Source organism: Vipera ursinii, assembly GCF_947247035.1.
Source record: "Vipera ursinii genome assembly, chromosome: 4".
Lineage (NCBI taxonomy): Eukaryota > Metazoa > Chordata > Lepidosauria > Squamata > Viperidae > Vipera > Vipera ursinii.
This window is the reverse complement of record NC_139514.1, coordinates 69690601-69834779: the sequence shown is the minus strand read 5'-3', so window position 1 is coordinate 69834779 and position 144179 is coordinate 69690601. Positions and strand designations below refer to the sequence as shown.

General features: G+C 41.2%; 2 protein-coding genes across 9 annotated transcripts; both read left to right on the top strand.

The window, feature by feature from the left end:
• Positions 1–45637: 45637 nt before the first annotated feature.
• Positions 45638–86822, top strand: PRPS2 (phosphoribosyl pyrophosphate synthetase 2). 5 transcript variants are annotated; one of them, XM_083362703.1, is made up of 8 exons: positions 45638–45967; positions 67446–67629; positions 71220–71234; positions 73615–73713; positions 77280–77404; positions 82460–82633; positions 83807–83966; positions 86183–86822. In XM_083362703.1, the coding sequence occupies exons 1-8, from the start codon at positions 45846–45848 to the stop codon at positions 86273–86275; spliced, it is 972 nt and encodes a 323-aa protein (XP_083218829.1). In that variant the 5' UTR covers positions 45638–45845; the 3' UTR covers positions 86276–86822. The 5 variants fall into 5 exon arrangements, with proteins under 5 accessions (XP_083218829.1, XP_083218830.1, XP_083218831.1 ...); XM_083362704.1 differs by lacking the exon at positions 71220–71234 and having other exon boundaries at positions 45644–45967; XM_083362705.1 differs by lacking the exons at positions 45638–45967; positions 71220–71234 and having other exon boundaries at positions 67489–67629; positions 77280–77391.
• Positions 86823–107127: 20305 nt separating this feature from the next.
• On the top strand, positions 107128–120610 carry LOC310639587 (toll-like receptor 7). 4 transcript variants are annotated; one of them, XR_014492350.1, is made up of 5 exons: positions 107128–107420; positions 107720–107807; positions 111861–111946; positions 113065–113183; positions 114290–114364. XR_014492350.1 is itself a non-coding variant. In XM_083361345.1 (5 exons), exons 4-5 carry the CDS (start codon positions 113133–113135, stop codon positions 118596–118598), a joined length of 3204 nt encoding a protein of 1067 aa, XP_083217471.1. In that variant the 5' UTR covers positions 107128–107420; positions 107720–107807; positions 111861–111946; positions 113065–113132; the 3' UTR covers positions 118599–120610. The 4 variants fall into 4 exon arrangements, 3 of the variants coding, with proteins under 3 accessions (XP_083217471.1, XP_083217473.1, XP_083217472.1); XM_083361345.1 differs by lacking the exon at positions 114290–114364 and adding an exon at positions 115446–120610; XM_083361347.1 differs by lacking the exons at positions 107720–107807; positions 114290–114364 and adding an exon at positions 115446–120610.
• The last annotated feature ends 23569 nt before the right edge of the window (positions 120611–144179 follow it).

Here is a 144179-nt window from a genome sequence, read left to right as displayed (position 1 = left end):
TTAAAATTAAATTAAAATTAAATATTCAGGGCTTAGGTTTGGAGATCTCTTACGTGCTACTCCCTTAGTCAGGGCATATGAATTGCAAATTGCCTGAGGGGGCCTGGTTCCCTTCCCCTTGGAATTTGCAGGAAGTTGTGCATGCAAAGTTTTAATGACACAGGGCAAGAATCAGGCTGGAGCTTTACTGAAGGTAGGTGAAAGAGATAGACTCAGAGTGATTATCATTGGTGTGTATGTATGTGTGTGTGTGTGTGCAGCTACTTCCACAAAACAGGCAATACAAACATCCTGGATAAATTTTCCTCCCACCAGACAGAAATCCAAGGTCTTCAGTACTTGCTATGGCAACTATTCCCAAATGCCATCACTCCATAAATATATTCAACTGGCTTATTACAATACAAATGGGGCGAGAAAGAAAACTTTACAATGAGTTTCCACCCTCCCACCATAGTCTTCCTAGTTTTCTTCTGAGGCTTCATGTGGGGACCAATGGCTCCAGGATTCCTTCCTTCCTCTGCAGCTTTCACAGGCATCTGGGGGAATGGTAGGACTTGGGAAGATCTGTTCCACTCAGGTTGCGTGGTGGCTTTTTAGTGGATGGCTGGATTTAAAACCCAATTCCATAGCTCAAATGGATGGAGGCAGCATCTGGGTCAGCGTGGTCTGCTTCCAAAAGGTTGGGAGGGGTCATCTGTGTAGGACTGAAAGACATGAGAGCAAGATCTCCTCCCCCCTTTCTGGGTGGACTTTCCCAGGGGAGGCAGACAAAGGCATGGAGAACAGAGGATAAGAAAAGGAGAAGTAGAATGGGTGGGGTAGCTTGTAGGCAGAGTTTGAAAAGTCATTAATACTATAGTTGTTAAAGAAACGGGCAGACAAAATGAGGAAATCACAGATGAGGACAAGAGAGATGCTGGATTCTGGTAAGAACATAAATGAAAGGTCTCATTTCTGAACTGAACATTTGTAACATATTAAAGACTTAAGGAGTTGCAACTTGAAAAATGCTGGTCATGTTTCTGGAAAAGGATAGACAGATAAAACTCATTTGCAACACATACAGTAAATGCAAAAGTGAAACTTTTCCAGGAGATGAACTTAAAACATTCCCTCCTGGTAACTTTGGGCTGTTCTTAAGAGTACAGAGAGAAAGGAAGAAGAAAGAAAAAAAACACATTTTTTTCACTCTGTTTGTTAGCAAGACAAACAGAGTAAGAGTATTTTCCTTTTGGTGGCTTATTTAAGCAGAATTTTAAAATTCTTTTCTCTTTGGATTAGAGACAGTTAACAGTCACATTTACCTCATAAAAAAGACTTTGACACACATATACACAAAAAGACAAGGAAAAGAGAACAGAAAAGGGAAACAGAAGTTGTAGTTTTACACATCCTGGTCATTCCCAACATCTCAGTTAACTCAAATTAGGGAAGGCACAAATCTTAAAAATACCACGTGGTGTGAGAGAGAGACAGAGAGAGAGACAGAGACAGAGACAGAAAGAGAGACAGAGAGAGACAGAGAGAATCACAATTTCTTATTTTCCCTTTAAATACCTTTATTTAACCAAATTGGTTTCCCAGCAAATGTCTGAGAGGACCTCTGCTTGCTTTCCAGAGGTAAGGGATGCTTCTAGCCCGGGACTTAATTTCCTAACTTTGCTTTGCTTTTGCTTACAGGGCCTAACCAGCTGGTTGCCCAAATCCAATTCTCTAATTCACTCATTCCATTCCATTTTCACACAACCTCTCCCTTTTCCCTAACAAAAGGTCCTGCACTCTGGCCAAACCCCCATGCTTTCCAGGGTCTGCCACTTGAACAGATCCTTTCTGCGGTTAGGAAAAGCCAGAGGGAGCAAAATCCAGCTGTGATTGGGAAAAAGGGTCTTCTCACTCACTCACACACACAGACATACACATATTTCTCTTACTCCCCTGGGTTTTAAAGTTAAAATTTAGAGGTACTCACCTTCATCTTCTTTCCAAAGCAGCCCTTGATTTCAAACCCCAAACTCTCTTTACTACCCTGGCTCCATATGGGCAGGGTCTGGGAAACCCATACACAGACACAAGGGGTCTGCTGCCGGCAAGACCAGTTTCAGTCTTCAGAGGTTAGTTTGGAGTCCCATCCCATCCTGGGGTGGCAAATTGTTGAAGGAAAAGTCTTCATCATGGTTCGGTCCAAGCTGGGAATAAACAACATGGCAACTGCTTTAGAAAGAAGGTTCCAGTTTATTGAAGAGGAGAGCCAGACAGGAATATGGCTCTGGAAGAAAAGAGAGAGAGCACATGTAGGGAGTGGGTTTTTATACCCTCTGGGGCTCTTGAGGTTGTTTCCTGTTCCTGTTTGAGGCTTTGTATTTCCTGTGTCATGTATTTTGACCTGAGTCTGAGTGTGCCCTTTGGCTTCTGTGAGTTAATCCTATTATGTCCTGTCTTAGACTATGTAGATTTTAGGTATCTTTGTGTTCCTAATCTTCTAGCTGGGGGCCTCCAACCTTCCTGGATTTACATCTGCATTTCTACAGAGCTGGTTTCTGCTTGGGGGAGGGAGACTTGGGGCTATTAAGAAAACTGGGCATGCTTTTCTGCCTCTTTAAGATCCTTTGAGGAAATATATTTTTCTGCCCTTTTAATATTTCCTTCCCTGGGGGGGACTGACTTCCCACACATGCAATATTATTATTATTATTATTATTATTAATAATAATAATAATAATAATAATAATAATAATAATAATAATAATACAACATTAAGAGTCTGGATGAGGAAGACTACTACAAATACTTGGGTATCCTTCAAGCAGACAATATCAAGCACACTGAAGTCAAGAAAAAGATCTTAAAGTCCAAACTCAATGGAGGAAATACCATGAAGGCAATCAACACCTGGGCAATTCCAGTCATTAGATACACAGCTGGAATAGTGGACTGGACTCAAGCAGAACTAAAAGCAATGGATAGGAAGACCAGAAAAATAATGACAATGAATCATGCCCTTCATCCACGCAGTGACATTAACAGACTCTATCTACCAACGCAAATAGGTGGACATGGAATGCTGCAAGTACATCAGATGGTTGAAGAAGAAAAATTGGTTTGGAAGAATATCTGAAGGACAATGATGAAGATGCACTGAAATTAGTATATCAGGAAGGCTAACTGACTACTGTTGAGGTAATCTGATATACATCCAGCACCATTCTGTTGAATAGATACTATGGAAGACATTGCAGAAGACTGGTTCAATTGCTTTTTGAACTTTGCTAATGTTTATGGTGTAGTTGCACCATTTCAGCTGTAGTATTCTCCACAGGTTCTGTGGCATAGATAAACTCTGGAGACTGTGGCTAGGAGCACGCTATAGCTTGTTCTTTTATTGTTATGTAGGCATTACCTCTGTGATCTGAAGGGAAGAGGGGCAGCCCAGTTGTATCTTCTTTGACTAATCCCTGCTCTGTCATTTCTAAAAAGAATTTGTCCTCAGTAGACATTGCCACCTGATCATCATCTTTTGTCTTTTGGAAGACTGTGCACCTAAAGTGATCTTTGTCAGTCACAGGTGAGGCTGTCACTAAAGGAGCCTATGAAGGGACAAGGCAAATGGGTAGTGCATTGTGGTATGACTGAAAAATAGAAGGACATCCGTTCTCTAACGTGCTTGTAAGCATACTATTAACAGAGGTTGATTTGTGCACACTTCCTAAACAGACATCTCCTATAATGACCATTCTAAGTCTAATTTCTGAGTGTATGGAGTATTGTGGGGACCATTGATCTGAGTTCTTGTTTTGTGGACTCTTAAGATTTCTCTCCCTAGGAGCAAGCCTATCTGAGCCTGAGGATCGAGCTCTGGTATCAGATGTGCTATGCAGTTCAAATGTGGGTGATGAATTGCTGCATCTGGTGTAGGGATTTCAGATCTATGGTCAGGGATCTGCTTGTATTCAATAAGAGCTGGTAGAGTCATGTTTTCCCATGTACCAAATCGACTTGGTAACCAGATACTCTTCTCCCCACCATCTCCATGATTCCTGCACACGTTTTTAAGGAATAGGGAGAGCTGGGGCCTTTAATGCCAAAGATATCAAAGAAGGTTGAACTGGCTAAACACCTGTTACTCTGGTCATCTAGAATGGCATAAAGCTCAATAGCTTTGTCCCTTTGGCCTGCTAGGTAGACTCTGACTAAACATTTTGGAGCAGGAGCTACCACCTGCAGTCCCTTTGCAGCCTTCTGTGCATTTTGCATTGATTTCTGTTGTGGTTGTAGCAATGTGTTCTTCCTCCCTGCCTGCTGTGCTCACTGGCACTGTATGTTGTAAAGTCCATGGAGCTGGCCCTGGGTGGTAAAGTTGTGTTGCGGCGTGTGCTGCTACATTTTGTGCATTTTACACTGACCTTGCAGTCCTTGGCAAAGTGAGGGGCTGATGAGCAGCAATTGTAGCAAATGTTGTTTACTTTCAGGAAAGGTTTGTGGTGTTCATGGACTTCTCCCTGAAGGCTCTGCATTTTGGGAGAGGATGTGGCTTCTGGTGTAGAGGACACTGCTTACTAGGATCCCTGACCTCAGTTTCTGTATGAGAGGAGCTGGCAGAACTGTGAAAGGAATCTGGAGGAATCACATTAGTTTTGTGGACTGCTACTGAAGGCTTGCGAGGATTATGTTCTGAAGGAGCAGCATATGACAGTGTGAAGTCAAAGCTAGATCATTTCTTGTTTTAGCTTGCTGGCACACAAAGTCCACAAAAATAGAGATGGGGGAAATAGAACATTGTACTTTCTTTTGTATTTGGAGCCATATGTGATCCACTGCTCTTGTAGGTTACAGGGTAGCTTTTGTACAATGGGATTGACACCTCTGGCTGCGTCAAGGAATGCAAGTCCTTGCAAGTCCCCTTCTGACTTAGCTACTTGAAGTTCCATCAGTAAGACACTAAATTCCCTAAATTTCTGATGTTAGGTATTTTGAGAAAGCTATCAAGTCTTCTCAACAGTACATTTTCTACTGCTTCTGCTAAGCCATAAGGCTCATCAAGTCTGTCCCAGATAATTTTAAGGCCTTTTTCATAGTAGTTTATGTTTATATTCCTGATTCGTTTTGCATGCTCAGTTGATTCAGTTACGAGCCATTTAACTATTAAGTCTATCTCTTCATTACCCGACAAATCTAAGCATCTGATGGCATCCTGGAAAGAAGATTGCCAGGCTCTATAGATTTCAGGACAATCATTAAACTTTTCAAGTCCTTGTGTGACTAACTCACATTGTGCAAGGAACCTGGCAAAGTCTATGGTGGCTTGATTAGCTGACTGTGCATTTCTGTGGTGAAAAGGTATTGTGTAGTCATACCTTTTAAGAGTCTCTGGTTTCAACTGGTCCTTTCTATGCTGCTCTGGCATGAAGGCTGATCTTGTAGGATAATTTGCAGGCTCAAAGGGGCAGCTTTGCTTGGAGCTCTCTTGTTTGTAGGCTTGAGGTTTGTTGCTGGCTTGTCGAGCTGCTGTGTAGCATCTCTGGCTTGCTTCTTGAAGGTTGCTTTTCTATCTAGGTGACATTGGAGTGTTGAGAATAGAATAGAATAGAATAGAATAGAATAGAATAGAATAGAATAGAATAGAATAGAATAGAATAGAATAGAATAGAACAGAACAGAACAGAATAGAATAGAGCTGGAAGGGATATTGGAGGTCTTCTAGTCCAGCCCCCCTCTGCTCAAGTAGGAGAATCTGTACCATCTCAGACAAGTGACTGTCTAGCCTCTTTTTAAAAATCTCCAGTGATAAAGCGCCCACAATTTCTGGGGGCAAGCTATTCCACTGGTTAATTGTCCTCACTGTCAGGAAGTTTCTCCTTAATTCCAGGTTGCTTCTCTCTTTGATCAGTTTCCAATCATTGTTTCTTGTCCTGCCCTCTGGTACTTTGGTGAATAACATGACCCCCTCTTCTTTGTGGCAGCCCCTCAAATACTGGAATACTGTTATCATGTCTCCCCTAATTCTTCTTTTCTTTAGACTAGCCAAACCCAAGTCCTGCAGCCATTCTTCGTATGTTTTAGTCTCCAGGCCTTTGATCATCTTAGTTGCTCTTCTCTGATTTTTTCCCAAACTCTCAACATCTTTTTTGTGACATGGTGACCAAAATTGGTTGCAGTATTCCAGGTGTGGTCTTAGTAGGGTTTTATAAAGTGGTACTAATATTTCACGTGATCTTGATTCTATGCCTCTGTTTATACAACCCAGGATTATGTTAACTTTTTTGGCTGCTGCTGCATACTGCCGGCTCATGGTTAAATAATCGCACTTAGACGTACTTGGAAATGTGTTGCAGAGAATCTTGGAGTTCAGCTTCTGGCCCAAGCACATTCCTCCATTTACTGCATTCATTGTCAGAATATAGAGCTCTTTCAAGGGCTTTAACTTCAGCTGTGGCAGCTGCTGCTTCCTTCTCTATGGCAAGCCACTCGAGGTTCACTTCTAACAGGGCTTGCTGCATTCTTTCAGCTTCTAATTGTGCTCTCTCCTTTTTCATTTCCATTTCTTGTTCAGCAAACACTGCTTCATGCTTTTGCTGCTTCTGCCTTTGTGCTGGCAATGGCAAGTGCATTACTTGCTAATGACTGTTTGGATGAATTAGAGACTTGAGACCTTGTCTTATATGAAGATGCCTGGCTGTGACATGGTGTCTTTTGGAGGAGCTTGTCTTGTGTAGAGACTGTTGTATGGCCATATGCAGATAACTGCACTGGCAGAGTAGCAAGCCTCCGTATATTCATTATCCTGGGTCCCAGTTGCTGGGTAGCTGCTGTTTCACTGTTCTGTCCTCACTACATGTTACTCTGTGTGCAGCTTGACATGCAGTTAAAAGCACCTATCCTCCAATAAAACAGAGTGTGTGCATAGATTTAGATGCTTTATTAAAAGAACAGGATGGTGAAACGGGAAAATAGAAATACATACAATAAAAACCCAAATACAAAATAAGCAGTGAGTTGCTGGTGAGCATAACAATTTAAAAAATCAGATAAATCTAAATCTCACCAGTGATGCTGTGTGTATGGGATATGGATTTTGTTCTCCAATGAACAAACGTGCCACAGATTAGGCTGGATTCTTCCTGGTGCTTCTCTTTCCTTCCAAATGTTAAAGGAAATGGACTCTGGCTTCCCAGGATGCACTTGTTCTGGGAGTGAGGGTTCATGGGTAGATGACTCTTAAAAGCTGGGTCAGCTTCCAAACAATACAGATTGGCATTTGGCCCCTGGCCACCAGATGGGGCTAGAGAGCAACAACAGTATATACACAAATTATATGCTGGAGCAGGAAATTGCTGTTATGGGGGGAAAGAGCAGGAAAGAGCAATACATATGTCACCTTGAGTTCCTATGCAACAGACGGGATATAGGTATGTAATAGATAAGCATGAATAAACTTGATTTTCATATTTATATTTATATTCATATTCCAATTAGACCAGTATTTTTCAATTGTGGCACCTTTAAAATGTGCGGATTTCAATTCCCATACTGGCTAGGGAATTCTGGGAGTTGAAGTCCACATATCCTAAAGTTGTCTAGTTTGGAAAACTGTGAATTAGACCAGCAAGAGATGTAATTTTTTTCTGGATTTCCTTTCTTGGGAGTAAGTTTCTGAGTTATTAAGGAATTACTGCCTGACATTCAGTTAATATTTTCTTTAGTAATATTCATAAAAATGCTTAACAAATCCACATCACTACATTTTATGAAGGCTACCTTTATGAAGGCTGACATAAGTGAATGAACTAAACTTTTCCAACAAGCACTTGTCAGCAGTTATTTGCTTGTAAATAAATATATCACACATGAATAAACATAAATTATGTATTTATGATTTCGGCTTGTAAGGTTACTGGCCCTGCATCAAACCTGAGACACCAGCAAAGCCAATCAGGAGACTCAGGCAGAGGCTTCTTAAAAGAACAGTACTTTATTTGATTGAGTGAAGTAGCTGTGTGAAACACAATCTGAAACACTGGCAGTAGTTGCATTCAGTAGTTGCATTAGAACATTAATGGCATTGCTTTATAAAATTTGTTAGCCAATCAACATTCGACAATAGAGTTATTATTATATAAGGAAGACAATAGATCATTCCTGTACACTCCTTTGTTCCCACCTCAATACATCCATGTACGTGTTTCCCTCGCTTACATGAAATTCATCCTTGACACAAGTGCTGATTACAGAAGCAAGATAGCAGTAGGTAGGCTAAACAGTTTTTCCCCATGTTTCTCTAGTTCCAGTTACAAAATCCTGTATTTCCTCCCTTTTAATTTTGCAACAGAATGCTTTCTGTTACTTAGTAACCAATGACATATATTCCTTTGCTATTGCAGTGAGAGTCAGGACTTTGGCTGGCTTATGGGGTTTGCTAAAACCAACATCCAGTCATGTACAGCAGTGTATCAAAACTGCCTGGCTTTGGATTATTTACTAGCAAAAGAAGGAGGCATTTGTGGAAAGTTCTATTTGACAAACTGTTGCCTCCAGATTGATGACCAGGGAAAAGTGGTCGAGGAGATCACTGACCGCATAAGGAAAATAACCCATGTCCTGGTTCAAACCTGGACAGGTTTCATGGACACAAGCTGGTTTGGAGAGATATTTGATGATTGGCAAAGGGTAGTTTTTCTGATTGCATTAGCTTTTAGGGGTCTTCTGGTTTTGCCATGTTTGATTCCTTTTAAAAGCAAATAAATAAATTAGAGGAAAAGACTTCCTAGATTTCCTGTCTTTTTCTGTTTTCTCTTAAAATTTCTACATTTAATTTGTTCTGCTTACTACTTATTTTTTCTGCAACAATTTGAAAAATATTGCTTATCTAAAAGGGGGGGAATTTTGGGTTTTGTTGATTAGATTCATTTGTTGTTATAGAAATGGCTAGTTTATAATATTATGGAAAAGTAAAAAGTTGAGGTTCAATGTTAATGCTTTCTTCTACTGCAACAAAGGAAGTCTGTTCTTTTTCCCTTCTCCCCCTCACTTTCCCCCCTTTTCCTCCCCACTGTGTTGTACTATTTGCTTTTGTATTTTTGTATTTTATCCTACTGTATAATCTAATAAAATATTAGAAATGGTAGAAAAAAAGGAAAAAAGTACCAGTTTTAATTTCTTCGATGGCTGTTCCGTTGCTGAATCACTTTCCCTTTGCACTGACAAATGTATGATGAATCTATCCATGTTTATTAATATGTACCATTACCAGCTACCTCAGGGGTCTTTAAACTTGCCACTTTTAAGACTTGTGGACTTCAACTCCCAGAATTCCTCAGCCATGATGGCTGGTTGAGGAATTCTGGGAGTTGAAGTCCACAGGTCTTAAAGTTGCTAAGTTTGTAAACCCCTGAGCTAGCTGGTCAGCCCTTCTTCCTCTCTCCCTTCTGAGCTATTTCCACAATGTAGTAAGAATGCACGCACACACCCAATCAAGTGCAAAGCAAGAAAGGCTCACAAAATAAAGGAACACATAAACTTGGCTTTTTTTTTTAAGCTGCCTCAGGTGTATCTTGTGTCACCATGTTGCAATCCAGGACTGAAAGGCTCCAGCAATTGCAAAAAGCTTTAGCCTTAAATTAAGCCTGTTTATCTTCAAAGAAAACTTTCTAAAAGCCATAGATAGACTCAAGATAAGGGGGTAAAACTAATTACATTTGTCTAAAGGGATTAAACGTATGGAAGTCAAGACTTTGGATTCATTGCTAGCCTAAAATACAGACTAAAATATTCCAATAACCAAAGCACACAAACCAAGTCTCTGAATTACAATATGCTGTAAAAACTGTACAAAAATCCCTATGGTAACCCAATCAGCTGATCCATAACTAAATAAACACACCTCCTTTCCAACATGCTTGTCTGCTGACTTTTCATTTCATCAGCACTGATTGCATTCTCCTGACTGGAGAAAATGAACCAGGGGACCTTTTCTTCCAGCAACAGCTGCTGCTTTTTCTTTGTCCCTGTTTCCTTCCTGCCTGCTGAGCTCTCCTTCTTTCCCCATTGCCTTTTTTTCCTTTTCCCGCCCAAACCACCTCCTTTTATAGCTTTCCTCTCCTCCCCACCCCCTTTTCTTCAGTTCACTCCAGCTCTGCGCTGTTTCCAGAAGTGCCAATCAGCTGGAGCCAATCAGGTGGAGCCCTGCCAGCTCCTGGGGCTTCTGCCGATCCTAGACAGTCCTGCAGCTGCAGCTGCCTCTCCCTCAAGCAACTGCTTGGGTTGCTTCGGCTCATTCCCCTCCCCCGCTACACTTCTCTAGGATGGTCGTGTACCACCTGCCACATGGCAAAGTACCACACTGTCAACACTGCTAACATCGGATGTTCTTTCTTTGACAATATATGAAAATGCAGCCATTTCCCATTTAACTTGTGCGTTACTTTTAGAGTTAGAATTAGATGATGATTGTGGGGGGGAAAGGAAGAATGTGTATGGGAATTAGTTAGACATAACAACCTCATAGTAGAGTGTTTTTTTCAAGGCTGTTTGAAATAAGAGATGATAAGGAATGGCGGGTCGGAGAACTGGAAGGAAGGTCAGCATTTCAAACTAATTGGAGAATGTGATTTATGACTGTTAATTAGAGGAGGGAATTGTGCTTTGATATTATGTCTTTAGGGGAGGAGAATTCAGATTTTGGATTCGACCACATACGTGCCAATGCCATGTTATTTGAATAAAGATTCTTTAAGGTAAACAATGCCTCAAAGTTCTTTGAAGCCTAACAATTGTCAGAACCATGACATTAAGCCAAAATCTACAAACTTTCCAAACTTTGTAGGAGTCCTGAGCCCCAGTCGCTGTCCCTAAACTTGAGGGAAGCTGACAAAGATTCAGGAGAAGATTTCATCATGGAGAAAGAGAAATTGCTTCAAGCCAGCAAGCTGGGGGAGGAAGAGCTTTTGCAGGACTCCCAGCTGGAGGCAAAACCCACGCAGCTAGGAGAGCTGATCTGTTCGTCAGATTGGGCCCAGCCCAGCGGAGACTCCAAACGCCTCAAGACTGCCTTGCCACCCTCAAAGGCTTCAAAAGCAGACTGGTGGAGAGCTACCAGGTTGTTTGCCACTGAGGACTCGGGTGAGTGGAAATACTTGTCTACAGCTCATAGTCAGTCAGTGGAAAGATTTGAAGAGCTAGAGATGAGAAGCAGAAATCAACTACTGCTGAGAGAAGCCTTCCAGCCCCTGAAGTCCTCTACCAAGGCTTCCAGTCCCACAGAGAGAGACAGCTCCAGTCTCCAAGACACACAATCCCCAGACTGGTGTCCAGTCTGGGCCCCCTGCAGCAATGGGGAATATGGCAGTCCCCGCAGGTGGAAAGTCAGCAATCCCTGAGCTTGCAGCAGCTAATAGAGGCCTTACAACAGCTTGGGGTGGTGCAGAAGCCAGGAAATCAGCAACTGGTGGGAGGACGACTGCAGCAAGGAGGTTGGTCATCACACCCAAATGTACAGCAACTGCTAAGGGTCCTGCAAATGAGGGAGATCCAGCAGCAACCACCCCATCCAACAACCATTGAGGGGCCTACAGCAGCAGAGGGTGCCACAACTCCATGCTGACCAACAGCCAGGGTGGGGCCAGCAGCAACTTGGGGTGCAACAGCCACAGTGGGGGGCCCAGCAGCCAGTGATTGCTCCACCTTTTAAAGCAACCTTCGATGGGGACCCAGAAAAGCTGTTTTTTTTCTCAACCAAGTACACTCTCATTTGAACTGCTGGGCCTATCTCTACCCGAGCCCAGCCGCTATGATCAATGTGATTGCATCCAACTTAGAGGGAGAGGCATCCAAATGGCTGAATAATTTATACAATGAGCAAGCCCCTGAATTGGAGGACCCCCACCTCTTCCTCCTAGGACTGAGAGAAAGATTTGAGGACCCTTCCATTGCCCTCAAAGCAGAAGAATAAATCCATAAGATCAAACAAGCTGGCAGGCCTGCTCTGGAGTACATAAGAGTTTCGCAAGGTAGCTGGTTGCATAGAGAGGTGGCCTGAGCAGTCCCTATTCCATCACTTCAAAGAAGGGCTAGACAACTACCTCTCTCAAGCCTGCATCTATCAAGCAGTATCTGATCAGCTGCAAGAGTGGTACCAAACAGCGGTAAGGCTAGACATTCAGCTCACCCGCTATAAAAAACCTCCCCCCCCCTGAAGCCCTCTGTCTTAATGCTCTCAAACACAGCCATGACGTAAAACAGGCGGGATACTTTGGATATTTAAAAACTCTACACCTCATCCACCGGCAATTTTGGTGGCCAGGGCTAAAACAAGATGTGGAAAACTGTGTCAGGAGTTGTACTGTATGTGGCACCATGAAAAGAATTCCAGAGAAACCCCCTGGGTTACTGCAGCCAGTGGCATACCCTTCTCAACCATGGGAAGAAATAGCTGTGGACTTCATAGTAGACCTACGTGAAAGTAGAAGAAATACTGTCACCTAGACTGTGATAGACCTGTTTTTGAAGCAGGCTCATTTCATCATTTGCAAAGGACTCCCATCTGCCCAATGACTGACTAAATTGTTCCTGAAACAGATCTACTGGCTGCATAGCGCCCCTAAGCAAATAATTTCAGACAGAGGGATGCAGTTCACAGCGAAATTTAATTAATTAATTACATTAAAAAGGTAAAGGTAAAGGTTCCCCCACACATGCGTGCTAGTCGTTTCCGACGCTAGGGGCCAGTGCTCATCTCCGTTTCAAAGCTGAAGAGCCAGCGCTTGTCCGAGGACGTCTCCGTGGTCATGTGGCCGGCATGACTAGACGCCAAAGGCACACGGAACGCTGTTACCTTCCCACTGTAGTGGTCCCTATTTTTCTACTTGCATTTTTACGTGCTTTCGAACTGCTAGGTTGGCAGAAGCTGGGACGAGTAACAGGTGCTCACTCTGTTACGCGGCACTCAGGATTCGACCCACCAAACTGCCGACCTTCTGATCGACAAGCTCAGCGTCCTAACCCACTGAGCCACCGCGTCCCTTTTATTACATTAGCATGCATTATTGTCATTATAACAATTGGATGCTAATGTAATTAAAATTGTTGTCATATGTATTAAAATTGTTATTATATGCAAAATTATATTTAACCCTCGAGTGACATGGAGAGGTATATTGTTATCACTTTTCTGGGTATAACTTTGATAACCTGACAGAATAGAATAAGAATAACAGAGTTAAAAGGAACCTTGTACATCATCTAGTCCAACCCCCTACTCAAGCAGGAGACCCTATATTATTTCTGACAAGTAGCTGTCTCTTCTTGAAAGCTTCCAATGATGAAGCACCCACAATTTCTGAAGGCAAGCTGTTCCATTGATTGTTCTCAGTCATAAAATTTCTCCTTATTTCTAGGTTAAATCTCTCCTTGATCAGTTCGCATCCATTGTTCCTTGTCTGGCCTTCAGGTGCTTTAGAAAATAGGTTGTCCTGGCAAGGAAAGAAAGCTAGAATAAAGATGAAAACCTTGCAAGATACAGGTGAAACTCAAAAAAATTAGAATATCGTGCAAAAGTTCATTTATTTCAGTAATGCAACTTAACAGGGGAAACTAATATATGAGATAGACTCATTACACGCAAAGCAAGATAGTTCAAGCCGTGATTTGTCATAATTGTGATGATTATGGCTTACAGCTCATGAAAACCCCAAATCCACAATGTCAGAAAATTAGAATATTGTGAAAAGGTGCAATATTCTAGGCTCAAAGTGTCTCACTCTAATCAGCTAATTAAGCCATAACACCTGCAAAGGGTTCCTGAGCCTTTAAATGGTCTCTCAGTCTGGTTCAGTAGGAATCACATTCATGGGGAAGACTGCTGACCTGACAGTTGTGCAGAAAACCATCATTGGCACCCTCCATAAGGAGGGAAAGCCTCAAAAGGTAATTGCAAAAGAAGTTGGATGTTCCCAAAGTGCTGTATCAAAGCACATTAGTAGAAAGCTATGTGGAAGGGAAAAGTGCGGAAGAAAAAGGTGCACAAGCAGCAGGGATGACCGCAGCCTGGAGAGGATTGCAGCAGCTAATAGAGCAGCTAATAGAGGCCTTACAACAGCTTGGGGTGGTGCAGAAGCCAGGAAATCAGCAACTGGTGGGAGGACGACTGCAGCAAGGAGGTTGGTCATCACACCCAAATGTACAGCAACTTCTAAGGGTCCTGCAAATGAGGGAGATCCAGCAGCAACCACCCCATCCAACAACCATTGAGGGGCCTACAGCAGCAGAGGGTGCCACAACTCCAGGCTGACCAACAGCCAGGGTGGGGCCAGCAGCAACTTGGGGTGCAACAGCCACAGTGGGGGCCCCAGCAGCCAGTGATTGCTCCACCTTTTAAAGCAACCTTCGATGGGGACCCAGAAAAGCTGTTTTTTTTCTCAACCAAGTACACTCTCATTTGAACCGCTGGGCCTATCTCTACCCGAGCCCAGCCGCTATGATCAATGTGATTGCATCCAACTTAGAGGGAGAGGCATCCAAATGGCTGAATAATTTATACAATGAGCAAGCCCCTGAATTGGAGGACCCCCACCTCTTCCTCCTAGGACTGAGAGAAAGATTTGAGGACCCTTCCATTGCCCTCAAAGCAGAAGAATAAATCCATAAGATCAAACAAGCTGGCAGGCCTGCTCTGGAGTACATAAGAGTTTCGCAAGGTAGCTGGTTGCATAGAGAGGTGGCCTGAGCAGTCCCTATTCCATCACTTCAAAGAAGGGCTAGACAACTACCTCTCTCAAGCCTGCATCTATCAAGCAGTATCTGATCAGCTGCAAGAGTGGTACCAAACAGCGGTAAGGCTAGACATTCAGCTCACCCGCTATAAAAAACCTCCCCCCCCTGAAGCCCTCTGTCTTAATGCTCTCAAACACAGCCATGACGTAAAACAGGCGGGATACTTTGGATATTTAAAAACTCTACACCTCATCCACCGGCAATTTTGGTGGCCAGGGCTAAAACGAGATGTGGAAAACTGTGTCAGGAGTTGTACTGTATGTGGCACCATGAAAAGAATTCCAGAGAAACCCCCTGGGTTACTGCAGCCAGTGGCATACCCTTCTCAACCATGGGAAGAAATAGCTGTGGACTTCATAGTAGACCTACGTGAAAGTAGAAGAAATACTGTCACCTAGACTGTGATAGACCTGTTTTTGAAGCAGGCTCATTTCATCATTTGCAAAGGACTCCCATCTGCCCAATGACTGACTAAATTGTTCCTGAAACAGATCTACTGGCTGCATAGCGCCCCTAAGCAAATAATTTCAGACAGAGGGATGCAGTTCACAGCGAAGTTTTGGAGGAGATTTCTTAAATTAATTGGATCATCTCAAGGCTTAACATCTGCTTTTCATCCGGCTACCAATGGGGCCGCAGAATCCGCTAACAAAATGGTGGAGCAATATCTTAGATACTATGTTTCCTACCAACAAACCAACTGGACTGACCTCCTCCCTTTTGCAGAGGTGGCCTACAATAATTCTGTTCACAGCAGCACCAGCTATAAGCCTTTCAGTGTAGCCACAGGAAAAGAGTTCAGCTCAATACCCTCAGGTGCCCTCCACTTCCCAGACACTTGATCAACGGGTAAGGGGGTAAGAAGAAGTTTGGAGAAACACAAAAACTGCTTTAAAAGACTTCTGAAACCTATAAAAAGCAGACTGATAAAAAGAGGGCTCCCCAAAGAACATTCCAAGTTGGAGAAAAGGTTTATATGTCAACTAAATACGCCTCAAATTACCCAGTAAGAAATTAGGACTGAAATTTTTGGGGCCTTTCCCCATCGTAAGGATCATCAGCCCGGTCACAGTAGAATTGAAACTGCCTAGGCTTTTAGGGAGAATTCACCCTGTCTTCCATTGCAGCTTGTTGAAACATTTTTGGGGCTCCACTTTAAGACCTCCCCCTAAGAAGGCACCCGGGCCCCTCGTAGTGGCGGGACAGACTCACTATGAAGTGAAATGTATTCTTGACTCTAGAATTTTTAAAGGGAAATTGCAGTACCTAGTACAATGGAAGGGATACTCATTGTCCGAAACCACTTGGGTGAAATCTAGCGATGTGAAAACTGACAGACTCATCAAAAGGTTTTATGAGAAACACCCCAACAAACCAAGAGATAGTTCCTAACATATGCTTTTGTTTATGTTACAGGATCTATCCTTTTTGTAAGGGGGACTGGATGTCAATGCTGCTAACATTGGATGTTCTTGCTTTGACAATATATGAAAATGCAGCCATTTCCCCCTTAACGTGTGCTACTTTTAGAGCTAGAATTAGATTATGCTGGGGTGGGGGGGAGAAGGAAGAATGTGTATGGGAATTAGTTAGACATAACAACCTCATAGTAGAGTGTTTTTGTCAAGGCTGTTTGAAATAAGAGATGATAAGGAATGGCAGGTCGGAGAACTGGAAGGAAGGTCAGCATTTCAAACTAATTGGAGAATGTGATTTATGACTGTTAATTAGAGGAGGGAATTGTGCTTTGATATTATGTGTTTAGGGAAGGATAATTCAGATTTTGGCTTTGACCATGTAAGTGCCGATGCCATGTTATTTAAATAAAGATTCTTTAAGATAAACGCCTCGAAGTTCTTTGAAGAGTAACATCTGTCGGAACCATGATACGCAGGTGGTACGCATACCACTGGTTGAAAAGCCCTGCCCTATACCATTTCAGACAAATGGCTATCCAGTCTCTTCTTAAAAACTTCCAGTGTTGGAGCATTCACAACTTCTAGAGGCAAGTTGTTCCACTGATTAATTGTTGTAACTATCAGGAAATTTCTCCTTAGTTCTAGGTTGCTTCTCTCCTTGATTTGTTTCCATCCATTGCTTCTTGTCCTACCTTCACGTGCTTTGGAGAATAGGTTTACCCCCTCTTTTTGTGGCAACCCCTGAGATATTGGAACACTGCTATCATGTCACCCCTAGTCCTCCTGTTCATTAAACTTGATATACCCAGTTTCATCAACCGTTCCTTGTATGTTTTAGCCTTCAGTCCCCTAATAATCTTTGTTGCTCTTCTCTGTACTCTTTCTAGAGTCTCAACATCTTTTTTACATCGTGGTGACCAAAACTGGATGCAGTATTCCAAGTGTTCCAGTATTACCAAGGCATTGTATAGACCACTATAATACCAATTAACACTTCATGTGATATTGATTCTATCCCTCTGTTAATGCAGCCTAGCACTGAGTTGGCTTTTTTGGCAGCTGCAGCACACTGCTGCTTCATATTTAGGTGATTGTCCACTAGGACTCTGAGATCCCTCTCACAGTTACTACTGTTGAGCAAGGTACCACCTGTACTATACCTGTGCATTTGGTTTTTCTTGCCTAAATGTAGAACATTATTTTTTTCACCACTGAATTTCATTTTGTTAGATAGCACCCAATGTTCAAGTCTGTCAAGATCCTTCTGTATCTTAAGCCTATCTTCTGGAGTGTTGGCTATTCCTGCCAGCTTGGTGTCATCTGCAAATTTGATGAGTTCCCCATCTATCCCCTCATCCAGATCATTGATGAAGATGTTGAAGAGCACTGGGCCCAGAACAGAGCCCTGGAGCACCCCACTACATACTTCCCTCCATGTAGATGCAGTTCCATTGAGGACCACATGCTGAGTATGGCTGGTCAGCCAGCTATGAATCCATCTGGTGATGATGCTGCCTAATCCACATTTTTCTATCTTATCAAGTAGTAGCTTGTGGTCTACTTTATCAAATGCCTTACTGAAGTCCAAGTAATTATATCCACAGCATTCCTCTGGTCCACTATAATTTTGTCATCTGGTCAAAGAATGCAATAAGATTTGTCTGGCATGATCTGTTTTTGACAAACCCATGTTGGCTTTTAGTAATAACTTTGTTTGCCTCTAGGTGTTCGCTGATTCATTGCTTGATTATCTTTTCCAGAATCTTCCCAGGTATTGAGGTCAGGCTGATAGGTCTGTAATTTCCTGGATCCATTTTTTTTTTTGAAGATGGGAACTACATCAGCTTTTTTCCAGTCCTCTGGTAGTTCCCCAATGCTCCAAGATCTTTGAAATATATAGTTCAGTGGTTCTGAGATCACATCTGCCAGTTCCTTTAGAAACTGGAATGTAATCCATCGGGTCCTAATGATTTGAACTCATCTAGGGTGGACAAGTGATCACTTACCATTTTCTTGCCTATCTTGTGTGTTTCTAATCTGTTTTTTATGGTACTGTTTTTGATAGGTTGGACTGTTTTTCCCTTTATGTGAAGAGGATGAAAAAACGAGTTAAGTAATTCTGCTTTCTCCCTGTTTGTCACCTTCTTGTCAGTTTCTCCCACTAATGGACCAATCATTTCCTCAACTTTTTTCTTGTTTTTTTTTTACATGTTGAAAGAAACTTTTTTGTTATTTTTGACTTTTGTCGCAAGCCTTAGTTCATTTTGAGCCTTAGCTTTCCTCACTTCATCTTTGCAGACTCGGGCTATTTGCTGATATTCTGCCTTAGTTATGTGCCCCTCTTTCCACTTTTTATACTTATCCTTTTTGTCTTTCAATTGTACTCTTACTTCTTGCCCTGTCCTCCGATGAATAGTAGAGCTAATCACAGTAATTATCACATAAGGGGATGCATGACCATTCTTAAAGTCTCTCATTCCAGAAAAGGCCACAATTGGTGTAAAAGCTGTTACAGCCATATCTCCTATCTGCTCTTCTAACAAGACATAGCCTGCTCTAGACATTTTGGCACCTTAGTCATATTCTACTACCTCCTATGGCAGTGATGGAGAACCTTTTAGAGACTGAGTGCCCAAATGACAACCTAAAACCTATTTATTTATCGCTGGGTGCCAGGTGATCACGGCCGATTGGGTGGGCATGGCCACCTTGATGATGCTTGTGGGGAGGGACACCTGTGGGGGCCTGGCAGGGTTGGAGGAGATCCAGGGGGACTCAGGCAGATGGGGCAGTGGACCAGAGGGTCATCCTGTGGGGTGAGGCGAGGCAGGGCAGGTGTGCCAATTGCCATGGGGCAAGAAAAAGATGAGGCAGGGGCCGGAGCAGCTGCTGCCTGACACCATCCACCCACCCACCCCACACACAGAGGTCAGTGAGTACATGGGGGCTGATGGTGTCCATCAGCAGCCACAGCCTGCTGGCTATCCTGCATCATGGCAGCCGCATCGGCGTGAGCGGAGATGGTCCTGGGATGGCTGGAAAGGAGCCCTCACCTGGTGCAGGCCTATCTACACGGTGGCTCTGATGGGGGCGGTGTCTGCCAGTCCTCCTGCTGTTCTGAGCCCCTTGACCGGCCAGCCACACAGGGAAGTAGGAGGCGGGAGCGGTGATCCCTGCATTGCCAAGCCCGGCTGGCAGCAGACCTGGAAGTGAAGCTGTGCCGCCCATACTCACACTGGTGGAGGCAGCAGCAGGGGAAGGTGAGCTGTGGCGCACGCCCACCCTTCCCTGCTGCCACCCATTGTCCCACATGCACGGCCCAGAGGCACATGCGGGACAATGTGGGGCAGCAGTAGCAAAGGGTGGGCACATCCCAGATACCACCTTCCCCCGCTGCTGCTGCCCCCATCAGTGCGAGGATGGGTGGCACAGTTTCACTTCTGGATCTGCTGCCTGACACCATTGGCCCCTGCACACAGAGGCCAGCAAGCGCATGTTGGCCAACAGTGTCTGTAAGCAGCCACAGCATGCTGGCTGTCCTGCATAATGGTGAACTGGCCACAGAGCCCCATCGGTGCAGGCAGAGATGGCCCCAGAACAGCCAGAAGGAAACCCTTTCCCGGCGTGGACCCATCCACTCGACAGCTATGACGGGGGTGGCTTCTGCTGCTGCTCTGACCGGTCAACCATGCAGGGAAGCAGGAGGAGTTGGAGGGGCAGCCAGGGGAGGGGTGGGCGTGTGCCACAGCTCACTTTCCCCCACCCCATCGCTGCCTCCACCAGTGTGAGTATGGGCGGCACAGCTTCGCTTCCAGATCTGCTGCCAGCCGGGTTTGGCGATGCAGGGATCACCACCGCTGCCTCCTAGTTCCCTGTGTGGTTGGCTGGTCAAGGAGCTCAGAGCAGCAGGAAGAACAGCAGCCACTGCCCACATCAGAGTCACCATGGAGACAGGGCCTGCACCAGGTGAGGGCTCCTTTCCAGCTATCCTGGGGCTGTCTCCACCCATGCCAATGGGGCTGCACTGTGGAATGGAGATGGCAGCTCTGATTCCCCCCTGCTGGCCACCCCCACAGCCCCCTGCCTGGTGCCTTCTATGCAATCCTACGTGATCACAGTGTGGATGAGAGGTTTGGCCAGCCGGGGGGCAGCTTTCCTCCGCAGAGGTGTCCAGGCCCTTCCGTCCCCCTTAACCAGACCCCGCCTTCCCCCAGCTGGGACCTGATGACCCCCATCCTCCTGTACCCACCCCAGCTGACCCCCCGAGCAGCCCAGCCCAACCAAGATGGAAGGAAGGCAAGGCAGAGAACCAGTTGTTAAATGGTTTGAAACCCACCACTGGTCGCTTCCAAAGGCTGCTCACTCATTCTCCTGCCAAAACTGCTCCTTTTATAGGTTCCCTAACCTGCCCAGCTCTCGCAGCTGTTCCCGGATTCAGAATTCATGGAGAGAGGGAGAGGAGGAGCCCGGCCCTATGTCCCTCTGTCTGTGGCAATGGTGCACATACCCACAGGGACGGCTGTGTGTGCCGCCGGTGGCACGCATGCCATAGGTTCACCACCATGGTCCTATGGTTGGCTCATCTTCTAATTTGTTAGGAATTTCAAAAAGGTGCTCTCATTTCTTTTTTCCTTTGTTTCTGAGCTTTACACATGCTTTTTACCAGCCATTTTTTCTTTTTCTCAGACATTTTACCCTATTTACTATAAAACACAGTAAACAATTTTAATTACATTAAAAAGGTAAAGGTAAAGGTTCCCCCACACATGCGTGCTAGTCGTTTCCGACGCTAGGGGCTGGTGCTCATCTCTGTTTCAAAGCCGAAGAGCCAGCGCTTGTCCGAGGACATCTCCGTGGTCATGTGGCCGGCATGACTAGACGCCAAAGGCACACGGAACGCTGTTACCTTCCCACTGTAGTGGTCCCTATTTTTCTACTTGCATTTTTACGTGCTTTCGAACTGCTAGGTTGGCAGAAGCTGGGACGAGTAACAGGTGCTCACTCTGTTACGCGGCACTCAGGATTCGACCCACCAAACTGCCGACCTTCTGATCGACAAGCTCAGCGTCCTAACCCACTGAGCCACCGCGTCCCTTTTATTACATTAGCATGCATTATTGTCATTATAACAATTGGATGCTAATGTAATTAAAATTGTTGTCATATGTATTAAAATTGTTATTATATGCAAAATTATATTTAACCCTCGAGTGACATGGAGAGGTATATTGTTATCACTTTTCTGGGTATAACTTTGATAACCTGACAGAATAGAATAAGAATAACAGAGTTAAAAGGAACCTTGTACATCATCTAGTCCAACCCCCTACTCAAGCAGGAGACCCTATATTATTTCTGACAAGTAGCTGTCTCTTCTTGAAAGCTTCCAATGATGAAGCACCCACAATTTCTGAAGGCAAGCTGTTCCATTGATTGTTCTCAGTCATAAAATTTCTCCTTATTTCTAGGTTAAATCTCTCCTTGATCAGTTCGCATCCATTGTTCCTTGTCTGGCCTTCAGGTGCTTTAGAAAATAGGTTGTCCTGGCAAGGAAAGAAAGCTAGAATAAAGATGAAAACCTTGCAAGATACAGGTGAAACTCAAAAAATTAGAATATCGTGCAAAAGTTCATTTATTTCAGTAATGCAACTTAACAGGGGAAACTAATATATGAGATAGACTCATTACATGCAAAGCAAGATAGTTCAAGCCGTGATTTGTCATAATTGTGATGATTATGGCTTACAGCTCATGAAAACCCCAAATCCACAATCTCAGAAAATTAGAATATTGTGAAAAGGTGCAATATTCTAGGCTCAAAGTGTCTCACTCTAATCAGCTAATTAAGCCATAACACCTGCAAAGGGTTCCTGAGCCTTTAAATGGTCTCTCAGTCTGGTTCAGTAGGAATCACATTCATGGGGAAGACTGCTGACCTGACAGTTGTGCAGAAAACCATCATTGGCACCCTCCATAAGGAGGGAAAGCCTCAAAAGGTAATTGCAAAAGAAGTTGGATGTTCCCAAAGTGCTGTATCAAAGCACATTAGTAGAAAGCTATGTGGAAGGGAAAAGTGCGGAAGAAAAAGGTGCACAAGCAGCAGGGATGACCGCAGCCTGGAGAGGATTGTCAGGAAAAGGCCATTCAAAAGTGTTGGGGACTTTCACAAGGAGTGGACTGAGGCTGGAGTCAGTGCATCAAGAGCCACCACACACAGACGGATCCTGGACATGGGCTTCAAATGTTGCATTCCTCTTGTCAAGCCGCTCCTGAACAACAAACAACGTCAGAAGCGTCTTACCTTGGCTAAAGAAAAACAGACCTGGTCTGTTGCTCAGTGGTCCAAAGTCCTCTTTTCTGATGAGAGCAACTTTTGCATCTCATTTGGAAACCAAGGACCCAGAGTCTGGAGGAAGAATGGAGAGTCACACACTGCAAGATGCTTGAAGTCCAGTGTGAAGTTTCCACAGACTGTGTTGATTTGGGGAGCCATGTCATCTGCTGGTGTTGGTCCACTGTGCTTCATTAAGTCCAGGGTCAACGCAGCCGTCTACCAGGAGATTTTGGAGCACTTCATGCTTCCTTCCGCAGACGAGCTTTATGAGGATGCTGACTTCATTTTCCAGCAGGACTTGGCACCTGCCCACACTGCCAAAAGCACCAAAACCTGGTTCAGTGACCATGGGATTACTGTGCTTGATTGGCCAGCAAACTCGCCTGACCTGAACCCCATAGAGAATCTATGGGGCATTGCCAAGAGAAAGATGAGAGACATGAGACCGAACAATGCAGAAGAGCTGAAGGCCGCTATTGAAGCATCCTGGTCTTCCATAACACCTCAGCAGTGCCACAGGCTGATAGCTTCCATGTCATGCTGCATTGAGGCAGTAATTGCTGCAAAAGGGGCCCAAACCAAGCACTGAGTACATATGCATGCTTATACTTTTCAGAGGTCTGATATTGTTCTGTGTACACTCCTTCTTTTATTGATTGCATGTAATATTCTAATTTTCTGAGATTGTGGATTTGGGGTTTTCATGAGTTGTACACCATAATCATCACAATTATGACAAATCACAGCTTGAACTATCTTGCTTTGCATATAATGAGTCTATCTCATACTGTATATTAGTTTCCCCTTTTAAGTTGCATTACTGAAATAAATGAAGTTTTGCACGATATTCTAATTTTTTGAGTTTCACCTGTACTAAAGAAAATGGAGGCTTTGGCCTACCTGAGTGGGCTTTGTATTATCAAGCATGTGTATTAACATGGGTGAAAGAATGGATAATGCTTAGGAACAAAAGGTTGTTATACTTGGAGGGACATGATTTACAATTGGGGTGGCATGCTTTTTTGTGGTATGGGAAAGACAAAATTCATAAGTATTTTCAAAATCTTAGAAATGCTTTGATAACAGTATGGGACAAAATTAAAATGAAAATATATGTAAAAATTCCAGGGTGGTTATCAACAATTGAAGCTTTTTCACACACAATCTGTTAGATTTTGAAAAAACTTGGACTTATAGAGATATTTTAAATACTGACGGGACATTAAAATCGAAACAAGAGCTGGAAAATTGGGGTATCAACATGTCATGGTGGACACGCTTACAAATACAAAGTAGATATGAAAAAGATATGAAACTGTATGGATTCTATAAAGATCAAACTGTATTTGATAAGATATTATTAACTTCTGATGAGAAATTAATTAAGAAAATGAATAATTTTTTGTTAATTTTAGAGATGGAAAGTGAACAAACTAAAGAGACAATGATAAGGTGGGCAAAAAACTTTGGTTATAATATAGAATTAGAAAAATGGCAAGAATTATGGGAGAGAAATTATAAATTGACAATGTCAACTGTGTATAAAGAAAATCTCTATAAAATATTTTATAGATGGCACTTGCCTCCAGCAAGATTAGCAAAAATGTTTAAAAATGTATCAGGTAAATGTTGGAAATGTAAACATAATTTAGGTACGTATTATCATATTTGGTGGACATGTGACAAAGTAAAGGCATATTGGAAAAAAAATACATGTTTGGCTAGAAAAAATATTAGGAGAACATGTAGTATTCAATCCTGAATTTTTTTATTAGGTATAATACCAGAAAAGATTAATAAACAAAATCTAAATTTGGTTTTACATATTATAACCGCAGCAAGAATAAGTTATGCGCAATGCTGGAAGAACGAATGAATACCTTCAGAAGAAGAAGTAATAAAAAAGATACTGGAATGCGTGGAGATGGACAGATTAACTATGAGGTTGAAAGATAAGGAAAAAACAGAATACTACCAAAGCTGGAATTTATTCTACAAGTGGCTAGAAGAGAGAACCAAAGAGTAGGACTTGACTATATATTAGCGTTATATGAACCCAGATCACACACTGTTTGAAAAACTAACATATGTATGTAGAGGGGGAAAAAAACAATAAAAAGCTTATATATAAAAAAAAAGAAAATAGGTTGTCCCCCTCTTCTCTGTGACAGCCCCAATAGTTACACAATTTGTTCACTCAGTACCTTCTTATGAAACTTTTGTTTTGCTTGGTAATATTAAAAGCTGTCCGAGATCCACAGCTGTAATAATTTCTTTTTCATGACTTGCATCATCTGGCTAGTGTGCTGCTCACTACTACTCAACTAAATTTTTCAGAAAGTGTTTTTGAGGAATGAAAAAAGAGAAATTATAAATCTAGGAGGAAAATTTAACAGATTTTATATTTTCGATTTGTTTCTATTTGGGTACCTAGATGACTCTCTGGGTTGCCTAAACCCAGGGCTTTTTTTCTCATAGAATGCTCAGAACGGAGTTCCGGCACCTTTTTTGGATGGAACCTTGTAGGGTAGGCAAGGCGGGTTGTATGACATGTGTGAGTTCCGGCACCTTTTTCTTTTACAAAAAAAGCACTGCCTAAACCTAAAACCTGTTATGAATAAGAACTGTTTGCACGAAAAGCCTCAGATAGCAGAGTCTGTTGTCTTCTGGATGAGTAACTTCATCTAGAGTCAAGTTTGGATTTCTCTGAAATGTGAAGACATCTGAATCAACAATCATTCTGTCTTACTGCAGGTTAAATCTGAGTCTGTTTCTTCCTATCCAGAGACTGAAAACATCCAGGCAATGAGTCAAGCCTTCAGCTGCATCTCCTAAACAAGGTGGACATACACATCTGGGAATCATCAGTATACTTAGTTCATTCCATGTTGGCAAATAATTCCTGATTGGCTCCATGTTGATATTAATCAAGGGCAGAGGGCCAAGGCCTAGGCCAATTTCTTCCTCCCATTTACTGGAACTACCTATTCCAGAAGGAGATCCACTGCAACACAATATTGTCTTCTCCCCAACCCTTGCATGCTATGGAAATAAACCACGGTTGGTAAGATCAAAATCCATTGAGACACCCAACAGGATGGAGGCAAGGTGGGAGGAATCCTCCTATGTATAGTAGTGGGTATACAGTATATCAAGGTCATTTGAAACCCATGTCAGTAGTTCCATTAATATTTTATTACTTAAGCTGCATTTAGATATATTTTACAAATATCTAAATATATATTTCAGCAATGTACAAATTAAGAAATAATAATGTAAAGCATAATTGAAATCACAATAGCAGAGGGACAAGTAATTGATAGAGCACTACAGGAAATATAGGTAGTCGCCAATTTACAACCATTCATTTAGTGACCATTTACAATGGCACTGAAAAAAGTGACATATGACCATTTTTCACACTTATCACAATTGCAGCTTTCCCATGGTCATGTGATTAAAATTTGGATGCTTGGCAACTGCCCTGTATTTATGACAATTGCAGAGTCCCAGGGTCATCTGTTTAACTTTTGTGACTTTTTGACAAGCAAAGTCAATGGGGAAGTGTCAGGACCCACCTCAATCCACATCTTAGGAAATAAGAACTCTTGGATGCAGGTTTAGTCCAAAAGGAAAATGTTTACTAGGATGGAATCGATTGTGGCAATACAAGACGGAATCTAACAAAGTTACATTTCAATCCTATATAAAGCATTCCCATTTCAGCCCTCCCCTCATCTATTTGGTCAGATGTCAGACCCTTCCATGGGAAAGGGAACTCTCCTTGGTTTTATGGTTATTGCTTCCTTTTGTTCCCTGTTGTTTGAAGATGCCTAAAGTCTATCCTCTCCCCCCCCTTCGGAGAGATGGCAGAATCCACAGAATAAGCACATTGTTCTACCTATACATTTATGAAATGTGATATAAATGGATTCTGACATTCAGCTCTCCTTTCAGAAAAAAGATGAGTCCATCTGTGGGGAAAGAAAACATATAAATGTTAGCCTGGTTTGTTCGGATATTCTGTATGAAACCTCTTAAGCAACTTAGGTGCTTTAACATGGAGTTGATTAACCCACTCATTTTCTGAGGAGGGGAGGTGTTTCCATGCCACTAAATATTGTATCGTTCCATGGTGTTTTCTGGAATCTAAGATTTCTTTCACTTCAAAATGTTGTTCTCCTTCCACCATGATGGGGGGTGGTGGTGGTGGGATTTTTGCTCGTAGTGGTGATTGTTGTTCTCTCTTTAATAGACTGCAGTGGAAGGTTGGGTGTATTCGTCTAAGATTTTTGGGTAGTTCTAATTCAACTGTTATTGGGTTTATGATTCTTTTAATTGGAAAGGGTCCAATATATTTTGGTCCTAGTTTTTTACAGGGTTGGAGTGATTTCAGGTATTTTGTGGATAAATATACCATCTCTCCTACCCTAAATGGTGTGGGATCGGTTCTTTTTTTGTCTGCCTGTATCTTGTATGCTTTTCTGGCATCTTCCAACGCTTTCCTAACGATTGGCCATGTATTTTGTAATTGAGCAATCCATTCCTTCAGATCAGGGATAACCAGTTCTTTTGGGGTTAGTTCTGGTATTGGGTTGAAACTCTGGCCTGTAGCTACTTGAAAAGGAGTGTAACCTGTGCTTGAGTGGACTGCATTATTATATGCTACTTCTGCAAAAGGCAGTAGGTCCGCCTAGTCGGATTGCTGAAAATTAATAAAGCATCTCAGATATTGTTCAAGTATATTATTAAGTCTTTCAGAAGCTCCGTCTGTCTGAGGATGGTGACTAGATGACAGTCCTTGGGTGGTTCCTAAGAGGGATAAAAATTCTTTCCAAAATGCCGACGTAAATTGCACCCCTCTGTCAGATATGATGCGTTGTGGTAGCCTGTGCAATCTGTAAATATGCTGTACAAAAAGTTTTGCTAATGCTTTTGCAGTCGGGATTTTTTGGCAAGGTATGAAGTGTACTTGCTTAGAGAACAGATCTGTGACAGTCTAGACTACGGTGTTTCCGTTACTTTCTGGCAGTTCTACGATAAAATCCATGGCTATTTCTTTCCATGGGGCTGAGGGGTTTGCCACTGGTTGTAACAGACCTGGCGGTTTCCCTTGCAGTCTTTTGGCCATCGCGCAAATTTGACAGCTACCCACATAGCTTTCTATGTCCTTTTTCATAGATGGCCACCAAAATTGCCTTTTAGTTAAGTGTAGGGTTTTTACAAAGCCAAAGTGTCCTGCTGATTTTGTATCATGGCACAGTTGCATGAAATTGATTCTCTGTGTGGCAGGTATATATAGCTTCTCCCCCACCCATGGCAGTCCATCTTTAATTGTGCACACGTCTATTTTTCTGGAACCATTCATCACTTTCCAAAGACTTCCTGAATTCTATTCCAGTTTGGCTATCTACCTTCGGCTTCATTTTTTCTTGTGCCCTGGTGGTGACTGGTGCTGCCAGTTGTTGTTCCGGTACAAGTGGTTTAAAGTCAGTAACTCTTGTGCTGTTATATTGGGGCATGTGGGATAATGCATCTGCCAGGAAGTTCTTCCCCCCTGGTAAGTGTTTGAGGGTGAAATTGAATCGGTGAAAATGTTGGGACCAGCGGGCTTGTTTAGGAGTGAGCTTCCTGGGCATTTTTAGTGCTTCCAAATTCTTGTGGTCTGTCCAGACCTGGAAAGGTATTTTATTTCCTTCTAAAAATTGGCACCATGTTAGTAATGCCCACCTCAACGAGAATGCCTCTTTTTCCCATATTGGCCAGCGTTGTTCTGTTTCTGTGAGTTTTCTGGATGTGTATGCGCATGGTTGCAATATCCCCCCATCATTTTCTTGTAATAGTACGGCTCCTACCGCTACATCACTCGCATCTGCCTGTATTACAAAAGGTTTGTCGGGATCTGGGTGTTTTAGGACAGGTTCAGCAGAAAAAAGTCTTTTTAGCCTCTCAAATGCTGCTTGACATTCCATTGACCATTTCAGAGGCTGGCTGGGTTTCACGGATGACCCCCCCCCCTTCGTTTTCAACAAATTTGTGAGGGGCATGGCTATTTGGCCAAATGCGGGGATGAATTGGTGGTAGAAATTTGCAAACCCCAGGAAACTTTGTAATTGCTTCCGTGTGCGGGGGGGGGGTGCCCACTCTAGTACTGCCCTGACCTTCTCAGGGTCCATTTCGATGCCCTCTGGAGATATGCGATACCCCAGGTAGTCGATTTTTTCCTGATGGAATTCACACTTCGATAATTTAGCATATAAATGGGCAGCTCGCAACTTCTTCAGGACTGCTCTGACTAGTTTGATATGTTCCTCTTTGGTTTCTGTGAAGATAAGGATGTCATCGAGGTAAACCAGGACCCCCTTATATAGGTGCTCTCTCAGCACGTCATTAATTAATTGCATAACGACTGCGGGGGCCCCTTGCAGTCCGAATGGCAATACTTTGAATTGATAGCACCCCATTGGGCAGTTGAATGCAGTTTTCCATTCGTCTCCTTCCTTAATCCTAATACGGTAGTATGCTTCCCTCAGGTCTAGTTTGGTAAAAATCTTTCCTTTCGATAGGTGGGATAGCATATCCTTCATTAGGGGAAGGGGGTACAGATTACATTCACTAATTGTGTTCAAATTTCTATAGTCCACAACCAAGCAAAAAGACCCATCCTTCTTCTCCCTGAACAGAACCGGGGCGGCCACTTTGGGTTTGGCAGGCTCAATAAATCCTCTTTCTAAGTTTTTCTTTATGAATCTTTCCATTTCTGCCATTTCCCTTGGGCTCATGGCATACATCCTGGGTTTTGGGAGTTTTGCCCCAGGTTTGAATTCTGTGGTGCAGTCTGTGGGGCGGTGGGGGGGAAGCTCATCTGCTCTTTCCTCACTGAAAACCTCAGCCAGGTCCCTGTATTCTTCCGGTATCTCTGGTAACCCCTTCTCTTTCCCCACCGCTGCTGTCTCCTCCCTCTGGGTTGGGGGGGTGCTTTTGGAGTCTAAGTTCTTCTGCCCCCCCCTTTGGGAAATTGAGTTCTGCTGTCCTCCAGTTTATCCCGGGGTTCCATTTCTTCAGCCATTCCAGTCCTAGAATCATTGGGCATTCCATGCCTGGGGCCACTATAAACATTATGTCCTCCTCATGGGGCCCCAGTGATAGGTAGATTGGTAAAGTGGTTAGGGTGGCTGGTCCTCCCCCTGCTATTGTCCCATCTAATTGACTAAAAGAGATTGGTTGTTTTAGCTTCCTCACTGGGATGCTCAATCTCTCCACCAGCGTTGGGCTGATAAGGCAGCGGATGCACCCAGAGTCTATCAGAGCTTTTATTTTGGCTGCTTCAGGCATAGGGGAAGCTAATATAGTCACTGTCTTAAGTATGGGTGGAAGGGGTCCACTTACCAATGGTTCTCCCTCTGAGCTGTCTTCCGAGTTGTCCACTGTCCCTGCGGTGCAGGCCGGAATCCAATCCCAGTTCCTGGCAGGAATTGTGGACTCTACAGCCTCTGTCCCCTTCATGGAAGATTCTTTTGTGTTGCCTTGGGGCTTCCCCGGCTTCTTGGAGGATGATGCCTCTGGTTTTCATGGGGGGGCTTTTGAACGACATTCTGCAGCACGGTGGCCCTCTCTCCCGCAGTTGAAGCAACCTGTTGACTTTTTGGCTGTGGCTGGTGGTTTTTCCCCCTCACGTGTTTGCTCGTGTGGCAGGCGGCCCCATGGTTTTCCTCTGCGGTGTCCCTTCAGTAGGTCTATTTCCACTTCCTCCTCCAGGATGTACCAGTCGTCGAGATGGGGTGGGTCTCCTCGAGGCAGGCAAGCGTCATACAGGTCGTAGTTTAGACCGTCTTTGAAGTGGCTGAGGAGGATGTCTTCTGGCCAGTTCAGCTTGCTGGCAATGGCTCGGAATTCTTGGGTATAATCAGCCACTGCTCGCCTGCCCTGCCTCACCGTTTTGATTCTCTCCCACTGCTCGCCTTACGGTCAGCCAAAGGATCCTCGAACCACCGCCTCAAAGATGACATGAATCGGTTGAAGTCGTTGAGTTCTGGGGCGTTGGAGTCATGCAAGTTCACCACCCAGTCTGCAGCCGTCCCGTCCAGGGCAGATTGCACAATTCGGATGCGTGCTTTGTCACTGGGGATGTCCCATCCGTACTCTTCCATGTAGCTGAGGACCTGGGTTAGGAAAAGTCCCAGTTGTGATGGCTCCCCCTTGAATTTGACTTCCAGGGGCGGGAGTCTTTGGCTGGAGCATTGTCTGCGCCGGAATGTAACAAAGTTACATTTCAATCCTATATAAAGCATTCCCATTTCAGCCCTCCCCTCATCCATTTGGTCAGATGTCAGACCCTTCCATGGGAAAGGGAACTCTCCTTGGTTTTATGGTTATTGCTTCCTTTTGTTCCCTGTTGTTTGAAGATGCCTAAAGTCTATCCTCTCCCCTCCCCCTTCGGAGAGATGGCAGAATCCCCAGAATAAGCACATTGTTCTACCTATACATTTATGAAATGTGATATAAATGGATTCTGACAGGAAGCCAGATTTACTTATCAACCATGTTACTTACTAATTTAACAGCTGCAGTGGTTCACTTAACAATTGTGGCAAGAAAGTCATAAAATGGGGCAAAACTCACTTAACAACTGTCTTGCTTAGCAATGAAAATTTTGGCTCAATTGTGGTTGTAAGTGAAGCACTACCTGTACCAAGAACCAGAATCATGTGAGCTGTACCTATATCTGGAGGTTCTCAGTATGAAATCTATATAAAATTAGTAACTTCTGATTCTCTTAAGAAGACTTCTAAGTGGTGTGGACTTGGATGAGATAAAATTATGCAAAAATATGTAAATACACACACACACACACACGCACACACACACATGCAAATATGTCTAACAGAGCTAGTCTCCAAAAACCTGGAAACATCTTTGTAGCCATCTAGATCAGTGTTTCTCAACCTTGCTAACTTTAAGATGTGTGGCCTTAAACTCCCATAATTCCCCAGCCAGAATGTTAGCTAGAGGTCCTCCAGTATTGTAGATCAAATCTAGTAACCTGGCTTATTATACAATACAGGTAATCCTTCACTTAGAACCACAACTGAGCCCAACATTTCTATTGTTAATGAAGATAGTTGGATCAGTTTTGCCCCATTTTATGACTGTGAATCACTGCATTTGTTAGGTCACGGGTCGGCAACCTGTGGCTCTGGAGCCGCATGCGGCTCTTTCAGCTATCTCCTGCGGCTCCCAGTCCTCCACCATGTGCAGTCCAAAAACAAAACAAAACCCGGGACTAAAAAGTCCCACAAACCAAAGAACTTCAACCAATCAATTCAAACTTCTCATGGAAAAGAAAAAACTTGTGAAGTTTGAATTGATTGGTTGAAGTTCTTTGGTTTGTGGGACTGCCCACAAACCTCTTCTTCTTTGGACTGCACATGGCAGCGAAGGAAGAGACAGAAAGGTGAGTGGGTCGGTCAGATGGGGCATGCGGGTATGGTGGTGGTGTTTTTGTCAGCATATGGAGTCTCGGGTGCTGCCAGACCCCCTCCTTCTTTTCCCCCTTCTCTCTCTCTCTCTCTCTCTCTCTCTCTCTCTCTCTCTCTCTCTCTCTCTCTCTCTCTCTCTCTCTCTCTCTCTCTCTGTGTGTGTGTGTGTCAGACCCACGGGGAACGGCTGGTAGGGAGGCAGCAGTCTGGCATTTCCCCCCCTCTCATTTGTGTGTGTCAGACCCGTGGGGAACAGCTGGTAGGGAGGCGGCAGTCCGGCATTTTTCCCCCCTCTCATTTGTGTGTGTGTGTCGGACCCGCTGGGAACGGCTGGTAGGGAGTCGGCAGTCTGGCATTTCCCCCCCTCTTGTTTGTGTGTGTGTGTGTGTGTGTGTGTGTGTGTGTGTGTGTGACCCATGGGGAATGGCTGGTAGGGAGGCAGCAGTCCAACATTTTCCCCCCCTCTCATTTGTATGTGTGTCAGACCTGCAGGGAACGGCTGGTAGGGAGGCAGCAGTCCAGCATTTTTCCCCCCTCATTTGTGTGTGTGTGTTTGTGTGCTTCGCCTTCCTAGCACACACACACACACACACACACACACACAAACAAACAAACAAGGGGGGAAACACCAGACTGCCGCCTCCCTACCAGCCATTCCCCGTGGGTCCAACACCAAGTGAGGCCGCACCTGCCATTGGCTTCTCCTGCAGCAGACGCTGGGCTAGGCAAGCCAGGAGGGATGGAAGTGGGGGCAGGGAAAGTTGCTGGCTGCGCCATGCAGTTCCTACTCGGCCTCGGAGTTTGTGCGGGACTGGCGGAGCTGGGAGCCGAGTCATGAGAGATAGGTAAGCTGAGCTTTCCTTGCTGAGCTTCGCAGGCTGAAGCCTCTCCTCAGCATCCTCGCCCTCCTGGCCCAGAAAGCAGAGTGACGAGTCCGGTCTCCGGTCAAGTCCCAGGTTGAATCAGTTCCCCTCAGCTTACACCTGCCTGAAAGGCCAGCCCTGGAGCTGGCGGACTTCGCCTTCCTAGCATGGAAAGTAGCCGGCGTAAGGCGAATGGGGGGGGGGTTGTTTGGAAGTGTTGAAGTGCCAGAACCTAGGCGTGGAGCTTGTTTTTAGGGTGTGGTGTGGAGCTGTTCATTTGAAAAGTTGGAAGGGGAGGGGATGATTAAGGAAAGCAAGGGTTTGCCATCTTTGGTGGCTGTGGCAGTAGGAGCAGCAACAGGAAGGCGGCGGCAGCTGCTGTTGGGGTGGCTTAGTGCCCTCGCTGTGCCCGGCAGGCAGTACTCGGCAAGCGGGTGTGGATGATGCGCTGGCAGCTACCATCTCTCCAAGTACCAGGCAGTGCTGCCCGGACACACTGCTGACTCCTCTTGATGCATAAGGGAGGTGGCCCTAGGAGATATACGCCAAAGGCCATGGGGCCAATGATGGGAAGGTGGCTAACTCCCAACCTCTTCAAGCTGTCGTAGAGGTCATTGTGTAGTTTTGCATCTGCCAGTTCCCCACACACACCTGGCGCCCCTCTCAAAGGCTAGGGTAGTGTTGGTTTTTGCCCAAAGTTCTGGCATGACAGGGATTGTGTGGTATGCCGATGGGGACACAGACAAACACAACCAGCACCATTGGACCAAAGTTGGTTTGGTTTGGTTGAGCAGACTCTGAGCTATTGTCAATATTTTCAGCATATAGTCCCCTTCCCTCAATTGTCGCATAGGCCCCTTTTTAGCCTGGATGATATCTTTCCTCTGGTCCAACTTGGGTAAGGGCTTGGATTTGGGTTTAGGTGGTGGGCTGGGTTTGGGGCGGTGGAGGACATGATAGACGCAGTGGCAATGATGGGGGAGATGACCAACTCTGGTCTTCGTTTGTTTGGTGCTGTTGAGAAGCCCAAACTTTGGACCCTGATCCTTCCTCCCCTCTCTGGATCCTCAACAGTACCAGGGATGAGATTAGTTACCTGCCCATTCTCACAACACTCAAGGCTGTTGTTCATAGCCCTATCCACTAACAGGGTGCACACAAACACCAGATAATACTGCAGAGGACCCATGCCTGCCAATTTTAAAATAAGTCAGGGTAGTCCGATGGGTCTAGGTCTGAAACAAGGACGATCTCTTATCCACCAGTATGGCATTAAAATTGGGAACCTCAGCGTCCTCCACCTTGCAGTTCAGGTTCAGAGAGTTCAGCACAAATCCAAATCACAGTGGCACACCTTAGCCTGTGGAAGCCCCTGGTAGTCTGGCCAAGCCCCTGTCGCATGGATGTCACAGCAGGTTGTCAATGATTACAATGTCAAAGTTAACAACATTCATTGAGGCAGTTGGAATCACAAAGAGAACACGTCAGGAAGGTGAGTGGTATTAGGTGAGGTCTGGGAAGTAATGGTAGTCTCAGTCCTGAGCTGCCCACAGAGTCAGGTTTTGTTTGCCAAGTAAAATGCCCACAATCCCAAAATATACAACAGGTTCCAGAGACCCCACTCCCAAGGCTCCTCAAACATAAGCGTCCACCTCTTGTTGTCACAATCTGTTTTCCCAGGGGAACACCTGCTTCTTTGTGGACGGGACAGTTCCAGAAGAAAAAGTGTCCAATAAGACAAGTCACAGTCAGCGTAATCAGCAACACTAGAGCCAAACTCACCACTCCTTTAGCTGTGTATTCCAGTCCTACCATTCCTCAAAATGGCCTTAAGAGGAGGGTGTTGAAATGCAGGTCAGGTGGTGGTCTTTGGTTTGAAAAGAAATCTCAGTCCCAAGTCTCCTTCACCCTGCAGAGTGGGGGTCACAGTCCACTGCTCCAGCACCTTCTGGTCTGGGCACTTTTTCACGTGGGAATGATGTATCCACAAGGACAGGCCTTTCACCTTCAGGGCAGTATATGTGATCAGAAGCACCTAGAATGGGCCTTTCCACTTCTCCTGGAGCGGGGAGTTGAGCTTCCACGACTTCACTAGGACCCAGTCTCCTGGTTTGAAGGGATATACTGGCTGGTCCAGACCCAACAGTTTGTTTTCCTGAACGTAAAGAGAAAGAGAATTCACAACCCCAGCGAGCTGGCTCACATACTGATGGAGGGTCTCCTCCCCAACCAAATGCATACCTTCCCTCTCTATTCTACAGAATGGATAGGCACATCCATACAGAAGTTCAAAGGGGCTAATGCCACTGTGTTTTTTTTGGGAAGTTCTGAGCCTTAGCAATGCTATGGGAATGACCTGTGGCCAGTGCAGGTGGGCCTCCTGACAGATTTTGGATTTCTGTCCTTTGAGTAAATTGGTAGATTTCTCAACAGCACCACTGCTCGCTAGGGAATAAACTGCATGGAGTTCCCACTTCATTCCAAGAGCCTGGGATACAGTTTGTGTCACCTGTGCGGTGAAGTGTGGGCCAGAATCTGCCAGAGATATGCAAAGGCACCCCAAATCTTGGCACACTGTCCTTCAGTATTGTTATGGCTACTTCCTTGGCCTTGTCAGTGCAGCATGGAAAAGCCTCAACCCACCCAGAGAAAGTACACACCAGGACCAAGAGACTAAACTGGGACTGGGACTAAATCCCAGTTGCCAGGAAAATTCAGTGAAATCAAGAATAGAATAGAATAGAATAGAATAGAATAATAGAATAATTAGAATAGAATAGAATAGAATAGAATAGAATAGAATAGAATAGAATAGAATAGAATAGAATAGAATAGAATAGAGCTGAAAGGGACCCTGGAGGTCTTCTAGTCCAGCCCCCTGTTCAAGCAGGAGAACCTATACTGTCTCAGACAGGTAAATGTTTAGTCTCTTAAAAATCTCCAGTGAAATCTCCACAATTTCACTGCAGGAAGTTTCTCCTTAATTCCAAGTTGCTTCTCTCTTTGATCAGTTTCCAACCATTGTTTTTCATCCTTCCCTCTGGTACCCTGGTGAACAACCTGGCATCCTCTGCCTTGTGGCAGCCCCTCAGATACTGGAATACTGCTATCATGTCTCCCATATTTCTTCTTTTCTTTAGACTAGCCAAACCCAAGTCCCATAGTCGTTCTTCATATGTTTTAGTCTCCAGGCCTTTGATCATCTTAGTTGCTCTTCTCTGATTTTTTTTCCAAACTCTCAACATCTTTTTTGTGATATGGTGACCAAAATTGGCTGCAAGTATTCCAGGTATGATCTTACTAAGTTTTATAAAGCAGTAGTAATACTTTGTGTGATCTTGATTCTATGCCTTTGTTTATACAACCCAGGATTGTATTAGCTTCTATGATTGCTGCTGCACACTGCTGGCTCATAGTCAAGTGATCGTTTTTTGTGCATTAACTTTAAATCCAGAAACCTTTCCATATTGCATTATTATCTCCATCAGGTCCACAACAGTGTTTTCTGGCTGGGTTACCGTAACAACCAGATCGTCTGCAAACGCTCTCAGTCTATAATCCTGATTTCTAATTTGTATACCCTTAATTCTTTCCAAATTCCGTATTTTTACCAATAATATCTCCAATGTTAAAACAAATAATAAAGGTGATAAGGGACACCCTTGTCTTGTGCCCTTCTCAATATTATATACTTCAGTCAAACTATTGTTAACTATTATTCGGGCAGTTTGTTTTTGATATAATGCCCTAATTGGTTGCAAAAATTTATCCCCGAAATTCATTTTATCTAAAACTTTCATCAAAAATTGCCAATTCAATTGATCAAAAGCTTTTTCAGCATCTAGAAAGATTAGCGCCGCAGGGATCTGGTTGTTCCTTTCCAAAAACTCCACCACATCAACTATATGCCTCACATTATTTTTCATTTGTCTACCACTAATAAACCCGGTTTGATCCCCATGAATCACCTGTTGCAGAACCCTCATCAATCTGTTAACTAACACCTTGGCAAATATCTTGTAATCTGTATTTAAAAGTGATATCGGTCTATAGTTTTTTACTTGAGTAGCATCTTGATCTTCCTTTGGAATCAAAGAAATAAAAGCAGTTCTCCAAGACGGAGGCACCTTTCCCCCTCTCTGAATTGTCTGAAACAATTCCTTTAACGGCTTTATCAGCTCCAATTGTAAATTTTTGTAGTAAGCCGCAGTCAGACCATCCGTGCCTGGCGCTTTATCCACCTTCAGTTCCTTAATTGCTATAAGAATTTCTTCTTCTGTTATCAATTGATTAATCTCCTCCTTTTGTGCTTGCGTAAGAATCGGGATGCTAGCATTCTTCAAATATACATCAATGTCTTTTTCATTAATCCTCTCCTTAGCGTATAATTTAGAGTAAAAATCCACAAAGGCTTCCTTAATAAGATCCTGTTGAAATACAACCTTTCCCTTATATTCAATTTTATCTATATTAGAAGCCCTTTGCTTTTTCCTTAACCTGTAAGCTAACCATCTACCTGGCTTATTAGCATTGCAAAAAGTATTATGCCTAGCAAACCGTAAATTGGTTGCCACTTGATCAGCCATCAACTTATCAAATTGTCCTCTTAATAGGTTAATAACCTCCTTAATCTTCACGTCCAATGGGTTCAAAATTAGGGCCTTTTCTTTTTCCCTAATTTCATTCTCCAGTTCTTTCCTTCTAACTTCCAAGGTGCGTCTGTATTTATTATTCATATATATCAACACCCCTCTCATGTAGGCCTTGCTAGCATCCCAAACCATGTCCATAGAGGTATCCTTATTCATATTAATTTCAAAGAAATCCTTCATCTGCTGTTTACATTCTTCCACATTTCTCTGATTTCTAAACAAATTCTCATTTACGCGCCAAGAGCGCCTATCCCTATTATCCTTATTGATCTCTAACCAAACTGGGCTATGGTCAGAAATAGTTCTTGCACAGATCTTTACCTTCTTAATCCTAGAAAAAAAGTCATTAGTCAGCAAAATAAAATCAATCCTGGAAAAAGATTGATGTCTATCAGAAAAAAAAGTATAATCCTTTTCATGTAAATGTGTATCACGCCAAATATCTCGCAGTTCCAAATTGTCCTTCATTTCAAAAAAAGATTTAGGCAATCTAGCATGGCTCGGGACACGCTTAAAAGAACCAGCTTTGTCCATCTGTACGTCTAAGACACCATTCCAGTCTCCCATAAAAATAAAAGATTTATAATCCAATTGGGTAACCTTTGTGTGTAGTAAGTTAAAAAAGTCAGCTTGTTGTTGATTAGGAGCATACAGTCCAACTAGAAGCGTTTTTTTACCTTCTAACAGCAAATCTATCATAACATATCTTCCTTGCTTATCTACTTCAATTAGTTCCGCTGTTAGAGTACTTTTAACGTACACAACCACTCCATTTTTCTTATTCATCGCAGAAGCAACAAATTGCGTACCCAACCTTGAGTTCGATAAGTACTTTTGGTCCATAACCCTAATATGCGTTTCTTGCAAACAAATAACATCAGTCTTAAATTGTTTTAAATATTGAAAAACTTTCCTTCTCTTCTGTGGTGAGTTTAATCCATTAACATTCCAAGTTAGAAATTTAGTCGCCATGCTTGGCGTCCCGAAGCTTTTGGAGCACGTCTGCAATGACCCCTATGGCTTCCTTGGGCCGCGCCCCTCCCACAGCTTCACTGTAAGTACGCTTTGGAAGTTCCATTACTTTCTGCTGGTCTTGCTCTTGCTCTTGTCTCGCTCGTCTTAAGGCGGCACGCGTCATCCTCTGCTCTCCAGCAGCAGCTGATGAGACTGTAACTTGATCCCCTCCAGCACCATTCTCCTCTGTCTGTCTAGCTTCAGCGTCTTGAGGCTTTCCCTCTCCAAATCCCTTTGCAGCTTCCAGAAGTGATAGAGGGGTTGCTTTTAACACATTGCTGTAAAAATCACGTGCCTGAGTCACAGTAATCAGACGATGTCTTTTACCTTCATGCATCACCACTATTCCGACTGGAATCTCCCATCTAAACTTAATATCACATTTCTTAAGTTCCTGTGCAAGGAATGCGAAATCTTTCCTTCTCCTTAAAATCTTTGGAGGAATCTCTTTTAAAACCAGGACTTCTTGCTCAGCAACCACAAATTTAGTATCGTAAGCAGCTTGAATAACTTCATCTCTAGTTGCTCTCTTTGTAAAATAGACCACCACATCTCTAGGTAACTTCCTCTGCCTTGCAATCCATGAATTTATACGAAAGATTTTATCCATACTTCCCTCTATTTCAGATGCTGGCTGGCCCAGTACTGCTTCCAAAGCCTCAGAGATCAGCTGCTTTAAGTCTTCTTTAGGATTCTCTTTTAAGCCCCTGATTCTAATAGCATACTGCATCTGATGGTACTGGACAAGGCTCAATTCTCCGTCCATTTTGTCCCTTATATTTTCATTCTCTAGTACCTTTACTTCTAATATAGAGTTCTTTTGACTAAGATCCTCCACTTTTTCATCCAAACGTTGCACACATTCAGCCACACTTTCAATTGTAGACAAAATGTCTACCCTCATTGCACTAAACTTCTCTTCCATCTTCTCCTCCAATTTCTCCTCCAGCTTTGCCTCCAGCTTTTCCATCTTATCATCCATCATATCTGACATTACTTGCGATTGCTTTGCAAAGGCATCTTGTAAATCCTTAAGCGTCAATGCCAGAGGAGGTGCAGGAGGAAGCAAAGCTTGCAACAAAGTCTGTTGCACCGGGGAAGTTCCCGCACTCCGAAGAACTTTTAGCCGCCATCTTTCCCCACTTTCACTTGTTGCGTACTTTCACTTTAAAGCTATAAAATCCATTGAGCTGGAGAGTAAAAATAAAAGTCCACTTCACCTTGACCTCCTGTACCGCTCTGCCTGCACCTTGATATTCGAGAGTCTTTCCTTCTGGCAGGGGTGGTTGCTAACGCCTGGCTCTGCACAGCTCGGAGCTAACCCAGGCTTCGGGGGGGCTCAATCCTTCAGCCGCCCAAACTTTCAGCTCAGGCGGCCCCGGAGAGCTCAACCCCTACCTGGGGCCTCACCCCCTCCTCTTCTCCTGAGGAGGGGGCTTCAAATCCACCTAAACAGCTGATCGGCGCTGTTTTAGATGGAACAAACACAGCTGTGGAGCGGACAGCCCGGAGGCGGCTGTCTTCGGTGCCACGTCGCCACCGGAACGGCATGATCTGTTTTTGACAAAGCCATGCTAGCTACTAGTTATGATTTTGTTTGCTTCTAGTTGTTCACAGATCTGTTTTTCTGATTATCTTTTCTAGGATCTTACCAGGTATTGATGTTAAACTGATTGGTCTGTAGTTTTGTGGGTCCTTTTTTTCCTTTCTTGAAGATGGAGACCACATCAGCCCTTTTCCAATCCTCGGGTACTTGTCCGGTGCTCCAGTATTTATGAAAAATGTGATGCAATGGTTCTGAGATAACATCTGCCAGCTCTTTCAGAACTCTGGGATGTATCTCTTGTGTCACGGTGATTTATATTAGTCAAGGTTGGATAGGTGTTCCCTTACCATTTTCTTGCTTACTTTTTGTTTCTAGTATGTCTTTTGCAGTGGTTTTTTTTTTTGGTGTGTTGGACTATAGTTTCTTTTTGTGTGAAGATTGATGCAAAGCATGAGTTGAGGTGCTCTGCTTTCTCCCTGTTGCCTGTAATTTCCTTGCCATCTTCTCTCTTTAGTGGGCCTATAGTTTCCTTGCCTTTTTAAGTGTTATAAATATGTTGGAAGAAACTTTTTTGTTGTCCTTGATTTCTGTTGCAAGTCTTTCTTTGTTCTGAGCCTTTCCTTTCCTGACTTCATCTTTGCATGTTCTGGCTGTCTGCTAATAATCGGCCTTAGTTATGTCCGCCTCTTTCTATTTTTTCTATTTGTTCTTTTTGTCTGTTAAGTTTGTTGTGCAGCCATGCCGATTTCTTCTTGGATTTCTTGTCTTTCTTTTTCAGTGGTATTGTGCTGGAATGGGCTTTTCTGATCGCATTTTTCAGAGTTTCCCATGCTTCCTGGGTTGTTTTCCCCTTTAGGATTTTCATCCATGGGATCTTTCCTAGGTTCTCCCTGAGTTTGTTAAAGTTGGCTCTTTTGAAATTTAGGACATTGATTGGATTGTTTTCTATTGCTAGTGTTTGCATTATATTAAATTCCAGTATGATGTGGTCACTTTCACTCAAGGTTCCCGTAATTTTGATACCATCTATCACTTCTTCTCTATTTGTAAGGATTAAGTCCAGTATAACTTTATATCTAGTTTCCTCCTCTACCTTTTGGGTGACAAAGTTGTCGGCTAGGCCTATTTTGAGCCCAGGTTGGTTTGGGCAGGGAAGTTTCTGACTGACAGGGAATCAGGGGGCAGACATGTGCAGAGAGCTGTTGACTGGCTTCTTTTGCTGCCTTGTCTGCCACCCGGTTTCTCTTTGCCACCAAGGTATCTTCATTTGAGTGACTCCTTACATGCATGACTGCAACCTCTTGAGGGAAGTGTACGGCTTCCAGTAATTGTATGATTTGGGGTACATGTTTGATTGCCCCCCTTGGACAGTTAGCATACCCCTCTTTCCAAATAGCCCCATGCGCACATAAAACTCCAAATGTATATCTACTGTCTGTGTAAATATTAACCTTTTTCTCTTTTGCCAGCTGGAGGGCCCTTGTTAGGGCCGTGATTTCACCAGTTGTGCAGATGTACTTGGAGGAAGGGGTCCTGATTCAATAACTTCCCAGGGTGTTACTACTGAATAACCCATCTTGCAGACACCATTCTGGATAAAGCTACTACCATCAGTGAACCACTCACAATCTGCGTTTTCTAGTGGTTCATCTGACAAATCCGATCAGCTTGCGTAGACCGAATCTATGACTTCCACACAATCATGTTGTATTTCTGAGTCCACCTGTGGCAGTAGGGTGGCTGGGTTTAATGTATTACAACAACAACAACTTTATTGATTAGCCCTTGGGCCATATCAAAGTGCAAAGTTCCAGCAACAAACCGTCACCAAAACTTGATAAAAGCAATCCAAAATGGAATTTGATAAAATACAATCTAAAATGAAATTAAAATAAAATACAATTTAAGATGAAATAGTAATAAAACACAATCTAAAATGAAATTGTAATAATGTACAATAATTTAAGATATAGATAAAATATGATAACATTATATTTCAGAGTCGCCCTTGCAATCTACCCCAATCAGTCCCACATATGCAGATCTTAACCGGATCATTTTGTTTAAATACTGTGCTACGTTAAATGTTATTTTCAAGTTCTGACCGGACATAAGATATTTTGATATGGGGATCCCAATGGGTCATTTGTTTGGTATATAGACCAAGACACCTGTCTCTCACCCTCTTATACAGACAACAGTCAAATAGGATGTGAGCCAGGTCCTCTACCTCTGCCGCTCTGCAAATGCAGAGACGCTCATTGTACGGTATAGCATGAAATCTCCCATATCTGACCATTGTGTCAAGCTGTTTGAATCTCGCTCTCGTAAATATCTCCCTAAGATGTTTTGGGAGTTGTAACTTCAAATAACTCTCCACTTGAAAAGTACATTTGTATTTATTCAGCCATTTCAAGTTACCTACCTTACTAAGGATAGCTATATCAGTTTGTGCTTCTATATCCTTAATTCTTTGGGCAAATCTTTTTTTAGATTGTTCTCCTGTTACGCAAGAAACAGGAAGGCCACAGCTTCTTACAAAATTTGTTAGTTTGGTGATCCAGGAGATTTGTGATTGTAGTTTTATTTGCTCTAGTAGGCATAATTTGGGGAGTCTATCAGTCTCCATTTCATTAACTTTGCACCAGTAGTTATAAGCTCTAATTTTAGATAATGCCTGAATTGTATGAATTCCAAATGCAGCTCTAACTGCTGCAGCAGATGTTCTTGGATCTACACCCAAAATACATCTCAAATGCTGGGACTGTGTTTGTTCTAAAACTGTGGTTGAGTAAAGACCCCAAATTTCTGCTCCATACAAGAGCATTGTCGTAACCTTAGCCTTATAAACCTTGAGTAATGGAGCTAGGGACCCCTGGTAACTATGGTTCTTTAGTTTCAGCAATAAATTCAAACGGGCTTTTGCTCTAAATGTACTCCATTGATGATGGCAGGCCCAAGATCCAGTCTTGGAAAAAGTTACTCCCAAATATACAAAGGTATTAACCTGCTCAATTGGTTCACCATCTAATTGCCACTTATGTCTCTGATGGTTTCTTCCAAACACCATTATTTTCGATTTAGATTTGCTAATGATTAGGGAGTTATCCTGGCAATAAGAGCTGAATCTTCTTAATAGCCTATGTAATCCTACTTGTGAGTATGATAATAAAATCATATCATCAACATAAATCAAGCTGTTACAGTAAGTATTTAGGATCATCGGCATGTGTACCATGGTATCCTTCATTAACCCTGGCAAGTCATTGATGTATAAATTAAATAATAATGGGGCCAGGATACCCTTGCCTTATCCCTTTATTTGTGTGAATCCTGTTAGTCAGGGCCCCATTAACCCCATACCGCACCCTCAAACAGGTACTTGTGTAAAGGGCTTTAATCAAAGCCAGGAGTCTGGGTTCTATTTTAAGAGATGTCAATTTACTCCATAGTTATGTCTCTATTTACCATATCAAATGCTGCTGTAAGGTCTATAAAAGCAGCAAACAGGGGTCCTCTTATAGGCATATTTGGCAATTAGATGGTTCAAGACAAAGCAGTTATCAATAGTAGATCTGTTTTGTCTAAAACCTGCTTGTTCTTCTGTGAGGATGTTGTTTTCCTCTACCCAGATTTCAATTCTGTTCAAAAAGTACCTAGCATATATTTTTGCTACAATGTCAATCAGGCTGATGGGCCTATAATTACTAGGATCCTTTTTATTCCCTTTTTTATATATGGGGACAAGGGTTTAATGTATTACATATTACTAAGGTTACTGCCAGTGCATCTAACAAGATGGTTTGGTATTTAGTTTGTCTGCCACCCGTCATCCAAAATGCCCCTTCTACTTTCATGACTTCCATGACTCCATGTGGGACCTTCACTGTCAGTTCTTGGCCCAGAATCAACTTCTGGGCTTCTGCCACTAAAAGTGCCATGCCTGCCACCATCCATAAAATACTGGCCAACCCAAGGCCACTGTGTCAATCAGCTTAGCCACTGGTCTATTCCAAGAACCTAATTTTTGGGTTAGGACCCCGCTGGGAATTCCCTTTCGCACATGGACAAACAACGTGAAGAGCTTGGATGGGTTCGGCAGTCCCAGGGCAGTAGCTCATGTGAGTTCTCGCTTAATCTCATCAAAAGCATTCTGACACTCCCACGTCCGTTCAAACACCTCCCGGTCACTGCCCCTTGATGTCTCATAAAGGGGTTTGGCCATGAGGCCAAAATTAGGGACCCAAATTCTACAGAAGCCAGCCATCCCCAGGAATCCATTCAACTACCTCCCTAGATTGTATGTCTGGTCTGCAGATGGATGATTCTATTCCTTTGAGGATAGAATCTCTCATTACCAACACTCGCCTTCCTTTTTGGGGGGCTGCAGTCTGGGATGCTTGTAAGTAAGATATTCTTGTAAGTGAGCTATTCATGTACCCAACATCCTGGCTAAGTGGTTTCTGACAGGTAAATCTGCCCCTGCAGCCCCCCTCTTCCCACCGCAGCCCACCTCGCAATGCTATCAAGTATTGGCAACTGTTAGCAAGCTTGTATTGCAAATCCCCTAGTAGTTAGCAGAAATAAATAAGATGTTTAATTGTTTAAGGGCAAATGTTTCTCTCAGAAATCATATTCCTCACTCTCATGTTCATTACACCCACACCTGGGTCCTTTCTGCACATATGATCCCTCTAATCCCCAGGGCCTCATCTGTACGTATACTCCAGGGGTGTCAAACTGCTGCCCCATGGGCCGGATGCATCATGGCAAAACCACGCCCACCTTATTTCTGGCAATGGAAAATAAGTCACGATATGTCTCGACATGTCATCTGACGTTGCAAATTTGACACCCCTGGTATATTCTTTCCTCCGATCCTTGAAAAGCCAGTTGGGAAAGTTACAAATGGTGATAATTGCACAATTGTCATAAATATATGCCATTTGCCAAGTCCCTGAATTTTGATCACATGACCAATGTGATCAAAATGGCTGCAATGATGTAAGTATGAAAAATGATCATAAGTCTCTTTTTCACTGCCATCATAACTTTGAAAGGTCAATAAATGAATGGTTGCAAATTGAGGTCTACCTGTAGCACATCTTAACTGCACAGAATTTCCTGACTTGTGAGCTAATTAAGAAAAAGAGAACTGTGAGTCCATCAGCATGGAACAAATTCTCCCAACACAGCAGAACAACCAGGTTACAGCCAAACTGCTCCCTCCCTTTTCAGAACCCCTTTTCCATCGACCTAGACCTCCTTCCCGTCAACCTTTGCTCCCCATCATCCCAGCCCTTCCATCCATAATACCTTCCCCTCATCATAGAGATAAAAAATGTAAAAGCTTGCATTCCTAAACTGCACACTTTTCCGAGGTAAATTTTCATACGATTTGACCCTCCTTCCCGCAAGTTCTTCAAGTACGACTCCATAGACGCAGGAAGTTTAAACTGGGATTATTACATTATTATAGACATATTTTTCTATCTCCAGGCTCATTCCCCCCACGTGACCTTTCCTTCCCCTTTCGAATGCCGCCCTTCTAGAACGTCACCCACTCCGTCCCGTTCTCTCGGCGGCCCCGGCGAGCGATGGGGGCGGGCAGAGGGGAGGGCGACCTTCTGGCGCGCTTTCCGCGAGGGAGGGGGCGGGGCCGCGGTTATTTGGTCGGCCTGCGGCGCGCGACCGCTCTCTCTTTCTCTCCCTCGCGTGGCTTCGTTCCCCTTCCTTCTTCCCTGCTCCGACCCGTCTCGGCCTTCTGTGCCCAGCCATGCCCAACATCGTGCTCTTCAGCGGGAGTTCCCATCAGGACTTGTCCCAACGCGTGGCTGATCGCCTGGGGCTGGATCTGGGGAAGGTGGTGACGAAGAAGTTCAGCAACCAGGAGACCAGGTGAGCCTAAGGTCGATGGGTCGGCCTGCCTCTGCCTCCCTTGGATGTTATCCCCGCGGTTCTCAACGCCGTCCCCCGATAGGGATTGCTCCTTTGCACTCAGGATGTGGAAATTGGGGCGGCCGATGAAAGAAGAGTGGGTATGAACCTGTTAAGTGAATAGTGCAGCCGGGTCAAGGATTTCTGGAAAGCGCAGCCTGCTCCAATCGCCTGTAAGTCTCGTCCCCTTCCTGCGTGGACTGGTCTTGGTGGAGGACAAGACTACCGTTAGTGTTACTTGTGATCCTTCTAATTGGGGGGAGGAGACTGCTGAATAAATAATCAGGGAGAACTTTATGAAATAAACATTGCATGCGTCCCGAAGAACACTGCTCTGGATAATTCTGCTGGCATTTATTAATAAGTTCCTGCTAGAGGCCTCTTTAATCCCTTTGCTTCCTGTATATACCAGTATGTTTAGTCTGGAAGCTGCTACCTACGTTATACATCAACAGACCTGCTTAACCACAAATTATAGCCTCTGTACACTGTCTGGAATATTATCACCTTTCCAGCAGTTTTGGACAACAAGTACTTTTGTATTGCTGGTATAGATTTTTTTTTAAATGATCATATTGATACACAAAATCTCTGGGTAATCATCCAAGTGAATTATGTGCAAATTAGCTCTGAATTTAAAAATACTCCACTTATTGTCATATAATATTTCCAAGATGTACTTTTAAGGCTGTGTTTTGGTCACAAGTTGCAACTAATAACTTACCAAAACTGCTCAAGACTAATGATCCCCTCTACTCACTTAGCTTACATACCCTTTATGTATGTAAAACAGCTTTAAACTGTTTTTCTCTTAGTGGTGACAGTCTTGTTTATGAAACGGACTGAATAATGTTTAAAAAAAACCTGTTGGTTTCATGATTATTTAACTTTCTTGCTGCTGCTCAGTGTTTTCCACTGATCATGTGACTAGGAAAAAGGTTTAGTCCAGACATCAAGCAAAATTACAAATAATGTGAAAGTTTTTCCTTCTGAACTAATTTCACTTGGAAAAATTGACTTACAAGATTAAAAGAACATGCATTGAAAAATATTTAAAAATAGTTTAAAATTCACTAGATTTGTTGTACAGTGTTTCTAAGTATAGGGAGTGGAACTGTAGTTCTTTATTTTTAAATATATGTACTTAACATTTCCTCCTTGAACTGTTCCAAATTTACTCAAGGAACATTTATTTGCTCCATATCCATTATGTTGTTGTGGTCTAGCTGTGACCAAAAATGCTGGCAGTGTTCATTAATAATTGCATAGACAAAGCTTATTACATATGTTCCTCCACAGTAAAGAAAGCACAGTAACAGTGGTTCTTCTGAATAGCATGATAGTTGTTGTGAAAGCAAGTAACAGAATAAATAAAGCTATTTAATTAAATTAAGATGAATATAGTTAAGTAGGCTTATTTTTCTTAAGTTTATATAGTTATTGTATTATCAGTCACATTAAGTCAAGAATTCAGTTCATTTAATTTATTATTTTTCACTTTTTGATTAACAAAAGCACTTACTCTATATTATATTCATTATGTTGTCTCATAGTCATAGAGTCATAGAACTGAAAGAGACAATGAGAGTCAACTAATCCAATGTCCTGTTCAGTACTGGATCTACCAGAAATGTTGGACAAATGACCATCAGACTTTGTTGAAGAACTCTAGGAAAGAATTCACCATTTCAAGGGCTCAGTCTGTTACAAAGGCTGGCATTATACAGTCAAAAAGCTCTATATCTAGCATGAACATAATTCCTTGCAGTTTTAATTTATATTCTATTCCTTCTTTTATGTGTCATATCTTAAATGCTATTATTATATTTGGAGACTTGAAAGAATAGGTAGGGATAGATCATCATGGAGAAAATCTATATGGTCACTAGGAGTTGAAAATGGCTGATACCAATAACCAGTTATATTGAGAGAGACCCGTGGTCCTTCTTATAAGCTAGGGATACCCATTACTATTGTTATAAAGAAATATGAGGACACAGAATATTTTGTGGAAAATAAATACTTTAAGAAAAGAATTGGATTTGGCATTCATTCGTCAGGTAATTCTTAAAAAGCTGAAAGTAGCATAAAACCCCAAGGTTTTGTCAATTCACTTTTAGTCCTTGCTTACCAATTCCTTTTTATCTATTCCACTATTGGCACTTTAATTTTTAAAATATTCACTTTAATGTGAATATTTTACATAAAATGCTTCTCTATTTTTGAATTCTTGTTTATTCTTTTAAGTTACATTGAAAATTCACTATGTTATGCTACATTAGTCTATGCTTGATCTATTTAATTGTGTTTTTTATTTATGCTTAATTTGAATGCTAATCAACTTTGACAGATCCAAAAAGCTAAGTAGAATTCGATCTAGTTAGTACTTGAGTTGGAGAATATCTGGTGCAGCAGAGTAAACCAGAAAGTTTCCCCCTCCCCAAAAATACCCAACATCATTGTGGAAGAAGATAATAACAAATCAATCTTGTAATGTTATCAAGAAAATTTTCTTCATGGTTTGTCTTTTTATCTTCATTTTTCCCCATGTGTCTTGTAAATAAAATTATTTTAAGAGAGTACAGTTGGATTCTGTATTCAACATCTTAAGAAAGTATGGAATCATATCATTAAAGTAATTCTGCAAGATAGCCAATAATCTTCACAGTAGGAAATGGAAGTTCTATCTGGAGCTGATTTCCTATATCCAAGCTCATCTCACCATCCTTGAGTTAATTTCAGTTATTAAGTAATAGGAAATGAGGTGATGCTGATACATTGCTGATGTTTTTGTCTTGTTGTTACTATCTATAATTAGATTTTTATCCCACATTTATTATTATTTATAAGTAAAGCAAGGTGGCGAACATACATAATACACTTCTCTCTTACTTCACAATAACAGTCCTGTGAGGTAGACTGGGCTGAGACAGGGTAACTGGCCCAAAGTCACCATGTGTCACTGAGAGTGTGTGCACTCACACACACACTGGGAAATTGATGTCAGTCTTTACTTCTTCCTGGAGTTAATGGCACATGCAGCAGTAGATACGCACTGTTTCATATTTGTGTTGTGCTCTGCATTTAATATTCTGTGTATAGTTACACAGAAAATGAAAAAATGCCTACACTTTTTAAGCTTAGCTGTGTGTAGAAAACATTTGCAACTTGATGTTTTGTTTTGCTGATGGGCAAATATTATTAGCCCATCTCAAGTTGTATTTCTAGCCTAGTCTTCTCTAAACTGGTCCCCTCTAAACATTTTAAAACTGTAGCTTCCATAATTCTCATATAACATGACTGATAATTGGCCAGATCGACTGAAGTCAATTCTATGATCTGTAGACTCTTCATGTTTGGAAGGCATCCAGTCAAGGGAAGATCTTGCTGACTGCATTTGTTCTGTTCTTATCAATTAAGTATTAAAAGAGTACTAATCCTCTTCCTGAAATTCAGGCTATTTCCACACACCTCCAAGGAAAATGTACATTGATAAGGCTTGTCCTGAGGGTCAACAAACTTTTGTTCTTTTGGATCAGTTGAGGAAATGAATTCCAGAATCAACATTTGGTCAGCATACTCAATCTATTTTACCAGTCTCCAAAATTATTGTTTCTTGCTAATTGTTAGGTATGCCTCTTTGAACAGGTTTGAAAAACGGTAATATTACCTGACTAGTAGAAATAGTCAGTGCTTTTTTTTTTGTTAAAGAAAAGGTACCAGAACTCACACACATCATACAACCCACCTTGCCTACACTACATGGTTTATCTTTTTAATTGAAAAAAAACCCTTCAATTTTTAATGTATCTAAAAGACTAGGATTTTGTTCAAGGTAAGTTACCGTAATACTATTAATGTTACCATGCACTGTGTGGCTTTAAATTACAAGAAGGCATTTTTTTAATCTTTTGGGACATTTACCACTGTCATACCCATTTAGTTTAATGAGTGGAAATGTCAGCTTTCTAAGTGGAATGAAATTGGCCCAATAAAAGAAAATTTGGTTGCTTCTAAAAGATTGAATTATTTTTAAGAAATTGTCAAGGTGGAAAAATTTACATTTGGAGTTTAATATGGATATTGACCTGAAACAAATTAAAGTTAAATTTTGTCAGTGAACAGATTACTTTTAATTTACCTTTAAGTTAAATCCAATTTAATAAATAGATCTAATTAAACCTCATACTGTAGATCTACCTTTACATCTGACCAATACATCATTAATATATATTATTATTAATAATACCTCCAAATCACAAGGCATTGGCTTTATCCTCTGCAATTTGAATATAAAAGTGAGGTAAGGGAGAAGAAAGGAAAAAAAGGCATTGACTTCCAACATTCTTTGGTGTAATGAGTATCAACTTCAAACTTCAACCTTTTAGTTTTACAAAATAATATAAACTAGACATTTCAATAACATAAAATCTATCTTAATTGGTAAAGCCCACAATCAAAATTTCATTTTTTTCCACCTCAAGCATAAAATCTAGAAGTGGTTTCCACGTGGCAATAAAAGCATTCATATTTTTTTCTTTAATCAATACTGTCAGTCTAACCATCTCTGCTAGCTCCATCAGTTTTAGTAACCATTCCTCCGTTGTAGGAATCGATGTAATCTTCCATTTCTAAGTGTAATCTTGCTGCTGTCAACATATATAACTTCAAAGTTCCATATTTTTTTCCAGATCTTTGTCTGTTAGCCCCAACAGAAAAGTCTCTGGTTTTCTTTCTATATTTAGTTTAAGAATTTTCTGTATTAGCATATGAATCCTACTCCAATGTTATCTTGCTTTACCACACGTCCACCATAAATGGTAAAACTCTTCATATTTCCAACATTCATTTGAAATACCTTTATACATTTTTGATAACTTGTCTGGTGTTAAGTACCAACGGTACATCATCTTGTAAAAGTTTTCTTCTAGATTATAATTTAATGTAATTTTTAATCCTTTATTCCACACATTTTCCCATTGTTCAAGCATTATATTGTACCTAAAATTCCTTGCTCACTGAATCATACGATGTTTTACGTGTTCATTTTCCAGATTTAAATTCAATAATATTTTGTAAACTTTAGCAATAACATGTTCATCACTACCGCATAGTAGAGTTTCCAATTCATTTTTAACAAAATTAAACCCATAATTCTTTTTATTTAACTTGAATCTTTCTTTCAATTGCATATATGTAAACCAATGACAGACATGACCTTCTGATTCTAGCTCCTCCTTAGATTTGAGGGTAGGCTCACCCAGGTCGAAAGATATTATTTTAGCATCGGCCCACCAATTTGGCCTCATCACCATCTCTTTTCTAAAAAAGGCTTCTTGCAGGGAAGCCCAAAGTGCCATCTTTGTAGAGAAGTTTGTTTTATATTTAATCGAAACTCTCAAAATGGCACGCCTGGTAAAATGATTATTAAAATCAACATTTACTTTAACTTGTTATACCACAGATAGCCATGCCAACCAAACCTTAATTCATGGCTTTCTAGGTTCAGTAACCTCTTATTCTGAAAGTTTACCCACTCTTTTAGCCAAACCAAACAAAAGCATCAAAATATAGTTTCAAATCAGTTAAACCCAAACCACCTCTTTCCTTAGCATCTTGTAATAATTTATACCTAATTTTTGTTTCCCCCCCCTGCCGTATGAACTTAGAGATATCCCTCTGCCATTGTTTAAACAGAGTTTTAGTTGCAAGTATTGGTAATGTTTGAAACAGGAAGAGCAAGATTTCATTCTTATGTACTAAGGTGGGCTAACTGAAAGCCCTCTAGAATCTAGATGATGAAGATCAGCTCCCATCAGATCTAGCCATCCTGGCTAATGTTCAGGAAGTATTCCCGAATAAGAGCTAGAGGGCCTTCGGTTCTCCATTTCTGGTATGCACAAGCATTGTAAATCCTCTTGAAGTTAGTGAATTTTTTCCCCAAAGAATAGAATAGATTTATTTTAATTAGCCAAGTATGATTGGACACAAAGAATTTGTCTCCGGTGCATAAGCTCTTAGTGTACATACAAGAAGTGATTTTACATAGAACTACAATATTAATCTTTTATGCTCCTTAGCCTTAATTACCTTTATGTTTTGAGATTGTAAAATATTCCCATTTTTAATCCATTGAGACACATATTGTATTTTGCATTTGATAATATAGCTATATTCTCCCTTTCCAAAAGATTTATCTCTGCATGCAGTCAGGCACTGGATGGTGATCCTTTGCCATTTGAACTCTTTCTTTCTTTCTTTCTTTCTTCCTTCCTTCCTTCCTTCCTTCCTTCCTTCCTTCCTTCCTTCCTTCCTTCCTTCCTTCCTTCCTTCCTTCCTTCCCAATGTAGTCAGTTTTTTCACTCCCATATGTGCCATAGGCAGGGAAAAATGAAATAGCCCCATAAATGGGTGGGAAAGGATTGTTAATATTGTACATCCCTTGTGAGCTGTTCATATAACATAGTTCATTGGAGAGGCATGAGATAGTATAGGGCTAACTACTACAGTGCTTAAGATTGATTGGCTGGAGGAAGTAATCCTGGGTTGTTGTTGTGTTTTGTTTAAATGAAAGATACAACTCCATGATCCATTTACACATAAGCAGTGTATTTTAATTTATAACCTTGATTGTATTTATTCCTCTGAGATTTTCACTGAAAGAAAACAAACATCAAGAGTTAATAACTCATCCTTTTCTTTTGTGATACCCTGAATTAAGAGTTCATGTGGCAGAGTTGCCAAACAGGTAGCCTGACAAATGTTCTTAAAATATTAGCTTACAGTTTTGATTACAAAGCTTTCCAAAACAACTGTCTGTAATTTAACATTGCTCCTGAACATAAAACTGATTCAGATAGTAATAAAACCAAAATTAAAATGTTTTTATAATATAGGTTATCTGAACTCATTTCAAGATAATTGAAGGCCTAGATTTGAGTTAGACTATTCTGTCACCCTTTTTTGCTCCTGAGAAAAGACATGGAAGCTTTAAAAAATTGAAGACAAGCACTGTGTTTGAGAACCCCACATGCAACAAAGCATATATGTTATAAGCCACCCAGAGTTGCCTCCAGTAGTGAGATGAGCAACACATAAATATAATAACTAAATAATAAAGCAGTTTTTAACTATGAATTTAAAAGCTACGCATTAAATATGAGATCTGTCTACCCCAGTTCAAAGTAGGAGAGACTCCATTCTGCCCCTATTTTTCCATTCCTCTCTACCAACAGGTTAATCAGTGTCCCAATGGTGCTTTTACAAACTGGAGTTTCTTGGTGGTTTTTTTTTTAAAAACGTTTCACTTCTCATCCAGAAAGCTTCTTTAGTTCTGACTGGATGGTAGGGAATGAAAGGATTTATACAGTATTCCTTTTAGACAGCTGTATTCTTTTAGAGCAGGGGTGTCAAACTGCCGGCCCATGGGCCGGACGTGTCATCCAGAAGCCTTGCCCACCCCATTGCCAGCAATGGCAAAACTGTCCCGATACGTTGCGTGACGTCGTGAGTTTGACATGTCTGTTTTAGAGAGTTGTTGAGGCCATTTGGAGGTTTGTCTGTGTCCTCAGAGTGACCTAATTAGTACAAATGTGGAGCCTTCTTGGAACTGCTGAAAGGAATGTGTTGTGGAGCTGTGCTTTCTGCAGGATGTTTTCTGCTGTATGTCCCTGAACACAGGCAGAGGCTGCCAGGGATGAATCTGTGTTGTCAGTTCATACTCCCTCACCATTCAAAGGGTGTTCATCCCAAAGTGCACAGCTAAATGTCTATGGAGATTCTCAGTCATCCAGAAACTGATTTCCAGAAAACTTGCAGACTACAGGAACCATTTGCACTTCAGTTTGAGATGCAGACAACACAGACTCCTTCCTGTGTCCTTCCATTCCCCAACATCCAGTCAGAACTGAAGAAGCTTTTTGGATGAGAAGCAAAACAAAACATGAGGGCACCGGGGCTGGGGGGGGGGGAGAAACGCAGCAGCAGCAACAGAGACTCTTGAAGCTAGAGAGCTCTGATTTCTAAAGCTGAGTGGCCGGCTGAGAAGAGCAGACTAGACAGTGGAGCTGAGCCAACCAGAAAGCTGAACGGAGGCTTCACTAGAGCAGAGACAAGGACCAAAAGAAAGAAGGGAGCTGGCAGATAAAACCAACAAGAGGCCGGAGCAGTGAGCAATGGAAGTGGAGGAAACAATTAAGTTTGAGGTCCCAATAGGAAGGGAGGGAAGACCCCCAGTAAAAAATAATAAAAAGGCATTGGAGCTCAAAAACTTAAAAAAATAAAGAAAAGGATAAATAAAACTAACAATAGTAAGAAGGTTAAATAAATATAGAAAAATGAGCACAAACAGGTAGAAAAAGGATAGGAAAAAAGTAGGCACAATTACTTAGAACAGAGAAGGAAGAAACAAGGCTAACAGAAAAAGCACATTCACCAACCAAAAAGGGATTTTCAATCAACAAACTCATGGAACAGGCAACTGATACTATTGTATTCAATACATGTTCCATGTATATGCTTATGCCCAAAGAACACCCAAATTATACATGCATTAGATGTAAACTATGTGAACTACTAGAGGAAAATGTAAGGGATCTACTGTAGAGGCAACTAGCCAAATTCCAATCTACGAAAGAAAGCTTTACCCGAACAGAACCAAATAATGAGCAAATACAGTCATGGCCGAAATTGTTGGCACCCCAGAAATTTTTCCAGAAAATCAAGTATTTCTCACAGAAAAGTATTGCAGGAACACATGTTTTGCTATACACAGGTTTATTCCCTTTGTGTGTATTGGAACACAACAAAAAAGGGAGGAAAAAAAGCAAATTGGACATAATGTCAAACAAAACTCCAAAAATGGGCCAGACAAAATTATTGGCACCCTTAACTTAATATTTGGTTGCACACCCTTTGGAAAAATAACTGAAATCAGTCACTTCCTATAACCATCAATAAGCTTCTTACACCTCTCACCCAGAATTTTGGACCACTCTTCCTTTGCAAACTGCTCCAGGTCTCTCTTACTGGAAGGGCACCTTTTCCCAACAGCAATTTTAAGATCTCTCCACAGGTGTTCAATGGGATTCAGATCTGGACTCATTGCTGGCCACTGCAGAACTCTCCAGCACTTTCTTGCCATTCATTTCTGGGTGCTTTTTGATGTATCTTTGGGGTCATTGTCCTGCTGGAAGACCCAAGATCTTGGACGCAAACCCAGCTTTCTGACACTGGGCTGTACAGTGTGACCCAAAATCCTTTGGTAATCCTCAGATTTCATGATGCCTTGCACACATTCAAGGCACCCAGTGCCAGAGGCAGCAAAACAACCCCAAAACATCATTGAACCTCCACCACATTTCACTGTAGGTACTGTGTTTTTTTCTTTGTAGGCCTCATTTCATTTTCGGTAAACAGTAGAATGATGTGCTTTACCAAAAAGCTCTATCTTGGTCTCATCTGTCCACAAGACGTTTTCCCAGAAGGATTTTGGCTTACTCAAGTACATTTTGGCAAACTGTAATCTTGCTTTTTTTATCTCTGTGTCAGCAGTGGGGTCCTCCTGGGTCTCCTGCCATAGCGTTTCATTTCATTTAAATGTTGATGGATAATTTGCACTGACACTGATGCTCCCTGAGCCTGCAGCACAGCTTGCATTCCTTTGGAACTTGTTTGGGGCTGCTTATCCACCATGCGGACTATCCTGCGTTGCAACCTTTCATCAATTTTTCTCTTCCGTCCACGACCAGGGAGACTCGCTACAGTGCCATGGGTTGCAAACTTCTTGATAATGTTGCGCACTGTGGACAAAGGCAAATCTAGATCTCTGGAGATGGACTTGTAACCTTGAGATTGTTGATATTTGTCCACAATTTTGGTTCTCAAGTCCTCAGTTCTCTTCTCCTCTTTCTGTTGTCCATGCTTAGCGTGGCACACACAGACACACAATGCAAAGACTAAGTGAACTTCTCTCCTTTTTATCTGCTTTCAGGTGTGATTTTTATATTGCTCACACCTGTTACTTGCCCCAGGTGAGTTTAAAGGAGCATCACATGCTGGAAACAATCTTGTTTACCCACAATTTTGAAAGGGTGCCAATAATTTTGTCCGACCCATTTTTGGAGTTTTGTTTGACATTATGTCCAATTTGCTTTTTTTCCTCCCTTTTTTTGTTGTGTTCCAATACACACAAAGGGAATAAACCTGTGTATAGCAAAACATGTGTTCCTGCAATACTTTTCTGTGAGAAATACTTGATTTTCTGGAAAAATTTCTGGGGTGCCAACAATTTCGACCATGACTGTAACTCCCAGAGGATTTGACCTTACTGATAAACCCTTGGAGGAAGACAAATGAAGGTATGTCACACATAGAAGGGAACACAATAATCAAAGAAAGAAGCAGCAGACATGTAACAAATCCCTACTGCCCAATCTAACCCAAACAGAAGCAGGCCCATTAAAACTGAGCAATCGATTGCTCCCCTAGATGGAAATATAATAAGATAAGATAGATAAGATAACCTTTATTGTCATTTTTTTACTGTGGGCACAACGGCACACATCAAAAATGAAAGTTGCCCGCTCTCAAAGAGAAACATGCACACCTAAACATACTATATACAACATATGTATAGACCCACACCCCTACTTATACATAAAGAAATATTAAATACTGTCCATCTTAAATATATAACAGAAGGAGGAAGCTTGAGAGTTCACAAGGTTAATGCTGTATGGAAAGAAGCTAAGGCTGAATCTGGATATTCTGCTACGGATACCACGAAGCTTCCTCCCAGAGGGTAACAAGGAAAACAGGTCGTGAAGAGGATGTGTAGTGTCCCAGATAATCTTACGGACCCTGCTCAAGCAACGCTTCTGTGCTATGTCCTGGATGGAGGGGAGGGAACTGCCAATGATCTTTTCAGGCATCTTCACCGCTCTGCACTTCTTTCTTGTCTGAAGCAGTGATGCTTCCAAACCAGACTGATGCTGTATGACAGGATGCTCTCGATCGTCCCCCTGTAGAAAGTGGTAAGAATAGGAGAAGGAAGATGTGCTTTTCTCATGCGATGCAGAAAATGCAGGCGCTGCTGTGCCTGCTTTACCAGTTTCTCACTGTTGACTGACCAAGCCAGCCTACTCGTTAACTGCACACCCAGAAATTTGATGCTGGTAACCATCTCCACACAGAAGTGTGGCCGTGCCTGCCTTTTCTGAAATCAACAAAGATCTCTTTGGTTTTTCCGGTATTTAAAACTAGGTTGTTTTCCTTACACCAGTTCACCAACCCCTCAACCTCTTTGTGGTAAGCTTCCAAGTTGTCATCATGAATAAGGCCCATTACTGTTGTATCATCTGTGAACTTCACAATATGGTTGGTGGCAAACCTATCACAACAGTCATGAAACAACAGGATGAACAGCAGCGGAATAATAATAATAATAATAATAATAATAATAATAATAATAATAATAATAATAATAATAATAATAATATAAAGTTGAAAGGGATCTTGGAGGTCATCTAGTCCAACCCTCTGCTCAGGCAGGAAACCCTATACCATTTCAGACAAGTGGCGCTCTATTCTCTTCTTAAAAACTTCCAGTATTGGAGCATTCACTGCTTCTGGAAGCAGGTTGTTCCACTGGTTAATTGTTCTAACTGTCAGGATGTTTCTTGTAGTTCTAGGTTGCTTCTCTCCTTGTTTAGTTTCCATCCATTGCTTCTTGTCCTGCCTTCATGTGCTTTGGAGAATAGCTTGATTCCCTCTTCTTTGTGGCAACCCGTGAAATAATTGGAATACTGCTATCATGTTACCCCAGACCTTCTTTTCATTAAACTAGACATACCCAATTCCCACAACCATTCCTTATATGTTTTAGCCTCCAATCCCCTAATCATCATTGTTGTTCTTCTCTGTACTCTTTCTAGAGTCTCAACATTTTTTTTTACATTGTGGTGACCAAAACTGGATGGAGTATTCCAGGTGTGGCCTTACCAAGGCATTGTAAGGTGGTATTAATACTTCACGTGATCTTGATTCTATCCCTCTGTTAATGTAGCCTAGCACTGTGTTGGCTTTTTTGGCAGTTGCAGCACATTGCTGGCTCATATTTAAGTGATTGTCCACTAGGACTCCAAGATTCCTCTCACAGTTACTACTATTGAGCAAGGTACCACCTATACTATACCTGTACATTTGGTTTTTCTTGTCTAAATGTAGAACCTTACTTTTTTCACCATTGAATTTCATTTTGTTAGATAGTGCCCAGTATTCAAGTCTGTCAAGATCCTCCTGTATCTTAAGCCTATCTTCTGGAGTGTTGGCTATTCCTGCCAGCTTAGTATCGTCTGTAAATTTGATGAGTTCCCCATCTATCCCCTCACCCAAATCATTGATGAAGATGTTGAAGAGTACTGGGCCTAGAACAGAGCCCTGGTGCACCCCACTATACACTTCCCTCAATCTAGATGCAGTTCCATTGAGGACCACACGCTGAGTACGGCCTGTCAGCCAGCTACGAATCCATCTGGTGGTGATGCTACCTAATCCACATTTTTCTATCTTATCAAGTATTAGGTTGTGATCTACTTTATCAAATGTCTTACTGAAGTGCAAGTAAATTATATCCACAGCAATCCTCTGGTCCACTATAATTTTGTCATCTGGTCAAAGAACGCAATAAGATTTGTCTGGCATAAAGAGGAGGACTTAAGGTGCCTAATTTGAAATTATATTATGACGCAGTGGTCTTAACATTGGTTAGTGATTGGCTTAATTTAATTAATAAAAGTATATCTTGAGGGATGGGATTTATTATATGGGTGGCATGCATATTTGATTTATGATAAAAAAAAGTTGATAGGACTTTTAAATCCCACATTTTAAGAAGTGCTATATTGCATGTTTGGAAAAAGTATTTTAAATTACCGGTATAAAATACCAATTTGGGGGATTCCTGGACACGCAATAGAGGAGATATCTATGGGTGTGAATTTGGATGTGATTTCTTACAAGCAACTACTTAGATTGGAAGGGAGCGACTGGCAATTAAGGTCGCTAGCTGAGCTAAAACAAGAAAATATTGTACAATCCTGGCTTCAGTACACTCAATTGGAAGCCAGGTGGAAATTAGACCAGAAGGTTGGTTTGACGCTGATGGATGAAAATTTGGTAAAACAGATTAAGGATCAAACACGAGCGCATATAAAGAGAATTTATAATGCCTTAATAGAATTAGATTCGGAAACGGAATTGGTCAAAGATTGCATGGTGAAATGGGCTCAAAGTATTCAAGAACTGATACCATTGGATGTGTGGGAGGTAATTTGGGTTAGAAATGTGAAATTTACTCAAGCCCAAAATTTAAGAGAAAACTTCCATAAAATGTTCTATAGATGGCATTTGGACCCTAAGAAGCTGTCTTGCATGTATCCTAATTTACAGCCCAAATGTTGGAGATGTGGTAGTTTGAATGCTACCTACTTTCATATTTGGTGGACTTGTAGAAACATTAAAGCTTTTTGGATCAAAATTTGGTGGAACATGCAAAAGATTTTTAAGAGAAAGATAAAGTTTACCCCACAATTATTTTACTAGGTGTTATTACAGATGGTGACATTAAAGAAATTAATTTGATGTTGAACCTCATAACAACAGCGAGGTTATTGGTAGGGCAATATTGGAAGAAGAACTGCCTGCCTACTATAGAAGAATGGACGCTTATGGTGTCCAACTTAGCATAAATGGCTAAGATCTCGGCTTACTTGAAGGATCACTCACAAGAATGATACATTTCGGTTTGGAGAAGATGGATAGATTATATTCAGAAAAAGTATGAGACCAAAAAGTTCCATTTAGCCTATGAATAAGTCTTTTTTATTATTATTATTATTAGTTACAATAATGTATATATCATATGGTATTGTTATTGTATTAGTATAAATTGGATACTTGTAGTTTGTTTGTAATGATGTTATAGATGGGTTAAAGTGCATTGTGTATTTGGTTATTTATATAGTTGGTTAATGTTAGATAGATTATGATTATTTTGTATTTGTAACCCTGTACTCAGCTTTGGGAAGTGGGGGTGGGGGAGGGGCTCTGGGGTGGGTTGGGGAGGGGATAATATTGTAACTTCAATAAAACTTTTCAATTAAAAAAAAAGATTTGTCTGGCATGATCTGTTTTTGCCAAACCCATGTTGGCTTTTAGTAATGACTTTGTTTGCCTCTGGGTGTTCACTGATTTGTTGTTTGATTATCTTTTCCAGAATCTTCCCAGGTATTGAGGTCAAGTTGATAGGTCTGTAGTTACCTGGATCTATTTTTTTCCCTTTTTTGAAGATGGGAACTACATCAGCTCTGTTCCAGTCTTCTGATAGTTCCCCAGTGCTCCAGAATCTTTGAAGACCTACAACTTCCCCCTCAAAGAAAACATGCAGACATTTAGCAAAGAAACAACACCAAACATCCCTAAAAGAGTTGCATGAACAAACACATGTGAGATAAACTGAAAAGCACCCAGACTGCACCCCCCAAAAAAAAAGAAGGTGAGTGTTGTTAATAGGAGATTCTATCCTCAAAGGAACAGAACCAGCCATCTGCAGACTAGACATACAAACCAGGGAAGTATGTTGTCTCCCTGGAGCAAAAATCAAAGATGTGGCTGTGAACCTAACCAAAGTAATTAGGCCTACAGATTACTAACCTTTCTTCCTCGTCCGCATTGGGACAAATGACACAACAAGGAACCTGAGTACAATAGTGAGAGATTATAAACTAGGCAATAAAGTTAAAAAGCTAGGAGCACAAGTAGTTGTCTCATCAGTACTCCCAATGAAAGGCCAACTCCCACTGAGGGGGAAAAAGAATTCTAGAAATAAATCATTGGCTAAAGGGTTGCTGTCGCAAGAAAACTTTGGTTTCCTGGATGTGGATTGCATTTCCTACACGAAGGACTCTTGGCAAGGGATGGACTGCACCTCATGAAAACAAGGAAAAATGTACTCGGAAAAAGACTGGCCCAACTCATCAGGAGAATTTTAAACTAAAATTGAGGGGGAAGGATGACCAATTTTTACAATCTAGAACCCCAAACCAATCATAAATCCCAACAAAACAAATCAAACAATGAGGTGGGAGTGATGAGAAAAAACCCTCAAACAACAATCAGGAGATTCAGGAAACATACCCACGGACAGACATAAAGGTCTTAAATGCTTATATACAAATTCTCAAAGCTTGGAGAACAAACAGGGTGAACTAGAAACAATAGTACATGAGGGCAGGTATGACATAGTTGGCATTACAGAAATCTGATAGGAAGAAACCCATGAATGTACTGACGGATGGATACAAATTGTTCAAAAGAAATAGATCTACAAAAAGAGGAGGGAGAGTTGCACTATATGTAAGAGAACACTACATATCTACAGAAATGCAGGTGATCAAAGATAAAATCCCTCCAGAATGTATATGGGTCAATATAAAAAGAAAAAAAAGTAACATTGCCATATGTGTATATTACAGGCCACCCAACCAATCGGAAGAAATAGATGAACTCGTTGCCAACCAGTTAACAAATGTATGTAGGAATGATACCACAGTAGTAATGGTACACTTCAACTATCCAGATAGCACCTTGGAGACAAACTGCAGTGAGTGGGAGATCAAACAGATTTTTAACCAACCTAGCCGACAACTCACCCAAAAGGTGGAGAAGGGAACTAGACGTAAAGCTATACTGTACCTAATCCTTATTAATCAAGAATGATAGAATTGAAGTTGCCAGAACCTTGGGTGAAAGTGACCATGTCATGCTGAAATTCAATATAATGCAAACACAAACAATAGAAAATAATCCAACCACAGCTGCTTAACTCATTCTTTGCATCAGTCTTCACACAAAAAGAAATTATAGCCCAACATACCAAAAAAAAAACCTACTACCGCAAAAGGTAAACTAGAAACAAAAAATAAGAAAATGGTAAGAGAACACCTATCCGACCTTGATGAATACAAGTCATCAGATTACATCTCAGAGTTCTGAAGGAGCTGGCAGATGTTATTTCAGAACCGTTGCACCATATCTTTCAAAAATCCTGGAGCACCGGGGAAGTACCTGAGGATTGGAAAAGGGATGACGTTCCTATCTTCAAGAAAGGGGAGGGGGAAAAAAACAGATCCAGGAAACTACAGACAAATCAGACTAACATCAATATCTGGGAAAATCCTGGAAAAGATAATTAAAAAACACATCTGCAAACAACTAGAAGCAAAATTATAATGAGTAACCAGAACGGGTTTGTCAAAAACAGATCATGCCAAACCAATCTTATTTCATTCTTTGATAAAGTGACTAAATTAGTAGACCAGCGAAACGCTGTGGACATAGTATACTTAGATTTCAATAAAGCATTTGACAAAGTAGACCAAAACCTGTTGCTTAGTAAGCTAGAAAAAGGTGGGATAGACAACAACACCATCAGATAGATCTGTAGCTGGCTGACAAACCATACTCAGTAGTCCTCAATGGTACTTTATCCACATGGAGAGAAGTAAGTGGGGTACCACAAGGCTCCATCTTAATCCCAGTACTCTTCAATATCTTTATTAATGACTTAGATGAGGGAATGAAGGGGAACTCATCAAATTTGCAGATGACACTAGAGTGGCAGGAAAAACCAACACCCCATAAGACAAGCTCAGGATTCAAGAAGATCTTGACAAACTGGAACGAAGGGCTCTATCCAATAAAATGAGTTTCAGTGTGGAGAATAGCAAGATTTTACATTTAGGCAGGAAAAATCAAAGGTATATGTACAGATTAGGTGAGACCTGGCTTAAAAACATTAACTGTGAGAGGGGCCTTAGAATTCTAGTGGACGATCAATTGACTATGAGCCAGCAGTGTGCAGCAGCAGCCAGAAAAGCTAATACATTCCTGGGTTGTATAAACACAGAAGTAGTATCAAGATCACATGAAGTATTAGTACCCCTTTATAAAACTCTAGTAAGACCACACCTGGCATACTGCAACCAATTTTGGTCACCATTCTACAAAAAAGATGTTGGAAAAAGTTCAGAGAAGAGCAACTAAAATGATCAAAGCCTGGAGACTAAAACATATGAAGAACAGCTGCAGGACTTGGGTTTGGCTAGTTTAAAGAAAAGAAGAAACGGGCGACATCATACCAGTATTGCAGTATTTGAGGGGCTGCCACAAAGGAGAGAGGATCAAATTCTCCAAAGCACCAGAGGGCAAGACAGGAAACGTTAGTTGGAAACTGACCAATCAGAGAAGCAACCTTGAATTAAGAAGAAACTTTCTAACAGTGAGGACAGTTAACCCGTGGAACAGTTTGCCTGAAATTATATAGGTTCTCCTGCTTGAGCAGGGGGCTGGCCTAGAAGACCTCCAAGGTCGCTTCCAGTTCTAGTCTATCTTCAAAGAAAAAGTCCAGTTGCCTCTTGAAAAAGCACCTTTGGGACAACCATGACCTGAATGACTGAGAATCTCCTTAAAATTTAATCAGTGTGTTTGTCATTTTGAGACAGGCTTGCAGATGTTATCCCATCAGGGCTAAGCAATTGTTTATTAACTCCTGTCTAATGAATGGTAGAGTTGCTGCTCTTTACTTACTCTTGTAATGTAGTCATAGTGTTCAACATAGAGAAGTATAACTACAAAAACTAGCCTTGTTTTCTTAAATTAGCTCTTCTGGGTTGGTGGGAAAGGAACTTTAGGCATAAACTAAGGCCAGTCTCATAGGTGAAATTTGTATTGACTGTTCAACTTTCTGCACAAAATGGATGCATTGACTTGAATTCAGTGAAATGGATTAGGATATGAACTATACTCGTAAGGATTGCATTGTGTTGCTTTGATAGTAGAGAGGTATACAGCTAGTCCTTATTTAACAGCTGGTAATTATAAATGGTTACATTATGCCCCCTAGTTACATACCTGCATGTCTGGCTGGTTAGCTCTATGATCGGCTGTGGTGGTCTGCGGTCACATGACTGTAATTTGTGATGTATTTTTGTTGGTTTCTGGCATTTTTTGCTGATTTCCAGCATAAAATGCCCATTTAAAAGAATAAGCTCGCTTAACAACCACAGTGAAAAAGGCTGGAAAATTACTTCTGGTCATATGGGTACCTCAACCTGTGACTACAAAGACAGCCATAATTCTGGGCTCAATTATGGTTATAAGTTGAGGGCTACTGTACCTATAGTTAAAATAGAGAACTGAATAGGCTTGTCCCAGCAAAGGAAAATTACCATCTGATATTAGCAGCGTTGACAGTAATTGTATTCTGATTTGTGAGGTCCAGGCCATGGATTTCTCACAACATGGCTACTGTTGTGGGATTGACTATAAATGTTTTCCATTGTTGACATGGCGAATCACAAAATGACCACTGGCCAGAAGGCAAACTGATTAAATTGCCTCTATTCTCCCCATGTGCCCAGAATGTTCTATATTGTTCTTATCTTTTATTTCTTGACTGTGGGGAAGTAAAGAACATACACCATTTCTGTTTTCTAAGAGTATTTACAAACTACTTTATAGTAAAAATTGGACAATTGAAATCTCTGACTTCAACACTATTGCTTAATTAGTGTTTTATCATTTTATGTTTATTTAAAATATTAAAAACCTTAATAAAAATATGAACGTCTTTCAATATAGTTGTGAGATATGGTTTACTGATCATTTTATCAGTTTTAGTCTGTTTTAATTTTACATTGTTTGCCTTATAAAATTGTATTGACCATCTCTACTATGGCAAAATAGAAAGGCAATATGATTAAATTATTATTGTTCCAAAATAAGTAGTCACTTCCAATTACAGAATCAGATCATGCGTTCACACATCCATTTCATCTCATTTTCTAACTATTGAGTTGGCATGCATTAATAGAGAATTTGAACAGAAAGATATGAACTACCAAATTTAATAAGATGTGTTGAAAAAAAACATACTTTAATGCTCTTTCATCTATATCATCATTTCTGAAGATTGCTTAAACTGGAGAGGGGGGGAAGAGGAGGGAAAGATGATTAGTTAATTAGTAATTTTGTCCTCAATACATGTGGAATAAAGTGATTTTTGTAACAGTGTAATGCAAAAGTTAGGCCCTTATACGTTTAATTAGATAACATGACCTGTGGAAACAGGAATGATCTTCTCCATTGGTATTTTGTTGTTGCTGTTTGTTTAGGAAAATGGTTTGGAGTGTTGGAAATGACAATCACCTGGCCGTGGCTGAAGCAGCCACAACTTTGCTAGATTTCCATACCATATGGTAATGAGTCCTGGATTTTGAACATATTCTGTAAATTAGACCATTTGTTTATGTTGATTCAGAAATTGCTGCCCTGTAATGCACTGTTTCACCCAAATAAAACAAATAGATACAAAGAGTTTCAGTAGTATATACCCTGTTTTCCCCAAAATAAGCCCTAACCCCAAAATAAGCCCTGGCTTGATTTTTTTTTGGGGGGGGGTGGGCCTTATATAAGCCCTATCCCCAAAATAAGCTACCTATTTGCTAAGACATGAGGTGAGGCAGGGGGAGGTGGAGCTATCCCATGTGCCCCACACCCGCTTTCTGTGCCACAGAGTTTTGCTGCTGCCGTGAGGCACATCCTGCTGCTGTTGCCGCTACTGCGAGGCGTGTCCTGCCATTGTTTCTGTCGGCTCTACGAAATGCATCCTGCTGCCATTGCAAGGTGTGTCCTGCCACCGTTGTTGCTGTCAATAGGGTGGCAACAGGCGCAGGACGCGCCTTGTGGCAGTGGCAACAGTGGTGGGATGTGCCTCGCAGTGGCAACAGTGGCGGAATCTGCCTTGCGGCAGCAGGAACAACACAATGTGCCTCATGGCAGCAGCAGCAGCATAATTCCTCACGGCAGCGGCAGCAAGAGCCTTGTAGCACGGTAAACAGATGTGGAGCGCTTGGGGCAGCTCCTGGAAAAAAATAAGACATCCCCTGAAAATAAGACATAATGCCTCTTTTGGAGGAAAAAAAATATAAGACCGGGTCTTATTTTCAGGGAAACTCAGTAGATAGAAAAGAAGGAATGTCTTTAAAACTTCTATATTCACTTAATTGTGGATGACTCATGTGTTCTATGTTGTGCCACTTTATTGCATTTTAGGGCTACTTTGTACATTATAAAATAGTGTAGCATAAAATAGTGTAGCAATTGGAAAGTTGGATTACGGGTAGGAATCTCAAATTGATATACTGTTACATTCCTCCATCTTGAAATGATTTAGTGTATAAAACAAGTATAGGTTCCTTTCTGAGTTGCATTTTTTTTTCCTAAGCGGGGAGCTAGATGCCAAGGAAAGTATTGTGCCATGTGCATTTCAGTTATAGTGCTGAGTTTTCAGGTGGCTAAATGTAAGTCTGTACTTGGCAGCAGGCATAAGAATGTATTTTCACTCTTACTGATGGGCTGGATTGAAATGACTCCATTGCTCTTGTTTCTTTCCTAGGTTCAGTTCTGTTACTTTTTGCACAGTGAAGCTTCATAAATGTTTTGAACCATTGCTTCCATTATTTGTCATGGATATTTGTTATTTTTTAAAAATGAATTCTACAACAAAAAAGTGACACCACAAAAATCCTTTTCCCCTCATTTTTGTTTGTTTGTTTTGAAAGGTGCAGTAGTTAGGCTGAATGCTATTGACTACCCAATCTACAGAATGGGATGACTAAAAAAAAATTAAGCCATACTTCGATGTACTTCAACATAGCCAGTGAAGAGTAGCAAACTTACACTGCTCTCAGGGTGTTGGCTTGAGAAAAATTCATGTCAGTATGCCAATGAGATATCTATTTTCCTGCAGCTGTTTTTAAGAAGTGCATTTTAAAATTGTCTACTTAAGGAAATATAGGACAAACCTTTTGTTATGTTTTTAATGTTGTTACTGATTCCCACCCTTCCAAAAATGTCCCCAGAGGTCTGTATGGTTCTCATCTGGATCATATTTAGAAATTTGTTGAAAAATCTTGACTATTTCCCTATGGGATAAGGTGGATGTTGAGACCTTGTAGGACTTTTGTGTTATTGACTTTTTTTTTACTGTTTCCTGGTTTGAAAGTTGTAAACCAGATACAGTCTTGTGGACTTGGGCAGCCTCTAAACTGCATATAAAAAAAATAAATGAATCCCATGATGGAGCTAACCATTTGAATATATGAATGGAAATAAATGTCCATAAATGAATGGATACCTATATCTGAAAAGCATTGCAAACAGGCTCAGCATGTAACCACTCTGTGCTTGCTTTTATTTGTCTCTGAAGAGTGCTAATTTGGAAATAATTCGATTATGAATGCAAAATGTTAATGGTCTGTAAGATTTGGGTGTTCAGTTGTCAACGCTGTCACAGCACATATTTTAATCTATCTTTCAGTGTGGAGATTGGTGAAAGTGTTAGAGGAGAAGATGTGTACATTATCCAAAGTGGTTGTGGAGAAATAAATGACAACTTGATGGAGCTTCTTATCATGATCAATGCTTGCAAAATTGCATCATCTTCCCGTGTGACAGCAGTAATTCCATGTTTTCCTTATGCCAGGCAAGATAAGAAAGATAAGGTAAGTGAGGGGTGATAATTCTCCATTAGTCAGTTTATTAAGATTATGAAATAGAGATAATTTATTTACAGGTAAACCGTTTGTTCCATAACTGATTTGTTCGGTACAATATTTTGTGAAGCGCTCAGCTTTACATTCGTCAGCTCTTGCCCCCTCAGGAGTTTTGGAGGGTAGGAAAGGGAGCCCACAATGTTGTCATTGCACAAAATGAGAACTATGATGATGTGTCAAAAAGCTGTGGCAGGGAAGGGGCTGAAAGTGGTATAGGTAAAGGTAAAGGTTCCCCCGCACATGCGTGCTAGTCGTTTCCGACTCTAGGGGCCGGTGCTCATCTCCGTTTCAAAGCCGAAGAGCCAGCGCTTGTCCGAGGACGTCTCCGTGGTCATGTGGCCGGCATGACTAGACGCCAAAGGCGCACAGAACGCTGTTACCTTCCCACCATAGTGGTCCCTATTTTTCTACTTGCATTTTTACGTGCTTTCGAACTGCTAGGTTGGCAGAAGCTGGGACGAGTAACAGGCACTCACTCTGTTACGCAGCACTCGGGATTTGACCCGCCAAACTGCCGACCTTCTGATCGACAAGCTCAGCGTCCTAACCCACTGAGCCACTGCGTCCCTATGAAAGTGGTATAGGAAGCTACAGAAGAATTGGGCTGTATTATCTTAAGATGTTCCAAACCAGAAACAATAGCAAAAAAAGTTTCTGTTCTTAAACATTAAAACAATTATTAAAAGTTCTTAAATCTGGCTAGGAAACTAAACTTATTGAGCACCCAGATGTCAGAATCCATTTATATTTCATTTCTAAGTATCTCCTCTGAGCCAAACCCAAATCTCATCTTCCCCAGGATTCTGCCATTCCCAAGGGGGAGAGGGAACAGGCGTAGGACTTTATGGCTTTCACTTCCTCCCTTAAATGTAACCTTTGTTTATTCCGCCTGCCTGCTATCCATCACAATATAATCAATTGCTTTCTCACTAGGCATTCCCTCTACGGGCAACTAGGAAAGGGGGTGGGAAGGGGAGAAATGCAACCCTCTGGAATCTGGTTTGTTTCTCCGAGTGAAGTGTGAGGAGGGTGGAAATGATCCTGCTGCAAACGGACTGTTATCTCTCCTTTCCCACGATGGGCTTACCACCTGAAGCTTGGCTGATCCGGAACTGACCGAATGAACTGTGGAGTGTGGTTTGCTTGGGGACACTTTAAAAATATCAACCTGTGAGGGAATTCCTCAGATCCTGTCTATTATGACTGCTATCTCCTATTTCTTAGTAAAAATTCCTGCTTGGAAAATCTTGTCTCCAAGAGTCCTATTTTCTTAAGATGTGGGCTGAAGTGGGTTCTGACACCCAGGCCACTGCAAAAGGTTTATTGTATTAGTACCGGTACTTGTAATTTTTTTCCATTTAAAAGTAATTTTAAACTTTACTAAAATATTGAGAGAAACTGGCAATGCATTTCATGTATTCTTCAAACCATGCAGTTGCAAACTTTTAGTCTGTAATATGCAGTGCTAAAGAATTCTTAAATCTAGTTTGGGTTACTGCTATATTATGACTTCAGTTTTTTTCAGCATCTTCCAATTTGGTAACGAAGTTGTATAATGTTAACCATGTTTGTTTATTTAAATTTTGTGACCAATGGTAGTCAAGTTGTACATCTTAAACTTGCCTTTAAAATTAGCTTAACGTGACCTATGCATGCTGTTCTATTGCTAATAGTGTCATTACAGGGTAATACAGAGATTCTGGCCTAAGTTAAGATTCAGAGCCATGAAAGTAGAATGCTCAATTTTTCCATATCATAAGTATCTTTAGATGAAAATAAATTAGATCTTCAATTAAAGTCCAATGCCAAGCAAAATACAAGAGAAAGGGAAAGACAGTTAAGAAACAATGCCCTGATTTTGGAACATGTTTTTTCCTTCACTCCACCTTAGTTGAGAAAAGACTGTTCTCCAAAGCCACCACCATGAAGAGGAGGAAGAGAAATTCAAGTCTTTATTTTTTAGACATAGTTTACTAAAATATTCTTACAGATATGTACTATATGTGTGTCCATGTGAATGGAACAAAAAAGACATTAACTGCTGCATTGCACTATGGAATTTGTCAACTTTCTAGTCTCAAGTGATAACTCCGAGTAACACCATCAGCATGGCCAGTAATACATGGAGCTAGGGCCATGGGTTCCGTACCGTGGAGAAATAGCTCTAAAATGCAAGGAGAAGGTTTCCTTCCATTGTAATACTTAATAATAATGTTAAATATGTAATATTTAATAATAAAATAAATACTCCTTATGCCTACAGTATTTGACTCAATATTTTAAATAAGAGTGATGGCAAGCTGGGCAAGTGTGACAAAAGCAATAAAAAAATCAAGTTTAAGAATATTAATGGCAAGATTATGCCGATCCAGATTTTAACAGAATCTTATATTCTTCTATACAAAAAGTAAATTATGTTGTTTCTATTGACAATTGCCTATATACCTGCCTGTAAAACTGTTGCTTTCAAAGAAGAAAAATATACTAACTTCTAGAAATATCTCTATGCTGTGTTTAATTATTCCATTTAATTCTGTTAATTCTGCTGCTGGCCATGCCTTAATAATCTGCTTCTGATTATATATTTTCTTGGGTTTCAGTGTTTGGCTACCACAATTTTTGCAACTGTGAGCATAACAGTCGGAAACCTATGTTTAGATAATCAAGTAAGATGCTCTTGGAACTCCGTGAAATAATCATTTTCATTTTTTACCCAAATACTTTGTATAGTAAAGAAAATCTGTCATTAATGTGAACAATAATCTCCAGTAGTTACTATGTTAGAAGTTGTATTTAATAGTCATACTGGTACATACTGTCTCATGGCAGTTTTCTTTCCCATCAGTTATGCTGTTATATACCTCATAGTTATCTTTAGCTATTTTATTTATTAAATTTGAATATCTCCCAGCACTCCTGAACAACTCACAAATAAACATTTTTTTAAAAAACAAACAGTTAGAAACAAGCATAAAAAATAAAAGATAGCAAAGTTAATAGTAACCTACAGAAATGGGGAAAAAAGGACAGTCAATCCAAGCAGCTTCCCTCACCCTTGCTAAGGCTTGGGAGAAGAGTTTCAGTGCCCTTATTCCATTCAAATGCTAATATTAAAAAAATGTGATTTTTTCCTAAATGGATTTTTAAATTGTTTCTACTTCAAAGATGCCCTGTGTTTGTTATAATATATTTTACTTTCTTTGAACACTATATATAAGTTCTGTATGTGGACACATGATCTTAAAGTCTCATTTTTGATATTGTTTCATAAATGAAAATATTGAAACTAGACATTTCAAATGTGATTTACCTTTTTAATTCTTCAAACCATATGCAACATACATCTTTAAATGCATGAATAAATTTGTTTCTTAATGAACTCTATAATATTTTGTTTACAATACTACATCTTTGTAAATGAGAAAAGTCAGTTGGAATTTTGATAAATTTGACTGAACTGGTTTTTTAATTTTTCCTGTTCTTGCATATGAAGATTTGCACATTTCATTAATTTGCTTTTATTGTGTTTTCCTATATAGGACCAAGGTAGATGGGTAAGTGGTACCTTGCAGCTATTTTAACTCTAAAATATACCATGGATTATTACAAGCTCAGCATACCCATTTTTATCTCAACTAGAGTCTCATTGCATAATATTTAATTACCATTGGAGCAAGCTTTATCCTTGGGCTCTGTAAAAGCAAGAGCCTGGGACTTTTGCCATTACAAATAAGTTAGTAATTTTTTGTTAGTGTGACACAGTTCATACTGAAATCATTACAAACTTTTTCCAAAGTAAATATGTTAGCTGAAACAATATCTTAAATACTTGCAACTTTGCCAGACCAAGAAAGCTTTAAAAATCTGTGGATTTGCTCAAATCTTTTGTGTTTGTACACAAGCTGTATAAATAAAGTGTGCTCCTATATTATTGCAGAAGTAGCAAAATTTTACATGAGTATTACGAGAGAGAAAGTTTATCACTTGGTTGCATAGGCATGAGAAGCAAAATTGTATCATTTAACCTCATAGCATTCTAAAAAAATGTAAGTCAAAAAGTGTGGTAGACAAATTCACCTGCCTGAGGCCAACTGTTGGGTAAGGTCCAGCAGCTTTTCTGAATCAGTATTATCATAAAAAGTTGTATGCCTGTAACATATCAGGTTTTTTATAATGGCTTTGTTGCTTGTTCTTCAGATATTTGTTACTAGGAATACCTAGAAAAAAATAAAATCTTCACATAGGTAAAAATACATGTTTGTGTGTTACCAAAATTAGATCTGAATTCTTGAAAGTTCAAAGTATGAAAGCAAAGGAAACTTTTCTCTCAGAGTTTGTTCCAAAATGTAAACAAATGGATGAAGAATTTAAAGTTGCCTTTTTGGTTTCAAATGATTCAATTTGAGATATTAACAACCCTGTTATTTGTATATATATATATATATATATATATATATATATATATATATATATATATATATATATATATATATATATATATATATATATATATATATATAGAGAGAGAGAGAGAGAGAGAGAGAGAGAGAGAGAGAGAGAGAGAGAGAGAGAGAGAGAGAGAGAGAGAGAGATATGCCCATGTGGTGTTGCTAATGGTATCTCTAATTTTTTGTAAAACAAAAAGAATCCCCTTTTTTGCTAACTTTGGACATCTTTGGAATGATGCATTGTAGCTTGTTCTCTGAAGCAACTTATAATTTTAGGGCTATTTAGGTCTAACAGTCCTGAGGATTCCTATATAAAGTTAGAACTCTTGCTAACTGTCTTTAAAAATGAATTTACTCCCTTTCTTTGGACTTTGTGGCAGCAGTACACTCTGTAAACCAGAATAATTGTTTGAAACCCTATTCTCAGAATTGTTCTTTCGAAAAAACACAATTTGCCTAATAAACCTGATGTTTGTCTTCTTTAATTGTATTTGTTAGTTTGTTTGTTTAATTTTTATGTTGCCCATCTCCCCTACAAGGTGATTCTGGGTGGCTTATAGGTTATAACTTTTCTGAGAATCAAGCTCAAATATTACTTTGAAATAATTGCTGGTCTTTTAATTGTCTACTATTGCTCCTCTAACCATAAGCTTTAAATTGAATTTTACCATATAGCTTTTGATGTAAATAACAAAGCTGTTATCTTTTTTTAAAAAAAACCTGTGTTGCATCTTGTTTGAATGATTATTTTTTCATTTTGCTTGCTGAAATGAAATTTATTAAAGTTTTCTGCCTTATGGCTTTTTAGTATTTAAATCACTGCTTGAAATCTTGCAGTTTTGTTATCGTGCAATATGTCTTTTTGGTGAGCTGTTAGTGTTCCTTTAATTGTGAGATGTTTGCATGGATTGTTCACAAATCAAAGGAACTATACAACTGCAATGCCTGGTTGAACTGTGTAATACACATAACTCTGAATTAAGAAGAAGCACTTTGCCTACCATTCTAATTAATGTAGCCTATGTCCACAACTCCATAAACCAAACATTTTTAAGGGACTGCAGAGTAGCCACAGGGAATGACAATCCCAGGAAAATATATGGCTGCTTTAACAAGCTACCGACAAATATCATCAGAGTGCTTCTTCATGCTTTGCAGTAGTAGTTTTTTTTTTTTTTGCCCTGAAGCACTGCACAGTTCCACTGTCTCTTGCTAAATGTCATTAAAACAAAAAAATGGAGAACAGAGATGGGAGGGACCAGCTTGTTATATATAACTTGTTAGGGCGAATACTATGAAAAAATACTATCCCAGAAAAAGCATGTCTATTGAGTTTCAACTCGAATAGGAACATTACTGTTTGGAAAGAATGGTACAACTTTTGATGGAATTCCTACTTGTTTTGCATAAAAATAATTTGTAGCAATAAATGTAGACTTTAAGAATTCTTTTCAAAGTTCATAAAATCCATATATTGTTTCTTCAGAGCAGGGCTCCCATTTCTGCAAAACTTGTTGCCAACATGTTATCAGTTGCTGGAGCAGACCACATTATCACCATGGATTTACATGCTTCCCAGATCCAGGTAATTATGAGTCAGAGACAATACTTATACAGATGTACTTCCTGGTAACTTCACGGGTATCCTTGTAGTTTTAGTGTTATGTTATATACCACAAAAATTGTAAAAAGAAGACATATAGCACTGTAGGACATTAACATTCTCAACAACAACAAAATTGGATTTTAGGAAATGTGAATAGAACCAGCAAAAGGAAGCAAAGCAAAAGAAATTCAGTATTTCTATGGTATCCTTTAAATTACACTGTAAAAGAAATAACTGAAGCAAGATAAATATTAGAATGACCAAAGAAGAAATATAAAGAGATTATAGACCTTCCGTACAACTCAGGGACAACTGTCAGGCTTGAAATATATTCACCTGAGAATCAGCATGTGAATGGTGGAGAAGTGTCAACAATTGAAAAACACGAATTTCAGAAAACTCAGTGCTAATCAAGTGCATGATCCTCATATCTAGGCCATATTGCCTCTTACACTCTCTGAACCCCTGTGCCTGGCTCTGATGTTCCTTTATACCACAATTCTGCAAATGCTGCCCTTTGATAAGGATAAGCTTCCAAGAATTTAGAGAGTAGATAAAATAATTCGCCACTGTGGGGACAATTCAGTGGACAAGCTGGATGATTCATAAAACACAGGATAAAAGAAAAGGAATATTATGTTAAAAAGTTAACACAGGAACCAAATCGCAAAATAGCTGTGCAGAATAAATGGTTACAAAGCAAAACCACTTATACAATCTTTTAGCTCGGGCTGAAATAGATTGTTAGTCAGTACTTGGTGTCAGTAAATTGGTATTTCCTTTTAGACCTTTTCATTCTAATACAGAGGTCTCCAACCTTTCGGGCACCAGGGACAGGTTACATGGAGAGATTTTTCCACAGACCAGAGGGGTTATGATTTTGTGTGCTGTCTGCAACCTGGCTTTCCTTGTTTGTGCGGATCAGTTGCTGGCATGCTGCGGCCTGGTACTGGTCCACAGACTTGGGGTGGGGACCCCTGTTCTAATATGTATCTCTGGAGGATTTGTCTGCTTGCTTCCTTAAATTGATTGGGGACAACTACTTGGAGGCTACATTTCAGTCATAAATATATTATAACAGCGAATTAGCCACCACCTTTGCACATATATCTAAAAGCTTTTTTTTAAATAATAAACTATATTAGAATTTTGGAACAGAATAAAAATTAACAAAATCTAATATTTAGAATAAAAAAAGAGCAAAGAAAAAGACAGAAATCAAAAGAAAAAGATTATAAAGAAGCTACAGATAGTCCTTGACGTACAACAGTTCATTTAGTGACCATTCCAAGTTACAACGGCACTGAAAAATGTGACCTATGACCGTTTTTCACAGTTATGACCAGTGCAACATCCTCATGATCATGTGATCAAAATTCAGGAGCTTGGCAATTGGTTATAGTTGTTGTGGCCACATGATCACCTTTTGCGATCTTCTGACAAGCAGAGTCAATGGGGAAGCCAGATGCACTTAACAACCTTGTGGCTAACTTAGCAACTGCAGTGATACACTTAACTGTGGCAAGACAGGTTGTAAAATGGGGGAAAAGTCATTTAACAAATATCTTTCTTAACAGCAGAAATTTTGGGCTCAATTGTTGTAAATCGAGGACTACCTGTACTTCCAGTTTTCTTTTATAGCAATTATAAATATAAATTACCCTCTTACTGTGTGGTTATACCACTGATTACATTTTTTGTATAATGTTATTTTTGTTCTAATCAAAACCATATAGCTTCATCTATAAGGGTTTTCCAATATCAAATGTAGACAATATCATATCTTTAATTAAAGCAGTCATTTTGGCCATCTGAGCAAGTTCCATCATTGTCACCATTCATTACTCCATTGTGGGTCAGGTTGAATCTTCACACCTTTATGCATATATTAGTCTCACTTATAGTTGTAATATTTAAAAACAAAGTTTCATGTCCAGCTGCTTATCCATCAGTTCTCCAAAAATCTCTGGTTTGAATTGTATATGAAATCTTTAAAATCTCTGTTATTATCTGTAATTGAGTCTAGAATTTTTTGGGGTTTTTTACATGAACGTGTGATGAAGTTTCTCATTGGTGACATTCCTAGCATATGTTTGAAGAACCTTTATATATTCTAGACTGTTTTCTGGTGATATGATGATAACTTTATTGTCACTTTGAATGTACACCAATCGGCATACATCAAAATGAAATTTCGTTGCATACAACTCTCAAAGGGTCACCACCTCCGATATATACTCCTTGTTCGGGGCCCGCTCAAATTTCACATTGTCCATTTTAGTCTCTAGGGAGTGAACGATGGCAAACAGGACAGATGGAAATGGGGCTCCATGTGGATTAGCCCTCAAGTTAGCTTGTATTCTGACAACCTCGCCTTCTTTCCTTTTTCTGATGCTGACTCTTCCACCCTTTCCTTAAAGAGGCCTTGCTTCTTTTCGCCCCTGGAGCATGCTGCTGCCGCCGCCACCAACTCCTCCAAAAGCCTCTCTCTCTCCCTCTGGGCCTGCCGACAGCCTCATCCAGTTCCTTCGCTCCATAAGCTCCAGGTCCTCTCCTCCTCTGCCTCCTCTGGAAACAGCCCTGATTTGCAGTAGAATCCATCACTGGGCCAGCAGTCAGATCTTGCTGCTGGCAGAACAAATTCAAACAGCGCCAATGACTTTTAACGGTCTCACCAACAGTTCCAAAACAGTTCCAAAACAACTAGAAACTTGCCAGGCCAGCAAAGATTGTCAGTCGTATGTCTGTAATATGCCTATAGCCCTTACTATCCCTCCCAAAACTATTCGCCTTCAAGAGCCAATACAGCCGCAGCCATTCCAGGCGCCGCCATCTTAGAACTATATGCACCAATGATACATCCTTTTATAAACATTCTCTTTAAGACTAGAACATAGTGCACAAAAATAATTCCCACCATGGAAAAGTGGATGGTAAAAGGTGATGGAGCTAACAAAGATGGCAAAACTGACTTTTAATCCCATAGAAGAACTTAACTAGTTTTGTTTTACTTGGATACACTTCTGGGCTTTTTGCTCAAATTTGAAAAAAATGAAATGATTAAATGATATAATGAAATAGTCATTATAATAATCAAAACTTGATTTTAAGGTTTGATTATTATAATGGTTTTGTTATTATAGAAATAGCTTGAAACCTGAAATGTACAGTAAAGTAAAAGTTCAAGGTTGTACTGTTTTTTGTGTTTTAGTGCACTGAAAAGTCAGAAGTCACTACTTTTTCCCCTCTTTCTACTTTTCTTTCCCTTGGTTCTTTAACTTGCTTTTCTTGTATTTTTATTTTAGAATAAAATTTAATAAAAAATGTATGCCAAAATAAGACTACAATATGGAATAAAGTCTAAACTTATTTTTTGAAAGCCTAAATAAAAGCAAGTTTATTTTGCCCTGCATGTTGCCTAGAAAACACTATTTAAAACTATATATCATCATCTCTGTCTTCTGCGTGATCTTTTAATCAAGCCAGATAAAGACAGCTGTTCACAGAATTCAATGTACAACTGTTTCTTTTCTTGTAATATTCAGGGCTTCTTTGATATCCCTGTGGACAACCTATATGCAGAACCAGCTGTATTACAATGGATCAAAGAAAACATTGTGGACTGGAGAAACTGTGTCATTGTATCTCCCGATGCAGGTGGAGCAAAAAGGTCACAGCAGTTATTGTGTGCTTATAAACATTCATTCTAAACAAAATGATTTGGCGTTCAACGTTTGACTAAGTTGTAGTGAACAAACCATATATGATAGGGTTCTGGATATAAGTGCTGTGGCAGCACAGTGGTTAGAATGCAGTATTGTAGGCTAATTCTGCCAACTGCTAGCAGTTCAGTTCTCACCTGCTCAAGGTTGATTCAGCCTTCCATTCTTCTGAGCTTGGTAAAATGAGGACCCAGATTGTTGGGGGCAATATGCTGTCTCTGTAAACCACTTAAAGAGGGCTAGCTATAAAGCATTGTGAAGTGATATATAAATCTAAGTGCTATTGCTATTTTAGTTTTTAAGGCAAAAAAGTTCTTGAGCAATTTGGGTGCTCATCTAACATTTATTTATTTATTTATTTTAATTCCATTTATATCCCGCCCTTCATCATATTTGTGTTTCTGCCTTTGATGATTGCACCACAATCACAGAAAAAGTTGTGTGTGGTTTAAAGAGTTGCATATAGATGCCATATTGATACCCTTATGCATTCCAAAGAACATTTTGGTCCTGGAAGCCAGCGGTTGCATTGTACACTTCTCTTTTGCCTTATGTTTCAAAAAGCAATCTTGAGCGTCAGACTTGCAACTTTGGAAAGCTTTAAGCCAAGGCTTTTCAACCTTTTCACTCATTGTGAAAAGTCACCCAGCAAGGTGTCAAAAACTTGACCCCCCCAAAAAGGAAAAAAAACTGATAAAGTACAGGTAGCCCTCGACTTACAACAATTCGCTTAGTGACTGAAGTTACGATGGCACTGAAAAAAGTGACTTATGACCATTTTTCACACTTATGACTGTTGCAGCATCCCCAGGGTCATGTGATTTACATTTGGATGCTTGGCAACTAATTATACTTATGACGATCACAGTGTCCCAGGGTCATGTGATCACCTTTTGCAACTTTTTGACAAGCAAAGTCAATTGGGGGGGCAGCTCATCACTCAGGTTGCACCCAACGGCCTCCTCGGGGATGCGCCTGTTGGAAAAGGATGGCGGCGGAAGACAGGTGCGGCTCTGAGGTGACAGACGGAGCGTGGTCTGGGAGGATGCGGCGTCTCCGCAGCCTCACTTTGGAGGGGACTCGCTACCCGCTTGCCCGCCTCCTTGGCTCCTTCCCCGGGCACTTCACGTCCAGCTCTACAGCAGGCCTGCAAAGGGCGATGGGAGAGGAGTGGGCCATTTGTGCCTTGGACGGGACCGCGCTTCTCCCATGGGGCGGGTGCCCGGGCGCAGGGCCAATCAGGAGCCCTGTGAGGGGGCAAGCACTGGGAGCCGTAGTTGAAGGCTGTGTGTGAGCAGGGATCAATGCTGTTTTCCAGGTAATAAATGCTTCTTCAAGGCTCAGCAGACGAGCCGGGATCAGCGCCGAGCTCTAGCTGGAGCCTGGCGCTGATCCTGGCACTTCCACTGAGCCCTGACAGCTCCCAAGAAGTGCCGATCACTTATGTTGTTACTGGATGCTGGCTTGTGGGCTCGGGGTGGGGCTACATCTATGCGGCTATGATCCCGGCGCTTGAGCCCTGGTAGCCCCAGTGCTGGGATGCCACCTCTCTACCAGCCTTCTCCCCGGCCAGGGCTGCTGCCGGGAGACTGGAGCCCATCGGCAGAGGCCAAGGCCGGCCTTAAGGAGTTGCCAGCTGATCGGCGCATATGGCTGGCCCGAAGGACTCCAGTCCACGGAGAGCTCCCAGTGGGTCGACACAGCAAGGCTGGTGCATGGGTGCGGGAGGGGGGAGGAGGAAGGTGACACCATGTACCACCAGCTTGCGTACCACCAGTGGTACACGTACCACCGGTTGAAAAGCCCTGCTCTAAGCTATAAAGATTATTTGACTTATTCATTTTCACTTTGTTAGTGCAGTTAATAATAATGTAATAATTATAATACCGTGTTTTCCCCAAAATAAGACCAGGTCTTATACATACATGTACATGTACATACATATACATACATATATATACATCTGTAAGTTTTTTCTAGTCAAACCGGTTTGATTGATGCACCTTAGGTGTTTTGAATTTGCTATATTGCAGTTCTATTATTATGATATAACCAAGAGTCATTAGGGCTTATTTGTGGGGGATGTCTTATTTTGCAGCCACCTGCCAACTTCCTCACATCGTCTGCTTGTCCACAGCTGCAACAGCTTACAGGGCTTCCCAGGGCAGATGCTCAGGAGGCAAGGGCAGTGCTGGCAGAACGCACCTTCCCAGGGCAGATGCTCAGGAGGCAAGGGCAGTGCTGGCAGAACGCACCTTCAGGCAAAGAGGGAAGTGACATGGACAGGTGGGGGAAGCCAAAGGACTTTGCGGTGCAAGCCTCCTTTGCCGCCTCCCTCCGCCTGCCACACTCTTTTGCAAGCAGACGCTTCCAGTATTCCTCTGAGCAAAAGGTGGGCACCTATGGGGCACTTAGAAACAGCAAATTGCTCCATTTCCAAGTGCCCCATTTGCAAGCAGACAAAGCTTCCAGTCTGTTCGCACGAAAAGTGTTTGGTTGCCTATGGGGCGCTTTGAAACACAGCGATTGGCTCCATTTCCAAGCACCCCTTAGGCACCCAAACACTTTTCGCCCAGAGAGAGAATGGAGGCTTTGTCTGCTTGCAAATGGTGTGTTTGCAAGAGCCCCATAGGCGCTCAAACATTTTTCGCCTGGACGGAGAAATGACAGAGACTGGAAGCTTCGTCTGCTTGCAAAAGGACAATGTGGCAGGTCCTTCAGCTTCCCCCACCTGTCCGCGCCACTTTCCTCCTTACGTGAAGCCTTGTTCTGCCAGCACTGCCCTCGCCTCCCAAGTCTGCCCTGGGAAGCCCTGTAAGTTGTTGAGGCTGCGGGCAAACAGACGGTGAGACGGAGCAGATGGGCAGCTTCGGCAGGTGGAGGGAGGCAGGGGAGGCTTGCACTGCCCAGTCATGGCACAAGCCATGGGATAGTTGGCAGAGAAGGAGGTGGTGGCTGCCGCCAGACATAATCTGTGGGGCGAAGGGGAGTGGCCAAGAGCAAAGAAAGCCCCTCCAATGGCTGACGCGGCTGTTGTGCAACAGTGGTGGACCCTTCACCATCACTTCTCCCAGGCTCTGAAACAGCGGAGGGTGACTGGTTAAGGCGACCGAGCCTCCCCCGCCCATCCTCCATAGCATGGCAGTCTGGCTCGGGAGGGGAGTGAAAAGGAAAAGGCAGGCAGGCAGCCGGGTCATTGAATGGGTGGGGGGAGGTCACTGACCGGGGAGTGGCCTGGCTGTGGGGGCCCTGTGGTAAGGGCATGCTGAGTGTGTGGGGCAGCTCTACCACCCCTGTCTCTGCCTTGCCTAGCCTTGTGGCAGCGGCACCAGTGTGACGCATGCTCTCCTGTCCCGTTGTGGCAGCAAGCAACCAAATGATGGGACAGACTGGGTGGGCTCTTAACTAGGGCTCATTTTTGGGGTAGGGCTTATATTAGGCACATGCCAAAAATCTGGCTAGGATTTATTTTCTGGGGGGGGTGTTATTTTCGGGGAAACAGTAGTATGTAATATAATAATAGTAATCTAAGATATAATGCTGAAGGTATTTTTAATGGTGGATTTAACTCTGGAACTTGATACCTTTGACAAAGCTGGTAGTCCCTCTGTTCATTTTTGTGCCAAAAGGTTAATAGCTTCTTACACAAGCATACCTATTTCTGTTTAGATAAAACATTTCAAGTTTAAAATGGGATCATTCTGACCCTGCCAGTAGTGTTTCAGGTTAAACCAATCAATTTTGGGCTTGAAACACTTGGTAAGCTCAGAACAGTTGTTTCAAAATTGAAATCTTTTGTAACACCACTATATTGGCAATTTAAAGGTTCCTCTCCTTGGAATTACATGCTTCCTAATGTTGGATTTTTAAATCAAGATTACACTAAATTTGCCATAGTGGGTAAAAACAAGAGGATCACGCAGAAATAGCAAACTTGTAAAATATTAGTCATGGACATAGGTCAGATTTGTAGATGGCAACAATGATTGTTTTTTAAAAGTCCAACAATCTCCCCTAAATGAGCAGTTTTTCGAATCAGAATCATGACAACTTGAAGAATGGAGATACATATGTGTACAGATAGTCCTTGACTTACAACAATTCATTTAGTGACCATTCAACTGACTCATATCTATGATAATTGCAGTGTCCTGGGATCATTTGATCACCTTTGCAACCTTCTAACAATTAAAGTCAATGGGGAATCTAGATACACTTAACTGTGACAAAAAAGGTCACAAAAGGTAGCAAAACTCCAATTAACTGTCTCACTTAGCAATAGAAATTTTGGGCTCAATTGTGGTCTTAAGTCGAAGACTACCTACATGTATGTATGTCAGATTTGTAGATAGTGCTATGATTTGCTTAACTGAACAAACAGTCATAATTCAAGAACATCCATAAGAAACATGAGTCCATTGTCCATGTGTATCCATATGCAAACATACAGACTGCCTGTGGTTCTCTATATCTCAGAAAATGTCGTTGATACTTTGAAAACTTACTGTACATGGTCTGTACATCTAAGATTTTATCCATAAGTATATACACACCACCCATCATTACACACACACACACACACACACACACACACACACACACACCATTATACATATTTAGTTTATTTTAGTTCATTTAGTTCATTTATAAAGTAGACCACTAGAGATCACTCAATTTTGTGTATATGAATACATACAACCAAACACAGAATAGATTTATTTGAAAAGCACTTAAATTTGAATATCTTAACTTAAAAATATCCAGCGATCTGTTTAGAGATTTTTGGAAATCATAAAATAATTAATTTGTTGTCAGGATGTATATTTTTAAAGTGAGGTAGTGTTGATGTATCAATGTATCAATCTCAGTAATAGACATGAGCACACATATTACGGATTTAGTATATAAAAGATATAAGGAAGTCTAGTATTCCTTTGAAACCTTGGTTACGTGCAATATTTAAAATTATTTGCTCTCTCATTTTTCCTCTCTTAACACTATAGGGTCACTTCAATTGCAGACAGGCTTAATGTGGAATTTGCCCTGATTCACAAAGAAAGAAAGAAAGCCAATGAAGTGGACCGAATGGTCTTGGTTGGGGATGTGACTGATCGTGTAGCAATTCTTGTGGATGATATGGCAGACACATGTGGCACAATATGTCATGCAGCTGACAAGTAAGTAAATCCTAAGGAATATAGTCTGATTTTTGGATTAAGACGTTAGGCAAAAGGAAGCAAAGGTAATGAAAGAGTTTTTTGTAAAGGAACAGTGAGTTCTAATTTAAGAAATATGCATCATGGATGCACAGAATTTTAGATTTGTATTTTTTTTTCCTGTTCATCAAAAGGATGCTTCCAAAAAGTTAAGGACAAAATAAACTTTGTAAAATTGAATTTTTCCAGATGAAAATCAATTTTGACTTAAGCGATATGATAATCTTTCACTGCAGAGTCATCACACTTTATGTGTGCAGCGCACATATACAGGTAGTCCTCAAGTTACAATTGAGCCCAAAATTTATGTTGCTAAGTGAGACATTTGTTAAGTGAGTTTTGCCCATTTTATGACTTTTCTTGCCACAGTTGTTAATTAATCATTAGTTAGTTAAATGAATCTGGCTTCCCCATTGACTTTGCTTGCTTGTCAGAAGGTTGCAAAAGGTGATTACATAGCCCCAGGAAACTACAACTGCCATAAATATGAAATATAAATATGAAGCAGTTGCCAAGCATCTGAATTTTGATCATGTGACCAGGGGGATGCTGCAACAGTCATAAGTATGAAAAACAGTCATAAGGCACTTTTTCCAGTGCCATTGTAACTTTGAACAGTCACCAAATGAACTGCTGTAAGTTGAGGACTACCTGCAGTCAGGCATGGAAATTATTTTCATAAAGTATGTTGAGAATACCTAGTGACTGAAGATGCTCCAATATAGAGAACAGAGTTCAAAAAGGCTCCATATACAAGAACAGAATGTAAAAGAAGAGTTATCTTAGCAGCTTGGTTTATTAAGGGATAATACTCATTTTGCTTCATATTACTGTGACAATTTTAATGTTCACTTAAACATGCATGGCATGACACAGAAGCATAATGTAGCATAATAATGGCATAATATAATATAATATAATAGGAAGCATAATATTGGCTGCCTTTAAGCACTCCCAAGTATGTAAAGAAATGTTCCTTCTGATAGTTTTATCTGCTAGGAAAAAAGCATGCATGTCTTTTACTATCTTAAATTTTTCTGGTAAATATTAGGGATATTTAGATTTGCCTAAAATCTAATGTATAATTGGCTGATATTTGTAGAAACACTTTCCCCTATCTTGTGTGTTTAACAGGCTGGTTTCTGCAGGGGCAACTAAGGTTTATGCAATTCTCACTCATGGGATCTTTTCTGGCCCTGCTATTTCTCGGATCAATAATGCTGCATTTGAAGCTGTTGTTGTAACTAATACAATTCCACAGGAGGAGAAAATGAAACATTGTCCTAAGATCCAGGTACTTTTCATGTTCTTTTAATATCTGGTATGCAGTTTTTATTTGAATTTCACAGTATAAAGGGGGAAGAAACTTCTGATTGGGGATTGTATTTACTGATGTTACGCTAAGATACTTTAGACCCAAACAGGAAGATGTGACCCACAAACTTTCTATGGCTTTTACTTAAAACAATAGGAATTGCCAAATTTAATGTTTAGGATGAAGCATACTTTTGTTAACATGGTGACAGAGACACTTATTAATTTATTTTAAAAAAATATTTTGAAGTGGTATCCAATAAAAGATTGCAAAGCAAACTAAATGACTGCACATGTAAGGCACTGGAAATGAATTTGTTTATATTTCTAGAAAGCTCGCATCATTGTGAAAAAAACTACAGTATTATATTCATGGGGGAATAGAGTTTGAAATATGCAGATCTGTCTCTGGAAACAAGATTACAGGGAGGTTAGCAACTTCAATAAATGGCAGTTCACCTAAAAGAATTAATGACAACAGATTAGTTCAGTGAAATAAGAAAAAGTTAAGGAAAATGATTTTTGGAGTCATTCTACTTACGTCTGGTGGTTTGGCTGGATGATTGCTTGTATGCATTTTTTTTTATCTTCATTAGAGACAGTTTTCATCTGTAAAAAGTTTGCATTGAAAGGTGTTTTGTGCCTACAGTATGTATTTTATAAGTACTAGTACAGAAACATGCAAATTATATGTTTATTCTTAATTTATTTGTAAACTTGTTTCTGGCTTTGCCCATCTCGGTCTCAAAGGGCACATTGACAACCAGTACCTTAAATTGTACCAGACAGCCCATTAGTAATCATTGCATTGGATGGGTAAAGATATAATTGCCCATAATTACTCATATGGTTGAATTTTGGATCAGTTGTAGCTTCTGAATGATCTTCTAGAGTAGCCCTATGTAGAGCACATTGCAGTAATCCAGATGAGAGGTGACCAAAACATGTGCCTATGAGTTAGGGCTGTGGTGGTGAACCTATGGCATGCGTACCCAGAGCTCTGTGGGCATGCACACCATCGCCTCAGTCCTAGGCCTTCAGTTGGGTTTTATAAAACCTTTTCGCTCTAGGCCTCCGCTGCCATGTGCAAAAAAAAAAAGTTCAATCAATCAATTTCAACTTCTCATGGGGAAAAAAAGATCTCACAAAGTTGGAATTGATTGAACTTTTTAGTCCCACCCAGTCTGCCGTTACCACTGCAGCCATGACCACCAATGGGCCACACCCACCCAATGGGCCATGCACAGGAGTCCTGGAGGGCTCCAAATTACAAGCAAATTCTATTTGGGGAAGTGCTATCATTTCAAGAACTAAAGATGAAAAAAATCACTGCAACTAATAGGTCCACTCAGTTTTGGTAAGACTTGCTTTCTGCCCAGCCCCTCACAGTCTTCAGGCATTGAGATACGACCTTCAGAACATTGCTTGTTCAATCAAGGATTGAGGTGTAAAGCTGGTATCATCTATAAGCTGATACCATCTGCATGCAGATTACCTGCCCAAGAGCCTTATGTAAATATTGAATAAAAGTGGGGAGGATGCCAAGCCTGCAGGAGCCCACAAAGAAAGGGTTATTGTGCTGTATCTGTCCCGAGCTACCGATTTTAACTGGAAACTGCCTTGGAGGAAGGAAAACCACTGAAAAACAATATGTTCTATTCCCAATCCTTAGAGAGAGTCCAAAAGAACACTGTAATTAAGAGCCATGGTGGCACAGTGATTAGAATGCAGTACTGCAGGCTAATTCTGCTGACTGGCAGTTCAGTTCTCACCAGCTCAAGGTTGAATCAGCCTTCCATCCTTCCGAAGTCAGTAAAATGAGGACCCAGATTGTTTGGGAGCAATATGCTGACTCTGTAAACTACTTAGAGAGGGCTGTAAAGCACTCTGAAGTGATATAAAAATCTAAGTACTATTGGTATTGCTAATTGATTATATGGAATTCTTGAGTGGTCAGGCAGGACCAGGAAATGTGTACCACTGCAAGGATGGTGATCAATGCCAAATGATTTGTGTACATAAAACGTCTCAATATTTTGCACAAAAATAAGCTACTTTTTTCTGAGTCTTGATTCTTTGGCTTTGTTTCCTTGTCACATGAGACTACTTTTTTTTGATGTAGCATTCAGGTAGGAATCAACCCTTATGTGTGTGTGTATAATGGGATTTATAATAAGCTGTTGCCTTTTCTTCTAGGTTATTGATATTTCTATGATTCTGGCTGAGGCAATCAGAAGAACACACAATGGTGAATCTGTATCCTACCTATTCAGCCATGTGCCCTTATAATTTCAAGTCAACATTACAATGAAGAACACAGTTCAATATTAAGATAATACCTTGGAAAGCTTTAGATTGACTATGCATTTCCTACTTCTAACATGGACAATAAGTAAAATGGGCAACACTGTTTTTATTGGTTGCAAATTTACAAACTTTGTGCTTTAAAAGAGGACACTATAATAGTTGCCATGATTTATATTGATGACTATTACATGAAAAATATCATATGTTCCAAAAGCCATACTTGCACTTAAACATCTGTTTATAGACTTCAGGCATTTACATAAATTGTTCAGGTAGATCCCTTTTGCAGGGAGAGGTAATCTAGGCTACAAATTTTTTATGGGAACATGATAATCATTTTACCTCTCTTGAAATTATACTTGGAGTAATTATTAACTCCCATGTCCTCTCATCCAAAGAATCTTTTGTTTCAGATCTTTGTTCAAACTAATAGGATCTCAACATAGAGCATTGTTTGTCTTGAGTTACTGAATTATGTTTAACATTTCAGATCTTTCTAACACAATTAAATGAAGTAAGTCAAATTAAACATGTGCTTGGTTAAGTGACTTCTTTTAAGATTGAAAAATATGCAATTCTTTCAGACTGTATAATTAATTTTAAGCTAATTAACATTATCTAATGATTTGTTCACACAAAGCTGGATTGCTATCAAAACTCATTCTCTCCTGCACCACAGACCTATATGCTGTTTAAAAGTGGATCACATGAACTTGCTTCTGCTGTGTTTGGACAAATTGGCAGCCAGCTTGTTAAGGAAAGCAAGAGTGGATTCTGAGATGGCTCCACCTTTGTTGCACCCTGGATTGGTGGCAGTCCTTACTCCTGCTGTGCCTTGACAAGCCAGCAATATAGTTAGGATTTTCTACAGTTGCTACTATAAACAGTGTGCATCAATTCAAATAAAATGCCAAATAACAAAAGAGACTAATTGTTTTAAAAATAAATCCCAGGTTTCAGGATTTTTACCAAACACACAAGCTCTTCTTTCCTATTAAAAAAATATGATTTTAAGTTTTATTGTTTTATTCCTTATTTCCAATTAAAAGAATTTATTTTATAAAAATTGTTTTAAGATATTTGTTATAAATTAAATTTTGATTCTTAAAAGTAAGCAGTATATTTTGTTGACTTTTCCTAACCCAAACAAAACCATTAATTTATTCATAGGAGTGTCACATATATCATTGCAAAAGGCACCATGAGTTTGAGAATTTCTGACTTAATGGCATCTGAGGACACCTTTATTCAATGATGATGATCATAAGAAATCATGCTGCTTAAACCGCATTAGTCAGCACTGCTACCCCAAACCATTTACTGATGCAAGCTTATATATTACTTCTCAACAGCTTGCATTTTGGCCATTTGCATCCTCAAGGTCTAGTCTACTCTATGCTACATCTATGCTATACTATATTGCATAAAAGAGGCAAATCAGACTTTCTTAATTCATTTTAATGATGTTCACAACATTGGGAAATTTAATTACTTAAAACTATCCACATGTGTTTTCTTCTCTTTTAGTAACGAGTTAGATATGCCAGAAAAGTCTGTATTTTTATAATAAAATTTTTAACAATTATTCTTAGATTGATCAGTATTTTCAGCAACAATTGCCTCAGTTGATATTCCTATCTACATATCAAATAAAGTTGCATCTCTAGATTACAATATAAAAACAATACCATCTAAAACTTGAAATTCTTAACAATGCAGAGAAGAGTTGCAAAGTTTCTTAAATTGAAATCAAAAGTAGTGTACAGAGTATTGTATTATTCAAGCTATTATGCATTGTTGTTACCCTAATCTAACATTTGATAAAATATTACTTTGTGTCTTTATATTTGTCTTTTACTGTGATTCTAAGAAAGCTGAGGCAAAGATAGTTAATGTGTTAAGTTATAAATTAGTTTTCTATTTCAAGTCCTATCAGAAAAGCCTGTTCATTGTTTCAGAATTTCTGAATCTTAAAACAGCATTATTCTGATTGGTGGTGATATTTAGTTAATTGAGAAAGAACAAGGGCATCATTCTTTATTTAAAAAGTTGACTGCATAATTCCCTAGGGTTTAGATATATTTATTTATTTATTATTTATTTATTAATTTAATTTGTATACCGCCCTTCTCCCGAAGGACTCAGGGCGGTGAACAGGGCAATACATATTAAAAAACAAGATACAAAAATTAAAAGCGATTAAACAACAATGCCCATGAATAAATTAGTACACATTAAAAAGTTAAAACAGATTTATAAAACCCAACCCCATCACATCAGGCCAGGCCAGCTTGTTCAAAAAGGTAGGTTTTGAGATCGCGCCGGAAGGAGCGGAGGTCAGGCGCCATCCGGAGCTCGGCCGGAAGATGGTTCCATAAATCCGGCGTGCCCACAGAGAACACCCTCCCCCTGGGGACCACCAGTCGACATTCCTTGACCGGTGGCACCCCGAGGAGGCCCTCTCTGTGGGAGCGTACTGGGCGGATGGAAGTTGACGCCGGCCGCAGGTGCTCCCCAAGGTATTCCGGACCCATGCCATGTAGGGCTTTGTAGGTCATTACTAACACCTTGAATCTCACCCGGAAGACAACTGGAAGCCAATGCAGCTCGCGGAGCACAGGTGTAACATGGGAGTGTCGGGAAACTCCCAACACAACTCTCGCGGCTGCATTCTGTACCAGTTGGAGCCTCCGAGTGTTCTTCAAGGGTAGCCCCATGTAGAGAGTGTTGCAGTAGTCCAGACAGGAGGTCACGAGCGCGTGAGTGACCGTACGTAAGGCATCCCGGTCTAGATAGGGCCGCAACTGGCGCACCAGGCGGACCTGGGCGAAGGCCCCCCTAGTCACAGCTAATATATGGTCTTCTAAGGAAAGCTGTGAATCTAGGAGGACTCCCAAGTTGCGAGCCCTATCTACGGGGGGTAATAACTCACCCCCCATAGAGAGGGATGGGATATCCTAAATATCCCGAGATGCTGGTACATACAGCCACTCAGTCTTGTCAGGGTTGAGTCGAAGCCTGTTCCTCCCCATCCAGACCCAAACCGCCTCCAGGCAGCGGGACATCACGTCGAGGGCATCACTGGGGTGGTTTGGGGTCGAAATGAAAAGCTGGGTATCATCAGCATACTGATGATACCCAACTCTAAAACCACGAATGATCTCACCCAGCGGTTTCATGTAGATGTTGAACAGGAGAGGTGAGAGGACCGACCCCTGAGGGACTCCACAAACGAGAGGCCTCGCGGTTGACCTCTGCTCCCCTGCCAACACCGACTGCGAGCGTCCCAGGAGATAGGAGAACCACTGAAGGACCGTGCCTCCCAATCCCCTGAGACGCCGCAGCAGGATACCATGGTCGATGGTATCGAAAGCCGCTGAGAGGTCTAATAGGACTAGGACAGAGGAATATCCCCTGACCCGAGCCCTCCAGAGATCATTCACCAGAGCGACCAATGCCGTCTTTGTGCTGTACCTGGGCCTGAAGCCCGATTGGTAAGGGTCTAGATAATCCGCTTCATCCAGAACCAGAGGGAGCTGATGCGCCACCACACTCTCAACAACCTTCGCAAGAAAGCGAAGGTTGGAGACCGGACAAAAGTTATTTAACACAGCTGGGTCCAAGGCAGGCTTCTTGAGGAGAGGTCTCACCACCGCCTCTTTCAAGGTGGCGGGGAAACTACCCTCCCTCAAAGAGGCAGATATAACCGCCTGGAACCAGCCTCGTGTCCCCTCCCGGGCTGCATAAACCAGCCAGGAAGGGCACGGGTCCAATAAACATGTGGTGGAGCTCAGCCTCCCCATAATCCTGTCCACTTCCTCCGGAGTTACAGGATCGAACTCCTCCCAGATAACATTGACAAGACCACCCGTGTCCTGATCGTCCGACTCTGCCCAGTCAGAGTCCAAACCGGTCCGAATCCGAGCAATTTTGTCCGACAGATGTTGACTAAACTCCTCGGCACGCCCCTGCAAGGGTTCCTCACTCACCTCCTGATTAAGGAGGGAGCGGGTCACCCTAAACAGGGCGGCCGGGCGATTATCTGCAAACGCGATAAGGGTAGCGAAGTAATTAGACCTCGCCACCCTTATCGCTGCGAGATAAGACCTGATATGGGTTCTTAGTCGCAATTGGTCGGATTCAGATCGGCTGGACCTCCAAACGCTCTCTAGGCCCCGTCTCCGACGCTTTATCTCCCGGAGCTCCGCGGAGAACCATGGAGCCCACTGGGATCTGCGCCGGGTCAGGGGCCGCAAGGGTATAACTCGTTCAAGTGCCTCCGTGGCCGTCCTTTCCCAGGCTTCCACTAAGGCATCTGCCGAGCTGTGAGCAGAGGAGGCAGGTGGGGACCCCAGCGCTGCCTGGAACCTCTCAGGGTCCATTAAGCTCCTGGGGCGGAACCATCTAGTTGGCTCAGCACACCCACGGTGGGGAGTGGCAAAACGGAAGACCAGCCGCAGGAGATGATGATCGGTCCATGACAGGGGCATAACAATTGGAGAGCCCCCACCAAGATCATCTAACCACCGTCTAGATAGCCTGACCCTGACCCTATGGTCTTGCATAAACTGTTGGACATGTTGAGAATCAGGATTCAACTGATTCATTTTTGCCTACCTAGTCATCCAAGAAAAAACAACAGCAAAAGTGAACCTCTCTTGCTGTATTAATTATCAAAACTCCACAGTAAATACAATTCCTTAGCACCCATCTGTAGCATTTAGACAGAGCCTTCTGTTGTTTCCCTGATCAATGGGATTGGTGATATCAGATGTTTCCCAGATAGCCCCTCTCTTCCAAATATAGTGATTTTTTATTCAGTTTCATTTGTGTATTGCCAGAATCACCAACACTGAGATTTGTTAGCGACTGTTGGGATATATCATAGGTACAAATAATCTGAACCAAAATTTGATATAAATGCACTGTGTAACTTTTAATTGACTCACAAAACCCCTTTGACACAGTTAAAATTTGACAACAAATAGACCAAGCAGCTTGTTTTAGGTGGCTAGGGAGAACAGGTGCCTATTTGTTTAGCTTATAACTGTGCATATAAAACAATGAGTGTCTTTTGCCAGCCCTCATTTCCTTATTTTACATTGAGGGGAAAAATTTTTGATCCCCTGCTGATTTTGCACATTTGCCCATTGACAAAGAAATGATCAGTCTGTAATTTTAATGGTAGGTTTATTTTAACAGTGAGAAAGAGGATAACAACGAATAAATCCAGAAAAATGCATTTCAAAAAAGTTATAAATTGATTTGCATTTTAATGAATGAAATAAGTATTTGATCCCCTATCAATCAGCAAGATTTCTGGCTCCCAGGTGTCTTTTATACAGGTAACTAGCTGAGATTAGGAGCAGTCTCTTAAAGGGAGTGCTCCTAATCTCAGCTTGTTACCTGTATAAAAGACACCTGTCCACAGAAACATTCAATCAGATTCCAAACTCTCCACCAGGGCCAAGACCAAAGAGTTGTCCAAGGATGTTAAAGACAAGATTGTAGACCAACATAAGGCTGGAATGGGGTACAAGACTATTGCCAAGCAATGGTTATTCACAAATGGAAGAAACACAAAATAATGGTCAATCTCCCTCGGTCTGGGGTTCCATGCAAGATCTCACCTTGTGGAGTTTCAATGATCATGAGAATGTTGAGGAATCTGCCCAGAACTATATAGGAGGATCTTGTCAATGATCTAAAGGCAGCTGGGACCATAGTCCCCAAGAAAACAATTTGTAACTATGCTGTGAAGGACTGAAATCCTGCAGTGCCACAAGGTCCCCCTGCTCAAGAAAGCACACATACAGAGCCGTCTGAAATTTGCCAATGATCATCTGAATGATTCAGAGGAGAACTGGGTGAAAGTGTGGTCAGATGAGATCAAAATCGAGCTTTTTGGCATCAACTCAATTCACCGTGTTAGGAGGAGGAATGCTGTCTGTGACCCCAAGAACACCACCCTCACTGTCAAATACAGAGATGGAAACATGCTTTGGGGGTGTTTTTCTGCTAAGGGGACAGGACAACTTCACTGCATCAAAGGGACGATGGACAGGGTCATGTACCATCAAACCTTGGGTGAGAACCTTCCCTCAGCCAGGGCATTGAAAATGGGTCGTGGAGGGGTATTCCAGCATGGCAATGACCCAAAACACACCGCCAAGGCAACAGAGGAGTGGTTCAAGAAGCACATTAAGGTCCTGGAGTGGCCTAGCTAGTCTCCAGACCTTAATCCCATAGAAAATCTGTGGAGGGAGCTGAAGATTCAAGCTGCCAAACGTCAGCCTCGAAACAATGACTTGGAAAGGCTCTGCAAAGAGGAGTGGGACAAAAGCCTTCCTGAGATGTGTGTAAACCTGGTAGTCAACTACAAAAAACGTCTGACCTCTGTGATTGCCAACAAGGTTTTGCTACCAAGTACTAAGTCATGTTTTGTGAAGGGGTCAAATACTTATTTCACTCATTAAAATGCAAATGAATTTATAACTTTTTTGAAATGTATTTTTTCTGGATTTTTTGTTGTTATTCTGTCTTTCACTATTAAAATAAACCTACCACTAAAATTATATGACTGATCATTTCTTTGTCAGTGCAAATGTACAAAATCAGCAGGGGATCAAAATTTTTCCCCTCACTATCATAAGCATAATTATCTCAGTTAATTGTCCCATGCCATTCCATGTTTGCTAAACTTTTGACTGCTAATGTTGGGATAGTCACAATTCAGGCATAATTGCTAAGTTCACCATTGTAGATTCAGGAGGCAAATCTAGGCAGAACTGAGAACAACTCCCATTGGGAGTTGAAAAATGAGCTTAATATCAATGTGCACTACAAAAATAAAACATTGCTGATTAACTGAGCAGGAAGTGCTTTTTAATTTATCTCATGTTTTTTATTTGTTATACTATACACTCCCTCATTTATTCTACTAGATTTAACATTTTCTAGAGTTTAGTGCTATACCTTAGCTTTGCCATATTTTACAAGACCTTGAGACTCTTTCATAGTCATTCTACCCTTACTTGTAAATTCTCTACCTCATACTCCAGTACCATATTTAGACCTTTGCAAATGGTTTTAACCAGTGGTGGGATTCAACCAGGTACCGATTTGGCAGAACTGGTAGCTAATTTTTTGTTGCCCAGGCCCAAAATGGACTTCCAGAAGTGGCATCCACACAGAGAACCGGTTCTTCACATATTTGAACCCCACCACTGATTTTAACCAGTCTTAACCACTTCTGTTTTATCTTGTTTTTACTTTCTATTTCAATAGATGATTTTCTATCATTTTATCATTATCCAATAACAATTTTTTTCCAGTAGGGCTGATCTCCTATGTACCAATTTATTTCTGTCTTTATCAATGTTACATTTTTTACCTTAGCTGTATTTAATATTAATCTCTCTACCTCCATTCTATTATTGTTCAAATCCCATTCCTTTGTAGCAGTGTATCTGGGTGGGTCCTGCAGTATCCTCTAGGTCACAGGTGTCAAACTCACCACGTGACGCAATGCAACATATTGTGACTCTTTTTGCATTGCCGGGAGTAGCGTGGGCGCAACTTCAGTATGATGAAAACAGCCCGTGGACCGGCAGTTTGACACCTCTGCTCTAGGTCAATGTCCCTGGTATGTTGCTTGCTGGTCCAGTGGGAGAAGAGAGTAAGCAAAAGTATCCCTTCTCTTTCATCTCTATCCCCTTCTCTAGTAATTTCTTTATACACAGCCTGTCATGGTTAATCAGTGCACTCTTCTGAAGCTCACAGCAATAACTAGCACTGTAACAAAAGTTTTCTCAGTTCAAATCAGATGCCTAACTAGTCAAAAGCCTACTCCATAGTGGCCATCTAGGAAGCCAGTAAGACAGGGTGATCTGAAACCAAACTATTATTTATCTCTTTTTACTTTATAAATTTCTAAATTTGCTTCATTTATTCTTTATTTATTTTCTATATCTATCTAGTAACATACAGTGGAAAATTTTAATATTAAGTAATTAATGTCCCCCTTACTGCCTTGTCGTGGTGAAGGATCTTGCGTAATTCAATGAAGCTATGAGCTATGCCGTGCATGGCCACCCAAGACGGACAGGTCATAGCAGAAAGTTCTGACAAAACGTGATCCACTGGAGAAGGAAATGGCAAACCTAGGTTCGCCTGGTGCGCCAGTTGCAACCCTATCTGGACCGAGATGCCCTACGCACAGTCACTCATGTGCTCGTGACCTCTCGTTTAGACTACTGCAACGCTCTCTACATGGGGCTGCCCTTGAAGACCACTCGGAGGCTTCAGCTGGTGCAGAATGCGGCCGCGCGAGTTGTGATGGGGGTTTCCCGATACTCCCATGTAACACCTCTACTCCGCGAGCTGCATTGGCTTCCGGTTGCCCTCCGGGTGAGATTCAAGGTGCTGGTGATGACCTATAAAGCCCTAAATGGCTTGGGTCCGGGATATCAGGGAACACCTGCTGCCGGCATCAAGTTCCCTTCGTCCAGTGCGCTCACACAGGGAGGGTCTTCTCAGGGTGCCACCGGTAAGAGATTGCTGGCGGGTAACACCCAGGGATAGGGCCTTCTCAGTGGGGGCGCCTGCCCTTTGGAACCAGCTGCCAGTGGAGCTGAGGACTGCCCCCGACCTCCGTTCATTCCGTCGGGGCCTGAAAACCTGGCTCTTCGAGCTCTCTGGCCCAGGCTGAGGATTAATCTTATTTTAACTGGGGTTTTATTTAGGCAGGGACACATATAATTTTTTTAAAATTTGTTTTTAACTTTTGTATTTTGGTTTTTTAATCACCCTGTAAACCGCCCTGAGTCCTTCGGGAAAGGGCGGTATATAAATGTAATAAAATAAATAAATAAATAAATAAACCACTCCAGTATCTTTGCCATGAAAACCCTATGGACAATACCAAAAGGCAAAACGATATGATGCTGGAAGATGAGCCCCTCAGGTCGAAAGGCGTCCAGTATGCTACTGGGGAAGAGCAGAGGGCTAGTACTAGTAGCGCCAGAAAGAATGAAGCGACTGGGCCAAAGCCAAAAGAATGCTCAGCTGTGGATGTGTCTGGTGGTGAAAGGAAAGTCCGATGCTGTAAAGACTTCTCCATAGGAAACTGGAATGTAAGATCCATGAATCAAGGCAAGCTGGACGTGGTCAAACGAGATGACAAGACTGAACATCGACATCTTAGGAATCAGCGAACTAAAATGGACAGGAATGGGTGAATTTAATTCAGATGACCATCAGGTATACTACAGCGGGCAAGAATCCCTCAGAAGAAATGGAGTAGCTGTCAGTACCCATTTATATCACATTTCCTAAATGTATAGGTAGAACAATGTGCTTATTCTGGGGATTCTGCTATCTCTCCAAAGGGGGGGGAGAGGATAGACTTAAGGCGATCTTCAAACAACAGGGGAATGGTTGAACTGGGGGAGGGAAGGGGAGACACACATCTGGTTCGCATTTTCATTTACAACTGAAAAAGGAAGAAGCAATAACAATAAAACCAAGGAGAGTTTCCCTTTCCCACGGAAGGGCCTGACACCTAAGCAAATGATGAGAGCCTGACCAAATGGAGAGGGGAGGGGCTGAAATGGGAATGCTTTATATGGGATTGAAATGTAACTTTGTTAGATTCTGTCTTGTATTGCCACAATCGATTCCATCCTAGTAAACATTTTCCTTTTGGACTAAACTTGCATCCAAGAGTTCTTATTTCCTAAGATGTGGATTGAGGTGGGTCCTGACAGTAGCCTTCATAGTCAATAAAAGAGTAGGAAAAGCAATACTGGGATACAATCCCCAAAATGACAGAATGATCTCAGTTTGAATCCAAGGCAAACCATTCAATATTACAGTAGACCAAGTCTATGCCCCAACCACTGGTGCTGAAGAAGATGAAATTGACCGGTTCTATGAAGCCCTACAGCACCTTATAGAACTAACACCAAAAAATGATGTCCTTATCATCATGGGGGATTGGAATGCTAAAGTAGGAAGCCAAAAGATAACCGGAATAACAGGCAAGTTTGGCCTTGGAGTACATAATGAAGCAGGGCACAGGCTGATAAAATTTTGTCAAGAGAATATAATGGTCATAGCAAACACTCTTTTCCAACAACCCAAGAGACAGCTCTATACATGGACATCACCAGACAGTCAACACAGAAATCAGATTGACTATATGCTCTGCAGCCAAAGATGGATAAGCTCTATACAGTCAGTAAAAACAAGACTAGGAGATGACTATGGCTCAGACCATGAGCTTCTCGTTGCAAAGTTTAGGCTTAAACTGAAGAAAGTAGGGAAAAGCACTAGGCCACTCAGGTATGAACTAAATCATATCCCTGATGAGTATACAGTAGAGGTGACAAATAGATTTAAGGAATTAGATCTGATAAACAGAGTGCCTGAAGAACTATGGGCAGAGGTTCGCAATATTGTACAAGAGGTAGCAACTAAAACCATCCCAAAGAAAAAGAAATGCAAGAAAGGGAAATGGCTGTCTGAGGAAGCTTTGCAAATAGCTGAGGAAAGGAGGGAAGCGAAAGGCAAGGGAGAAAAAGAAAGATATGCCCAATTGAATGCAGAATTCCAGAGAATAGCTAGAAGAGATAAGAATGCCTTCTTAAAGGAACAGTGCAAAGAAATAGAAGAAAACAATAGAATAGGGAGGACCAGAGATATCTTCAAGAAAATTGGAGAGATGAAGGGAACGTTTCATGCAAAAATAGGCATGATAAAGGACCAAAATGGCAAGGACCTAACAGAGGCAGAAGAGATTAAGAAGAGGTGGCAAAATTATACAGAAGAACTATACAAGAATGGGCTTAATGTCCCTGATAACCACGATGAGGTGGTCACTGACCTCGAGCTAGACATCCTAGAATGTGAAGTGAAGTGGACCTTAGAAAAACTGAGCAACAACAAAGCTAATGTAGGTGACAGTATTCCAGCTGAGCTATTCAAAATCTTAAAGACGATGCAGTAAAAGTCCTACACTCAATTTGCCAGCAAATTGGAAAATTCAACAGTGGCTACAGGATTGGAAAAGATCAGTTTACACTCCAATCCAAAGAAAGGCAGTGCCAAAGAATGTTCAAACTATCGCACCATTGCACTCATTTCACATGCTAGTAAAGTCATACTTAAAATCCTACAAGCTAGACTCCAGCAGTATGTGGATCGAGAACTACCAGAAGTACAGGCAGGATTTCGAAGAGGCAGAGGAACTAGAGATCAAATTGCCAACATACGCTGGATCATGGAGAAAGCTAGAGAGTTCCAGAAAAACATCTACTTTTGCTTCATTGAGTATGCTAAAGCCTTTGATTGTGTGGATCACAACAAACTGTGGCAAGTTTTTAAAGAGATGGGAGAACCAGAACATCTTATTTGTCTCTTGAGAAACCTATATGCGGGTCAAGAAGCAACAATGAGAACTGGACATGGAACCACTGATTGGTTCAAAATTTGGTAAGGAGTCCAGGAAGGCTGTATACTGTCGCCCTGCCTATTTAACTTATATGCAGAGCACATCATGAGAAAGGCAGGACTAGATGAATCAAAAGTTGGAATTAAGATTGCTGGGAGAAATATCAACAACCTAAGATATGCAGATGATGCCACTCTAATGGCAGAAAGTAAAGAACTAAAGATCCTCTTGTTGCGGGTGAAGAAGGAGACTGCAAAAGTTGGCTTGAAACTTAACATTAAGAAAACCAAGATCATGGCATCCGGCCCTCTCAATTCCTGGCAAATATATGGGGAAGAAATGGAGGTAGTGACAGATTTTATTTTCCTGGGGTCCAAGGTCACTGCAGATGGGGACTGTAGCCAAGAAATTAAAAGATGCTTGCTCCTGGGGAGGAAAGCCATGGCAAATCTAGACAGCACACTAAAAAGCAGAGACATCACCCTGTCAACAAAAGTGCGTATAGTCAAGGCTATGATCTTCCCAGTTGCAATGTATGGCAGTGAAAGCTGGACCATAAGAAAGGCTGAGCGCCAAAGAATTGAGGCCTTTGAACTGTGGTGCTGGAGAAGAGTCCTGCGAGTCCCTTGGATTGCAAGGCGATCAAACTGGTCAGTTCTAGAGGAGATCAACCCTGACTGCTCTTTAGAAGGCCAGATCCTGAAGTTGAAACTCAAATACTTTGGCCACCTAATGAGAAGGAAGGACTCACTGGAGAAGAGCCTCATGCTGGGAAATATTGAGGGCAACAAAAGAAGGGGACAACAGAGAAAGAGGTGGCTGGATGGAGTCACTGAAGCAGTAGGCGTGAGCCTAAATGGACTCCCGAAAATGGTAGAGGACAGGAAGGCCTGGAGGAACATTGTCCATGGGGTCGCGATGGGTCGGACACGACCGCAGCTAACAACAACAACAACAATTAATTTAAGATGAAAATCATTGGACCACCAATACTTTGATGTGGGTTGCAGTTCTTTTTTTTAATGTTATACTTAAGTTTGGATGAAAAAGCCAAACAATTCTGTGCTTATAATGTTGACATACTAAATTGTAATTAACATTGGTTTTTTTTATTGTCAGCACTTAAAGTTATCTAAACAATATAATGTTAATCTCTAATCATAATATATAACCATAATATTGAAACAGTACAATATATCATTAATAACACTAATAAAACAAAATAATTATTTTTAAAAGTCAGCCACAGGACGTATATAGTTTCCTATCACTATCCCCACTACCAAGATATTCAAGTTCAACAGTACAATGTTACTAAGAAACATAGGCAGGGCTTGTATGCATCAATCTCCTTATTCTACATGGATTTGCTAAATCACCTTTAAAAGCCATCCTAGTTGGCAGTGATCGCCATATATAATGGAAAGAAATACTAGTTTAACTTTATATTTGACTTTCTTGCATTTAGTTTCATTGGATGAATTAATAGCAGTATTACAGAAAGTAGAATAGCTTGCTGTGTTTTGCATAATAATGCTTATCCAGAAAAAGAATACCTGATGAGTCTTTTCTCTGGCACATGGCATCCCGTTTCTATACCATGAGTTGGCAGCAGCATCTGAGTAGAGCACTAGTATTCTTGGTTAGGGATCCAGGTCACTACCTGCCAAAATGTATATTTGGAAAATACCAAAAATCATAAGCATTTGACTCATTAAAACTTAAAAGATGAGAGCTCATAACACCATTCAATGGATACATAACACAATTCATGTTGGTATCCCACAATTTTACAACTTTGGATCAACTCCTTCAAAGAACTGAAAACTTTGCAAAATGTAAATTGATCTTGGCTTGCTTCAGAGGCAATTCATTCAAATCAAGTATTTGTATATTGAAGCTTTTTAATATTACTGTGGCTTCCAAAATTTTGTTTGCTAAGGGGTTTGACTCTTTTATTGAGTGTTCTTTGAATGAGCAATTTATTGTTATAAAAAATGGGGGGGAATATTTTATATAACATTTTAGCTAACATCTTTTACATCAGTGGCAGGTTAAGGCTAAATCAGAATGATTTTACTGAGTTAAAGCTCGTTTTAATGAATGACAATTGTCCCCTATTCTGTGACTCCGGAGGAAGTGGACAGGATCATGGGGAGGCTGAGCACCACCACATGTTTATTGGACCCGTGCCCTTCCTGGCTGGTTTATGCAGCCCGGGAGAGGACACGCAGCTGGTTCCAGGCAGTTATATCGGCTTCTTTGAGTGAGGGTATCTTCCCCGCCGTCTTGAAGGAGGCGGTGGTGAGGCCTCTCCTCAAGAAGCCTGCCCTGGACCCGGCTGTATTGAACAACTTTCGTCCTGTCTCCAACCTTCGCTTTCTTGCGAAGGTTGTTGAGAGTGTGGTGGCGCATCAGCTCCCTCTGGTCCTGGATGAAGCGGATTATCTAGACCCGTACCAATCGGGTTTCAGGCCTGGGCACAGCACGGAGACGGCATTGGTCGCGCTGGTGAATGATCTCTGGAGGGCTCGGGACAGGGGGCATTCCTCTGTTCTAGTCCTATTAGACCTCTCGGCGGCTTTCGATACCATCGACCATGGTATCTTGCTGCGGCGTCTCAGGGGATTGGGAGTGGGAGGCACAGTTTTACAGTGGTTCTCCTCCTATCTCTTGGGACGTTCGCAGTCGGTGTTGGCAGGGGGGCAGAGGTCGACTGCGAGGTCTCTCATTTGTGGAGTTCCTCAGGGGGCGGTCCTCTCGCCTCTCCTGTTCAACATCTACATGAAGCCGCTGGGTGAGATCATTCGTGGCTTTGGAGTTGGATATCATCAGTACGCTGATGATACCCAACTTTTCTTTTCGACCCCAAACCACCCCAGTGATGCCCTCAACATGATGTCCCGTTGCCTGGAGGCGGTTCGGGTCTGGATGGGGAGGAACAGACTCCAACTCAACCCCGACAAGACTGAGTGGCTTTGCATACCTTCATCCCGGGTTTATTCGGACATTCCATCTCTGGCTATGGGGGGTGAACTATTACCCCCCGTAGATAGGGCTCGCAACTTGGGAGTCCTCCTAGATTCACGGCTCACCTTGGAAGACCATATAGGAGCTGTGACTAGGGGGGCCTTCGCACAGGTTCGCCTGGTGCATCAGTTGCGGCCCTATCTTAGCCGGGATGATCTATGCACGGTCACTCATGCGCTCGTGTCCTCCCGTCTGGACTACTGCAACGCTCTCTACATGGGGCTGCCCTTGAGGACCACCCGGAAGCTCCAACTGGTACAGAATGCAGCCGCGAGAGTGGTGTTGGGAGTCTCCCGATACTCCCACGTTACACCTCTGCTCCGTGAGCTGCATTGGTTGCCAGTTGTCTTCCGGGTGAGATTCAAGGTACTGGTAATGGTGTTTAAAGCACTCCATGGCATGGGGCCGGAGTACCTCAGGGAACATCTGCTGCCGGCATCAAGCTCCCTGCGCCCTGTGCGTTCCCACAGAGAGGGCCTCCTCAGGGTGCCACCGATCAGAGAATGTCGATTGGTGGCCCCCAGGGGGAGATCCTTCTCTGTGGGCGCTCCGGAGCTGTGGAATCAGCTACCGGTAGAGCTCCGGATGGCGCCCGATCTTCGCTCCTTTCGTCGCGATCTCAAGACATTTCTGTTTGTACAAGCTGGCCTAGCCTGATGGGGATTGCTGGGGTTGTTTTATCTTTGGTCTTTTAATTTTTCTTGGGGTTTTTAGAACTGTATTTCTATTGTTTTTAACTAGGGCAATTGTTTAATCTTTTTTTAATGTTTGTATTTGCTATTTTATTCTGCCCTGTGAACCGCCCTGAGTCCTCAGGGAGAAGGGCGGTATATAAATGTTATTAAATTAAATTAAATTAAATTAAATTATTTAGCTTTTATTGCAAATACATTCAATATTTTTAATTGCCTCTGTACCTCTAAAAGTTTCATTGAAAAAGATCAGTTATTTCCTCAGTCATAATATTGGTTTCATAAAGTGGCAAAATTCTATAATCTTTCCAAATATTTCTTTCTATTCTTTAGAAAATATCATTTTTATATTTCTTTATGAGACATCATACTTGAATGACTGCTATGAAAAAAAAGCCTTGCTTGAGAACATTTCTGCAATAAACTTCCGTTTTACTATGAATTGAAACTAAGGAGTTCCTGTTTGGCAGCCGTCAGGACAAGTTGGAAAAGTCAGTGCTCGGCTTTCCAGCTTGGTTTTTCTTCTAGTGAGGTCTAGTGACCTTTAAAGGGTCAGAAAGTTGCCCTGGAGGGGCAATGAAGGAGGAGGGATACTTCAGGAGCTCAGATCAGAGGGCACCCGATTGGAGCAAACTGTAGGACCCTCTGGAAAAGCGAAGAATAAAGGCTGTTAAAATCTTCCAGCCATCGCTGTCTCCGGCAGGAACAAAAGGACTATAAATCAACTGAATTTCAACTGCGTACTGAAGCTGGGTGAGCAAGATTTTCTCTTTTCTTCTCTGAGGATTATAAATGTTGAGCCCTGAGGGAAAAGGGCTGGAAAGCAAAGACCCCCAGAAGATTTAAGAGCAGTGAGGAAATATAAAAGGGGGAAAAGACTTTTTGTTAAAAATATTGGATATTGATAAATAAGCCAAGGAGGACATCTAGTGGTGAAAGAATGAAATTTCTGTAATATTGTTGTTGACTGAAATTTAACCTTGAAGGAGAACACCTGCAGGCAATAAGACTGCTTTGTTGTGAGACTGAAATTCAAAGTTACTTCTATTGAATTTGGCTAAATTTAAACAGACGTTGTTTTGGCTATAGACTGTAAGCTCTAAAATGACTTCATTGAATATTACTAGACTTATGAAGAAAACTTCTTCTGCACCCTCAGTAGGACAATCCAGTCCTACAACACAGGGATCTATTGAAGCAATGTTGCAAAGGGAGAAGATAAATACCGCTCAAAGTGAAACACAGACTTCATTAAAATTTCTTCAGGATCTTATGTTAAAGAATCAAGAGACTTTGGAGAGGAATCATTTAGAGATGCAAGAGAATCATAAAAGCACACAAACAAAACTAGAGAAGTTAAATGAAGAAATTTTGGATATAAAGGGAAAATTTGAAACTCAAAATCAAATGATAAAAAATAAACAGAAGATACACAAGATTGAAGAAAAAACATGAGAATGATAAAAAGATAGAAATGTTACTACAAGAAAATGAAAAATTAGATAACGCAATTAAGATTCTAGAGATGGAAAGAGCGGAACATTATTTAAGATTTCAAAATATTCCTGAAGATAGAGAGGAAAATATAGAGGAGGTGATTATTGACATCTTGGAGGAGGCTCTGAAGGCGGATAGAGGAGATATCCAACTTGAATTAGATGGGATATTTTGCTTCAATTCAAGCTATGCAAGAAGAAATAAGTTGCCAAGAGAAGTACATGTACGGTTTACAAAGAAGACAACAAGAGATGAAATACTACGGAAAGTTAGAGATGAACCAATACAATATAAAAATAAAGAAATTGTGGTCTTAAAACAGATACCTAAGAGAGTTAGAGATTCACGAAGACAGTACCATTTTTTGACTACGAAATTGATTGCCAATAGTATAAACTTTAGATGGTTGATGCCAGAAGGTATCTTAATAAACTGGAACAATACAAGATATAGACTTGACTCAATTTGGAAAGCAGAAGATTTTGAAGAGAAGAATAGGTCAATTTTGGATGAAGGAATAAAAAGAGGTCAAGGGGAGAGTAAGCAACAGAAACAAACAGAAGAGAGGACTCAAGGAGCAACTGCACAAACAAAAGAACAGAAAGAGGAAGATGACAAAAAGGGAGAGGATGAAGGACTTGTCAGAGAACAAAGGTTCACCAGCTGCCTGCAATTAGTGCAGGTTCGAATCCCACCAGGCTCAAGGTTGACTCAGCCTTCCATCCTTCCGAGGTAGGTAAAATGAGGACCCAGATTGTTGGGGGCAATTAAGCTGACTTTGTAATAATGCCGCTTGGGGTGTGTGTGAAAACCCTAACAAGCAGGCATATACATAGAATGAAGGCTACTGCTAAGCTTGTAAGCCGCCCTGAGTCTTCGGAGAAGGGCAGGATATAAATGGAATTAAAATAAAAAATAAATAAATACTAGATCTACTAGACCGAAATATAAATAAATGGAAATGGATAAAGAAAATGGAATCTTCTCAGTAAACATAAATAAACTAAATTCTCCAATTAAAAGAAATAAGATATTTAGGAAATTACGGAAATTGAATTTGGATATAATTTGTTTGCAAGAAACACATATAAAAGTACAGCATTATAAATTATTGGAATATCCAAAAATTGGAAAACTCTATTATGCATCAGCACAGCAGAAAAAAAGAGTAGCTTTATATATTAAAGAGACAAATTCGAAAATGGTATATTCAGATGAAGAAGGAAGAATTTTAATGGTAGAAATTTATCTGCATCAAAAGCAAATATTATTAGTGGCAATTTATGCACCGAATAATAATCAAGAAAATTTTTATAAAAACTTACATAGAAAAATAATAGAAATGGAGTATCAAAATGTTTGCTTACTAGGAGATTTCAATGCAATAACAGATGGAAAAATTGATTATAAAAGTAACAAAACAGGGAAAAATGGTAGAGAAAGATTACCTAAGACATTCTTTGATATGGTGGAGGAAATTGGAATTCAAGATGTTTGGAGGGAAGTGAATCCACAAAAATTGCAATATACTTTTTACTCAAATAGTCAGAAATCTTGGTCAAGAATTGATATGATTTGGATGGCTGCCGATTTGAGAATGAATGTGCAGGACATTGAAATAGAACTAGGTATATGGGCAGACCATAATCCTTTGAAAATGATGTGGAAAGGAATACAAAAAAGGCTAAGATGGACTTTAAATTGTTCCATATTAAAGGATAAAGAATTTATATAGTTAACAAAAAAATGGAATTCTTCTTTAAAGAAAACAAAAAAGAAGATACTACAATACAAAATCTATGGGATACAGCCAAAGCATATTTTAGAGGTATAGCTATATCGTATATGGAAAGGAAATATAAACAGAAAAAACAGCAATATGTATTATTAAAAAAAGAATTTGGAAAGTTAGAATCAGAACTGCAAAGAAATCCACAAAAAAGACTTTAATAAGAGATATGGATATAATAAAACATAAATTAAATCTGTTAGATCATTTTTAGATTTCTTTATTTTTTAATTTTTTTTAATTTTAATTCCATTTATATCCCGCCCTTCTCCGAAGACTCAGGGCGGCTTACAAGCTTAGCAATAGCCTTCATTCTATGTATATGCCTGCTTATTAGGGCTTTCACACACACCCCAAGCAGCATTATTACAAAGTCAGCTTAATTGCCCCCAACAATCTGGGTCCTCATTTTACCTACCTCGGAAGGATGGAAGGCTGAGTCAACCTTGAGCCTGGTGGGATGTGAACCTGCACTAATTGCAGGCAGCTGGTGTTACTTAAGGAGGCATTAGCCCACTGCTCCACCAAGGCTCTTTATGAGACATCATACTTGAATGACTGCTATGAAAAAAAGCCTTGCTTGAGAACATTTCTGCAGTAAACTTCCATTTTACTATGAATTGAAACTAAGGTGGCTGGTTGATAGATGCCCCTTTCCCAAGCTTCCCAAAGTGGAAGAAACAAAGGTCTTAATAAAAGTAGTCTGATTTTCCATGGAAATTCTAGAACTGTCAGCAGTGCTGCAAACTAAAAAGAGTTTTGTTAAACTGGGTTTGTTAACAGTGTGAAGATGGCAAATTTCATGAGGTTAAGGAAGTCTGAGCTATTAAAATCAAGGAACAAAATTGATTAAACTTGAAGGATTATAGGCAAGGCCTACAAAATATTAATTTCCAAATAACATTCCCCCTGAACTAATATTGGAACAGAACTTGCTGACCTTCCAGAAGAGACTGAAGACATGATTTTATCATCTGGCTTGGAGTTCTGGTAATGTGAAGCTTGCAAAGTGCTAGAGAGTGCTTTCTTCTGCAAATTATTTTTTTAATTTTTGTAATCATTTTTAGCAATAGCACTTATATATGTCTATATTCCGCTTCATAGTATTTTACAGTAGTTTATAGAGTCAGCATATTGTCCCCAACAATTTGGATCCTCATTTTACTGACCTTAGAAGGATGGAAGGCTGAGTCAACCTTGAGTCAGTCAGGATTGAACTCCAGTCTATGGACAGGGTTTGCCTGCAATACTGCATTCTAACCACTGCAACTCTTTTTATTTTTGTTATGGTTTTGGTTATTTTGTTTTGTTTTTGTCTTTTTAAATTTGTTACACTGCTCAGAAGTGTGTAAGGGACATGGACATCTGAATAAATTTACCAAATAAATATTAATAAAATATTGACGATTGCAAGGTGAGAGACTTCTGAGTCTCATTAAATCAAAGGGGAAGATACTATTGGATTGATCTTCATTTGATAAAGCCTAGCCTATAGCCAAGAGCTCTGAGGGCATTTTCACTGCCTCCCATAGCTGTCTTATTGCCAACCTGGGTTTTACAGAGATTTTTACTTTGATTAGATAATAATGCTTCCGTGATCATTGTGGATATTTTATTGTTTCTTCACAATGCTGATGTAGTTGATGTGAAGAGACCTGATACTTACTAAAATTTATTATTATTTTTTAATCCCATTTATATCCCGCCCTTCTCTGAAGACTCAGGGCAGCTTACAATTTAAAGTACAAATCAATGTGCTTAGCAATAGCCTTCATTCTATGTATATGCCTGCTTATTAGGGCTTTCGCCCCCCCCCCCCAAGCGGCATTATTACATAGTCAGCTTAATTGCCCCCAACAATCTGGGTCCTCATTTTACCTACCTCGGAAGGATGGAAGGCTGAGTCAACCTTGAGCCTGGTGGGATGCGAACCTGCACTAATTGCAGGCAGCTGGTGTTACTTAAGGAGGCATTAGCCCACTGCTCCACCAAGGCTCTCCAAGGGAATGGAGAAATGTTGCATCTAGCACAGTGCCACTGAGATATGAGAAGACTGCACTAGAATCGGCCTTTCACAAGTATATAAAATTATGGCTTACCTCCTACTGAAAGAGGGGACCTGTATCACAACTGCATTGCTTCAAAATGCCCCAGAAGGCTTACATTAAAAAGAAGTTCCTCTACCAAAAACAATTATGGACCAGACCCTGGGGACTATTTGCCATCAATAGCTTGAGGGGGGGAGAGAATGAAGAACATTTTGCCTTCTGAAGTGCCGTATTTGATAAAAAAAATGTTTACTAATTTATTAAGCCTATGAGCAGCTGCATATGAAGGGAAACTCATGGTTTAGGGGACAAAGATGATTTTTTAAAATCAGTGAACCAAACTATTTTTAACTGGAGAAGAGTAAGAAATGGCAGTTGTACATTTTAAATGCGGTCTTTTGAGGAAGTGAGTAGTGATGGCACCTGTCTCACGTGCTATTTATGTTTTAAACTGTTTCTTACACAACAACCACAGTGGATGAACAAGGGGCTCCTGGTGAGCAAGCCTACTTTGTATTCTTCTACTTGACTTGAAATTAAGGCTTCTTTCAGTGATTCTTTCTACCACGGTCTTCCTGAAGGACAAGTCATCTTAATGTTGCAGAGGACTATGTAAATGGTAGGCTCATTACAAAGCTTTGTATTTCTTTTGAAAAATAATTTTATTTGGAACTGATTTTTGTGTCTAAGAATTCTAAGACTATTGTTCTTTTTTATTCATAATGAATGTACTCCGTTTCTTAACACATATTTTCTAAAAAACTAATGAACGTTATTTACAAAAAGGGGCTAACAAGTGGGCTTAATAGCCCTAAAAAGCTTTTGTTACTTTAATTTGCAGCCTTGATTCTGACAAACATAGCCAAAATGATGTCCGAAAGACTAGTTTTTAAGTCTAAAATTGTTCTGGTTTCACAGAAAACTACTTGGAGAGGATTTCTGTTACAGCAGCTTACATATAAAAAGGTTGTTAACCTGAAAAGATTATTCTAAGAAGAATTAGTAGGTAAGAAAAAAGATACTTCACGTTCTTGGTTTTACAACTTTGTAAGGAAAATAAACAGTTTTTTAAAATAGTTTTATAAAGTTTTACAAATAACTCAAAATATAGATTAGATGAATGTAGCCTAATGCTTCCACTCTAGTTGATATGAAATTTCATCTATGTCTGATATCATGTAACCACACAAGATTTTCTGCATCTTTTGATATACTGTATCTTTTTTCTCTCACTTCTAAAGCCATATGTTCTTCATCCCTCTTTCTTATACATTTCAAATCTTTGTGAAGTTTGCCTTAGAACATTTTAACTGATTGATCTGAGGAAAAAAAGAAGTGAAAACATTTATGGAAATTACCATTGTCATCTGCTATTAACTGTAGATGTAGATGTAAAGGGGAATTGTTATTTTTTTTAAAAAAATAGAATATAATCCTATCTATTGTCTCTTCTCTGTTCCTCATTCTATTCAGATGTTACCTGACAAGTTTTTTTGAGGGAAAGAACATTATATAAATGGAGGGACGATATTCAGATTTACAAGTCTTTCAGTTGCACCAAACACGCACAAACAAAAAGATATGCACATGTTAATTTTTCCCCTTTGCTCCAGAAAATTGATTAATAAAGGATGGAGTAGCTGCAGTATTTTTGGATAGAAATCACAAGTGATTTTTCTGGAAAAATCCATTGACTTCACAACACAGTCCCTTAATCCAATTTGAAAAAATACCCTTTTTCTTCAGTTTTTCTTCACTTTTTAATCCTGTGCTTTCTCTGGAAAGGAAAGAAATATGCTATGAGAATGGGCCATGGGCAACTGAAGCTGTCTGTGCTGAATATTATATATTTGTGGAAAAGTATGATACTTCTTTGTTCCTTGTGAATGGGAAAACGGGTGGTCTGTTCTTTTTGGCAGGGATAAGTTTCATTCCCATATTCAGAAATGTGGAAACCACAATGCAAATCTCACTACATTTCAGATCTCAGAGGTATCTAATGCATCAGGTCACTGAAAGGATGAAATAAAAAGGATGGTCTGCTGTTCTCATTAGAAGCAAAGCATGTTATACAGCAATAAATTCTTCAACCCAATCCCAACTTTCCATGTATTCCCTTTTCCTCCATTCTGCTAATAATTACATATATTCTATATATTCAACAATGGAAGCTTTTGCTTACCCAAACTTAATTAATTACAATAAACTTGTAACATATAAGGACTTATTGGATAATGAAGGAAGATTGAAATATAGACAAGACCTGTATCAACAAGGTATTGATTTAGCATGGTGGCCATACTTACAAATTCAAACAAGACATGAAAAAGACTTGAAAACAACAGGATTCTACAATGAACAGACAGAACTCAATCATACATTGTTAAAAACAGATGAAAAGCTGATTTAAAAACTTTACAGATTTCTGCTTAATCTAAAGATGGAGGAAGAACAAGTTAAAGAAAGTGATAATTTGGGCAAAAAATGTTGGTCACACTATAGAACTTGAAGAATGGGAAAAGTTATGGGATAGAAATATTAGATTAACTAAAGCTGTATCATATAAAGAAAATTTGTATAAAATGTTTTATAGATGGCACATGACACCATGGAGATTAGCGAAAATGTTTAAAAATACTTCAAATGTTTGTTGGAAATGCAGCCAAAGACCAGGTACCTATTATCATGTTCTAAAGCTAAAAGGTTTAAGATACATTTATTCTTGTGTACTGGGTTCTTGTGTACTGGGTTCGAGATGAGGCGAGTGAGTTCAGTCAGGAACATTCTTTATTTGCTTGCAGGAACTGAACTAGGAAACAGGGCTACGAATGCAGCTATTTATACCCTGGCCTCTAGGTGGCGGCCAATAGGTTTGAAGCAACTTATTGCCGCCCTAGAGGCAACCAATGGCAGCTCTGGAGACGGGTTGTCTGAGGAGCTGGGAGCCGTTAGCCAGCTCCCTGCTTAAACAACCTTCCAGCATTCAAACCCCACGTGGTACATTCAGTAAAACAAGGCCCAATACATTACATTTATGGTTGGAGAAGATGGTTACAAAACAAATAGAATTTAAACCAGAATTGTTTTTGTTAGGAATGATAGATCCCAATTATGATAAAGAGACTGGGTATTTAATATTACATGTATTAACAGCAGTGAGAATTATGTATGCCCAATATTGGAAAAATAAGAGTTTACCAACTGAAGAAATGCTAATTAAGAAATATTAGGCACTGCAGAAATGGATAGATTAACTTTAGAGATTAAAGAAAAAGAGCATTTAGTCTACTATAGAACCTGGAATAAATTTTATCAATGGCTAAACAAACGAATTAGAGAGAAAGGAATGTGATACTTATTTCTGACCTTATTCTACTAAGAAAAATATTATAGACTGAAAATTTAACATTGTTTACTATAATTTGCTATATCTATTACTGTAATCAATCATTCTTACTACTTCTATTGATATATATCAACCCAGACATTATGCTATTTGATAAACAATGAATGTAATTGGGGAAACCCCAACCCCTCCCCCAAGTTTCCCACTATCCCAACCCTATCCCTTCATTTTTCTCCCCACCCTTATAAAAACCAATAAAATTTACATAAAAAGAAGAAGCAAAGCATGTTATACAGCAATAAATTCTTCAACCCAATCCCAACTTTCCATGTATTCCCTTTTCCTCCATTCTGCTAATAATTACATATATTCTAGGCCAGGGGTGTCAAACTGCTGGCCCACAGGCCAGATGCGCTATGGTGAAACTGTGCCTACCCCATTGCCAGCAATGGAAAAAAAGTTGCGACACATCACGACACGTCACTTGACGTTGCAAGTTTGACACCCCTGTTCTAGGCCTTCAGGAACCAATATACTTACTCTTTTGTTACAGCACATATTTTTCCCATATTTTCTCCCAGTTAACCTGCCATGTTATTCATTAAAAAATGTCTTTAGAAGTGCAACTATTATTAAACTTTCTCTTGAATTTCTTTTATTAATTTAATATTTATATAAAATGTTTTACAATTAAAATGACAAGGTAGATTATATGATTAATCATGCATACAATTCATGATGATAGTATACTGTAATTTTTTAACCTGGTGAAGTAAACATCTAACGAGCAATTGTGACTACTTAAGCACAAGCCAACTATTTTTAATTTTCTCATGATATGTTTTGAAATGGTATTAATAAATAATTCCTAACAGATTTTTATATCAATGACAGATGAATGAAATATAAAAAAGTTAATTACTTAGTATCCTTAGTTTTGCTTAATCATAAGGTATAGGTAAAGGTTCCCCTGCACATGCGTGCTAGTCGTTTCCAACTCTAGGGGCCGGTGTTCATCTCCGTTTCAAAGCCGAAGAGCCAGCGCTTGTCCGAGGACGTCTCCGTGGTCATGTGGCTGGCATGACTAGACACCAAAGGCGCACGGAACGCTGTTACCTTTATGCTTAATCATAAAGTTATATATTTAACCAATTTTCTTATGTATTCAGGAGAATATCACATTTTCTGTTACTCATCTAATAGAGAAATTAAAAAAAACACCTAGGATACTATGATGTATATTAGACACCTATGGATTTATACAGCAGATGATTCAATAAATATTTCAAAAGACATCATGGCTGTGTTTATCCAGAAAGCCTTGTTTATTTAAAGCACCGTTTATTTAAAGCTGCCTCTTTGTGATTGTAAGCAGAGACTGTTTAGCAGAGAACAGGGATACATTTGCTTGGCCTGAGTTTCATTGCAAATTTGACAACTTTGCCTATTCCAACGTATGCATGGATCAGAAACTGTTCATGTGACAAAATTTGTACCGTATTTTCTGGAAATTGCATAATAGTTCATCAATTTATAGAATACAATAGTATGAAGAAATGGAAATATAAAAATGTTAGGAAAAAAGACATATATTTGGGGAATAGTGCACCCAAAAATATGCAGAAAAGAACACCATTCTTGTTCAACATATTACTTTACTTTGCACCAACAGTTTCATCTCACTTACCGTACTCTATTCTCCCTTCAATTTAGCAGGTAATATTTCACTGCAAACAGTTATTCATGTTCTTAGACCATGAAGAGAGGGCAGAAATATTTCTTGTTCCTTGACCATCAGGGTAAGCATCTATCTTTCAGCACAATTAGTTGCCTAATTGAGCAGTTGTATTTCATAACATACATTTTGTAATGCCATTAGTAATTTTTGCAGCAGAAACCTTTGGCATGCAGCAATTTGGAAAGTGGGCTGGAAATTATACTGGTAAAAGTATAAGATCAAGATTTTTAGGTTAGTTATTGGTCTCATTTTAATTCATAAAGGTTTCATTTTAAAATAAAATTTCACAAAAATGTAATTAAAGTTGCTTAACTATAATGTAAATCGTCTAAGTGGTTGCTTCATTTAAGATGGGGTTATAAAGGGAAAAATTCACAATTTGGTGTCTGTAGAATATTGCCAAAATAAATAAGCTCACAATTTTTAACAGGGTCCCTCCATCTCTTTGACACCAGATGGTCCAGTAATAAAACACAATCCATTACTAGAAGCCATTTTTGATGGGATGCATACAAGTTCACAGGGTTCCTGTTAGAACTGTGGAAATTCTTCCCAAAAGTGCCTTGGAACATCTGTCAAAACACATATGCATGCAGAGAGCTAGGATCAGTTTCCAAAGCAACTTTTAGTACAGCTAGTTCTCGACTTACAACCATTTATTTAGTGGCCATTCAAAATTAAAATGGCACTGAAAAAGTAACCTATGGCTAATCCTACAAGTTACTGCATGACATATAATCAAAATTCAGATGCTTGGCAACTGGCAGGTATTATGACAGTAGCAGCATCCCGGATCATGCAATCAACCTTCTCAGTTGGTTTTTGACAATCAAAGTCAATAGAGGAAGCTAGATTCATTTAGTGACTGTTGTTTCATTTAATAACACCAGTGATTTGCTTAACAACCATGGCAAAACAGATTGTGAAATTAGGCACCACTCACATAACAGCCGTCTTGCTTAGCAATGGAAATTCTAGTCCCAATTGTGATCGTAGATCAAGGACTACCTGTAAAACAAAATGAAACAAAACAACCACCCCTTTAGAAGTTAGCGCACAACCATAATTCTTTCAAAAAAATGACTGACCCAGTGTCAACTATTGCTAGTCCTAGCTTTTCTTCCAAAAATAAAATCTAGCTCAGCAAATATTGTTTTCATCTTGGAAATTTTCTATCAGATCTCTTTCTAGGCTCCCTGTGATCTAGATATTAGAACTTCTAAATTTCCACCGTTAACCAGAGAGATATGCTAAGAGTGCCTCTGAATGTAGACAGAATGTCTTTTGCTTTCCACCAGGTAAGTGTAAACCTTACCTTTTCTCTGCCACCTCCCTTTGTCTCTTTCTTTTTCTCTGTCATACACAAATGCATACGCATGGAGGCCAAGATCAGTAAAAAGAAGCCTATAGGACATCTACACACATATTTTAGCACCTCTTTAAAAAAAAGAATAAAATAATATATAATGTTTATCAAAGGAACCAGGCACAAAGGCACTCCAGCATTCTAAATGCTCAGGTCTTCCATATGACTGAACCCTGGCAAATACAGTTTTTACACTACCTTTCTTATTAATCAGTTCTGCTACCCTTTTGAAGCCCAGATTGATTGTTCACTAAATCCCTCTTTCCTTATTGGTTCTTCTTGGGTAAACTCCATCTTCAGCAAATAAGGGACTCCTGTACACTTAAAACAATCTACTTTACAATGCTATATCAGATTATAAAAGAATGCTTGGAAAGAAAATAAAAGTCCTTATATTGATTATACAGAGGGACATCCTTACTGTGCTCCACTTGGTTAACACCAGGAAAAAGAGTAATTAAAGATGTTGAAAACCAATGTTCTCTTACCCAGTCCTAAATATTGGGTGCTAAGAAGACTGCATTTGGATAGAACAATAAAAACTGTTTCTATCCTGCCCTCCAAATACAATGAACTACATATAATACATTTATTCTTAACAAAAATTGCCTTGGAAATTTTAGTCTAATATGCTGTCTGAATCTCACAAATAGAATTACTTATCTGTCTGCAAATAGTAATGGACACAATAGGCTTGGGCTCTTATAAATTCAGTCCAAGTATCACAGTAATCTAGAAAGATTTACCTTGACATTACCAACAGATGCTATACATAGAGGCACCCAAGAGAATCCCAAGACTTACTCAGGTTTCCAGCACATGTCTTAGGCAGGAATCCATAAGACCATTCTCGGTAATACTGTACAAACAACCTTCCTGAGTCCCAGCTGCTCACTAGCCTTTGACTCTATGGAAGACCATGTCCCTTCATAAGCTGTATGTCACTTCATCAAGTGACTCCTAAGTAGCCCCACCAAGTCTGCTCCTTAATGTAGCCAAGCCTTCTATACACCACTGTTGTGTTTTCTTCCTCTTCAGCTTCTGGTGTTTTTCAGCTGCTGAAAGGGAAAGAGAGAAGATTGATCTGGACCAATATCTTCTACACCCAGGGCCAGGAGAAGGATTAGATTCTGACTTGATATCAATGCCAGATATAATAAAGTCTCTCTCTTTTTGGTATTGTGTTGCTTTTAGGGAAGGTTTCACCTGCTCCTGTTCCTCAATTATGAAAGATCTGTAGAACAAACATCAAATACATGCTACACTCACTGGTTGTCCATCCTTGATCAAAGCAATATTCTTTTCCCCATCCCAGGCTGCAGAAAACTGGATTAAAAACATGGAGAGAATGTCAGTTCTCTTCACTGTGCACAAATTTTAGATGAAGATCTTCTAAAGCAATGTTTCATACAAAATGGTATTTGCTCTAGATATCTGATAGCGATAAAGGAATTCAAATAATATCATGCCAATAATTTCTTCAACATAGTTGAATCACCCAAAAAATCCCTATTGGCTCATTTGCTGACCTAACTGCAAATTTGGGCATACTGCTTGATAGTAATCAAAAGCCCTATATTTTCTGATTTAAAAAAAAAATTCTTAAAAAATATTTATATTTCACATTTCTTCCTCAGGGCCAGTATATCTCTGGGGGAAAGAAGGAAAGGAAAAGGGAAAGAGACAGGGAAAGGAAAGAAAAGGGGAAAGGGGAAAGGAAAGAAGGAGAGGAGAGGAGGAGAGGAGAGGAAAGGGGCAGATAAATTTGTGTTGCTTACTAGAGAATAGAGGGAGGGAGGGAGGGAGGGAGGGAAGGAAGGAAGGAAGGAAGGAAGGAAGGAAGGAAGGAAGGAAGGAAGGAAGGAAGGAAGGAAGGAAGGAAGGAAGGAAGGAAGGAACAAGCTTTGGATAACCCTGATGAACTTAGAAAGCCACAGGCAGAGATTTGTGGAATAGGGTAACAAACAGTGCAGTCTGGGGATCCAGTGGTAAAAAGGAAGACAGAGATTTCTGGGGTGTATTTGTGGTGTAATAAGGGCAAGGGAAGAAAAGCCTGAGGAAGGAGAACTCCAGAACATACATTCCTGATAGAGCTTAAAGCACCTCTTCTCAATGTAAAATTATTTAAGAATGTTCATTGTTCAATTATTTAAGTGAATTCTTTTATATTTGCTTTTCTTTCTTTTCTCTCTAGACTATTCATCTCTGGCTCGCAAGCCGACTGATTTTCTTTGTTGTATCACTGGCTTTGAAAGAGATTATAGTAATGCCATTTTATAAAACTTTGCCTTGTGATGTGAATTATGTAAATGATACTTCCAAAATGTATATGCAAGTTGACTGTAGTGACCGTAAACTCATAGAGTTTCCAAAAGACATTCCTACCAATGTTACCAATCTGACACTTGCTGTTAATCACATTCCAAACATTTGCAAAAGCCACTTTAAGGACTTGAAAAAGCTTCTAGAAATTGATTTCAAATGCAACTGTGTGCCAGTCAGGTTGGGACCTAAAGATCACGTTTGCACCCAGGCTCTGAAAATCCAAGCTGATGCTTTCTCCAAACTCTCCAGCTTAAAATCACTCTATTTAGATGGCAACCAGCTCTCAGCAATCCCTCAACATCTCCCACCTAACCTACGTCTTCTGAGTCTTGAAGCTAATTCCATTTTTTCTATCAAGAAAGAAAATTTGTCAGGACTTCAAAACCTAGAAGTACTCTATCTAGGGCAGAATTGTTATTACCGCAACCCCTGCAATATATCTTTTGAAATTAATGACGCAGCCTTTCAGCCTCTCACAAGTTTAAAAGTGTTGTCTTTGAAAGCCAACAACTTATCAAGGGTCCCACAAAACCTACCATCAAACTTAAAAGAACTCTATCTTTATAATAATGCAATTCAAACTATCACTGAGCATGATCTGTCCTCTCTGAAAAATTTGGAAGTACTTGATTTAAGTGGAAACTGCCCTCGTTGTCACAATGCACGATATCATTGTGTTGAATGCCGAGGACAGGCAAGCATTTTTATCAATCCCAGAGCCTTTGACTCATTAAAGCATTTAAAGGTACTGAAGCTGCACAGCACCTCCCTTCAACGAGTGGACCATCATTGGTTTATAAATACTTGGAACCTTCAAGTACTTGATCTTTCACAAAATTATTTGGCTAAAGAAATTCAGCAAGCCCATTTTCTAAAGTTTCTTCCTAATCTTGTGGAACTTGACTTATCTTTCAATTATGAACTGGGATCATACCCATTACATTTTATGTTCCCCAAAACATTTTCCACCCTGTCCAATCTTCAGTCCTTAAGAATAAGAGGATTTATTTTCAAGGATCTAAATCAACAGACTATACAGAATTTAATTCCTCTTAAAAAACTTAATGTCTTGGATTTTGGAACTAATTTTATCAGGAATGTTGACATTGCTATGTTTAAAGAATTCCAGAATCTTAGAACAATAATTCTTTCTTTTAATAAAATATCTCTTTTTTCATATGAGCCAAATAGCAGGCTTTACTCTGTTCTCAATTCATCAGATGATCAATATAATGGCAATGTATTGATAGATACACAGTATTTCAGATATGATGAATATGGACAAAGTTGCAGATCTAAAGATACAGAGGATACTCATTTTTTGCCTTTTATCAATGAGATTGCATGCAGCAACTATGGAAAAACACTTGATTTAAGCAGAAACAATATTTTTTTTATCAATTCTTCTGATTTCCAGCAACTTTCAGACCTTAAATGCCTTAACATCTCCAATAATGCTATGAGCCAAGCTTTGAAGGGAACTGAATTTGCTCATCTGTCCAGTTTGAAATGTTTGGATTTATCTAATAATCGGATTGATTTGCTACATGTGAATGCTTTTCAACAGCTGAAAGAACTGGAAGTTCTAAACCTTAGTGATAATAGCTATTATTTTAAAGCAGAAGGTGTCACACATATGTTGGGCTTTACCAAATTCCTGGTTAATCTGAAAATACTGATTATGAATGGCAATGAGATTTCTGTATCCACTGATAAAGGGATGGCAAGTGATTCCATCAAAACATTAGAATTTAGACGGAATCGCTTAGATATTTTATGGAAGGATGGAACTAATGAATACTTGGCATTTTTCAAGAATTTGACAGCCCTGGAAAGTCTTGACATTTCTGAGAACTTTCTGACTTTGTTACCTCTTGATGTATTCTACAATCTTCCTCCAAAACTGAAAGTGTTAAAGCTGGCTAGTAATCTATTGAAGACTTTTAACTGGAGGTGTCTTCCAGCACTAAAGAATTTGGAAGTCTTAGATCTTAGCAACAATCAGCTGACTACAGTCCCCCATGAACTGTCCAACTGTACTAAGACTCTTCAGACATTCATAGTGCAAAACAACAAGATCAGAAAGCTGACAGATAATTTTCTCAAAGATGCTTTCTTCCTGAGGCATTTAGATCTTAGTTTTAATAAGATCAAAACAATCAGGAACTCTAGCTTCCCCAGAAATGTTATTAGCAGACTAACAACATTACTCTTAAATGATAATTCTTTCAGATGTAATTGTGATATTGTGTGGCTTGTCCACTGGATCAATGAGACAAAAGTAAAAATCCCTTTCCTAGCAACACATGTGACTTGTGCAGGGCCAAGTGTATGGAAAGGTAAAAGTTTGATTTTATTAGATTTCCATACGTGTGAATCAGACTTCTCTCAGATCCTCTATTTATTGTCAGCTTCATTCATCTTATTTCTCATAATAGTTCCAGTTATAAGCCACCTATATTTTTGGGATGTCTGGTATATTTATCATTTCTGCACTGCCAAATTAAAGGGATATAAACGTCTCTTTTCATCTGAAGTTAAATATGATGCTTTTGTGGCTTACGATAATAAAGATGCAGCTGTAACAGAATGGATCCTGAAAGAACTAATTGAGAAACTGGAAGATCAGAAAGAAAAAAAATTCAATATATGTTTAGAAGAAAGAGACTGGCTACCTGGTCACCCATTTATAGAAAACCTTAACGACAGCATACAAATGAGTAGAAAAACAATATTTGTGCTGACAAACAGCTATATTTCAAGTGGCAACTTCAAAACAGCCTTTTATATGGCACATCAGCGTCTTCTGGATGAAAAAGTAGATGTAATTATCCTGATAATTCTTGAGAAGCTTGTGCAAATGTCAAAGTGTCTTCGTCTCCGGAAGACCTTGTGTAGTAGATCTTGTCTTGAATGGCCAACTAATCCTCAGTCTCAGGCTTATTTCTGGCATTGTCTTAGAAACTCCCTAGCAGCAAATAATGAGTTCAGGTATAACAAGCTTTTCAAAGAAATGGTATAATGTTCAGTTGCATTCTCAGAAAATGTTTTGGAAATCATAGCAGATGCATGGGATGAGGCTGAATCTCAAACTCTACATTGAGGTGGTTTTAAAGCATTGGTAGAACCAAACAAGAGCACCTCGTCAAACATAACATGCTCCTTCTGAAGCAGGGAAATTTTTGGTTATCTGAGGAAAGGTGCCCAGGATAGCTCAATTTTCCATTTCACAATTATTGAGATGTAGGAAACTTATGAATTCCCCCAATCTAAGCAGGAAAAGTGAAACAGAAGAAACACTCCAATTACAAATTTTCACAGCAAGAATTTATGAGTTTTCCTATGTAAGCATATTTTCTTTCCAATATTTGATACAATATAGAAAGAAAAAGAAAAATCAATACAATCTTTAGCATGAACTACAATTATATTTGAAAAACAGATATTTTAAACTAGCTGGCTACTTATTTATATGATGAGGGGAAAAAGCTTTAAATTGCCTAATGATACAATAATAATATGGGAATTGTAACATAATAGGGATATGGAGATCAGTTAACTCCAATCTAGTTTCTATTTGTACTATTAGGGCAATATCCTATTTCAGAAGTCAAACATGTAGCTCAACACTGCTGCGTGTGTCACAAGTCAAATTAAAATGCAATTAGAAATAGTTAATAAAATAAAATAAAATGCAATAAAGCACAAGCTGCATTTTGAAATTAAATAATAATATAGTTAACAATTACCATGAAAGTCTCAGCTCACGACTCAAAAGGAGTTCTGCACAGATTCACTGCCTTGGCTAGTTGCAACAACTAAGATTACTTGGTGCTGCAATGGTGTGAACTGAGAAGGACCATCAACTTGATAGGAGTTTATCTTCAGTTTGTGCTGCAAAGAACCTTGCTGATGCAATTAAACTGAGGTACCAAACTTGTGCCTTTTCCCCAGGTCAGCAGGCAGGCAGCCTTGCACTGGTTGCCCTTCTATTGTAGACCTCAGGCTTCCAGACCATGAGTTCTAGTCCAGCCTTAGGTCAGCTGGATAGCCTTGGGGCCAGTCACTTTCGCAGCCCAAGGTAGAAGGCAATGGCAAACCACTTCTGAAAAACCTTGCAAAGAAAACTGTAGTAACTTGTCCAGTCAGAGAATTGGACATGACTGAATGGAAAGAAAAAGGATGGAATGAATTCAGAAATAGAAAGAAGGGGGGAAATGAAAGAAAATTGGTGATCTAAATGCTTTTTGTATAATGCTTTTTCTTTTTTTAAAAAAATCTTTCATTACAGTGTCAAATTCCAAAAATGAAGGAATATAAACACTTACCAAATATTATCAGTGACTAATGGGTTTATACTGTAATCTGAAAGCATCTATGTGTGTAATGGTTTGGTGTAATGGTTAAGGCATCAATTAGAAACCAAGAGACCTTTACTTCTAGTCCTGCCTTGGGCACAAAGCCAAATGGCTGATCTAGGGCCAGTCACTTCACTTGTCCCTAGGAGGAACTAGAATCTCCAAGTTGATCAGTCAGAATCAATCAGAATAGAGTTGGTAGGGACCTTGGGGGTCTTCTAGTCCAACCCCCTGCTCAAGCAAGAGACCCTGGATGCAGTATTCCAGGTGTGGCTTTACTAAGACTTTATAAAATGGTACTAATACTTCATGTGATTTTGATTCAATGTGTCAAGAATGAAACTTTGGCAACTACATGCCTCTGCATTTCATCTTGCCTTTAGATTAAGGGAGGGGGAGATGTTACTTTCAAGTGGGTTAAATGGAGAAACAAAACCTCTTTGATTCAGCTGAAGACAGAGCCTGAAGCCTTGTCAAGGATACCAGAACAGGTGTGGATTTGAAGCTGACGGTTCCCAAAACAAAGTGAACTTGTTAATATGAATTAATGTTGGGAATTTGGCTGGGGGAATTATTATTTAAGCATATGAATTGGTGTTGTAGCCTCAGAGTTAGTTTTGCTTTGACAAAACCATGCAGTGTATTCAATAAACAGTAAGATTTTTTGGAAACAGAATGAACCTGGACTTATATTTGGATTCTCAAGCTGGATGTTGACATTAAATTAACTCTCTCTTGCAGCTTACTGGGTTTTCTTCCTAGGAGTACTGAGACCTGAAATGGATAACAGAACAGATGGAGGGGGACAACAGGGGGGGAGTTTCCCTCCTGTGGTTGTTGGTTTTAACCCAGATGGGAGAGGCAGGTTTGTTGATTGGGGCTTGTCTGAAGCAGAAAGCTGGATTGATAGAGCCACCAAATACTGCTGAAAGGAAAGGAATCAGGCAACACCACTGGGTGCTGATCTACCACCCGGATATGTACTGGTGCAGGAGGATCAACAGCCTCCTCCTTTAAAGTCATGTTTGAGGCTGACTGGAGAAGTTGGCTTACTTTCTGACCTAGGTGTGGAATTGTTTAGAAAGATATGGAGCAGACACCCTGATGATGGATGATGCATGAATGCTACTTCTGCGAACCTGGAAGGGGATGCAGTGTAGTGGTTGATGTCCTTATATGATGAGGTAGACCCTGAGCTCCATGATGTGGATGCCTTCATGCAAGAGCTACAGAATCAGTTTGAAGATCCCACTGAGGCAGATGTGAGAATCAGGATGATCAAGCAAGGGAAGCAACTGGTTGCTGAATACATTAGAGAATTCCGTAGCCTGGTGGCTCATGTAAGAGGATGGCCTGAACATATGTTGGTATACCAATTTCAAGATGGACTAAGCAGGAACTGTATTACACCTACCTACCCAGAGGAGTGCCCAGTCTCCTCAGGAATTGGTACCAGTTGGCTACCAATGTGGAATTAGATTTGGTAGATTACCGACATCACACCAGTCAAGACAACTAACTTCACTGTGCATCTGAGAGGTGCCCAGCTGGCCAGGGGAGCAAGGGAAATGTTCCAGAGACCAGAAGAGAGAGAACCCTCCTCAGTAGGGGAGCTTTGGTTGTGGAAAAGAGGGGCTCCGACCTGCAGATTGCCCTGCGACACACCCAATGTCAACATGTCAAGCTCCAAGCAAGACTAAGACAAAGAAGTTGGTGCCAAAGTCCAAAGAACAAACAAAAGTCCCACAACAGGTCATAGAGGTCTCTTCCCCATCCAGCATACAGATAGTTCCAGAGGCTAAGTTTCATATACTGAATATGTATGCTATGACATCTAAAGAAATGGAAGAACTTAGAGGGTTTTTAGATAAAAAACTGACTCGGGTTCATTCAACCTACAAAAAGGTTGACTCAGCCTTCCATCCTTCTGAGGTAGGTAAAATGAGGACCCAGATTGTTGGGGGCAATAAGCTGACTTTGTAAAAATGCCGCTGGGGGGGGCAAAAGCCCTAATAAGCAGGCATATACATAGAATGAAGGCTATCGCTAAGCACATTGATTTGTGCTTCTTAGTTTGTAAGCCGCCCTGAGTCTTCGGAGAAGGGCGGGATATAAATGGGATTAAAAAAATTGAAAATGGCTGCCCCTATATTATTTAGAGGGGAAAAAAGGATGGGGGCCTTAGAATGTGTGTGGATTATAAAAGTATCAATGCTATATCAATGGAAAAAATGTACCCCTCCTCCTTATGAAAGAGGAGGATACCTGTCAAAGTGGAAAATGTTTACAAAATTGGACCTGAAAGAAGCTATTATAGAGTAAGGATTAAAGAAGGGGATGAGTGGAAAACTGCATTTAATTGCCCTTTATGGTGTCATCAATTCAGAGTGATGCCATTTGAGCTACAAGGGGCACCTGCAGTATTCATGCAGTTGATAAATGAGGTGTTACATGAATAATTTGTATAAGGGGTTGTTGGTGTATTTAGATGATATTTGAATTTACACGGTAATGTAATTCCACATGGCTCTTTAACGACAAAAAGTAATTAAAAAATGAAGCAGCCAACTTCATTATTCCATAATAAGAGAGGTGACACCAGCTTAATGGCTACAAGTAACAAAACTGGTCTCATCACTGGATGATTAATTAGGGATTTTTAAATGCTGAAGTTTATCTCTCAAAGTTTAAAAACCTGCAGGTATCACATTTTTAAATAAGAGATGATCATTCATACAGTATACTAGTCTATAGGTGGCAGCAAATGATTGTTGAAACTGGATCTCATTTAAATTTCAATAAAGCATTGTGAATATATTTGGTCTTTCATTTTCTAAATTTAGTGTCTACGTGCTTTTAATCAAGGCCAGAATATCAAAATCTATTTGGAAATGAGAAGAAATTGGCATGCCAAAATCTGAGGTGGTAAGATTTTACATTAGCTGCTAATAGCTTGGTTATGTAGTTATTTATATATGGCCACCTGTCTTAAGTAACTAACACTGAACCATTAACAAAAATACAAGAAGAAATAATATAATGAAAATCCCTGTAAACAAAAGAAAAGAAAAGAAAAGAAAAGAAAAACAGGGTACAACAACTAACTCACATCACAAAAACACACATTAGGCTCCGCTAGCATTTTAGCCCTAACACCTGGGGGGGGGACCAGATTTTTTTTGGCCTAACAGAAGACCAAAATTTCAGAAAGCAAGCTATGCCATGGGACAAGCCCCACAACACATAAGGCACAATTCCTGGATCCAACTAGAATATGCTGTTTCAAACGGGCTCAGGACATTCTAAGAGCAGAAGAGACAGAAATTGCTGGAAACAGTGACCACACAGGTAATCTGGTCCTGGGCCATGCAGAGTTTTAAAAATGATGATCATCAACTGTAATTGCATCTGAAAACATACTAGAAGCCAATGCAACAGAGACAATGCTTTTCTCACATGGGCAGACTTGGGGTGTCCACCCCTTGCCTTTTGGACCAGCGGAAGCTTCTGAATTTCCAAGGACAACGCCACAGAGCACATTGCAGTATTGGAAAGTATTTATATACATTGGTTATTTATACTGAATTTCCCTTTAAAATGTAATGAGTTCTATTACACTCAAGGAGGAGACACTTATTTAGTCTACACATGGAGTCAGGCCCCCATGTGTGGCTTCTAGAAATGCATGACCATGTGGTTTCTGTATTTGCAGCAAAAACAGGAAAGGAGGTTTTGGGGCTTCAGCTTTCCAAATACTGTTTTTAGTAGAGCAAACCTATATGTTACCATGGGAAAAAGCAGTTGACTATTTCCATGCCCTTTTGCAGTATAAAAACCATGAATAAATATGAAGACTAGTAGACATAACCTATTTTGTGCTTATTATTTAACGTATGATGAGAGCATGACAAATAAATATATATACACAGTCCATGTAATTATACAGTTGCAAGAAAAAGTATGTGAACCCTTTGGGATTATGTGGTTTTTTGCATGAATTGGCCATAAAATGCGCTCTAAACGTCATGTAAGTCACAACAATAGAAAAACACAGTCTGCTTAAAATAATACTACACAAACATTAGCTGTTGTCATGTTTTAATTGAAGATAAAATGGAAACATTCACAGTGCAGGATGGAAAAAGTATGTGAACCTTTGGACTTAATAACTGGTTGACCCTCCTTTGGCAGCAATAACCTCAACCAAACGTTTCCTGTAGTTGCAGATCAGACCTGCACAACGATCTGGAGTAATTTTGGACCACTCCTCTGCACAAAACTGTTTCAGTGTAGCAATATTCTTGGGATGTCTGGTGTGAATCGCTCTCTTAAGGTCATGCCACAGCATTTCAATCGGGTTGAGGTCAGGACTCTGACTGGGCCACTCCAGAACGTGTATTCTGTTCTGTTGAAGCCATTGTTTTGTTGAATTACTTGTATGCTTTGGGTCATTGTCCTGTTGCATCACCCATCCTCTGCGGAGCTCCAGTGGCGGACAGATGGTCGTACATTTTCCTGCAAAATGTCCTGATAAACTCTGGAATTCATTTTCCCATCAATGACAACAATCTGTCCAGGCCCTGAGGCAGCAAAGCAGCCCCAAACCATGATGCTCCCTCCGCCATGTTTTACTTTGGGGATGAGGTTTTGATGTTGCTGTGCTGTGCCATTTTTTCTCCACACATAGTGTTGTGTGTTTTTCCCAGACAACTCAATTTTGGTTTCATCTGTCCATGTTTGAAGTTTGCAAAAGAGCACCTGGATGTTCCACAGCATTACTGGCAAAATATACTGTGGACAGATGAAACCAAAATTGAGTTGTCTGGGAAAAACACACAACACTATGTGTGGAGAAAAAATGGCACAGCACAGCAACATCAAAACCTCATCCCCAAAGTAAAACATGGCGGAGGGAGCATCATGGTTTGGGGCTGCTTTGCTGCCTCAGGGCCTGGACAGATTATTGTCATTGATGGGAAAATGAATTCCAGAGTTTATCAGGACATTTTGCAGGAAAACGTACGACCATCTGTCCGCCACTGGAGCTCCGCAGAGGATGGGTGATGCAACAGGACAATGACCCAAAGCATACAAGTAATTCAACAAAACAATGGCTTCAACAGAACAGAATACACGTTCTGGAGTGGCCCAGTCAGAGTCCTGACCTCAACCCGATTGAAATGCTGTGACATGACCTTAAGAGAGCGATTCACACCAGACATCCCAAGAATATTGCTACACTGAAACAGTTTTGTGCAGAGGAGTGGTCCAAAATTACTCCAGATCGTTGTGCAGGTCTGATCTGCAACTACAGGAAACGTTTGGTTGAGGTTATTGCTGCCAAAGGAGGGTCAACCAGTTATTAAGTCCAAAGGTTCACATACCTTTTCCATCCTGCACTGTGAATGTTTCCATTTTATCTTCAATTAAAATATGACAACAGCTAATGTTTGTGTAGTATTATTTTAAGCAGACTGTGTTTTTCTATTGTTGTGACTTACATGACGTTTAGAGCGCATTTTATGGCCAATTCATGCAAAACACCACATAATCCCAAAGGGTTCACATACTTTTTCTTGCAACTGTACATAAAACTTCTATAGGGATTTGACAGTGACCTCATAACTGGATGTCCAATTCAGCTACCCAGCCTCTGGCATTACTTCATGCAGATCTTCTAGAGCAGGGGTCCCCAACCCCCAGTCTGTGGACCGGCACTGGTCCACAGCATGCCAGCAAGTGAACTGCACAAACAAGCAAAGCTCCATCCAGGCAGTATTCAAAATCACAACCACTCCGGTCCGTGGAAAAATCTTTCTCCGTGGCAGGTTGGGGACCTCTATTCTAGGGAACCAGAGAACACACATTGTGGGCAATCTTTCACAATATGTTTAATAGTTTGAATATGTTGGAATACATGTTAGAATGTATTTTGTATTGAAATAACTACAGACTTATTCAGCCAGTACATGGCAGTGTTTAGTTTGCATCTATGGTTATAATATATGGTTCCTTTATGTTCTGAGGAGAGTTTCCTGTGACTGTACATTGTAAACATTATTTGGCTCTGTAACCATCCTCTGCTACCAATCTGTATGGCTATATAACAATATTCTGGTACCATTTCTATATAATAAAACAGAATTTCTAACAGAACATCAACACAACAAACAACTGCCTGGCTTAGCAATGGAAATCTTGGGCTCAGTTGAGGATTACCTATATATTATTTTACTCTATTAGACCACTGACCTTCTGATACAATGTCATTTGTAATGGCTTGCCAAGCAGAAAAAGATTTTTCCTTTCTTACACGGAGAACTCAGAGCATTTTGTAAGCACAATTATAATAGTTTTTTAAAGGTCATTTAGTAACAGTATGCTTTGTCCAAATATTCATAGAGCTTCTGAAATGGGCTTTATATTACTCATCCACCTTGCCTAAATGTGGGAACATCTATCCCTTCCACTATCTATAAACCAAAGTCATTAGAAAGGTGACCTACAATCAGCTCAGCAGAGACTAAGATCCAGGAAAAGCTTCATTTGGTTGACAGAAGACTCTCAGAATTAGAATCGAACAATGCTGGAAGGGACCTTGGAGGTCTTAGTCCAGGTCCCTGCTTAAGCAGAAGATTCTATACTATTTCAAAGAAGTGGCTGTCCAATCTCTTCTTAAAAACCTCCAGAGATGAAGCATACACAATATCTAAAGGCAGCTGTCCCACTGGTTAATTGTCCTCACTGTTAGGAAGTTTCTCCTGAATTCTCAGCAATTCCCGGGGGGAGCAAGGATTTCTTTCCTTACCTGCCCCACTTGTTCCGAGGCCTCTTTCAACCGAGCCACATTGCACTCGCCAATTGCCTGACCACCCATTTCACCACCTTTTCTCCCCAAGCCCCCGGTGCTCCACCTGCTGCTTTGATTGGCCTGGTGGGCCCACCTCAGTGCCCTTCCAACATGGTCACCCCAGGGCTGCCGGGTCTGGCTTGGCATTGGAAGGGAATTTGTCCCATCAGCCCACTTCACCACCCTCCTTCCCTGAGCTTCTGGCGCTCCACCAGCTGCTTTGGTCGGCCTGGTTGCCGCCAGCATGCTCTCGCCGCCATGTTGCTTCTCCATCCCATCCATAGGCCCCGCCCAACCCCTGTGCACTTGCGGCCTACTGGTACCAGCAAAAAGTAAGCCCTTCCTGAAAGTAAATCCTAGTGCTTACTTCAGAGCCCAAAAGAAAGTAAGACCCAGAAACACAGTAGATGTAGTACCATTAAGGACTACTCATTGAGTATAGCTTGTCAGCCAGTCTCAAATCCATCTGGTGGTGATGCTGTCTGTCCCACTTTGTTGTAGCTTACCAAGAAGTAGGTTGTGGTCTACTTTATCAAATGCCTTGTTGAAGTCTAAGTATACTATGTCCGCAGCATTTCACTGATCTACTAATTTAGTCACTTTGTCTAAGAATGAAATAAGATTGGTTTGGCATGATCTGTTTTTAACAAACCTGTGCTGGCTACTAGTTATAACATTAGTTGTTTCTAGATGTTCAAAGATCTGTTTTTTTATTATTTTTTCCAGTATCTTCCCAGGTATTAATGTTAGACTGATTGGCCTGTAGTTTCCTGGGTCTGGGTGGATTTTTTTTTTCAGTTTTTGAAGATGGAAACCACATCAGCTTCTTTCCAATCCTCTGGTAGTTCCTGCCAGCTAATTCTGAACTCTGTGGTGTAATCCATCAGGTCCCAGTGATTTATATTCATCAAGATATGATATCACCATTATTGTTTGTTTTAACATTAGATATTTTATTAATTAAAATTCGAGAGTCCTGTATGATAAAGGGAATTAAAATAAAACAGAATGATTATAGATTGAGAGCTTTTGCTGATGACTTGGTTGTGACAGTATCTCAACCGTTACAGTCGATGGAAATTATAACTCAGTATGGTAAGGTTTCTGGGTTCAAGGTGAATAGTAATAAGGCTAAGATATTATCTAAGAACTTATCTATGAGTGAAAGGGATATGTTATCTAAATTAACAGGTTTTAAAATAGTGAAAAAGGTTAAATATTTAGGAGTATATATTGCAGCTTCAAATGTAAAATTATATAAGAATAATTATGAAACACTATGGTTGAAGGTACAAAGGGATTTAAATAATTGGAAAAAATTACAATTATCTTTATTGGGAAGAATTGCAGTTGTTAAAATGAGTGTTCTGCCAAAGTTTCTCTTTTTGTTTCAAATGATACCTATATTGAAAAAGGATGCCAACCTTGATCAATGGCAGAAGGGTATTAATAAATTTATTTGGGCGGGGAAAAAACCAAGAGTTAAATTTAAGATTTTACAAGATGCTAGGGAAAGAGGGGGACTTAAGGCACCGAATTTGAAATTGTATTATGATGCAGTTGCCTTGACGTGGGTTAGTGATTGGCTTAATTTAACTAATAAGAGAATACTTCATCTTGAGGGTTGGGATTTGGTATATGGATGGCATGCATATTTGCTTTACGATAAGAAGGTGGACAGGGCTTTTAAATCCCATATTCTTAGAAGTGCTTTATTGCGTGTCTGGAAAAGGTATTATTACAAGTTAAATTATAAAATACCGATTTGGGGAATTCCTGGACACGCGATAGAGGGCGTATCTATGGGAGTGAGTATGGATATGGTTTCTTATAAGGAACTACTTAGATTGCAAGGGAATGATTGGCAACTCAAATCATTGGAGTTAAGACAAGAAACCATAAGTTACTCTTGGTTTCAATATACCCAATTGAAAGCTAGGTGGAAGTCAGATCAAAAGGTTGGCATCACAATTACAGATCAAAATTTAGTAAAACAAATTAGAGATTTAAATTGTGCACATATAAAGAGGATATATAATGCTTTAATTGAATTGGATTCAGAAACGGAATTGGTTAAAGACTGTATGATAAAGTGGGCACAAAATATTCAGGAACCAATTTCGTTGGACACCTGGGAGATAATTTGGGTCAGAAATGTTAAATTTACTCAGGCTCAAAACTTAAGAGAAAATTTTTATAAAATGTTTTATAGATGGCATCTGGATCCCAAGAAGTTGTCTAACATGTATCCTAACTTACAGTCTAAATGTTGGACATGTGGTAGTTTAGAAGCCACCTATTTTCATATGTGGTGGACTTGTAGAAATATAAAAGCTTTTTGGATTAAAATTTGGTGGAACATTCAAAAGATTTTTAAGAGAAAGATAAAGTTTTCTTCGCAATTGTTTTTATTGGGTATTGTTGTAGATTGTGATGTTAAAGAAACCAATTTGATGTTGAATATGATAACAGCAGCACGGTTACTGGTGGGACAATATTGGAAGAAGGATAGTTTGCCTACTATAGAAGAATGGGTGTTTAAAGTTTTGAATCTTGCAGAAATGTCTAAGATTTCTGCTTACTTGAAAGATCATTCACAGGAAAGATATGTTAAGTTCGGATCAACGACATTACAGCGAGACAGGTTGTAGTATCATTGTTTATTGATTACACGTGGAGCGAATTGCAAGTGACCAGTCCTGGTAGCTATATATATGTCCAGCAGCCGCTGGATGCTAGCCAACCCCCGGCCGGGAATCTCCCGCCACGGACTCAACACCCAACCCAGTGTTACGGAATTCCCGCCAGTGGAGAAGCCACTCCCAGGCTAATCTACATACACAACACCCCTTCCCCCCCCAGTTAAGAACTATTATCTTATATAGTCCTTCAGATATGCTGGTGGTCTATGATTCCTGGCAGGATATCTCCCAGGTGAACTGTCCGGCCTATTGCCCTTTTCCAGGGATGGCCTTCCGGCCTGTTGGGGAGCCGTTTCTGGCTGTGGTTCCCCTGGTTGTTGTGTTCCTATCGGAGCCTTTGGTTGTGGCTCCGTGATACCCTCAGGCGGTTCGACCCCACTTGGTTGTGACCCTGGGGACCCGGCTGTTGATGAGTTGACCCGCCAGTCAAGTTTATTATCAGTATTATACGTTTGATAAGACCCGCCAGCGGCCGCTGAAGTGATCTCAGGGTATCTTTTCCTTAGCTGATCAATATGCCTCCGGATCTGTCATTCCCCTTCCCCCTCTATGATGTAAGATAGTGGCCCCACTTTGTCAATGACTACCCCTTGTAACCATTTTTCCCCTTGTCCATAGTTCCTGGCCCACACTAAATCCCCAATGTTCAGTGATCTGGTTGAGCAGTCCTGTTCCGTTTCTGCGGTCAACCTATCAGGGTGAAGTCTGTCTAATTTAGTTGTCAACCTTCTGCCCCACCTCATCTCTGCTGGGCTTTTCCCAGTTGCAGTACACGGCGTTGTGTGTTGAGCCAACAAGAACTGAGCCAGTCTCTGGTGCCAGTCCCCCATAATGATTCTCTTCAACGCATCCTTGGTAGTCCTGACGTTCCTCTCGGCCAATCCGTTGGAGGAGGGATGGAAGGGGGCCGAAGTTGCGTGTCTAATCCAGTTGCCCTTGAGGAAATCCTGAAATTCATTAGATGTGAATTGAGGGCCATTGTCAGATACCAGTACATCCGGTAACCCGTGAGTGGCAAAGAGACCCCTCAAGACCTGTATTGTCTTTGCCGATGTCATGCTTTTTACTGGCACTACCTCTAACCACCGGGAATAACTATCTACCACTACTAAGAAGGTCTGGCCTTGGAAGGGCCCTGCAAAGTCTATATGTATGCGGGACCAGGGGTTGTGAGCCACCTCCCACCTGTGTACTGGTTTGTGTGTCATTTCAGGTCTTGACTTCTGGCACTGGTAACACCCTGCTACCTTGTCCTCGATTGCCTTGTCTAATCCTGGCCACCATAAATGACTTCTGGTTAATGCTTTCATGCGTACGATACCTGGGTGTCCCTCATATAATTCTGTGATGACTGTGTCCCTCTGTTTCTCCGGCACCACTACCCTATTTCCCCACAGTAAGCACCCGTGGTGTGATGACATTTCATTCTTCCTTCTGAAGTATGGTGCGAATTTGGGGTCTGGGTTTTCCGTAGGCCATCCCCCTTGGACCCATGCAGCTATTCTGCTGAGTATTGGGTCCTTGCTAGTGGTCCTGGCGATATCCCGTGCCGTCAAAGGGCATTCTGGTAGTTCCTGAAGTGTAAAGATTTGACCCGCTGGAGCTGGGTCTGTTCCTGTGTCTTGTAGGGGTAATCTGCTCAATGCGTCTGCGTGACCCATTTCCTTTCCTGGTCTATGTTTGATGGAAAATGTGTATGCTGATAAAAAGATTGACCATCTGAGCATTCTAGGTGACATGATTTGGGGCGTCTGTTTGTTAGTTGTGAACAGACCTAATAGTGGTTTGTGATCCGTGAATATTGTGAAATTCCTGCCGTATAGGTAATCATGGAACTTCTTTACCCCAGCCACTATGGCCAATGCTTCCCTGTCAATTTGTGCATAATTCCTCTCTGCCTTGGTCAGGGTTCTGGAATAGTATGCAATTGGCCTTTGTTCCCCATTGTCATCCCTGTGGCTTATCACTGCCCCCACCCCATAAGGTGATGCGTCACAAGCTAGGTAAATTGGTTTGTCTTCAATGAAATGTGTTACTGTGGAATTGCTGGACAGTATGTCCTTCAGTGTTTGGAAACTCTGTTTGTGTTTTTCTTGCCACTGCCATGTGGTCTTTTTGTCCAGTAGCCTGTGTAGGGGTTCAGCTATGGCTGCTTTGTGTGGCAAGAATGTGTGGTAGAAATTTATGAGACCTAAAAATGCTTGGAGTTCTGCTTTATTTTTTGGTTCAGAGGCTAATTTGATTGCTCTGATTTTTCCCTCAGTAGGATGAATGCCCTGAGCATCAATCCTGTATCCTAAAAATTCAGTGGATTTTACCCCAATGGAACACTTTTCTTTTTTTAATTTGAGTCCTGCATCTCTAAATTTCCCCAATACCTTTTCAAGCCTGTCAGCTAGGATCTCCTCAGTTTTTCCAGCAATCAGGACATCATCAAAGTAAGGACATACTCCAGGTATGCCCTGTAAAGTCCTCTCCATCACTTCTTGGAAGATGCCAGGAGCTGCAGCAATTCCGAATTGCAATCTGTGGACTCGGAATGCCCCCTTGTGGGTAACAATCGTTTGAGCTTCAGCAGCTTCCTGGGAAACAGTGAGTTGCAAATACACCTGCGCCAAATCGAGTTTGGCGAAGATGGCGCCATCTTGTATCGTCGCGAGGACCTGCTTCACCGTTGGGACCGGGTAAGCATGCTTTTTCATTGCTAAGTTTAACGTTGCTTTATAATCGGCACAAATCCTCACGTCCCCATTAGGTTTAAGGGGAGTGACGATTGGTGTCTCCCAGGGACCCCCTTCAACTGGTTCCAGCACGCCCTGGCCTACTAGTTTTTCTAATTTGGCCTCGATTTTTTGTTTAAGTGCGAAGGGTACCCTTCGGGCCTTAAGCCTGATGGGTTTTACTGCTGGATCCAGGTTAAAGTTAATGGGGGGGCCCTTGTATTTTCCTAACGAGCCATCAAATACGTCTGCGAAATTATCGCAGATGGATTTGAGGGTTCGGCGTTGTACGGTGTTAATTCCCCCTACCCAAATACCTAGGGCCTTAAACCAGTTGAGGCCGACTAAACTGGTTCTCTGGCCCTCAGTGACCAGCTAACGCTAATGGTGATCTTCCCTTTTATTTTTATTGGTGATCTCTGGAAATCGGCTAATTGTATTCGCGTTTGTTTGATGGGGACTCTCTGCCCGCTTCTGGCTTCAATGTGCGCCAGGGTACTACCCGAGATGATGGATACTGATGCCCCTGAGTCCACTTCCATTCTGCAGGGAATACCTTGCAGTCGGACTTCGATTTTTAATTTAGGGCTCAGTAAGTGGTTGACCCCCATCCCCTTCCTGCGGTTGGAGGATTGTGCCTGTGGCTTGTGGGTCTCTTTGCCACTATGGTGGGGGGTTACCTTACCTGTGGCCCACGCGTCGATGTCGTGAAGTTGATAGTCGCGGGGTCTGCCCCTGCAGATTGTTTGGATGTGTCCATTTTTCCCGCAGTTCCGGCATTTTGTGTTGCGGAATCTGCAGGTTGATCGGGGGTGGCTGCCGCCGCAGCTACCACACTTCGCCTCGGGGTCTCTCAGCCGGTTTGGGCTCTCCTTCATGGGTCTTTGTTGAAACGGTGGTTGTTGCCTTCTGGAACGGTCTGTGCCCTCAGGTCGGTTGATCCTCGCCGGCATCTTTCCGATTCTCCGGGTGATTTCATCTATGTCTGATTCCCATGGGTAGTCCTCCTCCCCACCGTCCACATGGCTTTCCAGGTTAATTTCGCCCGCAGCGCCATTGCTATTGTGGGGGGGTCGCGTTTCCCTGTGGACTCGTATGTGAGTAGTTCGTCCAGGACTTCTTGCAAGTTCCCGGTGGGCTTTGCAATGATTCTATTTTGCAACTGTTTGTCTTGCAGCCCTAAGACCACTCTGTCTCGGATCTGCACTTCCAAATTGTCATATTTGCAGCGTAGGGCTGCTTCCCTCACGGCCGCTACGAATTTAGTTATAGATTCGCCCGGCTTCTGATTTCTTTTCTCGAAGATTCGTCTCCAGTAAAGTTCCGACCTCTTGGGGGTGAAATGTACCCTTAGCTTAGCAAGGAGGTCTGCGTACGACACGCTCGACATCGGTGCTGGTTGACACAGCCCTACGGCAACCCGGTAAACTGGTGTGCCGCTGATCATAAGGAGTGCTGCCGCCTTCTTTCGGTCGTCTGTTATGCCATTCACTAGCATGAACCCCTCGACCTGGCCGACGTACTCTTCCCAATCTTCCGGGTAGTTCGGGTCGAATTCCTTCACTGAGCCGACTTGTGCCATGTTCGCTTTTCTGCTCCGCGGTTGCCTGCTGCCAATTCGGCTGACAGTGATTCAAATCTCCCGCTCCGCGCATTGTTTCCTTCCGCGCTGGTTCTCTGCTGTTCTGCCGCCGGATCCCACCTTCGTCGCCACTGTTAAGTTCGGATTGACGACATTACAGCGAGACAGGTTGTAGTATCATTGTTTATTGATTACACGTGGAGCGAACTGCAAGTGACCAGTCCTGGTAGCTATATATATGTCCAGCAGCCGCTGGACGCTAGCCAACCCCCGGCCGGGAATCTCCCGCCACGGACTCAACACCCAACCCACTGTTACGGAATTCCCGCTGGTGGAGAAGCCACTCCCAGGCTAATCTACATACACAACAAGATATATTTCAGTTTGGAGGAGATGGATAGATTATATTCAGAATAAATATGGGACTAAAAAGTTCCATTTAGCTTATGAGTAGATTTTAGAGGGATATTGTTATTGATCTTAGTGTTGGTACTTTGTATGTAGTTATGTTAAAGGGGAGTTAAAGCACATTATGAATTTGGTTAATTGTATATTATGCATAATTTTTATTTAGAATATGATTATTATAACTATAATCCTGTATTTAGCTCTGGGAAGTGGGTGGGGGGAAGTGGGTGGGTTTGGGGTGGGGGGGATTTGGGGATATATTGTAAAATCTTGTTTTTGTAAAACTCTTTAATAAAAAAAGATACGAGAGGTGTTTTCTTACAATTTTCTTGCTTATTTTAATTTTTATTTCTAGTCTGTCTTTTACAGTTATGTTTTTGGCAGGTTGAGTTATAGTTTCTTTTTATGTTAAGACATGCAAAGAATGAGGTAAGCAGCTCTGCTTTCTCTCTTCTGCCTCTCACTTCCTTCTCTCTTTGTGGACCAACTGTTTTTTTTAATTATCTTTGACTTTTGTTGCACGTCTTTGTTCATTCTGAGCCTTTTCTTTCCTGACTTCTTCTTTGCAGATTTTGGCTATCTGCCAATATTCTGCCTTAGTTATGTGTCCCTCTTTCCATTTTTTGTATTTTCCCTTTTTCTCTTTGAGTTTATCAGAGAGATCTTTGTGCTGCCATGCTTGTTTCTTGTTAGATTTCTTGTTTTTCTTTTCCAGTGGTATTGTGCTGAATTTGGCTTTTATGATCATATTTTTCAGAGTTTCCCAAGCTTCTTGTTTTCTTTTTTAGGATTTTCATCCAAAGAATCTTTCCCAAGTTCTCTCGGAGGTTGTTAAAATCAGCTGTTTTAAAATCTAAGACTCTGATATACTTATGTTCTATTGCTTGTGTTTGCATTATATTGAATTCTAGTATGACATGGTCACTCTCACCCAAGGTTCCTGAAGTTTCAACTCCCTCTATCACTTTTCTTTTTTTTATTATAATATTTTATTAGTTTTCTAATATTACAATTAAGTATTTAAAAAGCAATGTGATGGCTGGGTTAATCAATAGTTCAACAACATACATAAATCTTTAGTACAAATCTCAAGTTACAACATCAGATATTTCCTATCTTTTCCCCTTAATGTCTACTATCTCATATCTAATACATATCTAACACAGTTATTATTATCAACTATTATCAACTAAGTAAAAACATCATTATTACATTTATCAGTAATTTTTAGCTTATACATATCTTAATTGTGTTTACATTCAATTCTTATATACAATCAATGTCCTGTTATTGCTTTTCCCCCCAGCTTTAATTTCCCATCAATATTCAAATTAACATTCAATATTTATAATTTCCAAGCTTTAGGTAACCAAAGTTTCCTTTATCTCAACTACTTCTTTCCCCCACTTTTCATAACAAAATCTAATATTCTAAATACACATCTTATCTATTTGAGTATAGTCTTGTTCTGTTCTGTTTTCTAAACAGAAAACAAGGGTGCGTCTTATGGTCCGAAGGTGATCCGTATGGCCAGCCCCAACCTCCGCAAGTGGAAAGCAAGGAAGACTGCCAGGAGCACGAATCAGCACGTCCTGAGAAACCCCTTGCTGGGTGACTGGTGGTACTCGGACATTGCCTTGTCCTAAAAGTGGTACCCCTTCATGGATTACTGCCTTGTCGTGGTGAAGGATCTTGCATAATTCAATGAAGCTATGAGCTATGTCATGCAGGGCCACCCAAGACGGACATGTCATAGCAGAAAGTTCTGACAAAACGTGATCCACTGGAGAAGGAAATGGCAAACCACTCCAATATCTTTGCCATGAAAACCCTATGGACAATACCAAAAGGCAAAACGATATGATGCTGGAAGATGAGCCCCTCAGGTCGGAAGGCGTCCAATATGCTACTGGGGAAGAGCAGAGAGCTAGTACTAGTAGCGCCAGAAAGAATGAAGTGACTGGGCCAAAGCTGAAAGGATGCTCAGCTGTGGATGTGTCTAGTGGTGAAAGGAAAGTCTGATGCTGTAAAGACTTCTCCATAGGAACCTGGAATGTAAGATTCATGAATCAAAGAAAGGTGGATGTGGTCAAACAAGAGATGACAAGACTGAACATCGACATCGTAGGTATCAGTGAACTAAATTGGACAGGAATGGGTGAATTTAATTCAGATGACCATCAGGTATACTACTGCGGGCAAGAATCCCTCAGAAGAAATGGAGTAGCCTTCATAGTCAATAAAAGAGTAGGAAAAGTAATACTGGGATACAATCCTCAAAATGACAGAATAATCTCAGTTCGAATCCAAGGCAAACCATTCAAATCACAGTAGTCCAAGTGTATGCCCCAACCACCGGTGCTGAAGAGGATGAAATTGACCGGTTCTATGAAGCCCTACAGCACCTTATAGAACTAACACCAAAAAATGATGTCCTTATCATCATGGGGGATTGGAATGCTAAAGTAGGAAGCCAAAAGATAACTGGAATAACAGGCAAGTTTGGCCTTGGAGTACAAAATGAAGCAGGGCACAGGCTGATAGTATTTTGTCAAGAGAATACGATGGTCATAGCAAACACTCTTTTCCAACAGCCGAAGAGACGGCTCTACACATGGACATCCCCAGACGGTCAACACAGAAATCAGATTGACTATATGCTCTGCAGCCAAAGATGGAGAAGCTCTATACAGTCAGTAAAAACAAGACCAGGAGCTGACTGTGGCTCAGACCATGAGCTTCTCATTGCAAAGTTTAGGCTTAAACTGAAGAAAGTAGGGAAAAGCACTAGGCCACTCAGGTATGAACTAAATCATATCCCTGATGAATATACAGTAGAGGTGACAAATAGATTTAAGGAATTAGATCTGATAGACAGAGTGTCTGAAGAACTATGGACAGAGGTTCGCAACATTGTACAAGAAGTAGCAACCAAAACCATCCCAAAGAAAAAGAAATGCAAGAAAGCAAAATGGCTGTCTGAGGAAGCTTTGCAAATAGCTGAGGAAAGGAGGGAAGCGAAAGGCAAGGGAGAAAAAGAAAGATACGCCCAATTGAATGCAGAATTCCAGAGAATAGCTAGAAGAGATAAGAATGCCTTCTTAAATGAACAGTGCAAAGAAATAGAAGAAAACAATAGAATAGGGAGGACCAGAGATCTTTTCAAGAAAATTGGAGAGATGAAGGGAACGTTTAATGCAAAAAACGTTTACATTCCAATTCCAAAGAAAGGCAGTGCCAAAGAATGTTCAAACTATCGCACCATTGCACTCATTTCTCATGCTAGTAAAGTTATGCTTAAAATCCTACAAGCTAGACTCCAGCAGTATGTGGATCGAGAACTACCAGAAGTACAGGCAGGATTTCGAAGAGGCAGAGGAACTAGAGATCAAATTGCCAACATACGCTGGATCATGGAGAAAGCTAGAGAGTTCTAGAAAAACATCTACTTCTGCTTCATTGACTATGCTAAAGCCTTTGATTGTGTGGATCATAACAAACTGTGGCAAGTTCTTAAAGAGATGGGCATACCAGACCATCTTATTTGTCTCTTGAGAAACCTATATGTGGGCCAAGAAGCAACAGTGAGAACTGGACACAGAACCACTGATTGGTTCAAAATTGGGAAAGGAGTCTGGCAAAGGCTGTATACTGTCGCCCTGCCTATTTAACTTATATGCAGAGCACATCATGAGAAAGGCAGGGCTAGATGAATCAAAAATTGGAATTAAGATTGCCGGAAGAAATATCAACAACCTAAGATATGCAGATGATACCACTCTAACGGCAGAAAGTGAAGAAGAACTAAAGAGCCTCTTGTTGCGGGTGAAGAAGGAGAGTGCAAAAGTTGGGTTGAAACTTAACATTAAGAAAACCAAGATCATGGCATCTGGCCCTCTCAATTCCTGGCAAATGGATGGGGAAGAAATGGAGGTAGTGACAGATTTATTTTCCTGGGCTCCAAGATCACTGCAGATGGGGACTGTAGCCAAGAAATTAAAAGACGCTTGCTCCTCGGGAGGAAAGCCATGGCAAATCTAGACAGCACACTAAAAAGCAGAGACATCACCCTGTCAACAAAAGTTTAATTTAATTTAATTTAATAATATTTATATACCGCCCTTCTCCCTGAGGACTCAGGGCGGTTCACAGGGCAGAATAAAATACTAAATACAAACGTTAAAACAAGATTAAATAATTGCCCATATTAAAACAGTTGGAATCAAATTCTAAAGCACCAAGTTAAAATTAAAACACAAGAATAAAAACCCCACCAATCCCCATCAGGCTAGGCCGGCTTGAACAAACAGAAACGTCTTGAGATCGCGACGAAAGGAGCGAAGATCGGGCGCCATCCGGAGCTCTACCGGTAGCTGATTCCACAGCTCCGGAGCGCCCACAGAGAAGGATCTCCCCCTGGGGACCACCAATCGACATTCTCTGATCGGTGGCACCCTGAGGAGGCCCTCTCTGTGGGAACGCACAGGGCGCAGGGAGCTTGATGCCGGCAGCAGATGTTCCCCAAGGTACTCCGGCCCCATGCCATGAAGGGCTTTAAACACTGTTACCAGTACCTTGAATCTCACCCGGAAGACAACTGGCAACCAATGCAGCTCACGGAGCAGCGGTGTAACGTGGGAGTATCGGGAGACTCCCAACACAACTCTCGCGGCTGCATTCTGTACCAGTTGGAGCTTCCGGGTGGTCCTCAAGGGCAGCCCCATGTAGAGAGCGTTGCAGTAGTCTAGACGAGAGGACACGAGCGCATGAGTGACCGTGCACAAATCATCCCGGCTAAGATAGGGCCGCAACTGGCGCACCAGGCGAACCTGGGCGAAGGCCCCCCTAGTCACAGCTCCTATATGGTCTTCCAGGGTGAGCCGTGAATCTAGGAGGACACCCAAGTTGCGAGCCCTATCTACGGGGGGTAATAGTTCACCCCCCATAGCCAAAGGTGGAACATCCGAATAAACCCGGGATGAAGGTATGCAAAGCCACTCAGTCTTGTCGGGGTTGAGCTGGAGTCTGTTCCTCCCCATCCAGACCCGAACCGCCTCCAGGCACCGGGACATCACGTTGAGGGCATCACTGGGGTGGTTTGGGGTCGAAAGGAAAAGTTGGGTATCATCAGCGTACTGATGATACCCAACTCCAAAGCCACGAATGATCTCACCCAGCGGTTTCATGTAGATGTTGAACAGGAGAGGCGAGAGGACCGACCCCTGAGGAACTCCACAAATGAGAGACCTCGCGGTCGACCTCTGTCCTCCTGCCAACACCGACTGCGAACGTCCCCGGAGATAGGAGGAGAACCACTGTAAAACTGTGCCTCCCACTCCCAATCCCCTGAGACGCCGCAGCAAGATACCATGGTCGATGGTATCGAAAGCCGCCGAGAGGTCTAATAGGACTAGAACAGAGGAATATCCCCTGTCCCGAGCCCTCCAGAGATCATTCACCAGCGCGACCAATGCCGTCTCCGTGCTGTGCCCGGGCCTGAAACCCGATTGGTACGGGTCTAGATAATCCGCTTCATCCAGGACCAGAGGGAGCTGATGCGCCACCACACTCTCAACAACCTTCGCAAGAAAGCGAAGGTTGGAGACAGGACGAAAGTTGTTTAATACAGCTGGGTCCAAGGCAGGCTTCTTGAGGAGAGGCCTCACCACCGCCTCTTTCAAGACAGCAGGGAAGCAACCCTCACTCAGAGAAGCCGATATAACTGCCTGGAACCAGCTGCGTGTCCTCTCCCGGGCTGCATAGACCAGCCAGGAAGGGCACGGGTCCAATAAACATGTGGTGGTGCTCAGCCTCCCCATGATCCTGTCCACTTCCTCTGGAGTCACAGAATCAAACTCCTCCCAGATGATATCGACAAGACCGCCAGTGTCCTGATCGTCAGACTCTGCCCAGTCAGAGTCCAGACCGGTCCGAATCCGAGCGATTTTGTCCGACAGATGTTGGTTAAACTCCTCGGCACGACCCTGCAAGGGATCCTCCCTCACCTCCTGATTTAGGAGGGAGCGAGTCACCCTAAACAGGGCAGCCGGGCGATTATCTGCGGACGCGATAAGGGTGGCGAAGTGGTTAGACCTCGCCTCCCTTATCGCAGCGAGATAAGACCTAATATAGGCTCTTAGTCGCAATCGGTCGGATTCGGATCGGCTGGACCTCCAACCGCTCTCTAGGCCCCGTCTCCGACGCTTCATCTCCCGAAGCTCCGCAGAGAACCATGGAGCTCGACGGGATCTGCACCGGGTCAGGGGCCGCAGGGGTACAACTCGGTCAAGAGCCTCAGTGGCCGTCCTTTCCCAGGCTTCCACTAAGGCATCTGCCGAGCTGTGAGCAAGGGAGGCAGGTGGGGACCCCAGCGCTGCCTGGAACCTCTGGGGATCCATTAAGCGTCTGGGGCGGTACCATTTAATTGGTTCCAAACACCCACGGCGGGGGGTGGCAAAACGGAAGACCAGCCGCAGGAGATGATGATCGGTCCATGACAGGGGCATAATAATTGGAGAGCCCCCACCAAGATCATCTAACCACCGTCCAGATAAAAAAACTAGGTCAAGGGTGTGGCCTCCCTCATGAGTCGGTCCCGAAATTACTTGCGTCAGGTCCATGGCCGTCATGGAAGCCATGAACTCCCGAGCCAACTCAGATGACCCTCCCAGCGATGGTAGATTGAAGTCCCCCAAAACTATAAGTTTCGGGAACTCAACCACCAGCCCAGAGAGGACATCGAGCAGCTCAGGCAGGGCTGCTGCTGCGTGACTAGGCGAAAGGTACACCAGCAGCAAGCCCAACTGCGCACCAGGGCCGCATCTCAAAAAGAGAGACTCACACCCGACTATCTGAGGAACAGTGGCCTCCCGCGGACACAAGGTCTCCCTCATAACAACAGCCACACCCCCACCCCTACCCTGAGCCCGAGGCCGGTGCAGCACCCGGAAACCTGGTGGGCAAAGGTCAACCAGAGGAATCCCGCCCTCTGGGCCCAACCAAGTCTCCGTGATGCAAGCCAGGTCCGCCTGCTCACCCTCGACCAGATCACGAACGAGAGGAGCCTTATTAGAGACGGACCTGGCATTCAAATACACCAGCCGGAGCTCAGGGGGCTGCACACCCTCACTCCCGGGACCTTGGGGTAGAGCCAGAGGGTCGGAGTGCCTCACCGCTTGTAAGCAGCGGAGAGGCCTTCCCTGAAATCGATACGGCCCTCTGCTCCTACATCTGCTGCCATTCCCTGATGTCGTGGGAATAGGTAGCCCCACGACCAGCCCTGGAGCCCCGGAGGTGACCGACCCCCGCTCCTCCCCCCTGCGATCTCCATCGGCCCTAGCCAGAACAGCGGTAGTTGGATAGCCCCCCTTATCCAAACAACCAAAAGAACCCTCCCGCCTCCCTAACCCCCTAAACCCCCGGAATCCACCGGCTAGCCCAGGAACCTTCAGGGCCATCAGAAGCCGTGGGGGTGCCAACCCATCTGGGATATACAGAACCAACCGGGGGGCTGGCAAACCGGCCATAACGCCATTGCTGAATCATCGAAGCTGCTGCCGCTGGGCCGCTATGGACACCGCCGCCGCCATCACCGTAGCCACCGTAGCCACCGGAACGCCACCAAGGTCGGAAACAATCCGGGGAAAGCCACCGCCTCCGCCGATGAAAAACGGGCCAAAAAGGCCCAGGGGGCAGCGGGACAAACGGTTCGGTGAAAGCAGGCCAGACCACAATAGTCGATGGTAAAGTGGCCCGCAAACGGCCCGGGAACAATGCCGTCGCCGCCGCCGCCGCCGCCATTAGGATATCCCAAAGCGTCGTTGATGCAAGCAAAAAGCAGGCAGAAGGCAGAGGCAGACCGGTTAAAAGGAAAACGATAGAAAAGGCGGGCCAAGCAGCTCGCAAACAGCTCCGCCGCCGCCGCCGCCGCCGCAGCACCGCCGCCGCCAGCCGCCGGGAACTCCAAACGCCGCCGAAGAAGTGCGTATAGTCAAGGCTATGGTCTTCCCAGTTGCAATGTATGGCTGTGAAAGTTGCACCATAAGAAAGGCTGAGCGCCAAAGAATTGAGGCCTTTGAACTAGGGCACTGGAGAAGACTCCTGCGAGTCCCTTGGACTTTAAGTCGATCAAACTGGTCAGTCCTAGAGGAGATCAACCCTGACTGCTCTTTAGAAGGCCAGATCCTGAAGCTAAAACTCAAATAGTTTGGCCACCTAATGAGAAGGAAGGACTCACTGGAAAAGAGCCTAATGCTGGGAAAGATTGAGGGCAAGAGAAGAAAGGGACGACAGAGAATGAGGTGGCTGGATGGAGTCACTGAAGCAATAGACGTGAGCTTCAATGGACTCCAGAAGATGGTAGAGGACAGGAAGGCCTGGAGGAACGTTGTCCATAGGGTCGCAATGGGTCGGACACAACTTTGCAGCTAACAACAACAAAAGTAGTACAATGGATGAAAAGGTTGAAAAGCCCTGTTTTAGTATACCGGTACTATTTGGTTCAGAATATTTTTTTTCTTGTTTTGCTGCTCTAAAAACTGGGTGTGTCTTATGGTCAGGTGTGTCTTATGGTCCAAAAAATACGGTATATAGAAAGTCTTTTCCATTTTCAGTGTTGTCACTCCCTTTTCTGAAATTTCCGTTAGCTGGATTTGTTGGTCAGTTAAGTCCTCTCACTTAATGTTTGGTTGTTCCACTTCTCCTGTTGTTTTTTGCATTGTTAGTTCTTTGGTTGTAGTCATTATCTGGGTTTGTATATCTAAGCTGGCATCTTATTCCTTCATGTTGCATCTTATTTTGTCACAGGCTGAGAGAATAGTTTTATGTATTGATTTCAACATGGAAAGGATTTTTTCCTGATCTTCATCCATATTCTCTTAATAATGTATTAAGTTGAAGACTTTAGAATCAGCCGTTAAAATAGTTTTTTATAACTAGGTATGGGACATCTAATTCATGTGTTATAGGTGGTCTTTATACTGGACGTTGTTTGTCAAGTAAGAATTTATAATCCAAGGTATTCCATCATCTTATGTAATAACAGAGGATTCTTCAAGCATGAATGAATGAACCTTTTATTGTCAAAGTACAACCATGTACACATTGAGATTGGCTGAGCCTCCCTTCGTGCCCCCACCCCCAACTTACAGTGACACAAACCCTCCATTTTATGACACCATGTGAGCTAATTGCACAACGCACCGGCCTCGCAAGTCAATCATGCATAAGTTTATAAAATTATTTCCTGTTCAAAAGCCTAACAGCCCATGGTTAAAAGCTGTTCTTCAGCCTGTTGGTATGGCTGGCTATACTCCTATATCTCCTACCGGATGGTAGGAGAGTAAAGAGATACCGTCCAGGGTGTGAGTCATCCCTGAGAATTTTCCTCACTCTTCCAAGGCAACGAGCCCTGGCAATGTCATCCAGTGGTGTCAGGGGACAGCCCACAATGTCTTGTGCTGTGCTCACCACCCTCTGTAATGCTTTCCTATCCGCAGCTGTCAGACCAGCATACCAAAACACAATACCATACGAGAGGATGCTCTCTATATTAGACTGGTAAAAGAGGGTCATAAGCTGTTGTTCTACCCTGTTCTTCCGCAAGACCCTGAGAAAATGAAGTCTCTGTTGGGCCTTTCTAGACACCTGGGTTGTATTAACTTTCCAGGTAAGATCTTCACAGAGGTAGACTCCCAGAAATTTAAAGGAGGAAACTCTCTCCACACAGTCCTCCCCGATGTAAAGTGGGGCAGGTTCCTCCTTTTTTCTCCGGATGTCTAGCACCATCTCTTTCATCTTGCCGATGTTTAGGTGCAAGTTGTTGTTACAACACCATATGGATAATTTTTGTATCTCCGCCCTGTATGCTGTCTCATCTCCACCTGTAATAAGACCCAGCACAGTAGTATCATCTGCGAACTTAATTATCGCAGTAGATGGGTTGGATGATACACAGTCATATGTGTACAAAGAGTACAGGTAGG

What these genes read in the sequence shown, in the direction of transcription:
- PRPS2 (XM_083362703.1), top strand. Translation starts at nt 45,846, where the DNA reads ATGCCCAACATCGTGCTCTTCAGCGGGAGTTCCCATCAGGACTTGTCC. An exon ending in TACATGCTTCCCAGATCCAG is followed by an intron (nt 73,714 to 77,279) that starts GTAATTATGAGT and finishes TGTAATATTCAG; the next exon opens with GGCTTCTTTGATATCCCTGT. An exon ending in GATGCAGGTGGAGCAAAAAG is followed by an intron (nt 77,405 to 82,459) that starts GTCACAGCAGTT and finishes TTAACACTATAG; the next exon opens with GGTCACTTCAATTGCAGACA.
- LOC310639587 (XM_083361347.1), top strand. Translation starts at nt 113,133, where the DNA reads ATGCTAAGAGTGCCTCTGAATGTAGACAGAATGTCTTTTGCTTTCCAC. An exon ending in TGTCTTTTGCTTTCCACCAG is followed by an intron (nt 113,184 to 115,445) that starts GTAAGTGTAAAC and finishes TTTTCTCTCTAG; the next exon opens with ACTATTCATCTCTGGCTCGC.